The sequence below is a fragment of the Vanessa cardui genome, chromosome 18 (genome assembly GCF_905220365.1).
Source record: "Vanessa cardui chromosome 18, ilVanCard2.1, whole genome shotgun sequence".
In the NCBI taxonomy this organism is placed as follows: Eukaryota; Metazoa; Arthropoda; class Insecta; order Lepidoptera; family Nymphalidae; genus Vanessa; species Vanessa cardui.
Window position 1 is genome coordinate 5,917,174 of NC_061140.1, and position 120,811 is coordinate 6,037,984.

General features: G+C 32.1%; 4 protein-coding genes and 3 non-coding genes across 10 annotated transcripts; 4 read left to right on the forward strand and 3 right to left on the reverse strand.

Moving 5' to 3' along the window:
* Positions 1–517: 517 nt before the first annotated feature.
* LOC124537612 lies at positions 518–18,426 on the forward strand. 2 transcript variants are annotated; one of them, XM_047114491.1, is made up of 9 exons: positions 518–745; positions 1,013–1,159; positions 2,156–2,266; positions 3,883–4,016; positions 13,788–13,932; positions 14,164–14,426; positions 14,879–15,004; positions 15,083–15,367; positions 15,449–18,425. In XM_047114491.1, the coding sequence occupies exons 1-9, from the start codon at positions 631–633 to the stop codon at positions 17,762–17,764; spliced, it is 3,642 nt and encodes a 1,213-aa protein (XP_046970447.1). In that variant the 5' UTR covers positions 518–630; the 3' UTR covers positions 17,765–18,425. The 2 variants fall into 2 exon arrangements, with proteins under 2 accessions (XP_046970447.1, XP_046970446.1); XM_047114490.1 differs by having other exon boundaries at positions 14,879–15,367; positions 15,449–18,426.
* Positions 2,410–2,481, reverse strand: Trnae-cuc. The gene has a single exon. It is a non-coding gene; the product is annotated as a tRNA-Glu (tRNA).
* A 2,597-nt stretch (positions 18,427–21,023) lies between the features above and the next one.
* On the reverse strand, positions 21,024–21,097 carry Trnai-aau. Its single transcript has one exon. It is a non-coding gene; the product is annotated as a tRNA-Ile (tRNA).
* Positions 21,098–25,377: 4,280 nt separating this feature from the next.
* Positions 25,378–25,459, forward strand: Trnal-aag. Its single transcript has one exon. It is a non-coding gene; the product is annotated as a tRNA-Leu (tRNA).
* Positions 25,460–26,491: 1,032 nt separating this feature from the next.
* LOC124537331 lies at positions 26,492–95,025 on the forward strand. Its single transcript, XM_047114147.1, has 10 exons — positions 26,492–26,754; positions 47,555–47,590; positions 84,928–85,073; positions 86,376–86,525; positions 89,347–89,457; positions 90,465–90,598; positions 90,915–91,083; positions 91,695–92,137; positions 92,209–92,433; positions 92,542–95,025. The coding sequence occupies exons 3-10, from the start codon at positions 84,980–84,982 to the stop codon at positions 94,999–95,001; spliced, it is 3,786 nt and encodes a 1,261-aa protein (XP_046970103.1). The 5' UTR covers positions 26,492–26,754; positions 47,555–47,590; positions 84,928–84,979; the 3' UTR covers positions 95,002–95,025.
* Positions 95,026–96,097: 1,072 nt separating this feature from the next.
* On the reverse strand, positions 96,098–100,751 carry LOC124537332. Its single transcript, XM_047114148.1, has 6 exons — positions 100,643–100,751; positions 99,874–100,566; positions 99,420–99,517; positions 98,658–98,980; positions 97,893–98,154; positions 96,098–97,294 (listed from the first exon to the last, which is right to left on the reverse strand). The coding sequence occupies exons 2-6, from the start codon at positions 100,534–100,536 to the stop codon at positions 96,877–96,879; spliced, it is 1,764 nt and encodes a 587-aa protein (XP_046970104.1). The 5' UTR covers positions 100,537–100,566; positions 100,643–100,751; the 3' UTR covers positions 96,098–96,876.
* A 3,815-nt stretch (positions 100,752–104,566) lies between these two features.
* On the forward strand, positions 104,567–111,615 carry LOC124537487. 3 transcript variants are annotated; one of them, XM_047114350.1, is made up of 3 exons: positions 104,567–104,609; positions 110,180–110,503; positions 111,053–111,615. In XM_047114350.1, exons 2-3 carry the CDS (start codon positions 110,293–110,295, stop codon positions 111,475–111,477), a joined length of 636 nt encoding a protein of 211 aa, XP_046970306.1. In that variant the 5' UTR covers positions 104,567–104,609; positions 110,180–110,292; the 3' UTR covers positions 111,478–111,615. The 3 variants fall into 3 exon arrangements, with proteins under 3 accessions (XP_046970306.1, XP_046970305.1, XP_046970304.1); XM_047114349.1 differs by having other exon boundaries at positions 110,180–110,566; positions 111,053–111,614; XM_047114348.1 differs by having other exon boundaries at positions 110,180–110,965; positions 111,053–111,608.
* Positions 111,616–120,811: the final 9,196 nt, after the last annotated feature.

Below are 120,811 nucleotides of genomic sequence, written 5' to 3' on the forward strand. Positions count from 1 at the left end.
AACTATTTAACTTTACAATTTAAACGATTCCATAACTGTTATGACTTTTTAATTAATTAATACAGACGAGGACAAATTAAACCTTTTATACATATTAATGTTTTATTTTTATACAGTAACTAGTTTTAGTTCATATGTGTATCTATATATTTAAGCATTTAATGTTATTAATTCTTATGTTAATAAATTTTGATTTATTTTTTTTATTTTATTATGTAGTATTTTTATTAATTGAAGGTTGTATGACTATTTATTTAATATTAGTTAACTAAAATTTAGTAGTGCGTCTACTGTCCTATATCTACCCTCTTTGTGATAATAAAGTGTAAATTTAAAACAGAGTTCAAATTATATGAGCTAAAATCATTAAGTAGCTAGTTTAACAAAAGCATTTCAATTTGGCAATTTTTTTAAGTTTAATTTCAATTGTTTCAGAATTGATGCAAACGTCAAACCTATTTATGAAGAAAAAGAAAAACATTATAGATCCATCGAAATATGAAATAAATATAATTGGGTACATAAAAAAAGTTATCTGAAACCAACGTAAAAATGGCGACAGCTGGTTAAAAAGAAATCAAAATGACTAGAACAATGAATTTGGCAGAAGATATGTGAGAATAACAAAAGATGGCGCTAGTTATACTTATTGCAGCGCTCGTTGTACAAGTTTCCACCACGGACGGAGAGATGGCGCTAGCGAACGTAACAAGATTTGCTTCCGGGGATATGTTTTCTTTAATCGGTATATAATTATATTTTAGAAACATCTATCATTTTTAATAAACATTTCTTTGTAATAATTAAAAATTAACAACTTTAAAAAAATATCAAATACGCTTCTTTTAAAAGTAGTTTTTGCGTCGTTATTTTTGTACTATAATTTTTTTTTTTTTAATTTCTGTTATACTATAAATTTTGTTTTGGTTTTTTTTTTAATGAATGATATTCATATGTTCGTTCATCGGCGACTTATACATTTGTATTTACTATAATAAATCCTCTTTTGAAGGTACAAATTGTGGACTGACTCGATGTATGGAAATTTCACACGGCACCGCGCTACCCGCTATGGGTGGCAGTGAATGCGTCTGCCAATGCCGTAGAGAAACTCCAGCTTTTAGAGAGGATAAGAAGATTTGTGTCAATCATATTAATGGTGAGCTATTAGATTATTATATAATTAATGTGTTTTTTAAGATTACTATTAATTATTGGTATCGGTAACCGGTTAACTTAGTATGTAATTTTATACTTAGTCTGCAAATGAATACAAAATGTATTAACAGTCAAACCAACAGACTTTTCTTTTTCTTTTAATATATATTCAATAATTTGTATAAGTACAAATACAAAACCGTAAGTATAAGATATTATCAGCCATGCATATATGTATAATTATATATATATATATATAGTAACACCTCCGAAAATCGCTTAGTCTTTGTACCAGAGTACAAGTTTCATGTACATTACAAAAATATCCTTATAGTCAGCCGTAATAACAAGTATATATTATGTAAAATAAAACAATATATTAGGTTGTGTAATTGTCTTTAAATATGCGACAAACGGCTAAAAATCTGATATTATTCCTTAGAGGTCTCCAAACGAAGTTAGACTAAAGGAAAGTTGAAAGCGCTTGTGCAATTGTTATTAATTAAACATGAGATAGTATATGTTACATGTAAGACATAGTTTACATAACAATGTAAGGTCGGGACACGAATTCTGAACTCGAGTTATGTAGTATGAATTAAGTATGTCTCAATGAAGTATAATTATCTTAAAGTACTCATATCATCGACACGTATTTGTAACAAAGTAAATGGTCGTTTGTTATTTTAGCACAGATAACTAATAATTATATAATTAAAGGCTGAATGTGTTAGGTCATTTGTCACAGGACCAAGATTGAAACAATTATGAATGCACATTGTAAAGTTCCGTTCACGTATTAATTAAGCGAAATACTTTTGTTTATATTATCTATAACAGATCGTTTTAGTAATAATCTCGTTTAAAAATGTGTCATAAATAGATAGAGGATTTTGAGTAATAATTTATAAATAAATAATAATCATTATTTATAAATTATAGAATTATGTAACGATATGGATGAGACTTAGCTTCTTAATAAACCTTTTTTTTCCAGATTGTTCGATGGCTAGCTTCGGACGTGGAGCGACTAAGCCTCAGATTCCTTTCGTTTTCCTACCTTTAAAAGGGCAGATTATTTATCCATCAAAAGAAATTATATTCACGGGTATGTATTTCCAAATATAATTGAAAATCACATCAAATAAGGTATTTAATTAAATAAACTAAAGTTTTACATATGATTTTTTTAAATACAATTTATATATGCAAAAAATACGGTATGAAAAATTAAATGAGTACAAAAAGATATTCCGGTACCGGGAATCGAACCCGAGCCTCCTGGGTGAGAGCCAGGTATCCTAGCCACTAGACCATACCGGAGATACGGAGTGCTCTATATTTTAAGAAGAGATGAAAATTAAGTGTATTCACACACAATATCCAGAAATAATACAGATTATAGAAATAACGTCGTATTCGACAATTTCATTCATTACAAAATAGAATATGTGTAGCGGTTACTCACAAAATACTTTGGCTTCTTCTTTCATACGTGCGATTAGCGGGACAGAAAGAGATACACGATAGAATAATATTCATCCTCTATAAAACGTTTATTACTTAAAGTATATAAATAACTCGAGAAAGGACTACGTCACTTTGTTTCGATTTTAACAGTAAAAACCAATGATTAATCGATTTTGCTTATGCTTTATAGATTTAAAATATTTAACCACCATTTATTAACAATATATATGTCTAACTCGAACGTTCTACCGGTGTGTTAAAATCAACATATGTATTTATAATACGACACGGTTGTATAAATCGTCAGTAATGGATTTTATTAAATTTCCCGATGCTACATCTAAGTTGTGTCGCACTATAATCTTTGCAACGGCTGGGTCGATTTTGACGGGATTTTCACTGGCAGATAACTGTTATAATAGGGAGTAACTTAGGCTACAATAATATTTTTCTTTTCAAACGCGAACAGGATCGCGGGCACAGCTAGTTGTACTATATAAAGAAATAATGATTTCAACTATCAACTCTACATTTCGCATTTGACGTTTTAATTGATATTAATTTCGTAAGGAAAATTACATATCTAGATAATTACTTACATAATAACATACATAAATATTACATAAAATTTTCCTTATATACATTGTATGTTTAATAATAGTTTGACTTATGCCGAGCATGAAATAGTTGAGATTGCTGTGTAATTTGATTTTTATTTAATTTTCAGACAAGCTATGACTTTAAACGATAAATATTTTGTTTAATTATTTTACATTTATTAACTAAAGCGTTAATCTTAAATTCTAAAAGTGTTTTTATAGCTTGCTTATGTTATTAAGGATATGTATTTAAGAGTTCTAGGGACTTAAACTTTTTAATATAAAAATTCCACGGGTAATAGATTAAGTTCGGGATTTAGACTCTACCAAGAGGAACCGACAAGGAACTCAGTAGGTACTGTTTTAATCTTCCTCCATAATAATAATAATAATAAATATGAGACAACATCACATACATTACTCTGATCCCAATGTAAGTAGCTGAAGCACTTGTGTTATGGAAATCAGAAGTAACGACGGTACCACAAACACCCAGACCCAAGACAACATAGAAAACTAATGGTAATCTACATCGACTCGGCCGGGAATTGAACCCGGGACCTCAGAGTGGCGTTCCCATGAAAACCGGTGTACACACCACTCGACCATGGTCGTCAATAGTATTCGTTTATAATGTTAGATTTTTGCATTTTAGATATAGAAGACGCGATCTGTGCTGTGACCAGCGCTCAATATCTGTCAGCGTCCGGCTGGGTCACTTTGAGGGATTTGGTTGACAATGACGTACCGTTTGGACTCTACCGCGATGAAGGCAGCACTTATTTACAGGTATGTGCAACTTTTATTTATAATATGACTAGCTAACCGCCCCTGTTTCACACGTGTACGTAAACAGTATATATACAACTTATATTTGGAAAAAGAAACATAAAAAAGGTTTTGTTCTTCCTGACTAGAAAAAACTGAAGACCGCGACTTTTGTCTACTATAATATACATGTGTTATACTTATAATCCACCTTTCGAATCATTCTTTATTAATGAAAACCGAAGTAAAACCGTTGTATAGTTTCTTTCGACTTCAATTTATAGTATGAAAAGAAAACGGATGATAAGTTCTACAGGATATAGCATTTGTACTCATACTATATTCTGATGTATGGAAGTTCGAGAATAACGCCTAACCGGTATAAATAACGATAAACGTAATTTTAAAAGAGAGTAGAGGGTAACAGTAAGAGTGAGGGTTCTTCCTGGGCGAGCCGCGTACGATCTCGACTTTACCCTCCCTATCCGGGCTGTTCCTCCCCAGTAGCCTCATCTAGTTCTGAACCGATTAAAAGAGATTTTTTATACTATTTACGTAGTTGCCACTTCCCGCTAGATGGCGCTGAACCACGTCAAGTTCTCAACAAAGGCGGTAAAAAGTTCGCCGCTTTTTGCCATTACATTATAAAAGCCACCGTTGTGTTTATTCTAAATGTATGTACGCGCTATTCTTCTTTATAAAAAAAATAATGTTTCTATCTTTGTTCTCTTTTGATTTCCAAGACCATTCATACGATTGTGATTTAACTTGTTAAGTTGTTTTGCGTATGGGCAAAAAGTTATGACCCAAAAAAACAAGACTTTTTCATAGTATTATTTCTCCGTCAATATAAATGTAAGTATTATCGATATAAAGGCTCAATAGCCTGCCTATCTTTCCTGTTGTAAAATGCGACGTCCGGCGTGTAACTATTCTTATATAAAAAAATGTAGAGATAACTTTTTCATATTCAATTTTCTACGATAAAACACTTCGACGGTATGTTTTGCATAATACACATACTCCTTGGGGCTACCTGAGATATCCATAGTGCGTTAATGTAGCTAATCCCCAGTTATAGAAACAAATAAAACAATCTACCCACATTATTTACGTTTCATTGGTCGTTTTAAAAATAGAACAGATTTTTTTCAATTTAAATATTGTATTGTACGTAGTATTGATATTATTATTCTTATAATAGTGTCATTTTTTTTTGTAATATCTATCAGAGTGTAATTAAATATATATTACATACATACATTACATTAAAGATATATAATTTAATTTTCTAAATTTGCTACTAAAATATTAAATGATCATAATTGCTAAATATGTATGTAAAGATATTATTATTCTAATAAAATATACTTCGCTTTATATTGAAAATATGTATATTTAAAATACATATAAACTTTTTGATTATGTTTATATCAAGTTACCACCCAGGCCGTTTACCAAAAATTCATTTTCATCGTTTATTATATTATTATTCTCGAAGCTTATCAAAACGCGGTACTTATCTTCACATATTTATTGATCATCTTATCAGGAATAGGTAATTAAGGTGTTCCTCTTATTAAAGCTGATGAAACAAACACGAATGATATGAAAATACCTAACTTTAAAACATAATGTAAGTGATCTGGAGCAAAGTTTGCGTGGATATAAAAAAAACTGGAAATGTCTCAAGAATTTTACAGTAAATATTATATACTAATTAGAGGAATTTTTTTCACTTCTAGGCTGTGACGTGTTTTAGTTTGAAGTGCTTTTGATTCTATTAAGCATGGCCTCTATATACCTCTCAGCGTCTCTACATTTGAAGTATCTTGAACTCTATCAAACTAAAACTTGGACGGCGGGGTTTTGAATACACAATTTATCAAATTCTATAACGTCTTAATTATATTTTACTACCGAGCACGAGCTGAATTATAAATACAATTAAACACATAAAAGCTTAAGAAAGCACGCTTCCATTTAGTCTAGATTTTTTTATCCGTTTTTTCGAGCTTATCTGAGTGCTTTTCTGGTTTAATTCTAATTGGTGTCTAATTAAGCATATATTTAAATTATGTCTGAATTCGAAGCTAGAACAATTTCCTCTATCACGTCGTAAAATAATTAGACTCAGAATTATCATTAGCTTGCGTCGTATAAATCATTAAAACCCATAAAAAAGTAATTGGTGTATTAAATTTTATTTTTACTTATTCATTCAATGTAAACGTTTTTGCGCTACTGGTCATATAATATTAGATACTACTTTAACATTATTCATAATAATAAACGGATTATTGTTAAGATGACATAAATATACAGTAATGATAAATACAGTGTAAACTCTATATAACGACACTGAAGGGACTGTGCATTTTATGGCGTTATAAAGAGTGGTCGTTAAATGAAGAGAAGAAAAATCAGAATTCGAAAAAAAAGTTTATTTTAGTCTATTGTTAGTAGTTATGTACAAAAAATATATATATCTTATTTGAACGCTATCGCGTATACTCTGTTAGTTTTGTCTGACGCCTTTTGCTGCACGACCAATTTTGTTGTATATTTTTAATTTTTTTATTTATATCTTATATAAAGGAAGTAATTTTCCAATAATTTAGCTGCTTTCAGAACATCTTTAACGCTTGGCGGAGGCTCAAGCTCATCCGTCTCATCTTCTTCATCTCTTTATTCTTGAACCTCAGTTTTTTCTCACTTAATCCAAAATTTCTATGTCTGTGAGTGAAGCCGTTGTAAGCAGGCAGTTGTCTACTTCGATGTAGGTTTGAAAATTTACCGTATTTCCTGCCATGTTGACCTGCTGAATCCACTCAGTTAATGGAAGGTCGTCGTCGCTATCAAACTCAAGTTCTGTTTCCACCTCATCAATCGTAGAATACATATGATAACGTTGTAATCCATGACTCATACTTATTAGGCATGGTCACAGTCTACACGTGCAAGCAATCCCAATTTGTAAACAAATTAACAAATTTCTTAGAAAGTTCCTAATGCGTGGTGCCGACATTCGAGTTTATTGAGGGCTAGAATAATAAAGCAACAAAAGAACGTACACAGATGAGCGGTTTTTTTCTAATTTTAGCAACTTAAAAGGAAAAAAAACTTAATTTTTATTTCTCAATTTTTGTCGTTATTGAGAGTGGGTGTGATGTTATGTAGAGTGTATCATTGTATAGAATACAAGCTAAACCAACTAAAACCAATTGATTTCGACGCTTTAGAGAGTTTGCCGTTAAATCGAGTGACGTTACATGGAGTTTACACTGTATAATGAATTGAAAGGCGAAAATGTTACATTTGAAATTAAAACGTATTTCGATTGCATACAAGGTTTAGATTTTCATGTGCGAATGGAGTGAGAGTCAATACAAGGTATAGTGAAAAAAATACTTTTCTAACTGAGAATTAAAATAATTAACAAATTTACGAAATGTTGCCAATATATCTGAGATTACGTACAAACACTAATATTTCTTAAAGCCTTATATCTAAGGATGGTCAAAGGTTTGACTTCATCACACTCACTTTTATCACACGGCTTAAGATGAAATATAGAAAAAAATGTGTACCTCTCAAAACTACATACATTCCAGTAGGATTTTGCACAAGCAAACCTATTTGGTTAGGTTGAAAGCTTATAACATTTATATTCTACCAGCAAACATTAATATTTAGTATTATTGTATCACGATTTGAAGGATGATTGAGTCATTAACTTCAGGCATAAGCTATGTAACATCTAAGTTAGCAAGGTCGATGTCGCATTGACGATGTAATTGATAGTCAATTTTTGAGATACCAATGACTAAGTATACTTAATTAAAAATATGCAAACAATTTTAGTATTCTTTTTTATTCCATTTTTAAACACTAAATTTAAATGTTATCCTTGCCATATCTAGAATCTTAATGGAACATGCTCGTTCAACGTCACCAGTTCCATAAGGCCATCATAATTGTTTTCGGTAAAGTCGTAAAACGTTTATTATCGATCGAACGAATACTGTTTCCTCTCGAGTCTTGACGAACTTCATAATGCGATATAAATGAGCGAGTTGGGAGCTTAAAACATTGAAACTTATAGGTGGTCCGATGATTTTAAACGTTTTAAATATTATGTTGCAGCTTTGCTCTTTATATTTATGTTAAGATAATATAATTATAATACATGCCAATTTATATAATACTTGCGACCTGCTCCGGCTTCGTACGGATACTTATAAGGTTATATTATGAACAAATTGCATAATATCATTATAAATTGTAGCCTATGTTTTATTACAACGTTTAACTTATACTACTGTAAAATTTCGTCCAAATCAATTCAGTAATTTTTTCGTGAAAGAGTAACATAAATTCTTCCAAAAGCACAATCCAAAGAAATAATAATAAAAAATTGAAAATACAAATCGCTACTGTTTTAAAAAACAATGAAAATATTTATTGTTTTATACAATAATATCCATTACTATTGTAACTAGTATATTGACATCCAACAGTTTCAAATCAAAACCATCGACAATAAATTATTATGTACCCAATTGCTCGGCGGTCAAGGAAAACATCGTCAGAAAACCTGCACGTGTGAAATGAAAACCCACAGTAGAGCCGCGTCTACTTTCTCAAAAGAAGAAGACTGCTTGATAATGTGACATAACCGTTAGTATATAAAATTTCAAACCCAGGCAAGCACCGCTGATTCATGTGCTTTTATAATTCATCTCGTGCTCGGCGGTGAAGGAAAACATCATGAGGAAACCTGCATGTGACAAATTTCATAGAAATTCTGCCACATGTGTAATCCACCAACCCGCATTGGAACAGCGTAGTGGAATATGTTCCAAACCTTCTCCTCAAAGGGAGATTAGGCCTTTAGCCAAGCAGTGGGAATTTACAGGCTGTTGTTGTTGTATATAAAATTTAAATTCCAAACGTAGAAAAATAACAGTATGATAAGACTTCGCACTTACACATTGAAACTTAACGCATACGACATAAAACAGTAGCGTTATTTACATTAATAACATTGATCGAATTGACTCGTAAATTAACGAATACATTGAACCAAATAAAGTAATTAAAACGTCACTTAAAACGATCTTAATCAATTAAGATAAGCAACGTAAGATATTATAAAAAAATATATAACACTCGTAATATATGTACGATTTAAGGATTTAAAGTTGCGTAAATATTCTTTTTATAATGATGATTGGGATTTATGTATTCGTTCCTATTGTTGCGATGATTTTTATTCCTGTAGTTCGAAGTTCGATTTTTGAATTTTTTTTTTTTTTAATTTAGTACATAATTACAGAAGCAAAGGGCTTTTCTTGTTAGGTAAACAAAATATGATCTACTAATGCCTTAAAGTAAAGAAAACTTTGAAATATTGATATATCTCTAAGATACTATCAGGTCAAAGTGAGTGCTAGCAATTGATTATGACGCATTGTTTTGAAACATTAAAACAAATATGTCATCTGTTGGTAAGTGATCATCATTGCCTATAGACAAGTGAGTTCGATCACTGCAAGACATATAACCATACATTATATTACCAATACGCAAACAACCTTGGGAGCTTAGCTAACAATATATGTATATTATCCCTTGTACCTGTTACACTGGGTCACTCTCTCTTCAAACCGGAATATGGAGGCAGAATATACGATGAGTAGGTGGTAAGTATCTCATCTCCGATGCAAATGGCCGAAATTGATCAGGAGTCTATTATCAGGGTCAGTAGGAACAGATTAACTTTAAAATTTTAATTTAATCACCGTCCAAAGCAATGTATTATGTTAATTTATCAGAATACCGTGTTATAGCAGCACGTGCTTTAACATTAGAAGTTGAACGATATTAGCATTATTTATTTGAATTACAGAAATATATATAGCAGACTAATAGCAGTCAAATTACGGATTTAATGTTAACGAGATATTAAAACATGAAAACTTGCAGAGGAATTTTCTATATTAAGATTATAAGAAAATTTTAAGTCGATAAATTTAACAAATTTTTGTTCGTAATTTAATTGTAAATGTATAAAATAATCATTTTGCGTAAGTATATTATTTAATTTAACTAATAAATTTTCGACTAACGGATAATCGATTGAGGTACACGCATTATTTAATTAAACTAATGGAGAAAAAAATATTTGTGTATATCATTATATTAACGATTTGTTAAATTCGTTCAAAACAGTGACACTGCTTTTGTTATTTGATTATATTTTCCCTGTTTTATTTTCCTGCTTTTAATGTATTTGTCAGCAAAAATAGGTTATCCTAGCTAAGTCGCTAGTTATAGATAAATATATTACTATTCATTTCAATTTTCATGTGATACATATTAAATAAGATGAACACAGAAAACAATAAGATAAAATTTCATTGCAATTAGCAAATTACCTATCTAATTTGGGTGGGTTACATTTATATAATACGATTTTACAATAAGAGTGCTTAAAATTGATAAAAGCTGTCAAATCATATTGGTTGGTATTAGATAACGTGTAGTATCGAAAGTAGTCGCGTTCATATTTAGTCTTGAAATAAGTACGTAACGAATTTCTTTTATTCAAATTAAACAATTTTAAGACTCCAGTTTGCTAATTAGTGAGTCGAGAATATTGGCGAAACGCCAATAACAAATTAACTTTGTTACTCACGTAACATTTGTGAGGTCTTGTCATGTTCCGTATATGATGTGTTTCATTTACAAATTGAGAGAAATCTATTCGAAATACGACTCACTGCTAGACGTATTTAGTGAGTGTCAGTTTATTTTCAACTAGCGACCCGCCCCGGCTTCGCACGGGTGCAATACTGATACTAAATATACTACAGAATTTGTTTGCTTATGACATCTCATTATAAACTTCTACAATTATACGTTTTGGCATGTGTACCGTATATACATTCATGTCCACGTAGTAGAAAAATTACAAACAGACGACGACGTCCGCGTGGAATGGGAAATTTGCAAAACGCAACGTAACATACACCCGATGAGCACCAGTATAAGCTGACCCCCAATTCATATCGACAACCATATCAGAAAAAGCTCAACTTAAGTTAGGCGCTTATATTTCCAAAACTTTGTATTATTTACGTATAAAAAGTAGCCTAAGTTACGCCTTAGTACATTACCTACCCGCCAATGAAAGTCCTGTTCAAATCGGCCCAACCGTTCCAGAGATTACCCGGAACAAACAGATAGACAGACAGACAGACAGACAGACAGACAGACAAAAATTCTAAAAATGTGTGTTTTGGTATGTGTACCGTATATAAAGACAAATGCATGTAGCAGAAAGCGGTTATTTTAATATTACAAACAGACACTCCGATTTTATTTATTTGTATGGATGTTTATTAACTTCTTCGCATTTAATGAAGTGATGTCTAGAAATGTATGTATAAACGTCCTCTAAAGAGGTAACCCAACTAAACCAAGCAAATTATATCAGATTTGTAAATCGTGAGATTAGCGCATTAAAGGATGGTACTTTTTCATTGATATTATCGATTATTTATTGAATTTACTCAAATCAATAGTATATACCATCTAAGTTCTCAACTTATCATACGAATAATGTTATAAGAATATTACTCTTATTTTATCAATGACGTATGTGTTTTATATATTTGTAGAAAGTATATTTTATAATGTCACTGATTGCACAGAACTATAGTTATCTCTTTCTCTCGCGTAGAATAAAAGAAGACAAAAAGTATTTGACAATTTGACTAAGCATACAGATTTGGTACAATCAATTCATTGCTTGTTTAATTGTGTGCAAATCAATGGAAAATACTAAGATTTACAAATTACTGTAATTTTTATATCTAATATCCAAATCGGATACAACATCTATAGTCATTTGTTTTTAGAACCAACAGTCAGTGTTAACGGATAGTTTCTAATAACATTAAAACTATCATCGCGTTATTCATCATGTCACATAACCATGACGAATGATGGTGGAAACAAAACTTTCCAAATCACGCTAAGGTTTCCACGATATTTGACGTAAATCATACAGAAAAAGTTAAAAATACCAATAAACATATAAATCAAAGAGAAAAATTAAATATTATTCATAAATTCGTAAGCATTAGAGGCGTAACATATGCATATTATTAGTCAGGTTATCTTTAAGGGCCCCGAAATACATTTGCGTTCTTCTAACCTTATAAATTTATTTTAATCGAAAGAAAAAACTTGTACTTAAAGTATTTGATTTTATCGTCCGTGCGGTTTGTGAATTTCAACTCTTCAATCGGAAGTCATGTTTTGGTTAAAAGCGACCCGCAGATCAGAGCAGAGATACTCTCGAGGCGTCAAAGGAGCGATTTGTTCGAAATGTCCAAATATTCAGCGGTTACATTTGTACACGTTGATACTGAGGAATGATACGTCCGTTTGAATAGGGTTCAGTGTTTTATCCATAAAACGTTTCGCAAATTAAAAAAAATAAACTTAAAATTACAGTATTCTAAATTTAAAAATTAAAATTTGGTACTAAATTTAAAGTTATGATCATTTAAATCGCTTTGAAATCATAAATCATAATAATAAATAAAGAAACATTTACAGGAAAAATAAATTATATGCACATTTTACATGCGAAGGTATATTTGTTTATATAATCTATGAAATGTATGTGTTCTTTATTTTACTTTACTTACAATTTCTGACTTCGCGGTGAAAGAAAAGTGCGTGAGGAAACTGCCAAAGCCAGATAAGAATCTGGTACCACCAACTGTATCCACCAAGTTGCATAGACTACTTTTAATATTTAAAAAATATATGAACAAAATATGAGAACGAAAATAACTAATTAATGGTCCGTTGGAACCCTCTTTATTTTTGGATTTATACGTTTGTTTTTACACCGATGTCCCACAGGCATGGTTCAAATTAATCACGTGGCAGTTGATTTAGTACCGTAACATGTTTTAAATATAAATAGTATATTACGACAAAAATTAGATGTAGCATCGGAAAATGCAATGAAATGAAAATAAAACCGATTACTGCCGATTTACACGACCAATAGAAATAGCTCCCTATCGCGCCATTCGACGCTATTCGTCGCTATAGATTCCCGCGTCAGTTCAACCCGAGAAAGCATGTGCATGTAAATCAACGTGTCGAATTGACGAATATATTAGGTCATATGATATTACAAGTTATTACGTTTGTGTAAAGATTATATTCACATGGGAATAAATTTTAATAATTTCGTATAGCGTACTTCGGATGTGATCGGTTTTACGAATTTTGCCGATGCTACATCTAAGTTGTGTCGTACTGTACGTGAATATCTTAAAGCCTTCTTGAATATTTTAAATATATCAAAACTATTCGGTCGTTATTTATTATCATTGCATTTTCTTAGTGCTTAAAATTTTAATACTGTATTTCAAATATGCTTCGTATTACGGTTCAATTTCAGTGTTGCCATAATAATTATTGTATATTCAAATACTTTTATAATTGTTATTAACATAAAATTAAACATTTAATGCTATACATACAAATATGTATTAAAAATAGTTGCTGTATAAATCATGAACGCGTGGAATGGTGGCAAGAATGCTAGCAGCATTTCCCCGTGGAATCATATTTCCGATTAACATAATTCCTCTGGAGAAAAAATACATTTATTCCAAAAATAAATTAATAAAAATGATATTATAGAATATTTGTATAAAATGAATGACTCGTATTTAGAAACAAGTATTGTTTTCGTAGTGGCGAGGATCTTCAACCCTCCACTCTCGCCTCGAAGGTCGTCTGGTAGCAGCACACGTACTATGTTCAGCACAGAAGCCCGCACATTTAGCAGCATCTTGTGCTGCCTTCCGTGTAGCGGGGGTAACGCATAGCACATTATTGGGTGAGAATATTAACAGCATCTATGTGTATTGATAGTTATATATCACCTATAACAAATCTTAATCGTTTAGTGAACATTTTTGTGAAGGGTTAAAATCTAAATTATTACGCCAAAGAATTTTAATGAATCATTAGAAATTATATGACATTTACTATTTTTACTTTAAAATATTCAATTTTTAACATAAAATGAGTGTGTGTAAACTAATATTTACGAAATTGATTATTTTAGATGTTAGGTCAATACCATTTCACGCTGGTGAAACGGTGACAACGGAACCAGCAACTCAAAGCCATGGTCTGAGTGTACTAGAGTCCTTAGCGATTGGAGTGTGCGTGCTCATGTTGGTCTTCGTATACGCAGCGGGAATTATATTCTACATCCACTACAAACAGAAGCAGAGACGAAAGAAAGACCCTGAGATGGATCTCTCCCGCACGAATTCAACTGATAACGCTTCGACTATCGATTCACGACTTGAAATGGGGAGCATGGTACGGTCTTTTTTGTGACGCTATTTTTACAACTAATATCAACTTCGCCAGTTCTATTCGGTCTATTAGTCTATGGTCTATCTTTGTACGCATATGTTAGGTTTGAGTGGTCTGTATTTTAAAATCGCTCTCACCCAAACGATTGATTTGCATTTTTTGCACTTTTAGTGACTGTTATAGTCAATGCATTGAAAACAAATAAAAATATGAATAACAATTCTACATAATGACGCAGCGTTTAATAATAAATGTAATTTTTATTTACATAAATTTTACCGAATGACATTGCAACATTCTATTTGTATTCACATAAATAAAATATTGCATTATATTACTCATCTCACCATATTTAAATATTTGAATTTTGTTTATGAAGTTTGGTGATCTTATAATTTCTTTGTATTTTTTCAAACATTTCATCTAATTAATCTTTATTACGGTTATTGTTGTAGAGAATGAAGTCAAATCCACTGATGAATTTAGATACTATGAGGAGTGATTACACGAACGATGCTGGTTTATCTGATGTTAGTGAACGAACAGAGGATACATTCGATTCAGCAATAAATAAATCAAAGGTGACAATATTGAGAACACTAGAAACATATTTCTTTTCTAGAAACAACAGTTGTAGTTTTAATGTTTCCAATTTTCAGGATCGAAATTCAAACGTTGTATCTGCTATTGTGCACTCCAGGCGAAAAAAACCATCAAGACCTACAATTCGAGCTACATCAACCCCAGAACGTCTCGCAGAAAGACTTCAAAGACGTTCAGCTTCACCGGAAATAGAAAAGGCACCTCACTCCGATTTGTCCATACTCCACTGTAGCATAGATAACAATATCGCTGAGGACATTCCTTCTCCCGAAGAAGGCGAACCAGTTCTGAGAAGAAAATTATATTTTAATCCAGTATTTTTTGAGACAGATCTTTTAAAGGTAAAAACATTTGAAAATTTTGTAATACATTTAAGGATTCTAATCAACATTGTTTCTTAAATTATATTGTTTGTCTTATAGGACCCTCCACCAGCAGCCATTGAATTTTTGATAAAATTAAGAGAAGTTATGTCAGTTGCCAAAGAGAAAATGACATCCAAACGATTTATTCCGATTTTATCAGATATACCAGAAGAGGAATTCTATCATACAATTGATCTTGGATGGGACATTCCATGTGCAAGGCGTGGGCGAAGATACAGTGCTATAAGTCTTAAGCGGGAGAATAGCCGACGAGTATTGCATTGTGGTGGTTGTCCAGGATGTGACAAAGGAGGAAAACAAAAAGTGACTGGTTTGATTCGATCCAACTCTTGTAATACTTGTGTAAGCGATGATTACAAACAAAAAATAGTTCAAAAGTGGCTAGACGAAGTACCCTCACCCCCTTCAACTAATACAAGACCAGTTAAATCGATCGCTAAAGTAAGCGGCACGCCAAGAGTGGTTGAACCAAAAGAAAATGAAATTTTACCCAATCCCGTAGAACCAGTGATTAATCTTGATTCTGAAACAGTCAAAATAACGGAATCAATTGTAAAAGAATACTTGAAAGATAAATATTTAGTTAATCCAAATGAATATAAAGAAATTCATGTAGCAAATAAAAATATTATAGAAAATGACAGTAAACGTAGTTCACAAGCGGTTGTTATTATTACTTCAGAAAAGAAAAGTCCCGCTAATCACGGTACTCGACGTGTTAGAAAGAATTTACCACCTCCGCCTCCGCCTCCAACTCATGTCATAGAATTAGTTGACAGTAAAGATATCGTTCCAGTATCTCCTGAAGTCAAGAGAAAAATGGAAGCTGTTATTCGTGAATTAAACAAATGCCATAGAGTAGAACCCATAGGTAGTCCTGTTAATGATGCTACTAAATTACAAGTGCCAGCTCCAAAATTAGTTATACCTGTGGTTGCTGCTGACTCGCATCGCTATAGAGGTGATAATATTATGTTTGATAACAAAATCATAGAACAAGAAAATGTCGAGTTAGATAGCTTAGAAAGAAAATTACCCAAAAAGAGAAGATTTTCGTTAGATTATGGCCCAGAAATTAATCAGAAAAAATTATCAGGCATACAAAAAACTCAAATATCTCGTGATAGATTAACACGAAGTTGGCGTGACTTTAAAAATACTTCAAATAACACTAATGTTGCTCATCAAACAATAACTTATGAATCGAATAATAAAATATCTTGCAATAATAATGATGTTTTCATCAAATCTATTGAACCCATATATAATAATATCGAAAATCTTGGCCCGTTAACAATTGAGGTAAGGGGTTCTCCGGTAGAAAAAAGAAAGAATGATAACGATGACTTTGATCCTGATACTCTTGACAGGAAACCAAAAAGATCAACAGAAACAAATGAAAATAAAAAGAGTGTTGAAAAAATTTTATTAAAATCCGGAGGAAGTTTCAAGCATAAATTACCACCCCCACAAACCGAAAAAAGTAAAAGTCCACCAGAAGCGGCGTTTACTAGAAAGATAGGCAGTCTAAGACAAATTTACGAAGCTAAGAACAAAAGTAAAATGATTGATCCGTTTTACGAAAGACGAGGAAGCTTACCTTATGGTACTCAAGAGTTAGAGGCTTACATTAGAAATTTAGAACCTAAAAATACAGAAAACCAAATAGAACCGAAGCCACCTATACCACCTAAAAGTAAACGCGGCCCAGAAACACAATCAAAAGTCACTACACCTAGACAAAGCCCACCGAGTGACAGGTATCGATCCTCTGAAGAAAGAGATAGGTTTCCACCATATTCGAGAACTGATAACATAAACTCGAGGCGTTCTGGTCGGAGATCAGCTCGTACGAGACCTAGAAGAGTCGATTTAAAGAAATTAAACCGTACAGAAGATTCTGGATACTTAAGTACAGATTCGAATGAATCAAAACGAAGAGCGAGATATTTAATGCAATTGAAACCAAAATTAATAAATATTGAAACAAAACTAAATAAATCGAATATCTTACACATCGATACAGATACAGACGAATTGGAATCTCTGTGTGACGGTCGAAGCGAATCCGGCGGAGAGAGTGTTGAGACTGATTCTGTATTCTTCGGTAATATCGACGATTCGAAGCAAATACTAAAGGAATTGGGTTTCGAAGATTACGGATCAAGAAATAAGATTAATCAGATTGATTCTGGTTTTGCGGGTGAGACGAATATAATGCTGAGTGGTGATAGTGATTCGGAACATCGAAGTGTTATTTCCATAGTCGCTGGATGTGATGGAAGAGCGTCTTCCGCGTCTGCTACGAACCTGGACGATCCGCAATATGTACAATCTGTGGAGTGTTCGTAATTTTTAACTAGCCAAATAATTTCCAATATTAATATAGTTATATTTTTGTAGTATTGTAATTAGCTTACCTTTTAAGTATTTTTTTTAATGAGATAGATTATTAATATGTTAAAAATAAAGGTATTCTTAGTTAGTGCCACCGAATTTTACCTCATGGTATTGAATTAAGTAGATTTGTTTGATGTAAATATTTTTATAATGATTAAGAGTAAGAATTATAGTAAAGATATGTATAACGCAATTTTCGTTTGATATGATATGTAATCAAAAGAATAAAGTTTTATTCGATTCGTTAAAATATATTTTTTCATTTTTTATTGGTAAATTAGTCAGTGTAAAAGCTATGCCAGTTTTCGCCCGGCTTCTAGAATTAACCATTAATTAATTTGATATGTAAATATTTATATTTTGTGTAGATTTTTTGTGTATAGTTATAGTTTTAATTTTCTATGTAAATATTACTTTTACTGTTAAAAATGCCATTTGAATTGTAAATATGATCGGCCGGTTGTGCAATTAATTAAAAGTTTATATAGAATTTGTTAATAGTGAGTGAGGGAATGATTATTTTTTAGATTTGTTTGGATTTTATGAATTGGAATGGTGAACTGTTGGATTAGTTATAATTAGATATTAAATAGACTTAATGTAAAAATGTATGTATGTATATTGTAACTTGTTAAATATAATATTTTATAAGATGTGTTTTTTTCCCCTTAAATCCTTTTTAAAATATGAGATTTATCAAGAAGTTTTGATAACTTTTAGTAGAGTTTGCTATTTTCATTTATATTGTCTTTAAACTTCAAGCAATTTTAATGTTTTATCTGTTCATTTCGTATATGTGTATTTCATTAGTGAGTACACTATATATTCCTACCAAATATCCTACTGGCTTCTGCTATTGTTTTACAGCAGTAGTAATGTTGCTAAAAATTGTACTTCATTTAGTGTCCTCAACAAACCGCCACTATGTAGTACACTCATGGTATAGACTATAACGTCAGACCTCTCACTCACCCATAATTAATAAATATCAGGTACCATCAGCAACGCACATTTCGCTGTTAAATAAACATCTCCAATAAGAGTGTACGTCTTGACTGTAACAGCTTCTGTATTACATCGAACTATATAAGAATCATAATGTGTAATTCTTAGATAAAATGTAAATACATATCATCGTAATTACCATCAATTACCAAATCAGTAAAAACAACGCTGCTAATAAATTGATCACCCAGTATATATAAAAACCTTCTGATCTAGACTCCGGTTATTCGACCATCAAAACGATCGATTTAGAACATGACAATAAATATATAATAGTTAGGCAACGCAATGTGAGCAAAAAAAATGCTTTTATATATATGTAGCATGTTTTTGATAAAATATCTGACCTAAATTTGACTTTTTCCATTACAAGTTTTCGTAATAGGGATGTGAAATGTTTCGATATTTAACATAAATTAAAAATTTAAATGAAAGACAAACAAAACCTACGTCAGGTGAAATTCATGATCGTTTGCTACCCCAAAAAAAATGGGAGCAATCATTCCCAAGGTCTGCTGTCAATCACGAACTCATTTATTTTAGGTAGAACCTTTTGTCTACAAGCGTTATTTAACTTTTTTTAACTTCGCAACAGAAGCGTTTTGTACGCTTGCTGGGATCCTGTTGTAAAACCGCATACATTGCCCCATAAAAAAGTTACTGACTCCAAGCAGTCAACTAGCTGGAGTAATTATTTACATCAATAATAGTCTAAATTGAATGCTAATGAAAATGCAAAACACACCTAATTACTCAATAAAAATACTATACATTTACTATATGCTTCCGAGGCGAGCTACATCTTCGGATATAAGTTTTATGTAAACACATCGGATTTTTTGTTGTTTCAGCCAACATACGTATCTTTATTAACTGTGATTATATTCTATATTAAAAAAATGGTACTATTATAATATGTCTATAATAGCTGTTATATACATGTATGCCTCAATGCACCAAACAAATATATGAATATTTTGAAACGTCGAGTAGTGAAAAGTCAGCTACATTTATGTGATTAAGAAATATTGATACAGTCCAGTAATTAAATTAATAAATGTAGATATCAAAAGTATCTAAATAATAAAAGCTAACGCTTAATGTATATATTTTAACATATAAACTACCGTAAATTTAATTGAAGATTGAAGATACGCTTTTTATATGTGTTCAGATACAGGCCATTTATAATTTTAAAGAAAATAAAAAATAAATCACTTTTTGCAAGCCCTGTATCACCCACTTGTCATTTCATCGTCATCAGTTTTGTTGCGTTCCGGTTAAAGGGTGAGCTTGTAAACCCAAGGGAGATAACATCTCAGTTCTCAATGTTGGTATGGTATTGGCAATGTAAGGAATGCTTAAAATTATAACTGACTAGCGCCCGGCTTCGCACGGGTACAATACTGACATTAAATATTGTACAAAATTTGTTTATTGACATCCTCACATTAGAAACATCTAAAATTAGCAGTGTTTCTTTACTATATTTTCCATATATTATATACAAAAACCTTTCTCCCGAATCACTCTATCTATTATTAACCGCATCAAAATCCGTTGCGTAATTTCAACGATCTAGGCACATAGAGACGGCAAGCGGTAAGCGACTTTGTTTTATACTATGATACTCAGTTCTTGGTGATAAAGATTAGTGTTGATCTATTTATAGTAAAACAGTCCGTTATAAGATAAAATTGATAAAGTCATTTCAAGGTCTTTTGTTATTAAATCCAAATACATATTAATAAATAATAATCGAAATTACATAAGATTGAGTTATAAAAAACATTGTGCATATGATTGAATTTACGTGTTGAACTGTGAACTTCTATCCGAACCGTATAAACTCAGATTCCTTTATTCAATAAAGAAGCATACGATTATACGTGACGTTCTTGTTTTGCTTTATAATAAAATAAATACATAATAAAAATATTTAAATGAGACAAAATAAACATATTGAACTGTTTTATTTAAGATATATCGAGAAATTATTATAATATTATTAATAAACAGTCACTAAATAGACTGTTTATTACTTCCGGTTTCTTTAACGATTTTCTTGGACTAAATGTTACTTTCAATCATTTGATAATAAAAATAAATTTAAAAAGTTACCTACGTTATAATAAATTATTATTATTAAATGTATTCATGCAATGTTATAAATGACTTGTTAAAAATAAAAAAGCAAAATTAAACGTGGCCCATGAGGGGATCGAACCCGCGACCTTCGCGTTATTAGCACGACGCTCTAACCAACTGAGCTAATGGGCCGATGACTGTTGGCGTGAAATTACAAATCTATTTATACCTAAGCTCTACTATTGTAGAGTCATCTAAAATAAACAAATGACGTCGCTTAATAATCTCTCATATAAAATGATTGATTGAACAGATATAAGATTAGTGGTATATAGCCTTTTCAATTAATAATAGTGAATGTGTATATATGTGTTTAATCTTTATGCGTACCTAAACTGCCCATTTCATTGTAATGAAAATTTGATAAGGATCACTGTATAGCTGACTGAGAACAACTCGAATATATATATTAATACTCGTGAGACGTCGGGATGTGTAGCTAGACACTGCGTAGTATAAAACAAAGTCGCTTTCTCTGTCCCTATATCCATATCATCCCTATGTATGCTTAAATCTTTGAAACTACCTAACGGATTTTTATGATAAATAGAGTGATTCGAGGGGAAGGTTTTTGTATATAAAACATGGACAGTATAGTTTAAAACACTTATAGCTTTAGAAGTTTTAACGTGATGACGTAAATAAACAAATTTTGCAGTATATTTAGTATCAGTATTGCATCCGTGTGATGCCGGGATACATAGCTAGTATGTTATAAAAATATCGCGTGGTCAGCTATTACGATCCCGTTCAATGCATCTCAATAGTTACAATCATCAGCGATTGTAATTCGCTCTTTCACATTCGAAGTTAGTTTTGCAATCGTGTTCTTAGAATTCCTACGACTTTGACCTTTGCCTCTTTATAATTAAAGGTTTTTATAAGTTTGCTCCGTTATGACATTGATATTCGTGTTATGTGTATGATATCTTAGATTTGGATAAGAGTTTGAACCAAGTATTTGTGAATATAATGATATTTAGATTACAATATTTGATATAAAGTACATTTCATTTTGTATTTTATTTTTGAGATTTATATGTAGAGTTGAAAGTTCAACTTCAAAAATTTTATTTTAATAATACATAACCAATACTCAATTTTATTTTATATTCAAATGTTGAAAAAGAGAAACTACTGAGTTTCTTGCCGGTTCTTCTAGGTAGAATCTACTTTCCGAACCGGTGGTAAATTCACTTAATTGTTAAATGACGATTCAAAAATGCTTGTAAAAGGCCACTTGAATTTTTTTTATTTTGATTTCGATTTATTAAATGGGAAATACCTTAAAACATTTTTATAAATCTGTCATGATATATAAGGACGTAAAAATTTCAAATGATAAAACTAATAAATTAAAAAGGTCAAATATTTACATTAATATTAAATAGTTCTGATCCATGAAATGAATACTTTTTGTTTCATTGATTGTTACTATCTATATTGAACGAATAGATCTGTTTTTACGGTCAACTCTACGACCGCGCTCATTGGTTTAAACTTCTTTTTAAATGCTTCCGTCCCTTTTCATCACTATCAAAAATAACAGGAAAGCAAGAGGAGAGATGTTGCTCATAAATAAAACTTGTAAGAACATCTACAAAATACAAAACAAAATATATAACGTTTTCTAAGATTAATTTGTACAACTGTTTTTTCTTAACAATAAATTGTAAATTTATTGTTCTAATCATCGCTTGACGTAAATTTTTGTGTATGTTTTTTTTACACACGAAGTGACTATCACTTTAAGTAAGTACTTTTTCTTACTTAAAATACTGGTTATATAAGAAATTAATATTCTAAGAGGCATAAAAACGAATGAATTGATATGTCTATATACAAAAAATATATATTTACTTAATTATATATATAATATAATTAATTGCTATTATTGCATTTAATCTTCAATCAATATAGTGGAAATGAGTAAGTACTGAATTTCATGCCAGTTCTTCTCGATAGAACTTACTTCATACTACTTTTCGAAACGGTAGTAGTTTTATATTTAAACCAACAGTGTAACATGACTGATGATTTAAAATTTATTTTAAAATCTTACTCGATTACAGGATACCTTGATTTTAATTCATTTACTAATTGTGAACATACACGCCACATAGTTGAAATTCCAATAAATTAGATTAGATCTGGATCTGAATACGAATCTTATGAGAAATTTAAACAAACATAGTTGCTACCAACGTGTCGTAAAACGCAATATAAGTGGCGTCCATCATTGTATGAATATAGGCGTAATTTCCTCAATATACTTCATAAAATTGCGGGAACTAATCACTGATCAGAGTTTTTCAATTACAAAATAAAGGTATGCATACATTAATCTTTAGAACTTTAATATTGTAAGTAAAAATACATACAATTGAAGTGCTTGTAAAAAGTAACATCACAAGGGACATTACATCTTAGTTCATAGTTGGTTGCGCAATTACATGAATTACATTAACAAAAATGTTTAACTTTGCCGTTTCAAAAAAATTCAAACCATTTGAGGCATTGGTAAAGAAGGCATATTATTAATTACAAGATGATACAGATGGTAGAAAAGTGTGGAATTAATACTTGTGTTATTCCAGGCTGGCTACTGTATTTTGAAATGTTGAAAAAGAGTAACTACTAAACTTGCCAGTTTTTCTTGGTAGAATCTATTTTCCGAACCGTTGGTAATTAATAGAGTTGTTAAATAACGATTCAAAAGAGCTCGTAAAAGCCTACTTGAATAAAGTAGGTATACTGTGATTTTGATTCTGAATTAAGGCGATTAAGGAATGGTTTGGTTTAATAATACGGAACCGATGTCAATGGACAATGGTGGTCACCATTATCCATTGACACCGGGTGAGTCATTTGTCCATCCTCCAACCAATATATAAACAAACTGCTTTTAAAAGTTAATAATTCCATATCATTACAAAAATTATGTGGTTAGTCTTTATAAGATTGCAATTGTTTGAACCTATGAATCTTTTTTCGGAATAGTATGACGAGCGTTTTTCTTTTAATATTGTTGGGTTACGTTAGAAGAGTTTTATTAAAGCGAAAAAGGCTGGGCGAGTCGAGATGGCCCAGTGGTTAGAACGCGTGCATCTTAACCGATGATTGCGGGTTCAAACCCAGGCAAGCACCGCTGATTCATGTGCTTAATTTGTCTTTATAATTCATCTTGTGCTCAGCGGTGAAGAAAAACATCGTGAGGAAACCTGCATGTGACAAATTTCATAGAAATTCTGCCACATGTGTATTTCACCAACCTATGAATATGTTCCAAAACTTCTCCTCAAAGGGAGAGGAGGCCTTTAGCCCAGCAGTGGGAATTTACAGGCTGTTGTTTTTGCCTTTTTCAACAACAAACAACATTGTTGTTGAAAAAGGCTGGGAGGAACAGCTACTTAGTTTCATATTGTTTTTTCTCGTTGTCTTATAAATTTAGTTGTACTGTAACTTACAGTTTGCCAGTTTGCCTATGAGTAAACGATATATTATTAATTTAACGTAACACTAACAAAGTGATATAACAATAATAAAGACGCATGAGAATGTAAACTAGACAATAATGTCCTGAAACGAATTATTATTCACAGGAAAATAGAATCTATTTTATAACACATTAAGGACGATATAGTTTAAAATATTTTAATCGTTTGTTATATATGGCACGGTTGTAATACTGTTTTACACTGTTTCGCAAAATTTCTCAGTTAAATATATTATACAAATGTCGGAGTAAGCACGTCGTATCCCCCTTGTCGACTCACAAGTAACACCTAAGTGGCTTTCTATGAAATTGTAAATTCTTGCGTCATTTCGAGGAAATTTGTGAAACTAAGAACGTTCGGACTATTTTTAAGCGAGAATTATATCGTATGGTCTCTGTCGAGGTAGTGTCGGAACTGTATTAACCACGCGAACCATTTGATTATTAATAATGTCTTTAACATCTTATATAGATAGGAAAAAAAACCAAAGTCCCTAGAAATTAGAGTTGCACGCATTATCATGATCTCAAAATTATCATAAAGAATTATGTTTAAAGTATTCATATTTAATTCGTCAATCCTTATCTACGCGTAGATAGCTCTGGTCATTGAAATTCTACCTTTAAATAGTGATACTTTGTATTTTCTAAGAACGAGTGAGCCATTATAATTATAAATAAATGGAAACGTACCATTCCCATAGCCACGATTTGCACCGAATCATGGTGGTGAATTCATAGTGTACCATACTTCGAAGTAGATCGACTGATTAGTTAGTTTCCTAACGCCATTGAAGTGTTTTCCAAATATTATATATATTTACGTATTATATTATCAATACTTTTATTATCCCTGTTATTACTTCTCAATTTAAATTTTTGAAAACATTTGTTAATTTTGTACAACTTTTTCATCGGTAGCGTGGCCGAGCGGTCTAAGGCGCTGGTTTAAGGCACCAGTCTCTTCGGAGGCGTGGGTTCGAATCCCACCGCTGCCAATAATTTTTATTTTTAATAATTCGAAAATGAAAAAACATTCAGATTTACCATTCCTTTCCCTAATAAACCTATAATAATGGAAATCTTTAATAAAATTATTGATAAACTTATCTACCGTAATTTTTAATAACATTGATAAATTTAAAGCTTACCTTAATAATAAACAAAGCGTTGAAGAATACGTCATAACGTATTCTTCAATGTAACATATTACGGTTATAAAATATTATATTTAGGATGTGAAATATAATTACAATAAAATTGTTACTACTATTTTTTCAACAGTTGTTCCCAGTAGAATTCACATTCGAAACCAATGGTATCTTGTCAGCCAATCAACTGAACCATTTAAAATTGCATTAACTATTTTTAAATTAGATTTAAAACTGCCAGTATCGTTCTTATTAAAGTAATTTTTTAAGCAGCTCTTATTAATTTTCATCGTGAAAAATAAATCACTTTGACAGTGAAATCATAAATTAATCAAACTTAACTTTACCGAAATTATTCTATTCGGCCTTTATAAAGAAGCTCGCATAATGCACTAACTACATAATGAATACTGTACCAAATTTAATCCGATTCCGATCCAACGGTCAGTTTAATTGATCTGTTGGGCATCAATCATTATAAAGATGTAGGTAACATTAAGGTTCCTTTAATAGAAACGAATTTATATGAACATAACGCAACGCAAAATTATTAATCTATTTTTTTTTTTAATTATACATATAATTAAGTTGCAACAGACAATATGTAAATTTAGACAACGTGTCATTTGAGAATTGACAGTACGTAACTGTTACTCTATGACAGCACGCTATTTCTATTTTTAAACAACAAAACAAACAGAGCGAAGACGCTCACAGAAAGATTTCAATATTAAAAAAAAAAAAAAATGTACGGAACTCTAGTAGCGCGTGCTGTAAACTTTTTAATTGCAAGTCATTGATATTGAACATCCCCGTGCGATACCATCCGAGGATAGCGGACAGGTGCGGCGGAGTAGAGCCATTTACCCGACACGCGCGGCGCTGACGAGTCTACTCGAACGACACTCGAACAATACACGATAAAGAACCTCGCGTGATTTCGAAACTGAACACGATAAAGAACCTCCAGTAGTAACGCATAGAGCCGAAAATAGTATTCTATTTTTAAACCGCAACAGATGATAAATAAATGTTTGAAAATGTGTTGTGGACTGAACTTTTTGGTGAATAGGTTACAAATATAGACATATTAACATAATGCAGCGTTACAGTATGTAAAGAAGTGTAGCCGTTAATTTCAGGTGAGTTTTATCTTCACAGTGGTTTATAATCTGTTACTTTTTAATTGCAAAAAATATAAAAGATAATTTAGTACTATGATATATTAGGAATTCATTAAAAATAAAAACTTTATAATTTTGATAAGTGAGTTAAACTGCTAATAAAAATGATTAAAATTACATTAATTATCATAAACAACGCTATGAAACATAAAGAGATAAGAGAAAATGTACGACCGACTCATATTTTATTGATATATAATATTCTAGTATACTTTTTACCACTTCATCTTATCTATATGAGCAGCAAATTTACAACTTCATAAATTAAAAAAGAAATGAAAGACTTTCTTAGATCTCGAAGATCTAAAAAGCGGGTGGTGAAACGACAAATACTTTAGAATTTCGTTAAGACATCGTTTTATATTCATTGTTAAACTTAAAACTGATTTATATATCAGACCTACGATATAATACTAATAAAATTTGAATATAACACCATAGAATAATCGGTAGTCATTATTTCTAGCAATATATAATTTATATCTGAATTAATTCGCTATTTAATCTGTGCGACTCATTTCGAATATCGAATTGTAAAAATATTTTCTTTAATCTTTGTAATATTCGCATAAATGGAAATAATTTGTGTATTTTATACATAAGATGTTCCTAGATGTATAATAAAAGTAATACAAAAATATGTATGTTATATAGTTTATCAATGTAAGAAACGAATTAGATTTGTTTGGAAAAAAAAACAGTATCCATTTCTTAGATTTTAATGTCACTGAAAATATCTATAAATTAAGTTCTAATCAAATATTTATTCTATGTATATAAATAATTCATAATATTTCTAATACGTGAAAAGAGTTCGATAAAACATAGAAGCCGTATTATATTATTAATTAGTAACAAAATTGCGAATTTATAATATTAAACAATTATCTTTGGATAACAGTATTGTTAGAATGCTCCAGGAGGTATTACATAAAATTGTTGCTATAATATTATTTTTTATTTACAGTTTTTCTAGAGAGATCTGCGAATCCTTAACTTAATCTTAAATATCCACTTATATACATTGGTAACAGAAAAATAATATATTTGTGTTTGGTAATTTTAAATGCTAGAGAATCTCTATGTTTCAATGCATTAAAAATAGTAGCCCAAATTAAATTAAAAAGTTCGCATTAAATAGTTTGCTTAGCTATATTATAAGGCTGTATAACTTTGCACTGTGACCCTAAAGAGCGTGTCAATAAACATTAACCAATATCGTAAAGTTTATGAAATTTATAATCCAACTTTAAAGTGAGTGAAATCATAGAGCGTTTTGTATAATATTATCATTAAGCGTACAAACATAAAGGTTTACTTACAAATTTCTACTCATCGAAAAATAAATATATAAAACCTCTTTATTTGTAATAAATACATACTTTTTCCTTTACACACACAAAGGCGTTTTGTACACAACACGTGTGATTGCTTCCGAAGACATTGTTCCGGTCGATTCTCACGATGTCGGTAAAAAGAGATCTCGATAATGAGAAGATATAATTGCCGTCTTCAACAATACACATTGTAATCGTGTTATAATACTCACGTGTTGTATTGATTAGATGAGAATATTTTCAGCGATATTTGATTAGATTTATTCAACATCAGTTTTAATAACACATTAATTGACGTATAGTAATTTACTCAGTAAACTTACTGATAGTTATCACTTATCACAAAAACTTCTGCCAAACAGGAACACTTATTATTTTTGCTCCGTTTTGAAAAGTGAGTGAGCCAGTGTAGTTATATGCAAAAGGACATAAAAGCTTATTTTGGTTAAGAAAATTACCGTTGAGCGGTGGTGATCTCTTACCATCACAACCCATAGTCAATGGCGCTGTAAGAAATATTAATAATTAGTTTAGGGGCTTTGATGGTAAGTCCATTGCGCCTGGAGTTACTCTGGCTTACTCATACTTCAAACCAGATCATAACAGAACTGATTACTGTTGTTTGACGGTATGTGGCTGTTGTGCGGTATTAATGAGTGTTTGCTACCTACCCAGACGGGTTTGCACAACCTACCACCAAGTAAACTAATTCAAAAATATATTGTTTTAAGCAGTCTACAGTCTTGTCTTGCTCCTGAACTGTTTCCGATCAGGTCGGACGTTGCCATCCCATTCGCAGGGCCGGATTTAGGGAAGGGCAACCGGGGCAACTGCCCTGGGGCCTCCACATAAGTGGGGGCCACAAAAGTTTTCAGTGAGTTAACAAATACCGAGATATAGTCAAATTATAATAATCTTACTACTTAATTAACTATACTAATCTTACTACTTAATTAACTATTTTAAAAGTTACCGATACCAGTCAAGAAATACTCACTGATTCAAATTAATAAAAGCTTAAGCTAATCCATTAATCCATGATATAATTATTAGGATCTCCACGCTCCTGTTGGTCTAGGGCCTCCACTGCTTGGTGGTCCCAGGGCCTCCAGACCTTTAAATCCCACTGTGCCCATTGGTATGTGGGATACGGAATAGTCAGTCAGTGTTTGCGAACATTCTTGTGCTCTATTATATGTTCTGTGTATTTGGCTCATCTCTCTTGAGATTTGCCGCCGAGTTCGATCGGTAAGGGCGACATCATTGTCATATTATTAGAATATTTTTGATGCATTTTTTACGGCATTCATTATCTCGAAATTATTATAAAAAAAAATCTGATCTGTTGATCACCTGCTATTTGTGTATATGTCAATCATCAATTCAATCATGTATATGTTATACATAATATATAAAGACAAAACACTCAAAAATTAATAAAATATTATTTATTACACTTATAATTGTTCCATGCAGGATTTCATTAAAAAAATAAAACCTATCAGACGATAGATTTAAAATAAGCTAATAACAGTATAAAGTAATTGAATTTGGAATATATTCGGTTATTTTTTTAATCTTTATTATAACTTTTTTTTCTTTAAGTTCAGCCAGGAAGAATCGCTTGTATTATTCAACAGCAAAATTGAATAGAAAATGTCGTAACTATTTATTACGACGTAGAGAATAGCCGATTCTTAGTCTAACTTATTTAGTGTCAACACTTTTCCCTTTGTTTCAATATTTTATTGTCTTGTAATGTCGAATCACGCTACCGAAGGTATTAACAGATCTATATTTAACGTTTAGGATTCAAAGAGGCTAGTATTCTATAGTTCATTAATACGTATGTTTGGTGAGTAATGATGATTAAAACAAAATATTTTTAAATATCAAGAAGAATCAATTAATTCTGATTAGCGTTATTTATATTTCTACGGAACAGCAAAACTCGACATAGAGCTCTATTTTTAACCGACTTTAAAAAGAAGAAGTACACTTGTATTTTTTTCGCTACGTCAGTACTTACTACTTCATTTGTAAATCAATTTTGAAAATTTTGGTCCCATTTTAATATTAGGGAAAGAGAGTGGAGGCGTTTTTTTATTGTTTATATTATGGCACAAAAATAATTTACATTTTTAATATTATTTTATTTTGATGCAATTAATTCAAAAATAATAATTTAAGCTGATTTTAGATAACATTGATTTTTAATTTCAGTCATCAAAACCACAAAGAAACGATCGCGTTTTTGTATAAATTTATTAAACAACTTTAAAACTAATCTTTTATTTATTGTATGATTATTTTTATTTTATTAGACAAGAATTATGTTAATTAATAAAAAAATCTCTAGCTCAAACATCACGTTTGATTTTGTTGTTTAATTATACAAATTACGTGACAAATAAATTTTAGTAACAATATTTTATCATATAACCACACTCCCCTTCAAATTATATTTATATTGTTAGTGTTCAAATCATATATTTTCTTAGATTATATATAAAAGACATATCATGTGATAAATGGCAATCACAAGACGCCCAACGCCGACGGTAGCTGGCAAATATTGGTTCTTTTCGAAAAATAATAATTGCAATAATGCATATTGTTGTGTTATTTATACATATAACATTTACTTAGTTATTTTTTTTATTAAAAATATAAATATTATTAAAATTAACTTTGTTCAAATATATAATATCTTAAATAATATTATTAAGCTAAAAAATATGTTTATATTAAATATGTAACTCGTCTGACTATAGTCTAGTATGAAACTGTATTTGTCTTTTCGTATCTAAAGTCACGTTAATTGCAATGACTATTGTTACCTTGTTTATTTTATTGATAAACATAAATAAATAAATATGCAATTAATTAAACATCAATATCTTCATTAAAATGTTGATTTAGTGTTATTAAAATTATTAATACTAAATTACCTCACAAAGAAAACAAATGAAAACTAAAATATTTTAAGGTTACCCATCTATGACTTATGAGGTGACATTATCACAGCTTAACTAATTAGTGTGGATAGTTATACAGAAGTTAAAAGTGCTTTATTAGGTGTTATAAAAATGTATTTTTAGATTCATGGTTTCAATGCACATGAAGACAATTTTTCGTAGGCTGTTATTTTCTTTTGTTGTTTAGTTTTTTTACCGAATCACGTTCATATTAATACTGATGTCAAATTTCAAGTAGAAAAATAGATTTGTATTTAAAATCAATAAATATTAATCAATAAGCTACGAATGCAATCAGACAAGACTTGTGTTATGATTGGTTTTATGATTAGTAGCTCAACCAACTTCGTATTCAAGTGAGCTACTGAATTAAATACTGACTGACTTTATGTTATTCTAAGTCAAAAATAAAACATACTTCCAATTAGCTTACGGCCGCTCGGAATTTGTTTATTTATTTGACACACCATTGACATAATCACAAAAACAATGCAATTAAACGTACACGGACCAATTTGGTTGGTTATGTATACAATGTTAAATTACAATAAAAAAGTAACACATTCTTAAATTTGTATCTGCTTGCAATATTAAAATCAACACTTCTTACTAAATGCATATGTAGCCGTAAACGGTACATACATCAAAATAAACCTTTCAATTTTTGTATATCGGCTGGACCGATTTTGGCAGGACTATCAGTGGCAGATAGCTGAAGTAATGAGGAGTAACTAAGGTTACAGCAATAAATTCTTTGTTCAATTCAAAGCACTTCGGGTATAGCTAGTTCAATAATATAAACTTAAACTAGCACTAACTTAGACATAAACGTAGAATCTATCGAGAAGACTTATCAATAAATACATGAATTATTGTAATATAAATTGTTTAATTATTTTCGATTTTTAGCTTTTACAAGAATTTTATAAAATATGTTTTTAGTAATATGTAGCGACATAATTAAAAAGGTCATTCACATTTAAATATTATAACTTAAGACGAATTCAAAAAGCTTATTTTATCCGAAATACAACAAGACAAGGAGATAATTTATATGCATTTTAGAATTCCTGATTTTTTGTATTTAACATACATGTTTATTATAATGGCAATAGCAGCTATAAATTATCGAACTTTTTCTGGCACATTTCTTGAAGAAATAATTACTATGCAACACGTATAATAAAATTTATTCAAACATTTATTTTCTGTTGTAAGAATAAGAATTTGTGTGATAATATATGTTAGAAATATATTAAATTATCCTTACAAACAATTTTTAATATAATATTCTACGGAGTAAAATTTAACCGGAAGTTCTTTTTTTAAATAAACCCTTTGATAAATATTTGACTATGGTCCGTGTTGTTTTTAAATTTGAAATTTTGAAACACAAACTTTAAAATATTTTTTAAAATACAAAATTTATACTTATCATTAATAGCAATAACATAGTAGATATTGAATTAGCATGTCAAGACAAATCTTATTTATTCTGAGCAAATAACAATAAGGAGATATAAATGAACAAATGAAATTATATATGCTAAAATTTTAAAGATAATTATATCTAGGTATAGAAAAAATAACATTGCAATACGTTTTTTGACACTTCTATCCCAAAATGGTTTAAACAGACGCTAGTTGTTATGAGGTGTTCTTTCACTGTCAGAACAAGTAAAAACTTACTTATTATTACGGAAATAATTTTAAACAGACAAACGCGCTTGCCTTGATTGAAAATTTGCGACGCAGTCCATGGTACCCACACTAAATCATAATATTAGTCTAAGTATATAAAGATACATAAGACCTTTATTATATATCAATGTTTTTTCGATGACACGATTGCAGTTTGTGAACGTTTTTTAATCATATTCCGAATTTCACGTGGGCGATGCCGCGGGTTTTACTAGTAATAGATTAAGGATAATATCTTAAATTATGCATTCCTTTTCTAATTTACATTTTATATTAAATTTTATATTCCTATATTTTATCTCTTTAATTATGCTAAGATTAAAATATATATTCATAGTACATATCAAGTTGAAAAATTAAAACCATTTTTTTTTGTGTACGGCTAATTGATAAAGCATAAAAAGCCCAATTCATTTGAAAGCATGTGTAGTTTACTAATAACTCTTTAACTGTACTTAAAAAAATATTCATTATCCTTATATTTATGCCACATAGCCTAGTTAGTGAATCTTTAACTCTACGTTAAAAAAATATGCACTAACCTTATGTGTTTATGCCACTGGTTGTTAGGCTATTTAATCTCGATTACGTACAAAAAGAAAAACCTTTTTTTTCCTTAATTATGTCAGATCTTATTCAACACGTTTCATCAATGTGAAATACACGTGTAGCAGAATCTCACCTGAGAGTTACATATATACAAGATTAATTGTTAGAAGTTACGTACATACAAAGTCATTGACTCTACATAAGGTATTAGAAACCACAAAAAAATCTTTAGTTAAGATTCACGTGTAATATTTATATGATTTGAGACCCTAAGTCCGTCAAACCACTACTGTTTATGTGGTTGGATCATATGCTATCAACATAAACCCCTTACGCATTACTAATTTTAATAATAAGAAATTATCCAATAACTTGAGATAAAAAATAATAAAACATTAGTTGATATACAACAACAAAAACAACCTGTAAATTTGCCACAGGTGGACAAAGGCCTGCTCTCCCTTGTAGGAAAAAGCTTCGGAACATATTCCATTACGCTGTTCCAATGCGAGTTGGTGGAAAACACATGTAGCAGAATTTTTATGAAATTAGACACGTGCAGGTTTCCTTATGATGTTTTCGACGAATTATAAACACATAAATATTCTGTGGTGCTTGACTTGAACCCGCAATCATCGGTTAAGATGCATACGTTCTAACCTCTGGTCTATCTCGGCTTTTATGATAGTTTTAAGCTTAATTAAAAATATATAAAAATTTACAGATACTGTTATGAAATAATTTAATTCTTAATAATGTTAAAGCTTGTAAGAAACCATCTGCAAAGTAATGAAGACATTTTTCCAAATCGAAATGACGTATGTGAACACGATTACTGGTAGCGATTTTACTTAATCGTATTATACATTAACTAACCAAGCGTTTTGGCTAATTGACAGTCAACGAAAACACTCATTATTTGATATAATCGGTTCCGCCTTCAAGCAGGCGGTACGAAATCGACCAATGTGGCCAGTTTAACGGTATCGCTGTCACAATCCCCACTATTTCAATTCGCATTACCTACCATTAGCTGTAGGGTAATTTCTATAAGTACACTTTGTTTTTGTAACATTCAATACCGTTGTTTAATTAATCAGACGATACATGTGTTTCGTTCTTACAGAGGAATTTATTTATGTAAAAACTCAAAAGTTATGTAACGTTATCAGTATAAATTGTAACGTTACATAATATTTTATTATAACATTTAAACACTTAAATAGAATATAACGTTTTGTCCTTTAGTAAATATATATAGTTATAAGTATTATTGCAAAATACAATCTTCTAAAAACGTACGTTACGTTATTGACTCAATATAAATAACAGTAAAAAAGTAAATTATAACTAACTAACTAGAATGATCAATTATAAAAACAAAGGAGTCAGTGAATCAAGTAATTAAATACGCTTAAACGACGGCGGAACTATTTAAAATTATCATAAAAATTAAAACGTACGATGCGCACGCGCCGTTATTTTTGGTAAGATCATAGATCCCGTTTACAATAACTTGGTATGAGTCATAATATTAAATAACGTTAAAGCGTGAGTAACGTTACACGTACGATTATTAAATAACGAAATAAATCTTTTGTTTATACGATAACATAACAAATTATTACCTAAATATTGAAAATGAAATGTTACCAATAATATATATGCAAGTATATATATACAGCTCGATAGATTATTATGAAATAGTTTAGTATAGTACGAAAATATAATTTATACTGAACGAAATAAGCAATTATATGTAGTTTACAATGAAATCATCATATGGTTTTCCTTTAAGTGATCGATTTATTTAATTCTATAGCCAATTTTTTTGTATAAAATTTTAAGTTACGTTCGGATATCGTGTGAACGGGACCCTCTGGTCAATTTTATAACGGTAACGGCGTAAAGAATAACGGAGGCAATTCATACAACACGCGACGATGTATGTAGATCATGCGATCGGTCGGATGTCGTATACCGTTTACAATTACTGTTAATCACTTATAGTACAGATAATATAAGTTCATATTCAAATTTTAGTAGATTATTTACGGGTTTGACTATAAACGTTGAGAGAATGATTAGAGAGCTGTGCTTTCTTTTGCCGACTGTCAAATCAAAGACGTAAGAAAGAGATAAATTATTATTTTGTAGGAAGTAACTCGAAATTCACTGCACAACACGAGCGTGAAATTGTACATACATTCTGTATCAAAAACTACTATAATCTACGTCACATAGATACTACTTATATGTGACGTCTGCTAGCTCTAAGAACCCTGAATACACCCGGTAATAAATCAATGGATAATTTGTTACTCAAAATTTCGATAATCATTTCGATAATGATAGTTACGTTAAATTATAAATAAAAATGCATATGCATTTAGTAAAAAACGGTTATTTTAATTTAACAAACAGATACTCCAATTTTATTATATAAATGCAGACGTCATTGTTACAGATTTTTTTGCATGCATATAAATCATTTCTAATGCAATATTAATAAAAAAACATACGAGGCGAATATAAAAAGTCCTTATTTTGACACGTTCGAAAATAAAAGACTCGCCGAACGATGCAATAAGTTGAATCATTTGAAGTCTTCGTCGTGATTTATTGCAATCGCCCCAGTGATAATATGATAAATACATCGCAGAACAAATTATCGACTTATTTCCACTATTAGTGTAATGATTATCTATATTAATGAAATAAATGTGAAAGTTACTCTGTCTTTCTGTCGCTCTTTCACGACCAAACCGCTGAACCGAATTTGATGATATTTGGTATGAAGCAAACTTGAAATCCAGGGTACATGACCTAACACATAACAAACAATACTCTAAAACGCGAGCTACTTATTACTAAAACTAGTTATTAATAAAATACTAATGATTAATTTTCGTCTGATTTTCTTAGTAATAGATTTTCTTGATCTGAACTTAATATTAGTTCAATTTTATGATCATTTACATTTCATATATAAGATTTATGTTGTATTTTGTTTCATGGAAATAACAGTTCTTTGAAATGAGTCTTTTTGTTTCCTTATGCTAGTGTTGTATCTTCGATAACGTTAATAATTATGTTATTGTAGAACTGAGCAATAATTATCGCAACAAGAAGTATACTTAAGATCGTATGTACAGTCGGGGTAAGAAAAGGTTCGTCACCTTAAGATGTATTTTCATGTGCTCACTGCTCAGTATCCGCTGACACTGACAAACATACATTGCAAATTCAGTAGTAGATATCATATCTAATTTAAATTTGTAATGACTAATTACGTCCCAAAAATATTTCATATTGATATTAAGCTAGACGTAGTTATTATACTCTGAGCGTTTAATTTTTATATACAGTTGTCAGTTTAGTGCTTTACTTTCAAAAGGTACTAAGAGTTTAGAATGAATTTGAAAACTGATGAAGGTTTTCTTACTCTGACTGTACATTAACGCATTATTCCATAAAAAGCCTACCTATAACTTTATTAACCTCAATACGAACGCATTAGTATAACAGGACTGCGTAATTTACAACTTTATCCTTTGTTGTGTTGAAAAAGCCGCCAACCTGTTATCTTCCAATATCTAATGTTACAAATTATGGCCATACAATTTTTTACGTATATAAATAGTTGCTTTTGCTTAGTTAATGCAATAATACTCATACGTACATGTTATTTAACAATTTTTTTTATGATAGATAGACATTGGCGCTATTAAAAAAAGACCCTTGCTTACTTCGCCAATACGCCACCAACATTGGGAACCAAGATGTTATGTCTCTTGTGGCTGTATTTACATTGGCTCACTCACCCTTTAAACCGTAACACAACATATTGGTACTTGGCGACTAAATATCTGATGATTGGGTGGTACCTACCCTAACAAGCTTGCACAAAGCCCTACCACCAAAAACGCTACACTATCGATGCAAATAGTTTCGATAAGAAAAAAGACTTAAGAAAAGGATTGTCTAAAACCGCCGTAGTAACTAACATATACAAAGTGCGAAAAGCCTTAAATCGGAAGCGAAAGAAGCATTCCGAAATACATTCTCAAAACTCATTCAACTTGTCTAGACTTGGCCTATGACCTTAAAACACACACGTCCGTTTGTTCTCAGCAGTCATCCAGCACGTTCAAATTACATTTAGTAATACATTGTGCGTATCTGTTAGTACATTAGACCAGTAGCGGTTTGCTTCGGGGCCTCCATTTGAAATATTACAGCCAATAATATTTATAGATTGTTTTAAGTATTGAGAAGAAAAGTCGTTAGTTGGGAAAATGTGTCGTTTTATCAATTATGGTTTTGAACGACATAGAATTGTAACTTGTATTATAAATGTGATTGTTAGTTCGTTGCTTTGTAACCTTTTTATGTCGTACTACGATATGAAATCATTAAATTTGTAAACTCGTACTCAAGAGTACAAAAATAACCTAACCTAAGCCTGTTCCGTGTGGGCGATTCTGTTTTCATAAACTATTACTTTTATATTTATTAATTTGATAAGCTTTTCAATTATTTATTTTTGAAAATTTTGTTTAATAATTTCGAAATATATTTCGATTGACTGATTAACCCCAAAGTCTAAGATCAAAGTCTCAATGAACGCTACCGAACGACCAAACGTATAAAAATATACGTCATACACACACACACACACACACACACACACACACACACACACACACACACACGCAAACACACAAATAGGACGTTAAGTTGTAGTACATAAAACAAAGTGAAAGTTAAAAACATCTTTGTAAGATGTTTTTAACTAAAAATTAAAGTCTGAAATATTTTACAAAGAATTTTTAAATATTGTTATTGAGTCGCTTCTTCTATCACATATTGTTATTTTAATATAATTATTCATAGTTGAAAAGCTTAAGTAAGCACGTAATACATTATTGTTTAAGATAAATATTTTAGTTACAAGACAGTAATGTTTATTGTGTGTGTTTAACTGGCAACACTAATGTGCGATCACGTTCCAAGCTAGCAACACCATGGAAAGTCGTAATATCCCATGAACGCGACTTGCATAATTTTCACGTTATGCAAATATTTACATATTTTTTTAACTTAAAAAAAACATACACATATGTTACAAATTATATTAGAGATATGTAAAATATATATTTTAGTCTACTGAAATAAATTGGCCATGTGATAACTAGTCACCACTCACCACAGCCCAAAGACGTTGGCAATGTAAATCGCCAATGCGCTACCAACCCTACTAACTAAAATTACTAAAACTTTCCCTTGTAACTTTACACTAACTCATTTATCACTCAAACTCGAATACTACCCTAAATATTGCTCGTAAATGGTATCTACTAAAACGGTCTTGCACCAAGCCATACGATCTAGTAGAAAAATGTAAATAATATCTTTTTAATATGTCGACCACAATCCAATGAATAAAACTGTAACTAAAACATTAATCCGCCTGCGACCTCGCTTGCGTTTTCGGGTTTGGTCGACTAGTTTTGTATATGTAAAACTAGTCTGTCTTTCCTCGAAGATAAAGCTTGCTACGTACTAAATTTCATCAAATTCGGTGTAATGGTTTGACTGTTGACAAATGATTGATAGACAGAATTAGTTTCCTATTTATAATATTATTGTAATCATTTAGAATCTATTAATGATGAATGAAGCTATTAATTATCGTGGCTAAACTAATTTAGAGCAAATCAAATTATCAGCCAAATTTGTAATATATGCCTTACCTTTCAAAAATATACCTATATATTTTAAATACTACCAAGATGTAAAATTTGTAAGTGTTTTGTATTCTACTTTTTTTCAATTTTATTTGTTTTCATTTGAAAGAAACATGTACTCAACTATACTGGGTACTGCTTTTTGGCGGCTAAATATCTGGGTGGTACCTAACCAGACTAGCACAATCCCCACCACCAAGTATGTCTAAACATAAAAATAATTAAAACAACATTTAGGAATAATCAAATTGTTATAGCAGTATAAATTTTATCTAAAGTATTATACAATTATATTCATATACATATTCCTTAATATCTTGAAGTAAAAGTCTAAAAGTAAATAGCAAAACAAAATACAGGAAACGTACATGCATGTGTAATTTTAATTGCGAAACATAGTTCCAGAGATAGCATCTGGTGACATTATTTTCTTTGATATATTTACATGTGAAACGCACCCAAGTGCTGCTTGAACATAAATATTATATATTTAAAATGTACTCGCTTAGCTGTTTGACCTTATGTGCTTAAAGAAATTAATACAATTAATTAAATTAAATAAAGGAAGAGAAGTATCTTATTCTTATTTTATTTTACCGTAGGTACCCCAACTCTACATCTCTACTAATATTATAAATATTAAAGTAACTCTGTATGTCTGTTATATTTTAAGACTAAACAAATACAACGATTTTTAAAAAAATAATTAAAATTAAAGGCTTTTTATGCCTAACAAGCTAGTCGAGATGGCCCAGTGGTCAGAACGCGTGCATCTTAACAGATGATTGCGTTTCCAAACCCAGGCAAGCATCGCTGATTCATGTGCTTAATTTGTCTTTATAATTCATCTCGTGCTCAGCGGTGAAGGAAAACATCGTGAGGAAACCTGCATGTGACAAATTTCATAGAAATTCTGCCACACGTGTATTCTATCAACCCGCGTTGTAACAGCGTGGTGGAATATGTTCCAAACCTTCTCCTCAAAAGGAGAGGATTCCTTTAGCCCAGCAGTGCGAATTTACAGGATGTTGTTGTTGTTGTTTTTGTATGCCTAACAGCATGACAAGACGCGGACGACAGCAAGTTTTAGACAAATATTTTAGTTTCAAATAACTTTTGGAGATAAAAATAAATTGCGACAGTAGCGAAACTATTGGCATTTATAGTAACGTTTGTTTTATAAATTATCCAAAGGTATGTCAGTGCTTTGTAAACTATTTTCACATACACAAGTTAGAGCCAAAGCGCTATCAGAATTATTTAAACAAATCGTTCAGAATTTCCGATCGTATTTTAACAGCGGGATTTTACGCGGATTATACAGACGGTTGAATATTTTTTTACAATAATTCAAACCTATTTAGAGTCAGCTCTAAGATTTTATGTAAACGATTCTTACATTCTAATTAATATGACAATATAGATTTCTTGGTGCATCGAACTTGTTATGCATAATTAATATTATCATGATATGCGATTTTGTCATAACATTTGGCCAGTAATAACATAAAAATGTATTAAGAAAAAAAATGAATCAAATCAAATAAAGGAATATAAAAATGATGAATATAAATTGATGTTTAAATTCAGATTATTAGGCTGTACGATGGAATACCTTTGTTTTTCACAAGTAAATCGATTGAAAAAAAAATTGTAGTAACAACTTTCGGATTTTAATAATTGAAATATTGTTAGAATGTTTATTATTATATAAGTTTACGGTTTACGTGTACGATTTTAAATTAATTATTTGTCATCTTAGTTCAAAAGGTTGATGGCGCATTGGTTATTTATATTCTGACACTACCAATATCTATGGGCCTAATGCCCAGTGATTGGTCCAATCGCTAACCCTTCTTATTTACTTTTTTTTTTAATCTGTTCATCCCTGTCGTTAATATTAATAAGAAATCAGTGTTGTTAAAGTAAGATAATACAAAAACGTTGAATAAATACTAGGCTATATACTTCACTTTTAAAATAATAACTATGAATAGATGTCTCATTCGTCTTCAAAATCGCGAAATGTGAAAGCACTTTTATAAAATATGATTTAGTCACGGACGTAGAACGTTTATATAATACTTCGTAATTATATTTAATAAAAAAAAAATGAACGGTAAACGAATTTAACAGTACACCTTTTAGTTTTGAAGTAATAAATTGTGATGACGTCATACGATCGCTATCTTTACACGCAAATAGTTAAAATGGATCCGTATTGGTCATACCATGCATACAAAACCAACGGGAAATACATGTTGCCTAATCGTTTTATTCGTGATTCGAATTGATATCGTCAGATAAATCTGGATTACTTAAGGATTCTTAAATAAATCGTCTAATGTAAACGTACCTATGTACTGGATTTATTGCATTATCTTCGATTATCTATAGTAATATTATAAATGTGAGAGTATCCCAGTCTGTCTGTTACTTTTTAACAGCCTAACTACTGATCCTAATTTGACAAAATTTGGTATGAAGCAAAATAAAAATCCAAGGAAGGACATAGGTAATATGTTTTGCCTAACACTTGACAACGAACCTCTTAAACGCAAGCAAAGCCACGGGCGACAACTAGTACATTGACAAATACATTTCAAACGGAAACAGTCGTTGTAATACATTATTATTTATTCATGAGCAAGCAAAATTTCATTCGGTATATTAATTTGTTATTTCAGATTTTTGAGACATTTAAAATAAATAAAAGCATAATTGAGAGCACAAAAACTGAGATAGTGACGTCTGTTGGGTATTGTTGATCTTAGCCGATCATTGATACGTCAATTAGAAAAAAAATACATTGATCTCAGATGATCGATACGATTGCAATGTCGGAATTGTACTTACCGTTGCTTTTTGCGGAATGGTGTGTACAATTAATTGATTTGTTGGAATTTGATAGTCACTTTCAACGTGTTAAATGTTGGAACGATTGGATCCAACCTTGGAACCAACTATTAGAAGTTGAATCAACACTGAATTTGAAGAACGGTTGGTTCAACAAACTCGTAGTTGCAATCGAGATGTGATATGAGATGGAAAATTACGTTTCATAAATAAGAAATATTTATTTACATTCAAAGTCAAGTAAAATAGAAATCTTCATCCAATGTAGAAGCATCAAGCACTTACGTATTTATTTATTGTCATATATTACTCGTTCGGAAAGAAATATCTTAGATAAACCAGCGAAAAATAAAAGAAGTATGTATTTATTTAATTTCAAGTACACAATACTCAAGATTACCTAGTTGTTCATATTTAAAAAAAAAAAACATGAAAAACCGTAGTAACATTATCTATATATATAATAAAATGGAAATGTCTGTTTGTCCTATTATAATAACCTCTTTGCATATGTATACCAAAGTAATATTTTTTTCGTTTTCTTTCTGTCTGTCTGTATGTTCCGGCTAATACTGGACTGGCAGAAAGCTGATGTAATAAGAAGTGTCTTAGGCTACAACAATAAGCGCACGAAGTCGTTGTTACTGCTAGTTTATTTAATAAATTGAGTGCACAGTTACTGAGTATAAGCGTTATTACTTCAAAGTCATGTGTGATGGTAAAACAGCAAGACGGTAATATAAGATTATGTACTCAAAAGCCGACTTTGCGACAAGCGTCTTATTTACAAGTGAAGTAGTTAGCGGTTTTAGTTTAAATGAAATATTACATTTGTTACCATGTCAAATTTAAGCTTGCGGTAAATACATCTCAGTGCCGTGCGAAAATTTTATTGCGTTAAATGCGACAAAGTCCTTTGTGATTTTTATGTTAACTTTTTCATATTTTGTACGTAAATTAAATGGTATTACGATTTAATATATTATTATGAATTATTCATTAATTGAAGATTGTATTTCAATTAATTAAATTAGTTGAAATAAATACTGAAATTTATAATTTTTAATTAGTGTAATTATATAAAAACAATTTATAATCTGAAATACGTAAAGTTAGAGTGTATTTAAACCGGCTATGTAAATTCGATACAACGTTAACAATTCAGTAAAGTACGCGTCCACGCAGGTGGTACGATTCTGTAGTGATGCAAATTAACCCAAACAAAGCTGTTGTGTGGGCAGTTTATATGTATTTTCTAAGGCAACAATCACTTTTTAACTTAGTACATTAGCACTCATCTATATTAATATTATAAAGGTGAAAGTAACTCTGTCAGTCTGTCGCATTTTCACGACCGAACCGCTGAACCGAATTCGATGAAATTTGATATGAAGCAAAGTTGAACTTCAAGAAAACATATAAGCTACTTTTTTGCCTGACACATGCCAAATAACACTCTATAATGCGAACGAAGCAGCGGGCATCTACTGTATTGAATATATATTCAATATCAGCATATTATTGCTGCACTTAAACTAACCTTAATTTATTTAATCATATAAAAACGAGTAGGAAATCCAATATGTGATTATGAAACCTTTTCATACGAAAGTGTAAATATAGTATCAGTCATACTACCTCATAGACTTAGTAAATACTAAATCATATTCATTTTTAATGTCTTATGTCTAAGTCTGTCTGTCTGTCTATCTTATCTCTAAGTTCCTTGTGATATTTTTCTTTTTGTGTAATATGTCTTTTTTCTCAAGGCTAAGGGCTTTTTAGTTATAGTTTTTTTTTCTTATAATTTCATTTATTTATTTTCGTGTGCGCACATTTGTTTATGTTTGCCCAATAGTCAGGGGCTATCTGAAAATCAGTGCTGTGCATTAGCACAGCTTATACTGCTACCTACACTATATTCTTTAAATTCAATTATTTTCTTCTATATAATCTATGTAATGTATGTGTGCAGCAAAATAAATGGTTTAAATTAGTATTTAAAGATAATATCGCAAAGAACTTATTGCAGATATAACTATGCTCAAGATAATAAATAACTTATCCAACACGGTGCTACAATATCAAATCAAAATAAACTTTATTCAAGTAGGCAAGCCAAGCCAAGTAGGCAAGACAAGCACTTTTGAATCGTCATTTAACAATTCTATTAAGTGAAGCTACAAACGGTTCGAGAAGTGGATTCTACCGAAAAGAACAGGCTAGAAACTCAGTGGTTACTCTTTTTCAACATTTATAAATACAGTCATGTTATTTAAATACGATTATATATGTATGTAATATATGCTGCCTGGAAGTCAAAGGGTAAATACCCATGTATTTTCATATAGCACAGGTTACCTGAGGATAAATTTGAAATATTAATTAAGGATAAGCGTGAAAACTTAATGGTGATTGCCCGGAATTGAACCACCAATCTTCAGAAAAACGACAGGATTTCTAACCACTCCGCCATTTTGTCTCAAATTAAAACTTTGACTATATTATGCGTAGAGAAAAAACGAAATGGTTCTAATTTATTTTCATATTAGTTCTAAACACGACTACTTATGTTAATCAACTGTGGTTATTTTAATTTTTCTAATCTGTGGGAAACAGAGTCCGTGGCAAACGAGTGTCGTGTCAGTAATGTACAGTCAGAGAAAGAAAACCTCCGTCAGTTTTTAAATTAATTCCTTTATCTAGTCTTAAACTCTTAGTACCTTTTGAATCTAAACATGAATCATTGCGACGCACCATGTCATTCTCGATCGGTAAAGCAAATTATCGGTCATAGTGAGCACACGAAAATAGATCTTAAGGTGACAAACCTTTTCTTACCCTGACTGTATATTATATATAATCTAGATACCCGCCTTGATTCGCAAAGATCTAATTTAAGGATTGTATACCAGGAATTGTTTTAATATATAATTTATCTATTTGAATTAATTATCTATTTTTATTAATAAAGTGTATGTATTTACCTAGTACTTTTCAACACATATTACTATACTGCAAAGTATACAACAACAACAACAACAGCTTGTAAATTCCCACTGCTGGGATAAAGGCCTCCTCTTCCTTTGAGGAGAAGGTTTAGAACATATTCCACCACGCTGTTCCAATGCGGGTTGGTGGAATACACATGTGCCAGAATTTCAATGAAATTAGTCACATGCAGGTTTCCTCACGATGTTTTCCTTCACCGCTGAGCAAGAGATGAATTAATAAAGACAAATTAAGCACATGAATCAGCGGTGCTTGCCTATGTTTGAACCTGCAATCATCGGTTAAGATGCACGCGTTCTAACCACTGGGCCATCTCGATTCAAAGTACTGCAAAGTATAAAAAAAGTCGTTTACTGCTGTCTGTCCCTACGTATGCTTAGATCCTTAAAATTATGCAACGGATTTTGATGTGTTTTTTTTTTCTTTTAATAGATAGATTCATTCGTTTCGAAAGGAACATTTTTGTATATGATACGTGGAAAATATAGTAAAGAAACGCTGATAATTAGAAGGTTCTAATGTGATATTGTATGTAAACCAATTCTGTAGTATATTTAGTAATAGAATTGCACCCGTGCGAAGCCGGGACGGGCCACCAGTAGTATATATATTTTAAGCTCAAAACCTTTCTTAAGGGAAAGCCCTAACCCAGTAGTGGCACTAAGAGACTACTTATTTGGTTATTTATTAAGTGCAGTATATGCATAAATTATTTTTATCTAATTTTAATATAAATTTGAAGACTCGTATGTAGATTCCACTAAGAAGAACTGACATGAAACTCATCAGTTACTCTCTTCTGACAATCAAACAACACAGATATGTTAATTACAATTGTTTAAATTATTAAAATACTTTTTGAATATACATCGTTTTCGCCCGAACCGACTTTCTCTGCGAATTTTTTTGCCATTTTGAACTCTAAAATATACTTAGGAATAAACAATCCAAAACACACTTACTTTTAAAAACAAAAATATATTAAATCTGTTTAATATATTTATTTAATACAATTTTATACATTATATTATATGCATTATCATATGTTCGAGTAATACAGTGAGTGCTAAGTGGTTAAGATTTCTATACGGCAATATTAAAAAAAATAATAGTTATACATTTTAAAAAGCTAGAAACAAGTTCCGCATGAAGAAACTGAATAAATTAATAATAATATTAATCAATGTTCGCAACTTTCAACTTAAAAACTCAGGAAGAAGCTTCCAAGTCAGCGTTGTACTTGGGCAGTTAAGCATTACGCTCCAGCGCCGACCATCCTACCATATCGCACTGGCTAATGTATACAACCATACGACATGTCATAATCTACCGTCGAAAATCATCTTTACTCCATTGACATAAGGAATACATAAGCTGACAATCATAAATTCATAATAAAATTCCTCAATGCCCCCACAATAATTGCGCTTTAAGTGAATGAACTTAAGGCAATAAGCATACATTTTGTAGTACCTAAAATGAAATTAAACGGCGCGTCTTAACGGTTATTAGATGAGAAATAATTTTATATTAATAATAAATAAAATATGCTCGTTTGTGCGGTAAAGATATAAAATTTATTTAATACAGAAACAACTAATATTCGCGCTTTCCGAAGCACTGGATCTGTCCCCTATTACCAATTTGTCTCTGGATATAAATTCTTAACGTGTTCTTGTTTTAAATTTTTTACTAGCCGAACCCGGCAATCATTGCTAGAAGGTTGCCACTAGGCTTAACTCGTCTGGTATTCAAATAAATATGTTTATGAGATGGCTCAGTGGTTTGAACACGTGCATCTTAACCGATGATTTCGGGTTCAAACCCAGGCAAGCACCACTATATATATGTGTTTAATTTGTGTTTATAATTCATCTCGTGCTCGGCGGTGAAGGAAAACATCGTGAGGAAACCTGCATGTGATTAATTTCGTTGAAATTCGGCCACATCTGCATTCCAACAACCCTCATTGGAACAGCGTGGTGGAATATGTTCCAAACACTCTCCTTAATGGGAGAGGATGCCTTAGCCCAGCAGTGGGAAATTTACAGGCGGTTACTTATTTACTATATATTGGACCGAATACATTGTTATCAAATATGATTCAAACATTAACTAAAAAAAAATGGTATAACATTATATGTATAGATACGGCCCTGTTACTCAATAAACGTATAGATTACCTAATTTTCGTACACGGTATAGCAATTAGAATGGTTTTACAACGTTTGCTTAGGAGGGAAGTCACAGTGTGTCAACAAATCTGATCGTCGTCTGCGGGACTGACGGCGATTGTTTAACTTAAATCGAAAGACCATCGTGTTTATGTACATTCTTTACATCATACACTGAATAAGAACGCAACTTATTTACACAGCGAGCCTGAGAAAAATTAATCATCGTATCCGTAATTACTTTGATCTTCAACGTAAACACGTCGAATTTAACGATTATTTAAGTTAATCTTGTGAATCTTAAGATAATATTAAATTTACCGTTAAACTTACAAGCTACCATGGAAATTTGGACATGGAAATTATTGCTATGATTTCATTTGTTTTTGTTTGTTTTACAGATGAACACAAAGCAAGAACCGCTATGATTTTATAAGGTTAGTAAAACTATTATATACTGGCATGTTATATCAAGTTTTAGTATTATATGTCTAGTGGTTATCGCGGGTAACTTTGATGAACACTGGACAGATGGCTCAGGTACTCGTAGTTATTTGTTGGGTATTAAGTACACTTGGCACCAGTCAGTCAGTCTTAATTGTGGAGTGTTATTCTAGTGTAAATGCGTAATTCCAACGAAATAAACAAACAATATTTGTAACGTTGTTTTTATTGTATTATATTTTGGGGATGCCCACATTGTATGACGCGCCATAGCCATAGCACAGTGTGAAAATTACAATTTTTTGCATTACCTAGCAGTGGTAACGTAGTGGCCTCTTCTACCTTTGAGAAAATTTGGAGCATATTCCACAATGCTGTTCCAATGCACCAACCTGCATTGCATGATACACATGTAAGTTTCCTCACGATATTTTCCTTCACCACCAAGCATAAGATGAATTGTAAACACAAATTTAGCACATGAATATTCATGAAAAATTTAGCACATTAATAGTGCTAGTCTGGGTTTCAATCCCCAATCATCGGTTAAGATACACATGTTCTAACCACTGATCCATCTCTCTGTGATCATCTCTTGTGCGGAAATTAGTTAACTATTATAATAGTTCTATCTAAAATCTAACTTTACACGACGTGAGTTCGCCCTAATAAGGCGTGAATCGTGGTGTTATAAATTATCTGAAACCTGTTTACTTTGACTGGTTATACATAAAGCCTTAACAGATCGCAAATGACAGACGGTTCTGACACAGAATCGGACCGGTTCCGGTAACGTTTAACGGCTTTGAATAGAACAAATGACGGGTGAAGTTTATCATAAACGTGAAGGATCGACTATTCTAACTGATCATAACACCAAAGAGTTTCTACGATTGGTTAAATGAACATTTAGATCGACTGTAAATGAATATTAGTACATATATAATATGTGTTCATTAAAATTGAGTTAAATAGCAAAGTAGCTAGTAGTCGCCCGCGGCTTCTTTTGCGTTTTATGGTGTTGGTTGTCATGTGTCAGGTAAAAAAGTAGCATAAAGAGTTCAACTTTGCTTCAAACAAAATTTCATCAAATTCGGTTCAGCGGTTTGGTCATGAAAGAACGACAGCCAAACAGACTGAAATAATAATGAATATAGATTTGTAATAAACGAAGATGTTTTATTGAGCTAGCATTGAGTCGTTATTTAAGAATATTAATGAAAAGTAAACACTTTTTTATGCAATACATTAAATACATAACGTAAGAAATATTTACCAACGCAAGAACGGACGCACATATATATAAACACAATTACAAGTATAAAAAAAAAACATTATTCATAGTACCGATTGTGACGAAAACAATACTTTATTATTGTTAAAGTTATGTACATTTCCTTTGTTAATTAAGTACTCGAAAACAAACGAACGAATTTGAATGAAACTCGTTATAATCATTCACTCGGTCAATATCGTCACTCGAATGCCTGCGGTCAATAAAATAGACACACAAAAAAGTTCACGAGTCTGGCTACTGCTTTGTACGAGATAAAAAGCTTCACACAAATTAACGATTGAATCGAATAATCAAAAGATTATATTAATATTTGTGAACAGACTCATGATTACAATCTGACGGAACGAATGAAGGAACAAATACAGTAATTGATACGAGATGGTTAACGAATGACATATTGATGACACAGTTCCGAGATCTTGTTACCGAACGTATAATTTGTATTACAAATAATGATACGTATGCATAGATTCGTCGAGTATTTTACTTATATACTTGTGCCTAGGATATAATTAGAACTTACGGCAAAAAAAATCTTAACAAAAGATCGTCAGATAACTTCATTTAAAATTTTATTGTCGGGCAAAGAATGACTTTGAATAGGATCTAATTTTTTTTTTTTTACAGTATACATTGGCGGACGAGTATATGGGCCACCATAGACAATGATGCTGTAAGAAATATTAACTATTCTCACATCGTCAATGTGCCACCAACCTTGGGAACTAAGATGTTATGTCCCTTGTGCCTGTAGTTACACTGGCTCACTCATAAACTCACAGGGCGTATTTCGCAATTTGCCTCGCTTAAAATTGGTTAGTATTATGCATGTGTCAGAAGCATGTAGACGATGCTACTTCCCTGTATTTTAAACGTACATGACAAACCACTGAACATTGTACCATAAAATCTATCGTATCGTAATTTAGAGAAGGTTCTAACTAAATAATATCATATTATATATTTTAATTTTTAATATCGCAACGCATCGCGTGGCTAGGTCTGCCAGTACTTATACCTAGTATGTACATTTTGCCTAGTAACTTTACGAAAGGTAACTCCATTTCCAGTCTTTCTCTATTGACTTAAAGTCACAACTTCGTTTTCGGTCAATTCAAATAAATATGACGTAGTTATTGTCCTGTTTTTTTTTTCATTTTATATGTTAATGAGTGTATATTTTTCAAAATGATAAGGGTAGGTGATTTCGAACAGATAGGTGGATTGGAAATGGCTATTGGAGGTTGAGTTCAATCCAAGTTTCATCTTAGCCCATCTGCTTTTTAAATTTCTACCTACATAGAATTACTAAACATAGAATATGTTCTATATAATATTTAGTCATCAGCGTTATCCGTGATAGCGTGAACTTTGACGGTGAACGTTCACCTCTGTCATCAGATTAAAAGACAAAGCATTGGAAAGGGCAAAAGTCATTCCATACAATATGCGCGATCTTAATTGACCGGTCAGAAATTAGTTACATGTGGCTTCACAGAAAAAAAAGAACGAATGCAGTTCAGACGCAGGATCAACGACTTTACTTTCTTTCTCAAGCTGGGAAAAAGTAAGCCTAAAAGACTGGTCTAAGACCTCTTCCCTCTGCAGCTTAAATATGGCAAAATTTTATTGAAAATAGGCATATGTAGCCTCACGATGTCCATTCACCGCCAAGTACGAGATAAATCATTAACACAAATTAAGCTAGTAGATATTCAGTGGTGCTTATCTAGATTTGAACCCGCAATCATCGGTTAACACTGGGCTCGGGTACTACTTGGAATGCTACCGATATTGTTCCAATACTTTACAACTTTCCATTAATCTGACGGGACAAGTAATGTTACTACGAGGCAGTAAGAAAATGTCAGTGAAACACACTCCAACACATTACTCATATCAAACATGCTATATGTGTTATTTGATAGATTGTCTATGTTTTTATCCATAATAACCTTAATAACTGTTGACTGGGTAATCCATCATTCAACTGGTCAGCTACCATTCTAGCTACTGGTTACGATAAAAGATCTATTTATAAACCGGTGATCACACGCGGCTCCCTGTTTCTATATTACTTCTATAGACTACTCATTATACAAACTTGCGTGAGGAAGTTTCAATCGGTTTTCAGACAGATGTAATTGTTAGGTGTATAGTATACAGTCATAGTATTTAATATGTGCGTATCTCAGGTTTATTATTTTTTACTTGTATTTTAAACTTTTCTTTTTCATTAATTTAGTTTTTATTTTTTTCCGTCTTCATAAAAAAATTCAATTTGTCAAATAATGTAACAAAATTTACCTTACCTTTTTGCAGGTATATTTTTTGATGTTGATTTTTTGATTGTCATATAAAATGAAATAGCATAACTCCCCTAACTTTAAAATGTTATAAATGTTTGTGTCATGATATAAATAATAATGGGAAAAAAAAACGATGTAATGAGAAACCTGTAATATTATATAGGGTAAGTTGTCCGTGACTAGCCACTGAGCCAACTCAGCTTATATAGCTTATTAGTACACTGTACAAAAACTTAAAATTTCAATAAAATGCATTATAAAAAAATATCCTTGTATATATCCTCTAAAAATGTTTCCACTTATTTGCGCGCTTTAAGCTCTCTGGATTATATTATGTCAAGTTATCTTCAAGCCAATTGACTTATTATTATTATCTCTGGTAAAATTCAATCACAGATTAGTAAAGTTAGTTTGACAATTAAAATAAAATTTGTCAAAGTTAGCCTAAATGAAAACGACGAAGTTGATATATAAAGTCTCAATCTAAAAATAAAAGAATGATTAGTGGTTCTTACATTGTTATTATGATACAGACATAATAGTATAGTGCATCCCTATCAGTAGAAAACATTACGTTACGTTGATATTATCGCGGTGTGTCCAACCGCAAATAGTGAGGCATTAGCCACGCATAATTCTAGGCACGCGATCGATGTCATACGTGGACGCTACAATATAACGAACTAAGCACTAAACGCGATGGCTTTAAAACTATTCACGTTATAAAACAGCGCTGCAGCGTCGCTTGAAATCAAAAGAAAACACTACGTTGGCGCGAGCGATCGCAATCAGAGACGCGTGCGCCGCGCCGAGATGGAGCATGCGGTTTTTTCATATAATCCATCTGTTGGATAGGCAATAATTGACCAGATACAACTACGTCGTCTTAGGAGGAAATGGCTGGGACTATAGTTGAAACGCGGTATCATTACAGACCTCGTTCGTAATAAGATAGATGCCATACAAATATGGTGGAATTTATATCATCAACATTCCTCTACACTTTATCGTTTAATTCTCATACTCGAACATGATTTGCAAATATACACTTGTAAAGATTTCGGTCTTCGAATCGATGTTTAGTCGACACGAAATCTCGAAGAAGGTCACAGGGTCACTTCTTAAGCGCCGAAGTACACGCGTATTGTAACAATTGTTCCACGAATAATGAAACCACGGTAATGGATCTTTGATTATCATTTAATAGACGAGAATGATAAATCAAACTCTGGTTAATCGAGGCGTACACTATTATATTGCTATTTATATACAAAAATCGTTTTTGCCAGCTTTTTGATTAACATTCATATTAGATTCTTGTTCGAGCATGTTCATTGATTAATGACACTTTCTTGTAAGACTGCAAGACCCTTCTAATAAAGCATACGAACGCAGCTTTGATGTGACGCCGACTGACTAAGAGGTAAACAACATTCCACATACATATCATACAGTACATAACATCACATAATTATATAAGTGCATAAGAAAACGATGGAATTATTGACAATTTTTTTTTATAACTGTAGTTCAAGACTAGTAAGCTAAGATTCAATGAAACTTCTATGAAATAGAAATTTAAGAGAACGAATCCCGAGAATTCAGTGAAACTAATGTCAGTTGATTTGATTTGATATGTCGTTTGTATTACAGAGTACCATTACAATTGTCGTCCGAACGCCAGATGACATTACGGACTTGCCACAGATTGCAAATAAAATTACCGTTTGCACGCATGGCATGTGTTACATCTAATGTGGCAATTTAAAACTGTCGCTTTGCTTTCTCTGACAAAACTCGATCGATACGTAAACACGAGGCATGACTACAAAGTTTTTAACTTTTCTAATTGAACGGGTACTTTCTCATCAGATCACTAGAGTTTTATAGTTGAAACTGTTTAACGTTTGCAATTTTATACACAAAATAACTTGCTTTGAGCTTGAAGAAGTCTGTAAATAGAATTTTATAAATACTTAATATATATATTTTAATATTTAAATGTAAGTTGAATTACCCAATACACTATCTTATTATTTATATATAAATACTTCTAAAAATAAATAAATAGTACTTGTATTGACCTGAAATGTTACTAGGACGACACTATGTTTCTGACACCGAAAAAAATCGCAACATCAACAAATAAATGTCGGCTTTTGTTAATTTCTCAAGTTGTCAGAAGATTATTATTGACCATTATTGTTACCAACTTTGGTATGACATTGATGGTCATTGTTAATGACCGTGTTAATATTTTTATCTATATCTATCTGACCTTTCGTTTTAAGTCAATTGGTAATGTTTAAGGTCAATTTGCTTTCTTCAAATAAAAAAAAAAAACATTAATTTATTAAAGTTTTATTCACAAGAGTTAGATGCGCATTTATTATTTGATGTCACTGGTGAAATGTATTTTCCCGTTATGTGTGTATACTATCATTATTATTTTTTAATCTGTGAAAATCAATACTTAGCTTCTCGGAACAATTATATCTATTCAAACTTTATGAAAGCGGTCTGCTCGTATAAACCTTTGGAATCTTTATCGAATTAATGTCTCAGAGCTCATCTCTAAGAGGATTGAGTTTGCTTTTTGAATATCATTAAGCGATGAGTGCAGTCTCATTTCGTTCTCAGTATATTCTGAAGGCTTAGAACGGTATGAGTCGAGATGACCCAGTGGCTAGAACGCGTTCATCTTAACCGATGATTGCGGGTTCAAACCCAAGCAAGCGCCGCTGATTCATGTACTTAATTTGTCTTTATAATTCATCTCGTACTCAGCGGTGAAAGAAAACATCGTGAGGAAACCTGCATGTGACAAATTTCTTAGAAATTCGGCCACATGTGTATTCCACCAACCCGCATTGGAACAGAGTGGTGGAATATGTTCCAAACCTTCTCCTCAAAGGGAGAGGAGGCCTTTAGCCAAGCAGTGGGAATTTACAGGCTGTTGTTGTTGTTTTTTTGTTTAGAACGGCAATAGAGTAAGGTATTTGAGCGTCATCGGTGTGACGTCAATAATTGTCTAGGTCTAGCGATCCACCCCGGCTTCGCACTGCAATATTGATACTTAATATTCTACAGGTTTTTTCCTTATTCTTTACTATATTGTCTATGTATATTATATACAAAACCTTGCTCTCGAATCACTCTAATAAATCTAATAAAAATCATATGCGGTTGTGTAATTTTAAAGATCTCACCATACATAGGGAAAGACAGCGGTAAGCGACTTTGTTTTATACTATGTAATGATGATGGAAAAATTTGTCAAACGGTTCATCTATTAGACATGCACTGTCATCGGTTATTCTATGTTTATGATTCCGTAGACTGACGCTATTTTTTAATATTACAAGTGCCACAGAAGTAACAACTACTTGCTGGGATAACACAATGACTGAATAGTTAGTAATTAAAACAAGTAACGAATAGTATGAGAATTTCTAATAAGAAATATTTCAAAGGCTTGTAAAGCGTCACGCTTCATTAGAGATCGTTAATGACAGTCATAAATATGGTTCCGTATTATACACGAGAAATTCTCTTGGTGTTTTGTTACGTTCGTGTTTGTATTTTTAAATAATTACACATGATTTATAAATGAAGATACGTGATATTAGAGTATTTTTAGTATCAGCTAAAAAACTCTTTTATCAGGACAAAGGTATTCTTTATAAATAAATACTGGTTAATACCAAAAACACCAATTATTTACTTGGTGGTAGGGCTTTGTGCAAGCCCGCCTGGGTAGATACCACCCACTCATCAGATATTCTACCGCTAAACAACAGTACGCAGTATTTTTGTGTTCCGGTTTGAAGGGTAAGTGAGCCAGTGTAACAATAGGCACAAGGGAAATAGTATCTTAGGTCCTAATATTTCTTACAGCGTCATTGTCTATGGGTAATGGTGACCAGTTACCATCAGTTGGCCTATATGCTCGTCCGCTAATCTATTCCATAAAAAAATATAATTGTAAAAAAGAATACAACTTTAATATTTATAGGGATTGTGAAGACGGATACTGTATTGACAGTGACTATTATAAAAGAGTTATTTTTGCCTTTCAGAGATGGTTTTTGAACCAACGCGATCCATTTATATAATATCTGTGTATATTATTTTAGCCAATACGATCATTTTAGGATTTTCTATCTAACAGTAATTATATAATAATATAAAGCCGCTGGTTTTTTACGCTCCAATCTCGCACAATTTTATCCCTCGGGGGTCGAATTAAATTAAATACATTATGCCATTTCCCGATACTCAAACTATCTCCATACCAATTTTCATCTGAAATGGTTCAACGGTTTAAGCATGAAGAAGTAACAGATAATTACTTTCGTATTTATAATATAAGTATAAAGCAAAAATTATCATGCATAGTTGAAATTAAATTCCTGTATATGCATTCTGAAATATTCTCATACCAATATAAAACAAACTTAACAATTACCGACTAGGATAAGCTTCTGCATCTCTAAGATAGTAGTATTGCATATATGGATGGTGGGAACAGATGCAGAGATAATAGAACACATTGATTGGTAAATATTATCGTAGAAACGGAGAGTCAGCGTCAAAAAGAGGAATACACAGACGAACAAACATTTAATATCTACATTGTAGAATACATTCCTGTCGTACGCTTAGATCTTTTAATTTACAAAACGCATTTTATAGCGATTTTCATCAATAACCCGACCGATTCGAGATGTAGGTTTATATGTATATCAAAGTAGAGAAAAGCCGAGCTTTTCAACTTTCATAAGTAACAAGATTTTTCTTTCTTATATTTCAATCTCGTTCTTTATACTAAATTGTATAATGTCCAATGTACCTGTGTGAAGCCAGGACATATACGTAGTATTCGTGTGCACAAATAAGGGAAAACTTGACAGCTACCTTTGTCTCCTCAATTCGTCAACCGACTTCTTTTTTCTTATTTCGTTATTCCATGACGACCTTAGTATTACTAAACATATGCTCGAAACATAGATTTTTGTATATGTATTAATAATTTTCAAACATGAACATAATTATACTAATTAAAAATCAATAGTATATATCAATACGTTTTCACTACTGACTGAATAGATTACACTATTTCTTTAAGCATATATTTTTGTTAAACAATAATATCTATATCATTATTAGACATGCATAGTCATAATCTTGTTTAATTTTAATGCTTCAATCTGTATACAAAGTTTTGCTACACTGTATGAGAACAATTAGTTATTCATATACAACAAAAGGCTTACATCACAATGGGTATTGTGTACATATTTTTGAAGCTGACTGTACTAAATGTCTTGTTAGCTTATAAGAGTGAACTTGCATTAATTTATCAGTCTGCGATAATGGACTAGATACCTTAAAGATCTTGAGTATGTGTGCATTAGCGTACAACATAAAATACGTTTCTTACATACGTAGTAAAAGCTAAGCTCGAAGGAGTGAGCCGGGGGTCTGAGTAAAGCTATAAATAATAATTCAATAGCTAAAACCATTCTGAAAATCTTTTTTTAATTGAATTTTGTATCTATGTTATTGGCTACTATGAATGCAATTATGGGTGGGTATTTTCATCGAAACTAGATTTAAAAATAGGTATATTTGTGCGGAAAATGTGCGATCGTTTGAACGTGAGATGGGTCTTCTGAAGTTGTGGTCGTCACTACGAGATAGAGCACGGATAACCATCTCTCCATCGTCAATCACCACCAAGTTTAGGTGTAAAATCAAAATCTATAGTTTCTGTGAATTCGAAACGCAACACAAAAATACAGACGTCGAAAGCTTACATTAAATGAAATCAAATCAAGACAAGGTCATAGGTTTCTAAATTCCTGAAAATCTGATGATAAAACGCGAAGTTTCCCTGGCAACCCACTAGATTACATTCTATAACGTTCAACCGATCGCTTAAATGAACACAAACAAGAATATAAACAAGCACAGTAGCTTTTTGTTATTAATAAATGTAATTTTATATAATACATACATACAACTAATATCCTTTTGATAAGAATATGAAAAAGTGTGTTTACAAAATATACTAAACCAGTTTTATCCGGTTTAATTTCAAGTCCAAAGCAGTTTATTATTCATTCAAAACGTCTTCAATATATTGTAACAAACTTGTTGCTATTCTTAATACGCATCCACGCGTCGGCGGAATCCCGCAATTAAAACATCTAATGACTCTATCTAAATCTAGCCAATCAACTATGTAGGGTTGCCAGATGTTGGCCAATACTTGGGGGTTCAATGGTTTATATTAAAACTAACCTCGAACATTAGAAATAGACATCTTACGTCTTTATATATATTTGTTTATTTAATCTATAATTAAATTAAAATTAAGTCTCTTTAATTGCAGAACCGATTTTGTTAAAATTTGCAATTGAGATAGATCGCCTTTTATTGAGGAATCACCTTTTATAGGAGTCGAGATGGCTCAGTGGTTAGAACACGTGCATCTTAACCGGTGGTTACGGGTTCAAACCCAGGCAAGCACCGCTGTTTCATGTGCTTAATTTGTCAACACAAACACACATTTCATAGAAATTCTGCCACATGTGCATTCCACCAACCCGCATTGGAACAGCGTGGTGGAATATGTTCCAATCCTTCTCATTAAAGGGAGAGGAGGCCTTTAGCCCAGCAATGGGAATTTACTGGCTGTTGTTGTTATCGGGGGGAAATTGGAGTTAACGGTTTATCTAACATATTAGATACATTTTGACAAACTTCGCGCGAAATTAACCGCAGATTCACCTTGTAATAAACATATACTTTAGTCAAGTGAGCTCTTACGAGTACTCTCTTCGTTTTCAAGTGTAACTGGTTAATTAAATATGAAGCAACATCCGGACAGATTTTATATAGATACAGATTCAAAACCACAAGTAATTCAGTAGCCATTAACACTAATTGAGGTACATGTAAGTAATATTTACAATGAAATCGATATATCTATGTCAATTTATAATTGTAATTACCATTGGTTTTCAATAAATCGAGCCAGCTAATTTTATAGAAAATGATGATTTAACATATCGATATTATGTAATTTTACAGATTAATGTGTGTTGTTTTGATTATTGTGTGTTTATACAAGTTTTTAATTTGATTATCTCAACAGTATTAATAAGAATTTTAACAAAAAGAAAAACCATATAAATATGCACTAAAAAGTAATAAAAATAATTGCGTATTCAACGTATTTTTAGAGTCATATGGATACCATCATCAGAACTGGACTAAATTAAAATGGGACCACACGGGAAGAACTCAACAATCATAAAAAAAATACAGACCTCCTCCTTTTTGAAATCGGTTGAAAACTAGCAAACTCGGCCTCTCTTTGCTGCTACGTTTTAGACTGTGATGTGGGTTATAAATTAATGATATTGTACGATAATCAATCAATCAATATAATCAATAAGTCAAAATATTTAGCGATTTTCGTGTGATGCGTGTTAAAAAAATCTTTTTAGTGCTATTATATTACCTATAGATTATTATTTTGACTTACCGTACATTTATTATCGTTCGAAAATGCTAGAAAGCATCAAAAAGCAAGCTCTTTAGACTCGTTTACATACATATATACCCTGTACGTGAATGGATATCCTTCCCAAGCCATGGTAACTAATAAAATCGGAGCTAACATCTCCATAATGATGTGACATCACTGACACTTTGGTGGATGTGAATACGCACAAATAGAGTGTCCGAATTTTTTTATGGTATAGGTTGGCGGACGAGCATATGGGCCACCTGATGGTAAGAGGTCACCACCACCCATGGACAATGGCGCTGTAAGAAATGTTAACTATTCCTTACATCGTCAATGTGCCACCAACCTTGGGAACTAAAATGTTCCTTGTGCCAGTGGTTACACTGGCTCACTCATCCTTCAAACCGGAACACAACAATACTGAGTACTGTTATTTGGCGGTAGAATAACTGATGAGTGGGTGGTACCTACCCAGACGGGCTCGCACAAAGCCCTACCACCAAGTAAGATATCTTTCTTACTGCTTTGAAAGATATCTATCTCAATTGTCTTCTATTCGATTAAAGTTATTGAATATCTTCACCCTTATATAGCACAGTTATAGAAAGAAAGAAATATTTATAGTTGTATGATATTGGCCTATATTGGATTGTACTATAGTATAGTAAACACAAGTTCACTCTCCTACTAGGTTACTTCTTTCTTCTTATTTTCAAAGCGCTCGTTCATTTGAGCATCGATTATGATACTGAATACTTTAAAATAGGTAATTTCTAATAGCATATAATTAATTTACTTACATGCCGGAAAATGTTCTCAAATGAACCGTTAGGATAAAAGTCCCACGTGATTACATACTTTGAAGTATATTTATGTCACAGGAACGCGTTAACTATGTTGCTGATAAATATCGGTCTATTATGAAACGATTATATCGGATATTGAAAACTATATTAACACTAGCGACCCGCCTCGGCTTCGTGTGCAACGCTTATACTAAATTTACTACAGATTTTTTCTGGTTTCTTTACTATATTGTCCACGTATATAAAACCTTCTTCTCAAATCACTCTATCTTTGAAAAAATCGCATCAAAATTCGTGGCGTAATTTTAAAGATATAAGCATACATAGGGACAGACAGCGGTAAGGTACTTTTGTTTTATACTATAAACAAAGATTTGAATTTATTTTGCGTTGAGTTATATACCCAGGTTTATCGGCTTTTCTGATCAATGCTTTTTTTTAATCGTTAAATCTGTCCCACTACCCAAGAAGGAAATACCCAATAAAGTAATAATAAATAAATAAATATGGGACAACATCACATACATTACTCTGATCCCAATGTAAGTAGCTAAAGCACTTGTGTTATGGAAAATCAGAAGTAACGAAGGTACCAAAAACACCTAGACCCAAGACAACATTGAAAACTAATTAATTTTCTACATCGACAGGGCTGGGAATCGAACCCGGGACCTCGGAATGGCGAACCCATGAAAACCGATGTTAACATTACTCGACCACGGAGGTCGTCAAATTTTCTCTATTGAGAAATGTTTTACCTATTGATATTTTCATAGGAATATTTTATTTTTATTTCATAGAGAAATATTGCTACGAAAAAACGTTTAAATGTAAATGTAAGAACTGCAGCCCTAGGTCATAGATGTATGAGAGAATTTGCATTCATCTGTATGTCCTAAGATCATTAATTACTCTAACAAGACAAGCGACGTCTGCACATCGTCAGGGAATAGTAACAAATAAAACGAATACTATATTTGTGACCCTGTACATGTCACGTTGTTAGGCTAAGGCTTTTTGAGAAGAAGTTTTTCGGAGCATATTCCATTTGGTCCAATGCATGTCGGTGGATACATACGAGTATGTGATATAGTTTCGTCCATAATATGCAGCATCCGTGAGCATAAAAGATACTTGCCCAAGGTGAATCCGCAAAATTCGCTTAAGATGTACGTGTTTTAAATAAATAGCAAAACTATTATTGGGTTTTCTAGTCTTATTAAGATGTCTTCTTGACCGCTTTCGGTTACGGCAGCTCTTTCCAAGGGAAACTGTCTTTGCAGGAGACATCATAGTGTCAGGAGATATTATACTCTCATATAATGGAAAGGCAAATACGGGAAAGAATTCCAGCGGACGACGTCCGATGCGCTGCCGAGAATTTTTAGACAAACAAATCTTTTTGCTGGACGAACCCAACTCCCTCCTCTTATAACCTAACCGAGGCATATTGCGGGTCGGTATCGCGAGCATCTTCGCGTTTGCACTCCCCTTCCACTTACCATAAAGAGTGGAGTCATAAACCTCCCCGGAACGTATAAAAGTTTAATCTTTAATCATTTATGAGATTATCAGCATTCAGGCTAGATATTATACACTAACGAGGCAAAACTTACAAGTAATCCTAATTGTTTATAAAGTTCATTTTAATTTGTACCAAAAATAATCCTACTAAAAGTATTTTTATTACTTCTCGAAATTTCTTTAAGGCTTGTTTTCCCGACTACGTCTATAAAAATATATTGACTACAAATATTATAACTTATGAAGTTATTTATTGTAAATGGTCTATAAACAAAGATTGAGGATTTGTAATACCACGACGCATTGGATAACAATCGACAAACAGTTGCAAAGAAAATAAAATGTAAACTGCTACCGTATGAAAAAACAAAATTGTTCAAAATTTATTTATAGAATAAGCATAATAATGTCTAATAGCTCCTCCAGACTTTATTACTAGTCACGATTCGTTAAATTATTACGAATTGGGGTCAAGAAATTCAAATCGACATCACTCTTAATAATGTTATTTTGATAAAGCTCGTGTGTAAAAACGAACGTTGATTTTAATATGATCCTTATTCACATGGCTATAAGGGCTACAAGTTGTACAAACATGAGGTAGGAAAACAGAATAATCGGCGTGCGCACCTTATTTGAATTGATTGATATTTTATTTAAGTGACGACTCGACATGGTTATTTTTTTTTTTTCAATGTTACCAGGTGTTCGAAAATTATTCCTCCAAAGGCGCTACGATATTATTCTTGAGACGACCTCTTGCGGTTTGTATAATGCCTAAACATATTTGCTTTATATTAACGACGTGTGATTCGTGTCTTTTGAAAGAGATCTTTTATATTTCTTTACACTGGCAACTTTTTTTAACATATATACAAAACTCTTACATCACAAAAAAAGACTTAAAACATTAATGTTCTTCAATAAATATTTGTTTATGTTTGTTGTATGTTTATCAGTAAATCCCTATTTATACAAAATTTATTAATTAATTTTGACCGTCAGGAGGTGATAGGGGTGACTATTTGCAATAATTTTAAACCCCATATATGCAAAAGTGATCCATTTTTGAGTTATCGTGATTTTTATATTTTTTTAAAATAACCCAAAAAGGCAACTTCAAAAATTTATTAAAAAAAAGTATTAATTCAAATCTTTTTTTCTTCTAATTTATAAAAACGGTTAAACTGTGGATATTTTTCAAAATTTAAACAATAATCGTCTGTCCAAATTTAAAAATGCGAAACGAAAAACCAAATTATTTCAATAATTTTTACATGCCTTAAAAACAAAAAAAAAACACTACCAAACTTAGTCTGCAGATGATTTTAAAAACATAATCGTTTTCTTAGCTTTCCGGAAATGTTTAAACTAAGAAATTATATTTCAACGCAACCGAAATAAAATGATCAGAAAGTACGCTGCTGGAAATTCGTATTCGAACATGAACGAATTCGTGTTAAAATAATATCCAATGTAAAAAAACTAACTCATTTACTTAACATACTTACTTAATACACATTTAGAATAAAAATTTAATACATAAACAGTTCAATAGCTAAGTTGAACGATTGACAAAAATCTGACAGAAATTACTTTTTTAATTACCTATATAGAAAATTCCCTAAAGAATATACCTATTAACTAAGTGTATGAATGGCAAAATGGCATCTTTGCAGGCTTAATGTTATAGACGCGAGTAGCAATGAAGAATTGATCGTACATTTCAGAATAACTACTTTATTACTTCGAATAACTTTACATTATGTTCAGTGTATTTAATATCATTGCCATTTCTATTTCTTATGTTTACAGACATACTCTTATCTACATTGATTTTAAGTTTTTTTTCTTTTTGTCATAGGTGGGTAACGGCCACAAACATTATTACATTCTTCTGGATTTATTAATTTCGACCTTCGCCTAGTAAGCTCACACTAACTATTTAAAAAAAAATCATGTACGAGTATACAAATAATTTGGCCGAGGATTTATGAATACTGCCAATAAATATTAAAAATGAAAAGTCACAGGTTCTATATTGGCGCCTCGGGCTATTTTGGAGACGACTCCACACGTGTGGGTTCCGATTTAGAATCCAATCCAAAAGTTAATTGATTTACATTATTCATTATAATAAAAAAAAAATTACAACTTTTAAGGTAGGAGAACTATAGTTGAAAATGTAAATTACGATTTTCAATTCACTTGAATGAAAGCATATGCAATTATTATGCAATCAATGTGTTATAGAATATTGAATAATAAATCTAGATTAATCGTAACATAATTATTTATAACGATGACTCCGCCAATGGCAAGGAGATAGATTCGATAACGGCGGCGATGGCGCAGCCGCAACGGTCGGTGTCACGTCGCATCAGTGCGTGCGCAATCTGCGAGATTACACTACATTCGCGAGGCGATGCAATACGAACTCACGCGCATCCATCCGTTACATGAAAATCACTAATATCGACATGTAACTAAAGTCAAACGCGAGACGAATTTATCATTAAAACGATCGACTCGAGCGTTCGATCCGGTTAGATGATGCTTCTCATCTTCTACACACGTGCTGTAATTGAAACTATTAAATAATACGGTGATGTACTGTACATTGTGATTATTTTGTATTTATCAATCTTGTTTAAAATTTACTTTTTTTGGAATTGTCAAATATCGGTTACATATAGTAAATAATGTTTCATCGTTGGAACTTCGTAATTTTTTTTCTGTAACAGAAGTATCTACCTTTACTTTGGGTAGGTAGTATAAGATTGATTGTTGAAAGTGTCACGAGTGAAGATGACGTCATAAAACAATTGCAATATTTATCTAACATTTACTCTATGACTGATCTGATATTTGGCAAGCATTCTAAATTTAAAGTTGACATCATCGTGTTATTCCTTGCGCTTCCATTTTCTCAAACTATTTGGGGTCGGTGCAGGATGTCTTCTGTGTCCTATATTATTCGTCATCTGATTGTCCACCTTAATTATTCTCGTATGCATCCATCCATATTATTTTTTAGCGTGTAAATTAATTAAACAATAAGAAAAGTTTTGGGTGCATAACAGGAGTTCCTTTTCTTGCTTTTTTTTAATTTTTCTTGTAAAAGTGTTAAGTTCTTAATTCGTAATTCCTTACTGGAATATATAAAAAAATCTATTAAGTAGTATATATAATACCTAATAGATTTTTCATATATTCCAATAAGGAATACTGTAGCTATAAATCAAACTACGTTTATTAGTCGCGATAATCATTAACATTTACTGAGGCATTTATGTTGCCATGATCAAATTAAAGAAGCGCGTTGTTTTTTTTTCATCCAAAAAAGTTTAATAAAATAATGTTGCCACAATCAAAATTCAATTACATCGAAACGTAAATATTTGAATATCGATATAGATTGATTCATTATTTCATCAATTGATCGGACATTCAATGGCCATTACTTATTTTAATGGCTCAGAATTTAAACGCTTTCTACTGTTACCATACGTCATCACTTGACAGAACTTGTCAACTTTATTATCTGTGAGTTCATCATTACTTAAGTGTCTGTCAATAATAAAAATTATTCTTCACAGTTATGTTCATTAATCTAAAAAATTATTGAACTGGAATTTTACCGTTAACAGTTATTTTAAGGGATTTGTAATGTACTAGCTATTAGTCACGTTTTCGCACGGGTAGGGGGATTTTTTTCGATGCTATTATATGTTTATACATCTCATTGATTTGATGAAATAAACATTCACTAACTGTTTTACACGCCAATGCTAATAAATCGTACAATTCGTCATTTGTAATAAATTAATATCTTGTAATATGTCTAAAATTCGTCGGAATTGCAAAATAAACAATTAACTGTTGATGTTAAATCAAGTTTAAAATTAAATGATTTTATACAATTAAATTAAAGTTTAAAGTAATTTACTGTCACATTTAGAATACCAATTAATCTTTGATATAATTTATTTGTTTATCTATTATAGTTTTGATAGCGTTCATTTCGAAAGCTCCTACGAGTTATATCTATAATAGAAAAAATAGAAAATCTAGCTATCTTTATAATATAAAATATATACATATTTCATTAAGACTATTTCTGGAACTTGAGTCATTCCTTAAATTTTTATCAATCATTCATATAGTATAACAATTATATAGTATATATAATTGTTAAACACTCGGCGTCAACAGTATCTTTATGTTATAAAAAAAATACAACCTTTATCTTAATGTTGGTGAGATAACTATCAGTGTTCTAGTAACCAGTAGCTTCACAAGCCTCTATTGTCTGACACATCTTAATAGCGTTATAGATAAGTCTACAAAGGCCGCGTGTGGTCGACAATTTAAGTACATCTATACTTAACTTTCAAGACTTTACTCACTCACAGATATTATATATATTTCTGTTTATTCAATATACTTACATCTATATAAATAATAATAATAATAATAAATATGAGACAACATCACATACATTACTCTGATCCCAATGTAAGTAGCCGAAGCACTTGTGTTATGGAAATCAGAAGCAACGACGGTACCACACCCAGACCCAAGACAACATAGAAAACCAATGGTAAGCCACATTGACTCGGCCGGAAATCGAACCCGGGACCTCAGAGTGGCGTACCCATGAAAACCGGTATTCACACCACTCGACCATGGAGGTCGTCATCTATGTACGTGGAGTCTAGAACTATTGACTGTAATACGTGCATTTAAATCAAATACATATATCAAGTTCAAATTGATTCACGTCATCAAGAATAGGACTGTTTATAAAAGTACTTCAAAACTTTGATTGTCCTTATAATAAGCCACAAAAAATTAATTCAGCAAAATAAATATGTTTTCTTGCAATGAAATTAAATTATTAAACTTTTTTTCCCGTAAAAAACGCTGTCAATCATTTTAATGACGTCAAATTGATAAAAACACTGTTGTGTATGTACGAATGGCACTTGTTCAGCGTTAACAGTTACAAACATTTGGTGTTTTTTTGGAAAAATAATGAATTACATTTACGTAATATTTTGTTGGAAATACCAGAAAAGTTATTGATCAAAATTTATTTTTATCAAAGTTTATTGAAATGAGTCGTCGTGACGTCAAGTGATATACAGACTAAAAACTACAACTTTTAATATAATAATGCACTCATGTTCTACTATATGTTCCAAACCTTCTGCCCAAAGGGGCTTTAGCCCAGCAATGGGAAATTAACAGGCTGTTGTTGTAATGCACTTCTATTACTTAAATTCAAAATATTTAAGTATATTTCAGTTTATATTTTAATTTTTATCAAATTTCATAATGAATTTTTCACTACTGAAAGTACCCTATTGATTCGTTTTACTTACAAATGGTGAGTTTATTTTATATAAAAGGTATCATTATTGCGATCCAAAAAAAAAACCTGCGTTTCGATGTCCAATATTTGTGACATATCGTATCTGTAATGTAGCGGTTGTCATAAGCCAAAACTCGAAAGTGGTCGGCTACTGGTGTAAAATAACGATTATTGTATATTGTATATGTATCGGAACCGAAATCAAATCTTTCATTAAATGGAACATATCTCACTGCTCTGAGATAGCGATATATTATAATTAACATTGGTCAACATCCCATAGATTACTCTGATCCCAATGTAAGTAGCTAAAGCTATATATCCACGAACTATTTTTTTTTTCAGGACAGCTATACTTAGATTTTTTTATTGTACTGTTTTTTTCAACAAAGATAACACTTTCAAGTCATAAAAACAACTCAATTGCAACTATCTCATTTTCCCGCGTCAAAAAATATATTTTTAACATCTCATAGTCAACATTTATCATTTCGTAGTAACACGTTCCATAACAATAACAGTTCTGGGGCGTGTTCCAAAAATCACAGCCGGATTTATAAAGGAATTCTACAAAAACGCAGGTCAACGGGGCAACTATCAAAATTCCTAACGATGATTAGTGTCCAGCGCCGGACAAGCTTGACACTCGGCATACAGCTTTAATGTTGCCAGCGAAAAATACGACCATGACAGACGCATTTGAAAAGTTGAAATAATTGACAAATTACAAACCTATTTACACAAATAACATAAACGATATTGATTACTTTGTATCACAAAAGTATGATTAAATTTTCATTTTTATTCGAATAAACGGGATGAAATAACAATACTTCGGTATTATATCATATTGTTAAGCGAATAATACAAGCAAATTGGAAAATCATTGATTCGCGTTCTAAAAATCAGATATATTGAATTTGAATTAAAGTTATTACTGAATGGATTTAATTGAAATCTGTTCATTTACTTTGAACGATTCACAAATGATTATAATTCTAGACATATCTAGTATAAAGGTACCTGTTTTTTTGATTGTACTATTTTCATAGAATACTAGCTACTCTGACCTAACTTTTGAAGTAATGTTTATGTGAATGTAATGTCTTTAAAACTGCTGTGATATAAAACGAGTTGATGTCTTTAGTTGGAAGTAAATATGTGTGTAAGTAAGTATACATTTTGTATCATGGTGATTGCGTGAATATTCTTAACTAGGTATAGCTTACTATCTAGAAAGTATCTATAGGTATTATTTACTAGTATATGTTTAGTATGAACTATCACTGTCTTAGTCTTATGGGATTTCAAATCGACACGACTTTAAGGTACCAGAGTTATCAGGTGTAGGACTTTATGTGTTTTTCGAAGTGTTGGCATGGCACTTAATGCAAGTGCCATACCAAGACTCTTGCTTTGCTTTGCACCGCATTCTTTTGTATTAATAAGAATGTTGAAAAGAACCGGGATTCAAACCCGGTATCGAATGATCTAAGTGAGCTGACTAGTCACTAGATCAATGAAGCGTTTAATATCCTTTATTTTATATGTATAATGTCTTCTTAAATCCGTCTTTTTAAAATGACTTTTTAAATCTAGAATGAAAAAATGTCTTTTTAAATCTAGAACTGAATATTTTATTTGATACAAGCCAATCAACCAATTGTGATTTTATACATCGTGCAACTCACTAAACGCAAAAAAGAGCAATATTAGAAAAATAAGCTTGAACAATTTAACATACATACACTTTTGAATACATAGCAGTGTTTCGTTTTATTAGTTAATAAATACTGTCTAAATAAAATTGCATTGATACATATACATATATTGTAAAAAGTTTTTATTCTGGTAAAGATTCTTGAACCACATGTAATTAAATGATTGGATTATTTCGCTCGTCTAAGTTTCATGAAAACCCTTCATCTTATTGTGCCGTGAAGCAGGGATAAGAAACTAGTATATTTAGTAATAAAACCTTATATACCTAGACATAGATATGTATATAAGGTTTTATTATATACATAACACATAGATCTCTAATATCAAATATCACTACATAGTAAAAAACAAAGTCGCTTTCTCTATCCCTACATCCCTTTGCATGCTTAAATCTTTAAAACTACGCAACGGATTTTTATGAGGTTTTTTTTAATAGATAGAGTAATTCGACAATATTGTTAAGAAACACGGATAATTTTAGAAGTTTCTAAAGTGATGTCATAAATAAACATTAAAAGCAACTTTGCAACCGAGCGACGCCGGGGCAGGTCACTAGTTAGTCCATAAAAATAGCCGATTGCACAAGAGAATATTCAAATTTATATTTTACTGTTATATTAAACCGAATTTCGCGAGTTGCTTTTGCGTTATTTAAATAAAATTTACATTAATGGGTTTTAGTGAGTCAAAGTGAGTCAAATGAAATGAAATGCAAATAAAATTTGAGCGTTAGACCCATAGCAATAAGGCATTTCCATTCTAATATAATTTACTTTTAAAAGAACAAACTATTTCTTGCTAAACTATTTTTTTGCCACTTTAACTTGCTGTTTCCTTCGTCAACCGGATATTCGTATTTATTTAGATATTTATACAATTCGACAACAAAATTTAACTAAAAAAATACTTTGCATTAAATATATTAATACATTTTTTTTATATTGCATAGACTTCGGCGGTGAGTGACATATTAGTCATTCTTTATATGGCCAATGTGAAGCCAACTTTGGGAACTAAGGTGTTATGCCCCTTGCCTATAGTTACCCTGGCTCTCACGCCCTTCCAACTAAAATATTAACATAATGGGTATTGCTGTTTGCCGTAGAATTTATAAGGAGCTAGGCATTTATGAGGGCGGTCAGGCAGTGGTGTAGGTAGGTTAGGAAGGGCCTCAGTGCAGAGAAAAAGAATCGGACCATCACTCCCTCTTTCCCATCACTCTTTAACTAATAATTACCCTTTAAAATTATAGATACCACACCATGAAGCAGAGCCACCATATATGTATCTAGTAAGAACAGATATATGCATGTATGGTATGTGAAGAAAATTATCACAAAGTCAAAATTATATTAAAACTTTTTGGTGTTATTTGAAATAAACCCATACAACAAACGCTTATGTCAATTTGTTTCATAACATGTAGCTTTGTTAATAAAACAAAAAGTAATGAAATCCATCATTTAATTTATAACATATGTCAGTAAACGATTTCCTCAAGCGTAAAGCCGTTAAACCAGCCCTAAAGGCGCCGGAGATCGTCGTCGGTAACTGGTCGGACCACAGGGTCCACAGAGTATAAATAAATGTAACATGAACACATTCACACTATAGCGTGCGATATTGTTAAACAAAGTAACCAATAATTTCGCTAGATTGAATTTAATTTCAAATTAAGAATATCGAATTACATTTTAAAAAAACAATTGTATGAAATATATTAGCTATTTTACAAAACAATATTTAAAACGTTAAGCGATATTTTATATTGTTTTATTGGTTTTTTGCGATTCCACCTTTACTTCTGATTTTCCATAACACAAATGATTTAGCTACTTACATTGGGATCAGATTAATGTATGTGATGTTATCCAATGTTTTTTATTATTATATTACAGATTTAGTTGGGATAGGTTATTTATAAAAAAAATTCTCCAAACTTAATTTACAAGCCTTTTGACGTCGCTGGCCGTTTTAGATAAAGAAACTATTTTGAAAAACAACTAATATGTTTTTCTAAAATGGCGAAATTGACATTCATCAGTTCATTATGTATATGTACGCATAAAATCATAACTCAAAAAACTAATATTAAAGAAAATGTGAACGACTGTAATGCTTACAAATAATATTCAAATCTAATATCTCTTAAATACTTACTAGTATTCTCACATTTCTTAATAATTGTGTTAGGTAGATTGTTACATAGCTGTGCTTTTACAAACAATACATCATTTTAACCACTGAAGACAGTTCTCGCTGTAGAAGTTCAAATTTATGATTATCTTAAGATGTGTTTGTTTGCTTTGTTTATATATAAATAATGTTGTATGCCAGTACATGCAAAGGTCGAACTTCAGGAAGCCTACATAAAATATTATTTAATTATTTTTTTTTGGATTTACCTTGGAGCCTTATTCAACTAAATCGACGATATATATAATAGTAAAAACCCATTTGAAAAACAAATTGTAATAGTAGGATGCTAAATTCAGTGTCTCTACTTTTCCCCATTGAGGAATATCTTCGACCAAAAACAATATACTAAAAGAAAAACTTCCAACTCTATAGCATATGAAGAAGTGATTCTAATTCAGCTTTCCATAATAATAGTTTTTTTTTAATTAATAAAACCTTATAGAATGTAATCATTTAAATTCATGCATGGGTGTGTAAAAATGCATTCCAACTGATTTACTATAGATAAATTTTAGTATTTGTCAATGACAAAATAGATTCTCAATACGTATTCAGAATATATACGTTTTAGAATTGATTTACTGACTTTTTAATTATTTTTTTAGTGTCGATGTGCTTATATCTATCTGACCTGTTCTGCAAGCAAATGTATAGTATCATACTTCCTAATAAAAAATGTAAAATTTACATAAGAAATAGATAAATAGTAAACACTTATCTAAAATTTTAAGAATTCAGTATTTAAATGTAGTGATTAAAATCAGCCCACGACTTTTGCTATTTTATTTTTTAAAAGCAGTAAAATGTATTTTATGTGCATGCTAATATTTTTTTTGGCACATAACTATGACACGTTTTTAAAATATATTAAATATTTAGCATACGTGGAAAGGAACGTTTATTTCATTTTTTTTTATTTAGCTTTTAGTGGTTCATGTCACACCAAACAACAATTTAATAGTAAGTGGTCACCACTGCCTTAACCAGTGGCGTAAATAGGGCGGTGCCACCGGTGCCCAGGCACAGGGCGTACACTCTCGGGGGCGCAAGAATAGACAGACGGCAAGAATATTGTTTAGATAGACTCTAGATTCCGCTGAGCCCCTAGTACTCGATTCCAATACAAACGTACTTACATGCTAGTATTATTAAAAACATACATCGCGCTAATTTTTTTCGCAGCTTACGAGCGTATTTCTGTTTAGTGTTCATCGTTAATGGGCAACACATTTACAGTAGTGAACCTGCGTTTGAGTTTTAGTGAGTGAGACAGTAAAATAGGCAAAGGATCTGCTTTCACGGTACTGGCCTTAACCATAGCAAATTCTTCTCACTGTCAAAGCGTTGACAATCGTCGACAATCTTAAGATATTGCATTGTCAAACGTTCACGGTAATATGAGTAATTGATGGCGGTAGAATAACAGTCAAAAGATTACCTACACTGACAGCCATGCACAAAACTCGAATAGCCAAACTGTGGATTCCATTAAAATAAAACAGAAATTTGACAAAGTATCGTTTATATTATTTAATTATTGAAAACAATCGTAGTTAGCTATAAAATATTCATATAATATTTAATATTATATATTGTGTCATAATATATTACAAAATTATATTAAATGTTTGTAAAAATTGGGTTCACTTTTTAAAATGATATGTTACCCATTAGAAGTTCTATATATACAATGTTATTTAAAAATATATTGTATGCTATTTGTATTAATTAGGTACATTAATAATAAATATAATTTCTTTTTTACAACTATTTGAACAGTCACAAATGTAAAAAAACTATAATTTAAACTTCTACCAAAATAAACATTTTAAAGCAAGATGAAGTGTGAAGTTGTCTATTTCGACGACTTGTAACCTCATTGGTGGTTTAGGGACCAACTTCATTGTGTAGTTTTCATGTCAACTTGCGCGCGCATTATAAAAAATCTCAGGAATGTTTTTATTACGCGGTAAAAGAAATATAATTTCAAAAAATGTACGGAACATCTAAGTCGTTTCACGTGCGATCGGAATTTTACAATCATTTTATATTTCGATACAGTAAGTGTAAATGAAGACGAGAAGTTTTATGATCGCTCGTGTTATTTTAACGTTACATTTATATCTTCTGAAAATTACTTTTGTCGTCGTCATAAAATATCATTTGTACCGTAAAGTGACCATCTTGTGTAAATAAATTTATCTCCGAGAAAGCTTCAATGTACAGTACGAGGAAGATAAAGTTATTCCGAAAAAATTAATGCCTTCTCACATTCATATAAATATTTTATTTTAGAGTTCATAGTAAAATAAAATGTGATACTTTAACATTTACATTAAATCGTATATTTAACAGGAAATAAAATATTTCTAGTCTAAAATAGACTTGTAATTAATGCATTAGTTATAGGAGAGAATTTCTCTTATTTTATTGAAGGTTAAGGTGTGTCAAGGATCTCATGAACATGCATGTTTTTCAGGATGTTACTGTATTTAATTATGTACATATATGTATAGTAACATTAACAGCCTGTATATTTCCCTCTGTTGGAATAAGGCTTACTCTCCTACTAAGGAGAGGGTTTCGGAACATATTCCACCACGCTGTTCCAATGCGGATTGGTGAAATGCGCATGTGGCAGAATCGAAGAAATTAGACAGATGCAGGTTTTCTCGCGATGTTTTCCTTCACCGCCGAGCATGAGATGAATTAAAAACACAAATTAAGCACTTTATTTATATATAGTGGTGCTTGCCTGGTTTTGAACCCGAAATCGTCGGTTAAGATGCACGCGTTCTAACCACTGGGTCATCTCAGCTCAAATATATATGCATAGATTGACTGACGAAGCCGAAAAAACGTCGAAAGAATTGATCAACAGGTGGCCACTAAGTACATGCGCACTTGAAAAGTAGCATGACGTTTGTCGAACGTTTTGTGTAGCAAACACTCACATCAAATGTTGGTTCGTTTGTTTTAATTCTTTTGTAGAGCATCATTCTATCCAGATAATATAAATAATCACTAAAATAAAAATAATTTAAAATAAACGTGACGTTTTCTTCCTGTTTTGAATTCCGATCCGAAGATTCCGCGCTCAATGCAAAATTTGTGATTCCAAAGCGATCAATTGTTAAATGATAAAGTTGAAATAATTGACGGCAATTTTATTAAGCAAATATACAAAAATTACAAAATGCCTTCAAAGTAAAATGTTTTAATTATTTTCCATTAAACTTTGCAGCAGCATATTAATAAGATTTCAGCTTTTAATTACATTCTCATTTCGTAACGTTTTTCCGAGATTCTTTCATTGTTAATTAAAGTCTTCTGTAACGACTTACTTAAACCAGGACTGTACAATTTATTGCTAATAAAATCATTAATACCGTGTTTATTTCCGTTTTATCAAACGTCTCCGTCGCTGATTTAAATTCTTGACATTTTCCTCAAGTAACATCTAAAAATCCACTATTTTTATTTTATTACGGGTGCACTTTAAACATCGCCAAATTAAGTGTGATTGGAATAAAACTAGTCATCCCGACATTTCGAGCTCTTTACAGCGTTCGTGGTCACGGGTAGACTACCAAAAAAAAAAGAAAAACAATTAATATACGCGATTCAAATCCGTTATAACTAGTTTTATTCCAATGTGTAATAATCGCGAAATTTAAGAGACAACATTAAGTGTGATTATTTTAATAATCGTTATTAATTTGCCTTAAATAATTATTGAGATTACGTTTTAAGAGGATTAACTTACTTGGTAGCTAAATTAAGGTATCGTAAAAATAAGGACATTGATTTGTTATGTCGACGTTTATCGTCTTATAATGTAATTAAAAACGTAACGTATGTAATACTTAAGGCTATAAATGTTTTGAAAACAAACACCACAATCATTTAGCAATCAACAAATAATGATAATACAATGATGGTTAACAAGATAAATCAATTATTAATAATCACAAGCAAATAATAATGAAACATATCATTTATATTCCAATTGTATCAGATTAAATATCTATAAGTTTATAACGACACTGCTATATATATTTGTAAAATAAATCACAATTATATAAACTTATAAACTTTCTAAAAAAATTATAAAAGATATTCTTGTAATTGTAAATAATTTCAAACTAAATGACTTCACTTTTCAAGTGAAAATTAATTTATATTACAGTTTCTTCACTCCATAATCATTAGTGTAGATAAGGTGTTAAATTCATTGGAGTTTCTTAAAGATTCTGAGACATATATGATTTGCTAATAGCCGTATCGGAGCCACTTATATCGAATTGCAACGCTAACTCATAATGAGAGTCGCGGAGTCACGTATATGTGCGAAATCACTATCATGGGAACCTCGTCTGCGGCCTACACTCAACCGATTGACGATTGACATGTCCCCGTTGAATAGAACACCTTTTAAATAATAATAAACTAATATAACCCTTAGATACACAATGATAACGTCTATGGTCCCCTGTATATATAATCCACATGGTGATATGTTGACGCTTGTACATCACGATGAAACATTTCACACGGTGGCTTCTTCGACAATGAATGAGACAATGCCGATATTGTTTTCGGAATAAATTTACAGTTACGGATAAAATGTTTGATTGGCACAAAGACGTGATGAAATAACTTTTAAATTAAACGTACATCATTCATCAAATATCATAACTAAAAGGCTTTAATTCTAATATTAAATACTATTCGGATATGATGTCGTACTATGCAATATAATAATGAATATTGACATGTGTAGTTAAAGAATAAATAAATAAACGTGTAGTCATTAATATGTACTGAAAATGAAAAAAAAAGAATAATTACTTCAAGTAAGTCCCCGCTAAATATCAATCGGTACTAAGGTATATAATGAGATGTACGTCAATGATTAATCGCTTTCTAAATCAATGATACCGGTACTGTACACAAAATCAAATATTAATGATTTATTAATGATTGATGATACAAAATCATTTATTATTGATTTCAATTGAAATCGTTATCTTCGTCACTTTTTCTAATCGCATTAACCTTATCGTTGATAAAATTAAATACAATGATTCAAGATTTTTTCTGTAACATTTAAACAGCTTAGGATTACATTTTTTGTGAGTTTATTGAAATAAATTGATCGTGAATCAAGTCGCAATGAGGAAGGCATGTTGCATAGTAATGGTTGTATATTATGCAAATTAATAATAATACATAGACTTTATTTATCCATGTTATTATATCCGGATGGATTGTTTTTGTAATTCTCCTCCTGAACGGTTTGACTGATTTGAATGAATTACATTTATTTTCTTATGGAAAATCAATTGAGCTAGTTTTAATTAACGGTAGGTGGCGCGTTATTGCTTTTTTATATCCGTCAACCAATTTTACATACATTTTAGGTAATAGGTTTTGATTAAAAATATCTTTGGAAAAATATATCTTGTAATAGGTACACGAAGTTGGGACGAGCGTGTGTATTATATGATAAAGTCAAGTGCATACAGTTGATAAAGTCAGGTGTATGAATAATCTTATATAATATATAATAATAAATTATATAAGATTATTTATATTGTGTTAATCTTTGCACAATACTAAATAAACGAAATCGCTGACAGTTTTGTTGGTAAATATTTATGCAAAGGAACATTATCACGGGCGGTCGATGAGTTCGCCACTTAGTGTAACGGTTTCGGGAAATTTTGACAATTAATAATTATATGATTTTGTATAAGTACCTTCACTTTGGTCGCACGCGAGTGCGAATGTGACACTTAATTTTGTAACGAAACTTTTAAGTATCTCTAAATATTTCGTATCGCGGTGACATTCGGTTTTTTAAACGTCCGATCATCGACCGTTCCCAATTTCACATTACAGCGTCGATAAACTTTATTGGGGTATTTGATTTTATTGATTTTTTTAAGGACTAACATGCCGATATCCTTTACTGAATTAAACTGCAAGTTAACACGTGGCGCATAGAAAAATAAAATAGGATCTTGTATTAAAACAAATTGTTTCATTAATATATATAATAATAATATTATAAATCTCGTCGGTCTTTCACGACCAAACCGCTAAAACGAAATTGATGAAATTTACTATGAAACAAACTTGAACTCCAAGAATACAGACATACAGACAGTAGACATAGGCTACTTTTTTGTCTAACACGTGACAACTAGCACCCGATGCCGAGGGCGACTACTAGTAGGTAATATATAGTTTTAATAAGGTACAAAATATTTTATTTATGTCCGGTCATTTTTGCTTTGCTATTGGTAAAAATTATAATGTATGTAACAATAACAAATTGACTTCATTGAACTGGTGGTAGCTTCACTTAATATAGTTTGTTAAATGACTATTCAAAAGTGCTAGTAAAGTATATTTTGATTTTTTTTACTTACATTCCAAAGTTGGAGACGTTTGACATTAACCTCAAGAAATATCAGATTTAAAAAATCCAACATCATTTGTGAACAAAATACCTAATTGTGAAGGATTAAGATATTAAATATTATTCTATGACCCATGGGATTTGATCGAACCTTTATTGTATTATTTACATTTAACACGAGTAACATGAAAAAAATACTAACTAAAGTAACCTGTACTAAAACAATATGCGATAATAAGTTTAAACACGTAGCAGAATATTAATCAAAACTCAGATACGTTATAGTAATCTATATATATTCGTATATTAAGTTATTTTCATAATCTCCTCCGACGAAATTTAACTTAAAATAGACAGCTATACCCCATCGGTGTGAGTCAAATTGTAATATTGTAGAATTGTTTGACGGCAACCAAAAAATAGCTTTAAACATAAACAGCAAGAAATAGTTCTAAATCTGGTGCTTTGTAATTTTGCCGACAATGATTATATGGCGTTTATTTTCTTATTTCTTAATATTATTTAATCTGTATTTTTGTTTTAGACGCTCATTTATAGACACAAGAGATATTATCAGGGCCGTATTTAGGGGAGGGCAATCGGGGCAACAGCCCTGGGGCCTCCACATTAGTGGGGGCCACAGTTTTCAGCAAGTTAACAAATACCGAGATATAGTCAAATTATAATAATGTTATTATTTAATATTTTAAAAGTTACCGATACAAGTAAATAAATCATAATATAATTATTAGGTTGTTCACGCTTCTGTTTGTCTAGGGCCCCCACTGCTTTGTGGCCCGGGGGCCTCCAGATCTTTAAATCCGACCCTGGATATTATGATATATAAATATAATGAAATTGAAAGATGTACTTGTAGTTAATATTAAACAGTTATAAATCGAAATAAAACTAGCTATAACGGATTGGAATCGCGTATATTAATTATTTTTAACATCCCGACGTTTCGAGCACTTTACAGCGTTCGTGGTCACGGGTAGACTGAAATCCTAAACTGAAACTAAATCCGTTATAGCTAGTTTTATTTCAATGTGTAATCGCGAAAATTTAAGACAACATTATGTGAACCAGTTATAAATCGTTATTTAAGAAATATAATAAGTCATATCCAGATTTATACGAATATTTGACTGTGTTAACTTGTTTTTTTGTTCGTTTTAGAAACTAAAACATAAAAAGAAAAGAAAAAAACTACCTTTTTGCCCATTGTGTTTTTTTTAAATATTATTACAGATTTAAGTATTACTTCATGTCATTAACGATATCAGTTTTTTATTATTTTCCTTATGTTTTTATTTGGTATTTATAAATTAAAGTTTATTTTTTTATACTCGTGCTGGCAACACAGTTTTCATAGTAACATTCCTTTCCTTTTTCTGATAAGCTCTACCCAATTGACAGGAATCATCTAAATATTTAAATTAGATAATTAATCTTATTAATGTTATTTTAATATCCGTTAACATGACCAAAACGAAGTAACGGTATTATCTGATAATAAATCATTCTATCAATACGATATTGATTCATTCGGTAAGCTAATTTGTTTTAACCTTTTTCCTCATTCTAAAATAAATTACAATAAAATATATACTATTTCAAAATTGAAATTTAATCCATAAACAAAATTGCTTTTAAGCTTGTGACTCATTGACACTTAATATTCAATATAAAAATATATTTATCAAACTAATATTTAAGAATATTGCGACCATTATTGCATGAGATTCGTCTTAATAAAAATATCTTCAATAATCAAATTGCGGTAAAGAGAAACACTTGATATTATCCTTTTCACTCACACATGCTTATGTATTTATGAAACAGAGATAGCAATATTTGGAATACGTTACTACTAATCTGTTTGATATCCAGCTGAATATATATCGATACAGATAAAATAAATTTACTCTTCCTTTTAATTATTATTATAGCGATAATACGAGAACCAAAAATCTTGACCCCTGGTAAGCCTAAAGCACTGATCTAAAAATGGGTCAATGAGACAAGTCTGCGGAGTGCCCACAATAGGTTTATATTCAAGCAGTATGGTAACAGGTTTATAAGCCCACTCTCCTTGTTTATATTTACTCGCCTCAATCTCGCCGACATAACGCACGAAATCAAGCGTTGAGCTTTAAAGCGTCATTGGCGATGGATGTTTGTTAAGGCATTACATACAAATAAACTAAAATCAATTCATGATATACATTTATTATATTAATTATATCATAAAATAATATAATTATTTCAATCAGAAGATCCTAAGAATAGTCGTTTCAGAAGTATTATAACATTAGGTACATCTAATCCATCACAATCTAGAAATATTAGAAAATCGATCCGCAGTATGAAATCTTTTCCAATTAGTCTAAAATAATAATGAATTTTACTAGATGGATTCATCAGTTATTTAAATATTACCGATTATAGTATGAAAATAAAGATAAAGATACCCCGTCAGCCTCGTTGCCACCACTGATAACAGAAGGACTGGTTCATTTCGCTCACAAAATTGGTAATGGGCTTAAAGAAGAAATGGTGCTGACTTTAATCAACTGCGATCATGCAGCTATTCTTAATCTTGACTTATGAACTACTTACATATTATTATATTCAGTCAGTATACACGCCCACCGAAAAGACAGACAGGGTACCGCTGGTGTTTTGTGAGGTATTCTAGTGTACTAGGGGTGATAGGCATCATTGTAGATAATTAAAGGACAAGGTTAACATCAATCTACAATTATCATAAGTACAATAACTAACGTCTGAATATCAACTAGACTACGCCGTGTCTATTTTCTTCTATTGTCTTCAAATTGCAATTTCCATTCCATACAGAATGTCACGTAATAATCAGCATGTTATTAGCAGGTCGAAGATCATTAGCAGTGCCTTAATACATAAAATAGAGTTGACGGCGATGCAAATAAACTACAATGTTTTAATGAATTAACGGGAAAACCTTTATAAGTTTAATAGGGACGATTTATCAATTTCTCTGTATCACCATTAATTCAAGTAATTGGTTCATGTTGACATATTTGTAATGGCAATTATTGTATGAGTATCAAAGTTATTAATGATTATATTGGATTCTTATAATACATTGCTTTATAACAATTCCAGATTATACTGGTTCGAACCGGTTATAACTGGTTAACAGGTAATAATTATGGTAACCAACTAACCACATTGCAGATTTTTTACATCGCCGTATATAATAATTGGTCCAATTTTGTCCAAATACATAACACATAAAAAGATATATTAACTTACCTTGTTGAATTATTTTCGTTAAATAGATAAACAGATTTCCGATTTAAGCGTAAATCACTTTGTGGTTGGGTTATGCACAAGCTTTAATGGATTTGTTTAGACACTTTTCACATGTTCTACCGTCAAAAATATTGGCGATTAGTGGATGGTTAATATTTCTTATGATGCCAATGTCAATAGTGGATGGAGTCCACTTACCATCAAGGGGCAACTTTTACCAGTCTGACTACATATAATTTCTAAAAGGTATTTCGGATATGAAGTCGTTTGTATCACATTCTTGTATAATTTAAATGGCTATTATGATTGAACTAAAAATAGCTTTTTATAATACCATTTGCATTTTACTTTAAGAATTAACTAATCCTTAAGTATAGAATTTATATTTGCAAATCATAACCGTATTGCCATAACCATTGATTAATGAAATACATATTTCTCTGAGTTATATATATAGCAGTTTATGTTTTATGTACAAAAATAAGCGTTAATGTTTCGAGGGTGGCAATCCTAGGCCTTAGTCTGTTTTCCTAAACTTTGTTTGGGCTAATAAAAAGTTTGGGGTATAGTGACTTTTCTGCTGTTTGATGAATATACGTCTAGGTTTTTTTGAATTCTACTTTCTAAGATCCAAGTATTTTGTCCATAAGTTACAAGATCTGAAATACTCAACATTATGACCAATAAAACTTTCATAAATATCCTTCTATTATTACATTCGAATTGATTTCTTCGAAATGAATGTCTAGTTACATCAAAATTGTCCTCTAATCGATCAAGAAAGCAGGACTACTTACGTCTACATTTAAATAAAACGGATTAACATAAAACGTTTACAATTAAACAACCCTGTCAATTACAAACGGCGTTACTGCCGCTGGAAAACGTGACGAATACGCGACTATTTCAAAATGACACATTATTATCTATCCCGAGGCGTCCGGAACAGCATCTGTACTAGAAATCCTTAACCTACTAATCATTAATTTTCATAAATACGAAGAAGTCGCATTAGATATGAATAATAGTTAACAATTAACCAGTCTTACCGGCGTCATTCCGTTGCTTGAAGCACGCTGGAACAGCTATTTTAAGTGATTTTCTATGTGTAGGATATACTATATTAGTCTTTAATACCATACAATAGAAGCTATATTTTCATAAACAGGTAAAGATGAAATATGTTAAAAATGCTACAACTAAAATATTTTCAATATATCTAAGATAATATCAATATGAAGATAAATAATAATCAGGAATTGGAGATGCATTGTAATAATCTGAGGAATAAAGTTAACAGTAACAAATTGAAGTCTTTGGCCTGTATTTACAATAACAAATCAAAAAACGTCCAACATACGCATAATCAAAAGAAAATTCAAAACAGACATAGTTTCAGCGCCTTTTAATAGATATGCTCTTTTAGCAGTGCTAAAAATAAATTGGAATTTAAGAAACTAATTCGACATACACATAGCATACGTTTCACAGAATTCCTTGAATTTGTACCTTTGCCTTTCTTACCAAAAAAAAAATGTATAGTGCAATGATAGTGTTCCCTAGTCTAATGACAGGTAAAAAAAAGTAATCTTACTTTATGAATATTTAAAAAAAGAACTTAAAATTCCATTTTCAAAATCACAACGGCTATAGGAGAAAATATACAGCATTTACTTACCGTATGAGTAACTACTCAAACGGTAGCGATACATCAATTATTATCATTGACATCGATGGAGCTGACGAGGTGTTTTCCGGGAGTTTCTGTACTTAATAGTAGACTGAGATCTGGAATTAAGTTTCGCTCCATATCTGTGCTTTCAATAAATGTGTATAATCTGTAAGATACAATGTCTGTAGTCGGGTGTAATTACAAAACAATAATGAAATATAATTTATGAGTCGGTTATGATATTGCATTTTCATCTAATACGAAACATATATTAATATATTAAACTTTTATGTTTATAGAGAACATTTACAAAATCAATTGTATTTACGTTCTGTGTGTGAATGTTATTTTAGGTACTATTAGTTAAATAATGTCATAAAATCAGAGTTTAACTAGCTCGGCTAATGCGCCACCAGCCCGTTGTTAATTAGGAATTATTTCGTTACATTGGCTGACTTAGCCTTCAAACCGGAGTAACAATACGAAGTAGTCTTGGTTAGCGGTATAATAGGTGATGAAGGGGAAATGAATTGATGTGCCTGCCAATACGGCCTATAGCACAAAGCTCTACTCCAAAGTGTAACTAGAAAAAGGTTATTATTAATTTTACAATCTTGTATTTAAAATGAAAACTGACAGACTTTTGTCATTTCAGTTCAGCTTCGGTTTAATTTATAGTTTTGCAAATGAAACTAGATACATTAACAAGTTTCATACATTAAATCATAACTGATATAGTATTTGCAATGGCAACGCAAAAGGCTTGAATGGCCCTTCAACTGATGAATGGCTCCGTAAAATCCAGTTCTTCATTACAATTGACAGAACCTCTCATATATAAATCAAAGACACAATGCTTTTCTATTTCCATAACATCTTCCTATTAATCCTTAGGTTCAGTTGAGTTTATTGTAGGTTCACACCGACTCAACGTTTGCCCTCTAACTGCGTATTTTACGCCACAAACCACCTCTGCCTCGCTGAAAATTCAATACGAAAAGTCGAGACAAACAGTAAAACTTAAACGAAGCTGTGTGGTCTTTTGCTACACTAAAATATCACTTCAAAACAATGGATCATTTCTTCAAAATGCGGTACAAGCTTAGCTGGGGGTGACCTAAGATATTTTTGAGTTGAGAGTTCTGTAACGCAAAACGTAAACGCTCAGCACATCACAATATATCAAAGCACGTTGCGTTTATTTCAAGGTTGATGAGGTAGGTAGATATTGATAAATGATGGACAGACGTGAATCGTTAGTAAGAGCTGGGGGGTCCGGCCACCGCTGAGTGAGTTTGTTAGTGTCATTACACCGTGAAACATTGTCACTTCAATAATATTTTAAACCCCGTTCTCGATTTTAGTGCGCGATGTTTGTTCGTTCGAGTAAACACTACCAAAAGCTTGTCGTACATGGAAACAGATTTACGTTGAGTAAACAAGTTTACGGAACGCACGCGTGCCGGACTTGCGGACCTGGTACCTCACGTACTCATCGCTCTCCGAACACACGTATGTGACTAGCTAGGACAATATTTGATGCACGTGCAATTAGCAATATTATTTCGAGTACATTTAGGAAATGTAATCGTCTAGAACTGATCAGCGAAATATATACTATACGTAATGTTACAAGAATATTGTGACTGTGAATTGTGAAGTATGTTATCTCATATTGGTAATTGGGATTTCCGAATGCTTATTTTATTTGATGGACTTTGTTCAAAACTCGAACCATGTGAAATACTGTGTTGAGTACAAGAACAGTAAATATATATTAAAAAAAAACAATAGTATACATACATACGTACCTATTTAAATATAAATATGACAGTAACTATATATATATCTTATATTTAAAACTAAAATCACTAATCCGATAAATACAAATAAGATTTAACTGTTAACATATAGTGATAATTCTATAATAATATATCGGCATCATTATGTCATTTAAGAATTAAGGGCAAAAACCAATGATATTCTAATAAACAGATATGTTATACCCATACTAAACAACAGAAAAAAGTGTGCCGCGCCGGGGACCGTTTATTTTAGTTTATTTTTACATTTCGTTAAAAGTAAAAAGGATAGCTTGATAAAAACAATAATTAAAAGGGATAACTAGATTTTTTTTATTTTTATTATTTTTTATAACTAGATGTTTTAATTACGCAAAACGTATTACTACGTAATTATGATGTATTATAACGTATTACTACGTAAAACAACTAAAGGCAAACGTCCCAATTAGGACGTTTTCTAGTCTTCACTTTTTGCGCGTTAATAACATATCTGTTTACTACAACATCATTGGCAAAAACACAATGTTTTTATTTGCGTGATTGATATTTTATTAAAAAAGTGCAATTTTATTTATATCATTTTAAGATTTTCAAATGGTGTTATTGCATTTTTATTTTGTTCCTGGAATTAATAAATAAATATAACGAGAACCCGATGTAAATATTAAAGTATTAATAGGAGAAAAACGTCGAGCTACGGCTGCATTTCCCATCAATTTTCTAAGGTTATCTCTTAGTAATAATGTGAACAAAGTGAAATCGAACAGAGACAATGAATTTTTGTATCATCGTGCGAGCTTTCACTGCGCTATAATAGTTTTATCGAAGTCGTCTGAAGTTATGTTCGCTTGTTTCTTGCATTCAGATGTCAAAGTAGAGCAATTTTATCATTTTCTATGCAGTCTTGACTTATAATTTCTTATCGTTTCATATACAGCGTGTTTGAGAAAAAAATTGTAACGAGAAATTTAAAGCTAAATGACAATCATTATTATATTTATGAGTTATTACTTTTTAAGAGTAGAAAAAGGTTGGAGGAGGCCTATGCCGACTGGCAAACAGATCTACAAATAATAATCAAGCAACAGATATTAGTTTAAATACTTTACTTAGTTAAGAGTTAGTATTCGTTTTTTAAGTTCAAATTTACCGTAGTATATTAAGAGATCTAATTAGAAAGGCTATTGTTATTACTATTTCAATGTGACTCAGTGGAATATACATACTTATGTTGTAAATTTACACTCTTACTTATAAATCATAGTTAATTATGGATGTTTAGCAATAAATAATAATGCATTGAACCTTTTTAGTGATTTCAAAGATGTGTGTAACGCCTTTTATTTTTTTAGTAGGTGGTGAGAATGCGGCGCTGGAGCGGATACGACTGCGGCGGTGGCTAGCATGGCGGCTCTGTTGCTGTTGGTGACGACCACTGCCGCCGCCAGCCTCGGCGATCTAGCGAGACGGGACACCGGCGACGTTTTCACACTAATCGGTATACAAACTTCACTTATTACAAATTATTAAATTGTACACCTATGCCGTTAATAGACCATTTCCTCTGCCCCAAGGTTGCCTGGAAGAGATCGCTCTTCAGCGATAAGGCCGCCTTTTGTGCCATGCTTTATTTTGTTATATTTATTTCCTGTGTGTTATACTTATCTTACTATTTCTCGAACTATCACCAAACTTTTTTTGTGACTTTTATTTGTGCAAAAAGGCACAGATTATTTCACCAATGTTACGTGCTATTACCAAACTTTGACTTTAATCAAGTGGATAGCTTAATGTCAAAACCCACTAAAAATAGTGCACCCCTCTCCTCTAGGATTGCATTTTTTATTACAATATCTCCATCATCAAACAATAGAATAACATTATACTAACTTATATGGCTGCAGAAATACAGATTAAAGGCCCATTTCAATTTGAAAAAAAAAAAACATTTTCAGTCAAAAACTTCTCAAGAATTTCTGTACCAATTTAACCATCATTTTATAAAACATAAAACCACTCGTTCGAAATGTCTCAGTAATTACTTTTAATTTTTTTTTACAATTAAAATTATGTTTCCTGTAATTTTTAGTACAGAATCGAATACCTGGAACACCATAGAGGGAATTAATAGTTGCATTTGTATGATTTATTGTCTATGTTTATTTCTTACGCGACTGTTCGAATCAACAAGCATTTGAAATCGTCATTTTACAACTTCAATTAAGCGTAATGCAACCACCGATTGGAATGTAGATTCTAACGATAATTAACGGTAGGATCAGTATTAAAGATAAAAAATATTTATAAATGGCCAACAATTAAATACAATCGATATTTTTTTTTCTTTTATAAAATGTATGCTTTGTGGTATAATACGTATTTTGTATGGCTGTAAGTTAGTTGTGTTTAGATATCCTCTTACTTAATTTTAGACCACGCTACTCCAATAGGGAGTACTTCATATTATGTATATGTATATGTAATGTGATAATTTTGTGAATATGCTGCATATAAGATAACATATGCCGTCATACTCTATTTTTTGGTTGATAGATTATGTAAACCGCACAAATTCAACAACTAAAATAACTTTGATTTACTGTTTCGTAAATTCCAACTTGTTATCTCCATCAATAAATCAGTTCTAACCATAAACTAATAATACACTTTTTGTGCTTATAAAATTGCATGAATATTACGTAATTTATTGTTTTATTCAAAGAATTAAAATTATTCCTGACTTTACTATGAATTCTTTAATTATACATTCAAATATTATAATTATACCTAACGTTTTAAGGTAGTGAGTGTGGAGCGGCGCAGTGCGCGGAACATGGCGCGGGCGCAGCGGTTGTACGCGATGCGAGTGCCGTCGGCTGCGCGTGCGCATGTCCCCAGCGTGCGCCGCTCTTTCGAGAAGATCGAGAGCTATGCGTCGATGATTTACCAGGTAAATATAAAATAAAACGAGTAATATACTAATGGTTTTTTTTTCATATTACGTCTATATAACTTTGACTGCATAGATAATTTGTATGTTATACTGTCAAATTGTATGTGCTCTTAGCTACATAGTACACGCCTACTAGTAAAATAAAATGAAATTTCAAGTGTGTCACGCGTAGCTTTCTGACAAAGTTGATCCGTTTGTTTAATTTATTTTGTAGCTTGTGTCCCTAGGAAAGACTAAGCCACATATTACATCTAACACAAGTAGTATCAATTTTCTAAATAGCAGCCAACATAGAGTCATAGAAAATACAGATAAATGTTCTTTTCAACACACCCTACAGAATAATAATTCGACAAGTCATACGTCATTTATATGTATGTAGGTTTAGTATATTTGAAATCATCGTAACGTGTTTACATGTATAACATGTTATAGTTAGTTTTAGTTCAGTATAAGAGTTGTTTTCTTTGCTAAGTCACCACGCTTTCATTACTGAGTATGAATAAGATCAGGGCCGGATTAACTATGTTGGAACCGCTTAGCAATGCTCAGAGCCCCTTTACACCTGTATAATTTCCTAAGATGTAGTTTACAAATGTATATTTGAAGATATGTTGGTATTTTTTCTACATTATAAGGGACAAACGAGCAGGAGGCTCACGTGATGGAAAGTGATCATCACCGCCCATGGACATCTGCAACACCGAGGGGCTTGCTGATATGTTCTTGCAATATTCAGATAGATATTTGATTTCAACTATTTTACAATTTTTGGAAAATCTTGGGGACTAGTCCGTTAAGCAGTTGCCTACACTGTTAATAGAAATCCAGCTCTGAATAAGATCATTAGAATGATAAGTGGAAAGTTTATTAGTAATATGTCGAGATGATGGTAGGTACATACAATATCATGATGACCAGCTAGAGCTATGATAAGTTGTTGATATTTACTATTGCTTTGCTTTACTTTTATTATAATGTACCTTCTACACCATTTATTTCTATACTCCACTAATTATATCGCTCTGTTTTTAGAATATGCCCAAGAAGGATACAAAAGTCAAAATTGTCTATGGGAATATCTTATTGTTAATGATATTAAAGTATCCATAAATTGGACAGTACGTCAAACGTATTACTATATAAATTATGTACGTGAATATTCTCTAGATACAAAATACAAAGTTCAAAACTTCGAAGATGAGAATTATTATCGTTCTAATAATGCACAAAGAAACCGCAACTTGACGATAACTCTATCTAATGTAAAGTGGTTGATAAACAAGCGTTATATAAAATATTTACAGCGTGATTTAAATTAGCTATACACGTTCCGCTTTAAAAATCAAGCTGTAGAATATGTTAATACTATTTTCACTGATTTATTCCTTGGATATTCAACCTGTCATCGCAGAGTTCTGTCGATATTTTTTCCGAATTTATCGATATACTCGTAAATGTTGTTAGCACTTTTTTTTGAGACATCGATTGTATAGATATTATTATACAATATAGATTATATTCATAAATAGATTAAATTAAAACGATCAATGACAATAAGAATAAGATACAATTTTAAGAAACTAATAAACGATTTAGTACTTCCCTAAAATAATGATCATGTCTTACTCAAACAGCTTATTCCTTGAGATCTAAACGTAAATCTAAATTATATAGAATAGTATTAAGAAGAGTTGTTTTTATTTTAATTTATTTTTAAAGATTGTATTCCATATTCACCCAATTCTAACTAGAAAAAAAAAATAATCCATTTTCAAAAGAAATAAAGATCTCTGCTGAACATTAAAATAATATATATTGTGACTGTAGAGAAAATATCATAAGGATTTGAAACGCATTAAAATAATATTATCGAAATAAATATATTTCAGAACTTGATAGCTAAAATGCTACTGCTCCTAAGATAATCCGATAGACAATTACTATTTTTATTAATCAATTACACATATCACTGACAAAACTTTGTGGGTTACTCGTATCATAAAATCGAAACTGTTACTTGAATACTGTTATTGAACTATGTTATTTTAAGTATATACTCTTAATCGGCTTTGCTTTTCATTTAATGCTTTTGGCTGACAATATTTTAAGATCTAGGGTATTAGGTACACAGGATTAAATCTCTGTGGCAGTATTGCGATTAAAATATTTCTTTAATATACCGCAATAAATTTACGAAAATATTCGTTTAGAGCGAATCAATAATCTCTTACAGCGGATACGGCACGATTTATTGACGTAACTTTTAGGGATCCGTAGCTATTGAAAACAAAATGCTAATGATATGACATCGGGGTTACATCGCCTGCCTTTTTCGTTATTGTCGATTCAATTCAATTCTTTTAAATGTCTCCAAATTGCATCTTTGTTATGGGACAATATGTTATAAATAATTATACAGTGAATACTAATCGTCGTATTCATAGTAGTATATTTTAGTGAAGGATATACTTATATAAAGTCCATGCGAAGCCTATTCACACAGCCTTTTAAACCTTTTAATTGTTTTATAGTTAAGTTATAAAGTTTGTCTTATTATTTAAGTATTTCTTACAAAATCAATGATGAGACCTTAGTTTATCCATTGATAAATGCTTATTTCAAGAAACATCTACAATGTTGCGCACGAAATCTTGAGAAGAGATCATGTTCTAATTTTTATGTAGCATTATATTATACTTAAAATAAAATAAGCAATAACTTAAAGTCTTTTTCAGACATCTGGGAAACATATCGTATTGGTTTATCTTAAAGATTAAGAAAACAAGATGTTCAAGCAAATGTTTTTTTTTTTCAGAATGCTCTTTGGCGACCTTTGGAACTGGAAGCGGCAAGCAGAGAATTCCATTCGTCTATTTACCGCTTAAGGGACAAATCATTCATCCATCACGAGAAATAACTTTTCACAGTGAGTTTTTTTATTCTTTAATTACTTGGTTCCCCATGATTATTTTTGGTAGAAAATACTTAACTATTTTATTTATTTATTTATTTATTTTTTTATTTTATTTTATGGCATTGGTTGGCAGACGAGCATATGAGCCACTAATGGTAAGTGGTCACCATCACCCATAGATAATGACGGTGTAAGAAATTTTAACAATTCCTTACATCGTTAATGTGCCACCATTATAATGTGGGACATTACATCTTAGTTCCCAACTAAGATGTAATGTCCCTTATGCCTGTAGTTTCACTAGCTTACTCACCCTTCAAACCGGAACACAACAATACTGAGTACTGTTATTTGGCGGTAGAATAACTGATGAGTGAGTGGTACCTAACCAGACGGGGTTGCACAAAGCCCTACCACCAAGTAAGTGAGCCGAGATGGCCCAGTGGTTAGAACGCGTGCATCTTAACCGATGATTGCGGGTTCAAACCCAGGCAAGCACCGCTGATTCATGTGCTTAATTTGTCTTTATAATTCATCTCGTGCTCAGCGGTAAAGGAAAACATCGTGAGGAAACCTGCATGTGAAAAATTTCATAGAAATTCTGCCACATGTGTATTCCGCCAACCCGCACTGGAACAGCGTGGTGGAATATGTTCCAAACCTTCTCCTCAAAGGGAGAGGAGGCCTTTAGCCCAGCAGTGGGAATTTACAGGCTGTTGTTGCGTTGTTGCTACCACCAAGTAAAACTAACTTTGAAAATCAAACATTAATTTTGTACGAATTAAAAAAAAAAACTTGAATGAACTAAACCAAAATAAACGTTTATTTTTTCTACTGTCAGTCTGCGTTCCAATGCCAAATAATTAAAAAAATATATATAAACAATAAATCGACTATCGAACGACGATTGTTCCTAAAACATTTATCCAAAATCATTGATACTAATTATCAATAATTTTGGATTGAATTAGCGCATTCAACCAAAACAAATTAACTCTTCATTTTTATAATATTTATAGATGTCAAGACACCAGTATGTGCGGTTTCCGGAGCTCAATTTTTAACTCGTAAAGGCTTTTTGGACCTACGTAATACACTCGACGCTGATGTGCCATTTAGTTTATTCCGAGATGAAGGACGAACTTTCCTACAGGTACTTAAAGAATGATATATATAAGCCTAAATGTAAATGAACATTTAAAATTTAAATAACTCCTACAATTGCTATATAAACTGTATGTGTGTAACTTGTGTAAATTTCAATTTTAATTTTGTATAAGAGTTTTGACTATATGCACAACACGCACTATTACAAATTTACAATTAAAGTGACAAGTTATTTTTATAATTATACGCAGTTTCCGTATAATATCTTCTAATATTATATTTTATTGATAAGCAATCAATCTCAAGTCAACGTGCTTTTTTTCATAGAGCTCGTGGTTACTAATTTATCTATTTTATTCTAGTGGAGCGGTGAAGATGAAATGCGAACACGAATGTCTGGACGAGTTATGGTGGTCCGTTTGTTATGTCGAGATATATCTGCCACGCCAATATCACCTTTGGACTTAAGGGGTGTGTTTACTCCATGTGTCGCTTTTCGCGTACAAGGGACACCACCAAGACATAGCAGCAGTAAGTTTACTTATATTATTATCTATATGCATTTAAATCAAATCATGAACCGTTCAATAAAATACCGACAAAAGTCTTGGATTACGAATGTTATTAAATTCTAACACATTTAGTCGTCTATGGGATTATCTTAATAATGATATTATATATCTCTCCATAGTATACAAAAAATAACCCAGTTGTGTCCTATCTGTTTGCCTGAATGGAATAAACTCAAAAAGTAACATGGATTTTCAAATGGGTTTCTCAAACCGTTATACGCGAAGACTTAGATGTATTATTCAAAAAGGTTTTGTTATAAACTGCCTGAAATAAGTCGATGGTTGTCGAATTTATCGAAAAAAGACATGCCGACTAAGATCCAGGTGTGCGACACAGCAACCTATATACATAGCCATATATATTACGACATAAACGTTTTACGTAGACCCTTAACACTCGTACGACGGTGGAACCGGTACCTAGTACATACATTTGACGGCGGATCAGTACGTAGGATCTGCCGGGATGCCCTTATAATGTTAAATACAATTATACAGAGTAACTGATGCTTTATAGAGATAAGGGGTTTAGTTTGATAATAATAACACATTTCTATGTATTATTTTCAGATGTAACCGAAGTACAGTTCGCTCCAAACGCACAGACATCAGACGGATCTGGTTCATCAGGTTTATCAGTTACAGAGTATATCGTAATTGGTATTAGTTCCTTACTCCTCGGTCTTATATATGTCGCCTCTGTTTTTCTTTACTTGCACATAAAAAAACGACGAAAAGCATCCGCTGAAGAGGGCAATCTAAAGAAGCTCAAAGGATTAAAGAAAGATGTTTTAGCTATAACAGAACATGATATAATACGAATAAGTAATGAACGCGGACAAACATTACCAAATTCTATGGGCCAAGATGAAGGTATCGTTAAAAAAAATCCATTGCTTACTGCAGGACTTGGCAGTAGACAGTTTCATGATAATAAAGGCTTTTCTAGTGACCTGTCTGATTCCGAAGATTTTGCCGATAGTAGTTTACACAGCGAAGAAAATTCATTTAACGTAAGTGTTTTAATTACATTTGATATTGTTGACATGTCTAGAATTTAGATTAAGTGACAGTGTAATTTCAGAATCAAACAATATCTGCGGTAATACACAGACATGCGAAGGAAACACGACAGCAAGGCGATGGTTACGAAATAAGTCATAGAGATGAATCAAGCATCGAACGTCTACCAGATGAGCACGTTTCTATAGTAGAGACAATAGAGGATCGTGAGATCGCTAGACCAGTGGGAACAACACGACGAAAACTTTATTTCAATCCGGCATACTTTGAACCACATTTAATGCAAGTGAGTTTTAAACAAAACTGAATATATATCAGTAGCTTAAGATTTAAATTTGTGTTAAAAAAATGTATTGAATAAAGTAAATAAAATCTTTTTCTTTAATGATTTCAGGACCCGCCAGCTGCTGCGATTGAATTTCTTTCAAAAATTAGAGAAGTTATTGCAATAGCGAAACAAAAAATGGCAGCTAAGCGCTTCAATCCAGTGTTAAACGAAATACCTGAGGAAGAAACGTATCCGTCAAATGGCAATAGTATCAATTTCTACAATGGCTTAGACAGTCAGCGAAGCGGTAGCATAGTTAGTCTGAACAGAGGCAACAGCAGAAAAAAATCTTCAAACTGCTTAGGCTGTCCTGGGTGTAAGTCAAATAATCGTAACAGCGACATAAAAAATGTTATTAAATACAATTCGACCAATTGTTCAAACTGTCTCGGTGATAAGGGTGACAAACAGCATAGCATTCAAAAATGGTTGGAAAATATCCCCAATGTAAAGCAAGATTTGTTTTACAATGATCATTCTGAACCAAATCATCAAAATTTTGCTAATTCTCATTTCTCGCAAACAAGCAATGAGAGCACATGTAAGCTACACAAACACAACAGTTTTTGCGCATCTTTCAGTACGAACTTAACAGACGACGTATTGCCGCAAAGGAGAACGTCCAGATCAGTATGCTCAGAACCTTCTTTAAGAAATTACAACATTCCTTTACCAAATTTTAGTGGTCTTGACTCCAGTGCCAATTCTTGTGAAATAGGGTCGCAGAAATCCGAAAGACGAAACAGAAACACATTGAAAAACAAAAATGCATTACCCGATATGGTCAATGAAGCTATAGCCCTCGATAATTTTTCACGGTCGCCGTATAATTTAAGTAGTTCAGATGATGAAAAATTAACACAAAAAATAGAGGAAAAAGTAGAAGACGCTTATTCTAGAAATATTTCTGATAGTCCTTCAGGTAACGAGTATGAAACAGATAGTCTTGAAAGAAATTCAAGCCAAAAACGTAAGACAACGCCAATCGAGTATCCTGATCTGCCATCATCTCAAGCAAGTCCGAGCTTGAGCAATGCTTTACCTTTAGAAGAAGAACTTACCATGAGAAACGCCATTTATAAAACCAACTCAAGTGGTAATAGCCTCACTCCATCTCCCGAAGGCGATATATGTATAGACGATGATCATTATGAAACTATAGGTATAAATAAAACAAATTTACAAAATGTTTCTACTACTGATTTAACTCAAAAGCCAAATAATAGTTATAGTTTAGTAACTGAAGTATATGTAAACAATAACTATAATTTCGATAGTACACCTACATCACCAAGTGGCTCTGAATGTTCTATGGGAAGTAGAAAATTGATGGCATTAGATAACATAGAGGAGAAACCAGGATGCTTAACTATAGAAGTAAAAGATCCTCCAGAAAACTATATAAGAATCCACGAATCTGACGGATTCGAGCCAGATACGTTAGATCGTAAACATCCTAAGCACAAAGAAATAATAGAAAATATACAATTTAGTCGAAGGGAACTATTGCAAAACATTGTTAATACTGAACACAAAAGTCAAAGAATACAACTTAGAAGTAGCGGTACTTTTACCAAAAGCAACAGCAAAATTGAATCGATAAATAAGTTCAACAGCTTAAGGAATGACAACGAGTTTCAAAGACAGATATTTAATCGCACCAAACTATCTTCCGAAATCTATAGCGGATCAAAATCTCTAGAAGAATCAACAGATGACAATTGGGATAATATGTCCGAAGAAGGTCGACTGTTAACTTTAGAACTGAGACATTCAAAGAGACAACGTCAGTCCACCCCACCAACTATTAAACAACTTAAAAGTTTAGCTCGACCAGATATATTGCCACCATTACCACCAACTGAGGACAATCCTATTTACGAAAAACCAATATTACCACCACGACGCGTTCAATGTGAGAATACAGGCGTAGAACTTAATAGTACACATTGTAGAAGTCTCAGTCCACGAAGATGTATTACAAGTACAGCAGAGACTGATGTTTGTGGGACTTTTTCCCATGGTAGTTTAGCTTCTGTGCCTTCTTGCAGTCCAATAAGAGGACCAGACCATGCACAGTATGCGGAATATGAAGATGTTAACCTTATAAGAAAAACACAAAACGAGACTAAAGTAGATAAGGAAAGGAATTCTTTAAGAACTTCAAGTTGCCGTAACGTTGGAATTAATACGAACACTTTTATAAGAGGACAAAAAAGTGAACACAGAACAAAATTTCGTCGCAAAAAGGGTTCCAACATCGACGATTCAGGCTACCTCAGTAGTGATTCGACAAGTTCAAAGCAAGTACCCAGAAAACTTGTGATTGCGAAAATAGCCAGTTGTAGTGAAAGTGACGGTACCGAGGACGAGGCTAGAAGTGAGTCTGGTGCTGAGAGTATAGAAACTCACTCAGTATATTTCGGTGACTGTCAAAAGCAGCAAAATGATGAAAAGAACTCTATTAAAATGTTGAGTGACAGTAAAAAAAAAGTTAAAGTGAGAAGTGAAAGCAATAGCCAGTAATGTTGTGCAATAAAACTATCGGTGTGCAATTTATTAAATAATTATATAATAGATACATATATTATAAATATAACCCTTATATTATTAAGATTATAAATTAGTTTTAATAAAACGAATGGCCGGAAGTGCAATGCAATAATAGATTTAATACGATAATATACTTCAATAATCGAATTATTGAAGAAATGTAAAAAATTAGATAGAATATGTAAATAAATATTATTATTAAGGTAAACTAAATTTAGGTAAACTTTGCTATGATTATTCTGTAAATATGCATTTGTAGAGTCAGGCGGCACTGATTAGCTTCCTAGTACCTGACAAGAGATAAGCTTGCTCCGGAGAGGCGCGCTCAAAGCAATATATTATTTCCTCTCCGTTATGTAATAGAGCAAATTATTTGGTTGCAGCGTGTTGGGAATAAGTGATTAAGGATGAAATAGATTGTAATATAATAAAACATCGTTTAGTTGTAGAGCTATTCTCTAAGAACTGTCGACATTTATTGCTGTAAAAGATCTTGAAGTTATGGAAAATTATATGAAATATTCATTATAATAAATAGACTATTTAAAGGATCTATTCAAAGTGTATAAGTCATATGTCGTTCGTCAATATATTATGAGTGAAGTACGAGGCGAGTTCTTGTGAATGCTTATGAATATACCCAAAATTAATAAATACTTGAAAAAGTCAGTAAACCCTTTTTGGCTTAATTAAGTAGCCTAGTGTTGTACACAAAGTTTTACCTTATCTGTGGCTGATTTATTGTTAGGAATTAATATCACAAGAACATGATATTTATTCCATTGATACAGATTTAGTCATAGTTACGATGTGTATTCGAAAATTTAAATATTTTTCATCCTAATTGGTTGTTCCCAACGTTAAGCTCTTTGGTTGTGGGTTTTTAGTATTTAGCAATTCTTATTATTTACTGATAACAGCTGATAAATGGTGCTAATGACAGGAGTAAACCGGGTAAACTGTTGAATATTAAGTTTATAATATATAATTTAAATAATTTATTGTTCGTTCTAATATAATTATTGTAAAATGCTCAATATAATTTTTAGTTTATAAGTAAAATTAAGAATTAAGATTTATATATTATATTTCTGTAAATGCTCTCTTTACAAACAGTATTTATTTAAAAATTATTTACAACTTTAGTAAGTAAATTTGTACTTTTATTTTCTCTGTAAATTGATAAATGTATACAAGTCTGAATTTGACACTTTTTTTAATTAAATTATATTAAATACTAATGTTCTTTATTATTTATAGCAGGTAAATCCTATCTGTATTCTTATACCAATTATCATGGCCACTATGTGGACGGCAGTTGTAGATGTGCTACAATGCCATCTATCGGCAATTTCAAACAAACTGCATAAATTCAAAACGACTATTACTTGATCTAAACAGCCATAACAGATTCTTATAGATCAGAATCAATGTCCTATGAGCCGAACCAAGTAATAACCGGGGTAGGAAAATCCAAAGCCAGTCTCCAAAATGGCTGCGATCCACCAGGATAGATCATTATAGAAGTTTACTTCAAACATATATTTCAACAAGAGTCGAGATGGCCCAGTGGTTAGAACGCGTGCATCTTAACCGATGATTGCGGGTTCAAACCCAGGCAGGCACCGCTGATTCATGTGCTTAATTTATCTTTATAATTCATCTCGTGCTCAGTGGTGAAGGAAAACTTCATAGAAATTCTGCCACATGTGTATTCCACTAACCCGCATTGGAACAGCGTGGTGGAATATGTTCCAAACCTTCTCCTCAAACGGAGAGGAGGCCTTTAGCCCAGCAGTGGGAATTTACAGGCTGTTGTTGTTGTTGTTTTATATTTTATACATGATCCTAATCTGTACTGTTAGAATCAATAATTATAGGTTCACATGTCTGTTCGATATTTAAACTTTCAATACCATTAACAGATTCCTCTAATAGTTGGTTTCTGAATTCTAGATAATTTTGAAAGCCATTCGCCATTATGTCAACTTCTATGCCAACCTTGTTTACAATATCCGAATTTTTACTCTCACTCATCTTTATCATACAGTTATCAAAGTAATCTTTTAACATATCCGATTGTTTTAGTAGAGATCTTGCGCACTCTGCTGTATTTAAATTTGATTCCATTTTCTCATCTATTTCATTGTAAATGGATAGATCTTCAGTAATGGCTGTCAATTTGAAGTCTGGTGTAGTCGCTATAATAGTGTAGGGAACTGTGTCATACATATAATGAATTAATGCCAACACCTGCGAGTATGACCTGAAAGAAAATTGAATATATCATAGACAAGTAATTGAAACAGACTTCAATTTTACGACTAGCCCTTGTATTGAACATCATTCAGCCATACCATAGTTTTGTTGAATCATTATGGCGTGAGGAAAGTTCAACATCAATGTCTTCTTAATAACTGTGGTAAAATTTCACTTGTATAATTCAATTATATTGGTTAGGTAATGAGGATAAGTGTTACAAAAGTCTGCCTGTATACCTAAGTACCATCGATTTATTATACTGTTCTTGTTTGAAAGGCGAATGAGCCAATTCAAAACAGACCTAAGTGACAACTTAGGTCCCAAGGTTAGTGCCATTATAACATTGAAGGGATGTTAATACATATTACTTACAATGGCAATATCTCAGAGCAAAAGTGACCACTAACAGATGAGTCTATTTTCCAATGCGCCTGACAAAACAAGGCATTTCAATTGCATAATATGTATATTGCAACACTAACATGAAAGTACAAAGATAAATAATTAACTGGGCTAAAATATAATAAAAAAGAAAAATATAATATAGAATAGTATTTAGATACACATTGGTCTATTTGTATATGTGTGTGTAAATAACTTACCTAGAATATACTTGAATGTTCATTATATGATCAGGTTCACTAATATTGTCCTGAAAAATGATCATCACGCCATATAATATGTGATGGGGTGATGTTTTATATATGGCAACATTATCCAAGCCCAGTGAATCCATATTTAAATATGTGCAAAATATTTCCGATGGTGTTACCACATCATCATTATCTGGGTTTCTTATATGTCTAAGACATAATTTTACTCTCACCGAGGTAGCAATTATAGCCAGCATTAAAATATCATGTTCTGAAAATAAAGACACATTTATTATTATACAAATATATTATTGTAAACAAAATACAATAGACACATATTTTTATTGGGAACAAATATTTATTAGAAAATTTATTGAAATAATAATAAAGACCAGTTTTTTTGCAAATTTTTATCTCCTAATTTTGAAGAGATTTGGTACTTCACACTTCAGTATTGAAATTCAGATTGTTAAGCTTGTTACCAGTTATTTTTGTTTTCTCTTACAAGGGGCTAATTTCACTAACATTTAACTGTTATGACCGTTAGCAAATCTATTCTGAAATTCAACTATTCACAAAAACAAACAGGTCAACAAAATTTTATCAAAACCAAAGAACAAGTTGTTAGTAAAAAGTTACCTCTTATTATGTGCATATGAAAATTCAGTTTTGCTTGCCTGAATTTAAACCCACAATATTTGTTAAGATTCACATGTTCTTATCATTGGGTCATTTCAGCTATATATAATTTAGTAAAAATATTAACTGACAAACCTTCTTCTCCAACCGACAATACATCAAAACTTGGTCCCATCGTGTCTAGAGCAGAAATCCCAACACTTTCAAGTGGTAATAGAAAGCTTTTATCCTCTTGTGTAAAAGAGACAACAATATCAAAATCTATTCGACTCATTACATTGTATTTTAATTCTTTTATGTCAATAACAGCAACTACTGTAGATTCATTGAAGCTATCAATCTGTGATTTAATCTCCTTCCAATATGGTGGTCTAGGTATTTGGTTGAATATCTTTGTTGTATAATCCAATGAATGTTTCGATGTACCATGAAGAAGCACACTGATGTCAGTAATTGGCCTGCAATAAAAATTTAAGTTGAATGTGTTAATATAATACAAGTGATATCTATTATTTTATTTATGTACTAATTTTGCTCTTATAAACACTAAATACTAATAGTTATGTACTTAAAAAGGGGGAAGGCACAATTAAAAAATAATAATAGCATATAATCAAATATGGATGGTTCTGCCTTAATTATTCATAACTTCATACTGATACATTCAGTTGTATTTGTTAATTGATGTAAAATGAAAATACTAATAATAATGCATATATAGGTAAAAGATTGATACTCAAAAATTATTTTACAAAAAACTGATCACTAACATAAAATGAGTGCATTTGCAACCACCACTACCAAAAGTAAAGCTGTTATGAGCCTTTCCGACATCTAAAAGCCAGCGTAGTCACATTTTATTCCCATATAATGACTATTTTACTTGCTCATACTTACACTGTATTCTTATTCATTATACTGGTTATTATAATTACTTTTTTGTTGCAAAGTTTGACAATTGGAGTCTTTGCTTTAATTTGCAAAGCATGAGATATCTGAAAGGTATTTTAAAAATAAATTGATTGACTGAATGTTAATTTGTAACATCCCATTGATTCTCTAAAGTCTTCTGTCTATGTGATGAGAATGTTTTAGAAATAATTTCACTACACTTATCCAATGTGGGTTGCTACTAAGCAGTACTGGAGAAGCACATGTACCAAATTTCATCAACTCATTCGTATGAATTGAGAGAGAGGAAACTCGTGTTTCCTCACAATGTTTTCCTTAACCAAAAATGAGATGAACTTTTAATAAATAAATAACCACATGAAATTTCAATTGTACCCTCCTGTATTTAACAAAATGTACAAATATCTAGTTTATTTTATTGCTTTTATTATCATTTTACCTCATTCAGTCCAATTTTAAAGAGAGAGTGCTCTAAATTAGTTTGTCTCCTTTGAAAAATTGAATATGTAGCCATTTGACGTAACTTTAAATAATCTTTCAATATAGTTTCATTGCATTTTGTAGTATAATTTGCTTCATTTAACTTTCTCAATAGCTGGTTCTCAATCGGGAGAGATCCCTGAGATTTAACTCTGTCCATGGTTAATGATCTTTCTCTTGGGTTACTAAAGTTATCATCAAAAACCAATGGAAATGCGTCATCATTTCGAATAACTTGAAGGGAAGCCTGTCCTCTACCTTCGAAATCGTCTAATTTATAAGTATGTACATCTTTTATTCTTTGGTGTATCTGAAGGTTTTCTTTTTTCGAAATAATTATAATTTCATTTGTAGCAGCTACTAGATAAAAGAGGTCGCATTTAATATTTCTCAAAATCATAATTTCTGTCACTTTGCTCACATTTTCTATGAGTATTGAATCAATCAGTTCCCTTTGATAAAATTCTTGTACAACACCTCTTTTAGAACAAACAGTGAGATCTAATGATCTATTATCTTTCGGATGCTCGTCGTAAAACACAAAACAAGCTACTTCATTGCAAATAGATGAGGGAAGTAATGCCTCAAGCAGCTTCGATACATTATCAGATGTTTGATTCATATTTTAAATATTATGTTTATGAATTTAATCCTGTTATATATGAAATTATAAACAAATTAAATTATCTGCTTAATTTAAATTAAATTTCTAGTTTAATGGAATGTACCTAATAATTACAGAATCTAAATGCCGATTGCGGACCGACGCATATAACATATTCTGAATTTAAGTTCATTTTGTAAACACTTCAAAGTTCGATTCCATTGTCAAATGACAACGGTTGCAAGTGACAGTGACGGACTACGGTTATTTTTTTTTTTTTTTTTTTAATTTAAAAGATAAAATTATTACACCCTACAACCATATTAACAAATCATTGAACATGAACATGCTTACTGTCGATATATATATTGTATTAATATAAATTATCGTAAACTGGTCAATATTTTATACAAATAATTTTATAACCATGCGAATATTACAATGCAATTATACATAAAAAAATATTAAAATATTCTATTTTATGATTACAATTCCTGTACGCACTCTCGCAGATCTGTTCAAGGAAGTGTTCCTTTATAAAGAATCGAAAAAAATCTCGTAGCTATTCAATATTTATTAGAATCCTATGTTAAAGTTAAATCATTATGTTTGATCGTTTTACATAAAAGACAACTATATACGAAGATATCAAAACAAAAGTATACTGTATATCAATACGAACTATGTGTATCGGAAAAGTATAAAACTGACATAATAATTCGATACCGTTTATTTCGCGTTCATAGGTTATAAATTTATACATTTTCTCGAAAATTTTACACAAATCAATTCTCATGCTGAGAACGGTATTCTTGTGATCAGTGATCTAATTTCTACTAAATACACTAAATAATTCTGTTACCGAATTCTAAAGCCAACCCTAAATTAGTTCCATTGATTACAACAATAACAATCATTGCTGTTTTTTTAGAATATTGAGAATATTGAGATTATTGAGAAATCTTGTGTTTGTAGTAAATTAACAAAAATATTTTGAATTAATATTATATAATCTATTATATAACTAGCTGACCCGGCAAACTTCGTACTGCTACAATCGAAATACTTAAATAGTCCAAATGTGATGAGCATAGAAACCATTGCACGCAGCGACACTGATGATCTAACAGTAACAATAAATAACTGATACTTACATTAAAAGCGACACTATCTATATTTTTTTCTATATTTTCAATGACACAGGAATCATGAGGTTGTGTGATAAATTACCATGTCGCTATAATTAAGTCCTTACATAAAGTTTGCAAAACCATTGATTGTAAACTGGCCATACCATAAGTTTTAATTTGAAACTCATTTGCAATACAAATCAATATAATTTCACTAAATACAACACAGATAAATAATATAGGTGGTTAAGTTTTATTATGGTGATGTTGCTTATAATATTTTAAAAATATTGTCTGATTTATATTGCTCATAAATAGTCACATTACAACGATTAGATACTTACATAAATTAAAATTTTAACAAAAAGAAAAACCGACTTCAAACAAAACAATATTTTAAAACAAACTAATATGCACAAAAAAGTAATAAAAATAATTGCGTATTCAAAATATTTATCAGAGTCCTCCTAAGTAAAATAAAATGAAAAGCATTAGAGTACTCAAAAGTCGATTTACGATTATATTAAGTTACAATTATTGTTATTATTGTTGTTGTTATCGAGTCAGTATATTATCGTATAAAACCAAGCCAGCCAAGAGCTGACACCGACTCCAAGTATGACGACCTCCGTGGTCGGGTGCTGTCTACACCGGTTTTCATGGGTACGCCATTCCGCTTTCCCGGGTTCGATTCCCGGCCGAGTCGATGTAGATTATCATTCGTTTTCTACGTTGTCTTGGATCTGGGTGTTTGTGGTACCGTATTTACTTCTGACTTTCCATAACACAGTGCTTTAGCTACTTACGTTGGGATCAGAGTAATGCATGTGATGTTGTCTCATATTTATTTATTTAATTTACCTTAGTAAAAAAACTTTGCAAAAGAGCTAATGTATGTCGTATATCATAAGGTCACAAATCATGTTGAAATTCAGCAACGAACGTAAGCACATTAAAATTTTACTAAGGACAATAACCCACCTACCGCACCCTCGCTGTAAGGTGTTTAGGAGTTGCATTGATTATCACATTCAACAATGACTTGTTGTTGACTTGTATTACTTGAACACGTTACGAAAGGTAACTCAAATGACCAAGTAACCCATATAAGATTCTGCCGAGTATCGCTAACGTGTTCCTCAGAATTGAAGAGTTTCGTTACTTTGGATCCCATGCTCAGAATCTAACCAAACTTTCACCCCTTAACAGATAACAGTACCCTTGAAGCATATCTTTTCTAATAAAAAAAGAATCATCAAAATTGCTTGCGTGATTTTGAGTTATTTACCTATTTATCGCGCACATGCATAATGCAAATTTAAGACTTATGTGGTTTTCATATGGTATCCATATTCATTCATCATCAGAATTGGATAAAATTAAAATGGGACCACATGGGACCACAGTTTCACTGCGTGTAATGGTTTAACATCTGCGTTTTTTTTGCCACTGGAAGAAATTAGTAAATTCGAGAAATAGATGTAACGAACTCATATGTAGCTCACCGCATGAACCATGTTTCATATTTTTAACGACAACGTGAAATAACTCTGGATCAAGAGTTTGATCTGGAGTTTCAGCTGAAATAACGTTATCAATTTGATCCGAAGTTATTTTAAGGAACTGGCAAATTAATACATTTGCATTAGGGAATCCCCTCTTCTTCTATTCAGTGGAGTATATGGCACTTTTCCAAATATACATAATTTTACAATTAAATCTATAAGTGCTTTCAATTTTTGCCGAAAAACACGTTCTGTTATTTCATGACGATCAGTTGTCGATTGTTCTTCAAATAAATTGTTTTTAATATCATCCCACTGCGGATTACATGTAAATGTAATGAACAGATCCGATGACCATTATACGACTATGTCGACCACAGAATAATTGCGTCTTGTGCATATTCGTTCATATGCCGTGGGCAACTAATGAACGAATATGGCAATATAGTCAGTCGCCCGATGTCATTTACATTAGCATCATTCGCTATCGCATCTTGCAAGTTAATATATTCTTCGGATCTTAATTTTGCTTTGTTAACGATTAAAATTAAGACGGTCAGTTTCTATTTTGGCATGCATGTCAACGATGTACTGAATATATAGTTTACCATATCTCGAGATATAATTTTGTGCTAGTGGACGAACCATCAATCGATACGAATAAAAATTCATGGCACTAACCTTTTTCTGCATATTTAGACATAGAAAATAAATGCACACACTGTACGTTTAAATGCATTTTTTTTTTCATAATAATAAATTGAAATTATTCGTATTACTTATTGAAACTGGTGGATCAGTGTACTCATTTTTAATTAATACTTATTTTTATTTTGACAGTACAATTCCCCGTCTAAAAAATCTCCATTAACAAAATGACCCGCCATTTATTGAATTCATTTGTTACAAAAAATGTGATAAATGGAGAACTACTCGACCGATTTTGTGCAAACTTCACATAAACCATCTACTAAATAGTCCGAACAACCCCTGAAAATTTGGTTTGGATAGGTGAGTCCGTTCTTGAGTTATAAAGTGACATCGAAAATTGATGTAACGATGATGTAAATAATGCAAAATAAATTTTAAAACATCAATGTTTTATTGTCTAACATCGATAATCATAGAAAATCAATGATAATCCTCTAATAAATCTATTTCTAAGGAAAAACAATGTTGTTGTTTTTTTTTATATTCTTAGCATTTTTATCATACTTACTCACATTCTAAACCTTCCCTGGACTTCCACAAATAATTCAAGACCAAAATTAGCCAAATCGGTTCAGCCGTTCTCGAGTTTTAGCGAGACTAACGCACAGCAATTCATTTTTATATATATAGATAGAATAAATTGAACCTTAAAATCACATCACACAGAATTGAGGATGCGAATTACTTAATGTCAATGTCATACTGACAGTTACTATTTAAGTTACGCCAGAAAACATAACTTTAGGTTCTCAAACACAGTTTTTTCGCTTGCGTTAGCGTTGGTTAACACACGTGTTTAGAGATTATCAGTGTTTACGTTTAGTTTTGTAGTATATTTTATTGTTAATAGTGTTTTAGTTGGTAGTTGGGTTAAGTGGTGTTACTAATATATTTAAATTTCGTGAGTATTTATCTTATATCAATATTTTTTAGTTTGTAAGTTTTATAATGGAGGTGGATACTCCGCCTGAACCCCCTGATCCAGGTGGCTCAGTACAAACCGATACCGATACTCTTTCTCCTCCCTCTATTCCGGTTTCTCGAAAACGCCAAGTTAATGAATCGATTAATTCCGATTCGAATGCTAAAAAAACTATAATCCATCCAAATTCTGCAAATCCTTCGATACAGACCATCTACACTCACCCATCCTTCTCTGAAGGCCCAAAAATTTATTCTGACGATGACAAGGGTCCTTTCATCGTACAAGTGTCCCGGGAAGTCTCTGACCCAGCCTCAGGAACTACTATCCGAGCAATTAAATTTGGACAATTTCTGCACACTCATAAAATTAAAGGGATTATTAATGATGGTGTTAAAAACATAGGTCGTAATAAAATTTCTGTTGAATTTTCAACAGCCCAAGCGGCAAACTCATTCCTGGCAAATCCTATTGTTGAAATGTGCAAGTACAAAGCTACTGTACCGACTTTTAATGTAACCAGAATGGGTTTGATTAAGGGTATCCCCGTGGACTGGACGATGGAAGAACTTGCTATGTCACTTGAACTTCCCACTGGATGTGGTGAAGTAATGAAAATAAGAAGGCTAAACAGAAAAACAATTAATGACAGTGTAACAACATGGGTTCCTACCCAATCTGTCGTTATTACTTTTAGAGGGCAAATACTTCCTTCAAAAGTTTTTTCCTACCATACATCCCTTCCAGTAGAGACTTACAAACTTCCGACCATCCAATGTCTTAATTGCTGTCGTTATGGTCATATTAAAACACAGTGCAGATCTCAACCTAGGTGTTATAGGTGTGCCAAATCCCACACAGGTGAGTCTTGTAGTGTAAGTAAGGATAACGCCACTTGCTTACACTGCTCTGGTAACCACTATACAACAGACAAGGACTGTCCTGAGTTTTCCCGTCAACAGTCAATTAAAATAGTTATGTCTCAGGATAACATATCTTATATTGAAGCATCCTCTCGGTTCCCTCCTGTTCGTAGATCCTATGCAGAGATTGCAAAGGAGATGTTTACCCCTCCCTCATATTCTCCAAATATCCAAAATCAACCTATCCCTTTAACTAATAGGTCCTATCGGAAGACTGTTATCAGTACTCCTCGCCCAAGATCACCTCTTGGTAAGGGGTATGATAAGCAGGCCCACCAGTCGATCATTAGTAATTGTCCCTCTTCTGCTCCTAACGGTTGTGCTCTCAACCAAAACACTCCTAATCCTCTTAATAGCAATCCTAACTTCTTAGAAATGCTAACAAAAATACTTCTTAGTATTATTTCAACATGTAACGACATCCCCTTACCGTCCAACGTTGCTCAAGACTTATGTCAATTATTCTCAATCCTTCACAATGGCCCTAATCAGCTTCCTTCAATGGAACTGCAAGAGCGTCCGTCCTAAAAAACATGAACTCCTCTCACTGATTAACCTCCATAAACCTATCGTTATTGCCGTCTCTGAAACATGGTTGATCCCTGGATCCCGATTCCGGGTCCCAGGCTTCTCCTGTTTGAGGGATGACAGAAATGATGGTTATGCAGGGAGTGCCATTTTTATACGGCACTCCCTCCCCTTTTCCCAAATTCCCTTATCCCTTCCCAGCCAGCATATTAATGCTGTTGCTGTCAGAGCCCTTAACATCTCTTTTCTTTCCCTGTACATTCCTCATCCTAATCCAGCTTTAATTCCTGATATTTCTGCCATCATTTCCTGTCTTCCTAGTCCTATCCTTGTAATGGGTGATTTCAACGCCCATCACACCTCCTGGGGTTCACATTTCTGTGACCCATTTGCTCTCTTGTTGATGGACATATTTGATGATGCAAACCTCTGCATCCTCAATGATGGCTCACCGACTCGTAGAGTATACCCTAACCAAAACCCAAAATCCGCTGTAGACTTATCCTTATCCTCTCCAGTCCTTGCCTCACAAATATCCTGGAACATCCTCTCCTCCACTTTTGGTAGTGACCACTTTCCTATTCTCCTTTCTTTAAATCACCGATCCATTCCCCATATCAATCCAAATCCCTTATTAAAATATAAGCTAAAGAATGTTAACTGGTCTGCATATGCTGAGTCTGTTGATTCCATGATCGACAACCTCTTTGTTTCACAAGACTATGGAGATGTAATTCTTTGCTACGATCTTTTCCTTAATGGCATTTTTTCTGCAGCGGATCTTCATTTTCCCAAAAAAAACATCTCAAAAACTCATTTGCTTTCCACCCCTTGGTGGGATGAGGAATGCAAGCGATTATCTGAACAGAGACTAGAGGCTGAAGTATCATACACATTGTGTATGTCTATGGATAATTTTTGTAGGTACCAGAGAATCGACGCAAAATTCAAACAGCTCATTTCTAAAAAGAAAAAAGTCAGTTGGATTCATTTTTGTGAATCCCTGAGTCCTCGTTCCCCTTCCTCTGTAGTCTGGTCCCAACTTAAAAAATTCCGCCGTTGCCTTAATTCTGTCAATCTTTCTTCAAATACTCCTTCTGAGTGGCTTAACAATTTCGCTGACAAGCTTGCCCCCCCATTTGTCCCTTATGAGGACAGTTTTCTAAATTCTACGCCAGCATCTACTTTGGATGAAATGGATGCCCCCTTTTCTTTTTCTGAACTTGATTGTGCTTTAAATGGTTTATCTGACTCTACTCCTGGGGAAGATGGCGTTCCTTACTCTTTTATCTCTAAATTGAACGATAAAGCGAAAAATTGTTTTTTAAATATAATTAACTCGGTTTTTATCAAAGGAATCATCCCGCAATCTTGGAAGTCGCAAATTGTTGTCCCTATTCTTAAACCGGGTAAGAACCCTTCAGATTGCAATTCATATAGACCCATAGCTTTATCGTCAACTTTGGCAAAGATCACTGAACATCTTTTGAAGAACCGCCTGGAATGGTTAATGGAAAGCAGAAATATACTTGCTCCCTCTCAATTTGGCTTTCGGAAGGGGTTGAGCACCATTGATAGTCTAAGCATTCTTACAACAGACATTCGAATTGCCTTCGCTAAAGGAGAGTACCTTGTGGGAATCTTTCTTGATATATCTTCTGCATATGATAATGTCCTTCTTCCGTTACTCAGGCAGAAAATGCAACAGCTGAGTATTCCATCGAGGATTGTACATCTCATATGTAATCTGTTAACTTGCAGATCAATAACGGTTAGACACCAACATCTCTCTCTTCCCCCCAGACTTGTCTGGAAAGGTCTTCCTCAAGGCTCAGTACTCAGTCCTCTGCTTTATAGCATATACACTCATGACCTCGATTTGTCTGTTAACAATTTTTGCAACATACTCCAGTATGCTGATGACACTGTTTTGTACTTTAGATCTAGCTCCATTGAAAATTTAACGTTCCGATTAAACACTGCTTTGCATTACCTATCCCAATGGCTCTCTGACCATGGCTTATCGCTGTCGACAGCCAAAAGTCAAGCAGTGATATTTACTAAAAAGAGATATATACCTTCCTTCAATTTATCTTATGAGGGTCAACGCATCAATTTTGTAGACAAAACAAAATTTCTTGGTATTATTCTCGATCAACGACTGAACGGAATTTCACACTCTGATTATTTAGCCAAGAAATGTGAAAAATCTATTAATGCCCTTAGAGCCGTGTCTGGAGTTTGGTGGGGAGCTCACCCTTATACATTGAAGCTGATCTATAACGCAATAGTTCGTAGTCATTTGGACTATGGACTGTTTGTTCTAGATCCCTTCAATAAATCTGCTTCAGAAAAATTAAACAAAATTCAATATAAATGTTTGCGCATAATCTTGGGTGCGATGAAATCCACCCCTACTAATGCTCTACAGGTTGAGTGTGTTGACCCTCCTCTACATATAAGGAGACAATATTTATGTGACCGCTTTGTCATCAAATTGTTACAGCTATCTTCCCATCCTCTTTTGACCAGGTTAAACAAATTATCCCACCTTTGCAACCCGGACAGTCCGAAATCCTCATTCCTATTAAACAGTTTCCTTAAGTATACCAACCTGCCTCATCCTATTAACACGTTTCCTTCTAATCCTCTTTTTTCCACCTCCTTTAAGGCTCTTTTATTTAATCCTCTTGTAATTACAAACCTCGGTCTTATAAAAGGTTCTTCTGATACTGCTATCCAATTTCAAAGAATCTTTCATCAAAATTGGCCAAATCACCTCCCTATATACACTGATGCCTCTAAACTCTCTCCAATCGGATGCGTTGGTGCATCGTGTTGGATTCCCAAATATAAAATAGCACTACTTTTTAAATGTCCCCCTGAAACTTCGGTATTTTCCGGTGAGGCTATTGCTTTACTGGAAGCTATTAAGTACGCCCAGTCACATAATATTCAACAGTCAATTATTTTATGTGACTCGTTAAGTTGCCTGTTAGCCATTAAGGAAAATCCTTTTCGTAGCAAATTAAGACTTTCCATCGTTTTCAAGATCAGAGAGGCCCTGTTATCCTGTCATCATCAGGGTCTACAAGTTTTGCTCGTCTGGATTCCAAGTCATTCAGGTATTATTGGAAACGAGATGGCTGACTCTTATGCAAAGACTGCTACACAATTTGGTTCATCGGAGCATTTTGTCAATTCTGCTAGAGATTTACTCACTCTTGCGAAAGCTGAAATGGATAAATCCTGGAACTCTTTTTGGATTTCATCAAAATCGGTTAAGGGTAAGTATTATTCGGCGTTACAACCAAAAATTCCGAGGCGTCCATGGTTTTCATTTCACAGGCACGCTGATCGTTGGATCATTTCCACTATCTGTCGTTTACGCCTCGGCCATTCCTGCACACCTGTCCACCTAGCAAAGATAAGAGTTCGTGATCACTCGCTGTGTGAATGTGGCCTAGACGAAGGTTCCGCAACCCACGTCCTGTTCCTTTGTCCTAAACTTATTCATCCCCTTTACGACGTTCTCCCTCCTAAAGTCCCCCGCCCTATAAATGTTGAATGTTTGTTGACGTTTGTGTTTAGTCCATTTTGTTCTTTTCTATGTAAATATATTAAATGTAATAAAATTAAGTTGTGAATAGTCCCATTGAGTGTTATATTTTAGTATATATAGTTTAGAGTACTAACAATTATTTTTATTGTAACATATTATTAACCCTTAATGTTTGTGTTGTTCTAGGTTGAGGATTAACAAGGAAATTACTACTACTATGCTAGTCTTCAAAATTTAATTGAGTTTGTTTCCTCAACTGTTCCGATCAATCTCTTTCGTGTCTTCTCCATCCTACGTGACATTGGCGAAATAATCTGTGCCCTGTCGGCACAACTAAAAGCCATTAAACCAAGAATTGAATTGAATTGAATTAACTTTAGGTTCACCCTTTACTTTCATAATCTTTGGACTTTTCGACAATTTGACGTTATACTTTCCGATATCATACTTTATATCTGCTTATATTTACCAGAACGAGTACTGAATACTGTACATGGTACTAAGGGATTCGACCAGTATTTTCTATTATTTTATTAGTATGTTGGACTCTCCCGAAGAATCACAACAGTCGACGAGCTGTTCCGAGGACGAGAACTCGCAATCTCAGCCAACCATGAGTCCCAAGTTCGAATTTGTCGAAACTCCCAAGTGGTGTTATGATGCAAAGAAATGGTGGAATCTTGCCAAAGTGATCCACATGCTCGGTACGCGACAGCAAGCTATTGCTTTCGCTGAGGAAAACTGTATGGTCCCAAAATCAAAAATGTGTAATTATCACAAAAAACCTATGTCAATTGTATATACAAATAATAAAACAGTGGGTTCTTTTACTTGCCATAAATGCGCACATGCATGCAAAGGTAGAGCTAAAGTCAGCCGAGCTAATGGAACTTGGTTTGAAAATGTAAAAATGTCCATGCCACAAATATTCTATTTAATGTATGCATTTGCAAATAAATGGAGCTATAGTATGACTATAAAAGAGAACTTCGCAGATGACAAACAGTGCCTATCAAAGGCTACCGTCTGTGACTGGTTCAAATATTGTAGGGAAACTGTTATTCTATACCAACTCGAGAAACAGACTTTTCTTGGAAAGATAGGAGGGCCTGGAAAGGTGGTTCAAATTGATGAGACCAAGTTTTCAAAGAGAAAATATAATAAAGGCTGGTGTTATTAAATAAAATAAAAAAAAATTATTGAACCTTTTTTATAACAAATTTTAAGTAATTACCAACTTGCATTTGTTTTAGGTCAGCACATTGAGGGTCAGTGGGTGCTGGGTATGATAGAAGATGGGAGTGAGGATCTGCGATTAGAAGTTTGTCCAAATAATATTAAGACTGCAGAAGTTCTGGTTCCCTTAATACAGAAACATGTGGCTGAGGGTACCACCATTTATATTAATGTTGGGGAAGCATATGATAGCTTAAAAGATCATAATTATGTTCTTAAAAAATTGACTGATTATTTTCCTGCAAATCCCTTATGCATGCACACACAGAAAATAGAATCACAATGGAATGTGGTTAAGCAATTCTTTTCAAAAGATCTTTACAATAGAGAGTATTTAGCTGATTTCATTATTGAGTATTTGTGGAGACGGCATATTAAAATAAATAAATGTGATCCCTTTGAGGAGTTAATTAAAGCTGTAAAACATGTCTACAAACATTAAATAAAAATAATATACATATGTAATTAAAATTTAATTTTGTAACTTATGAGTATGCATATATATTTAATAATTTGTTAAAAAAATAACTAATTCAGAATATGTCTATTACCTTTAATAAAACCCTACAAAATAATGAAGGAAAATATATACATTTTTCGATATATTGACTGTTGTGAGCTTGCTCAATATTAAAAAAAAAAACAATTACAGACTTCTGATAGTGGCTAGCAATATGGTCGCAGATCCCGAGGCTTTTTGGGTTCAAACCCCAAGTCATTTTTCCAGGCGTATTGAATTTGCGGTCCCTAAGAATGAGAGGAATTGAATGTAACTAGGTTTTGGCCATGGTGACTTTGTTTGGTCAGGAGGACATCGTCGTTACGTTAATGAGCACTTTTTCATTTAGTTCTGATTGAACTTTACTTCCGTAAAGTTGAATCTATGTCTCGATTCAAAAGGCCGGCGCGCGGTCTGCTTTAACTTGACAAATATTCGCGGATCGATTGATTCCTTTAAATAAGTGATGAGACCAAAAATTCAGTAGCATTGAAAGTATGAGATGTTACGATGTAGAGGAAATAATAATCCAATACCGCTGTGGTATATCTTTAATGCCGCTGTCTACCTAAACATAATTATGAGCAAAAAACGCGGTAAAAATGTATGAAACTTATCGATAATAGGACCATAAATGTATTTAGTTAGTAAAACTAATCAAGATATCAAAAAAAGCCCAAATATATGGACGATCTATCGTTTTTTTTTCTTATAAATATGCGATCAAAATTTGGAAATCTATTAAATGTCAGTTAACGGCATTTTCAACCGACTTCAAAAAGGGGGAGGTTATCAATTCGTCTGTATTTTTTTTTTATTTTTATCTTCTTCCAAATCGGTACCTACCTGTAATCATGTCACCGTACACGTCTTCTTGAATTGCTCTATCTCTAAACATGGCAGATTTTCCATCGCACTTGAAAGGATTATTCTTTTTTTTATGATAGTCATTAGGTCCCCAAGATCAACCAGCGCGTCGTCGCATTAATAATTTTATCTCTTATTTTATGGTAGGCGTTTTGAAGATCTTGTGTATGGTATGATAATAATTGTTAACTTGATTATAAATATCTAAATTATGTATATGGTGTTCATTATTGCAAATATGCATTTTTACAATAATTTAATGTGGTTATTACTGTCAAATGTTCAGACGTTTCATTTTCATGTTATATCTTATTAAGTACATAGTATCTCTCATATAAGGTACATGGCATCTATGACTCATATTTATTGTTTTAAAGTCGTGTCTGCTTTACGGACAGGGAAGTTGTTATACCGTCTCTGACTGGCGGTGACGGAATGTGCTGCGACGGTAAATGACATAATTTTGCAATATTAATTTTTATAAGATTGAATCCGACATATGAACGCGACTGTCGCGTGGCATGCCTTGACTTGTTTTTATGCGTAGCGGCACTACACTAGTTCTGCCACATCATACAACTGAGATGGCCCATAGGTTAGAACAGGTACATCTTAACCGATGATTTCGGGTTCAAACCCAGGCAAGCACAACTATATATATGTGCTTAATTTGTATTTATAATTCATCTCGTGTTCGGCGGTGAAGGAAAACATCGTGAGGAAACCTGCATGTGTCTAATTTCATTGAAATACTGCCACATTTGCATTCCACTAACCCGCATTGGAACAGCGTGGTGGAATATATTCCAAACCCTCTCCTTAATGGGAGAGGAGGCCATTAGCCCAGCAGTGGGAAATTTACAGGCTGTAACTAAAAAAAAATCTCATTTATAACTCGAGTTACTTTTAACTACGAGTTCTAAAACCAAAAGGCATACGTAATGTTACGCTATATTGTACTAGCTTTGCTCGCGTTTTAGAGTGTTGGTTGTCATCTGTTAGGCAGAAAAGTAGCCTGTGTCCTTTCTTGGATTTCAAGTTTGCTTCATACGAAATTTCATCAAATTCGGTTCAGCGGTTTGGTCGTGAAAGAGCGATAGACAGACAGACAGAGTTACTTTCACATTTATAATACATATTAATATAGATTCTTAAATAAATCGAAGTTATAAAAAAGGTCGCCTGTAAATTTACAGCTACACTACTCCTGATTCTGAGTAATTTCAATGACCCAGGCCATGACTATTTTCATATAATTACAATCTGCTAAAATACATTAGGCAATTGGTCATTACAGTCTATGACTTTCTGATTATTATATACTCATTTTAATGTAAAAAAATAAACTTCGACTTACATACATGTTAACTAAAAAAAAAACGCATATTTTCTTTATTTTGTGTTTCAAAATCCAAGTTTATTTGATACTTCCGTTTTATCAAACTCAAAATTTGTTGGCACAATTTTGATGAATCTTTTTTTATTATGGTTATACTTTAAGGGTAGTTTGGTGAAAGTTTGGTAAGGTTCTGAGCATAGAATCCATGACAAATTAAGGGAACGGGAGGGAACGGAACAATTCTGAGGAGCACGTTAGCAATACTCGGTCGAATCTTTTATTTATGGGTTACTTGGATATTTGAATCACCTTCCGGAACGTGGTTATGTTCATGTAATTGTCATAATCGAATATTATAAACAACTAGCGACCCGCCCCGACTTCTCACGGGTGCAATACTGATACTAAATATACTAAAGAATTTGTTTATTTACGACATCACATTGCAAACTTCTAAAATTGTCAGTGTTTCTTTCCTATATTGTTCATTTATTATATACACAAACCTTCCCCTTGAATTAGACTATCTATTAAAAAAAAACGCATCAAAATCCGTTACGTAGTTTTAAAGATATAGGGACACAGAAAGCGACTTTGTTTTATACTATGTATTGACGGAACTCCTAAACGGCTTACAGTTCGGGTGCGATTTGGGGCAGAATTTCTTACTGTCTTTAATCAAATTTTGTGTATATGATGTGATAGGTTGGCTGACACCGGCTCCAAATATAACAATAACTATAACTACGTTATACAATCGTAAATCGACTTTTAAGTAGTCTAATATTTTTCATTTCATTTTACCTAGAAGGACTCTCAAAAATATGTTAAATATGCAATTATTTTTATTACTTTTTAGTGCATTTTTATTTGTTTTAAAATAGTGTTTTGTTTGAAGTCGGTTTTTCTTTTTGTTAAAATTTTATTTATTTTATGTCTAAGAGCAGTATTTGTTTGTTTGTTTTTTTTTTATGATATAGGTTGGCGGACGAGCATATGGGCCACCTGATGGTAAGTGGTCACCATCACCCATAGACAATGACGCTGTAAGAAATATTAACTATTCCTTACATCGTCAATGTGCTACCAACCTTGGGAACTAAGATGTTTTGTCCCTTGTGCCTGTAGTTACGCTGGCTCACTCACCCTTCAAACCGGAACACAACAATACTGAGTACTGTAATTTGGCGGTAGGCTGTAACTGATGAGTGGGTGGTACCTACCCAGGCGGGCGTGCACAAAGCCCTACCACCAAGTAAGTTTTCTGCTTAAGTAAAATCTTTATCTACAATTAATCCAAAACAAAGCCACATATCATATTATCTATCTTAAACTATACTAAATGCAAACTAAATTATTACATGTAATACAAAAACGTTCGCTCCTAAACGGCCGATCAAAAACTAGGCCCCAATGCCACTAACAAATTGACAGTATATCGCAATAGATTGGCTCCTGGCTATAACAATAAAATTCTGACGTTCGTTATTAAAATTACGCAATTTTGTGTCCATTATACATGTTTGACCAATGTTTCACAATAAAATTATGACTATCGAAGCACGACGAATTATTATTCATTATAGAGCTAAACTTGAATAGTCTTGAAATAAATATACCTACCTACGTATTTAATATTTTCTTGCTAAACGCATTTTTCATTCAATTATTAATAAATTGAATCCGTGCGTAGCTGGTGCGGCTCGCTTGTACAATAATAAATAATCGTTATCATGTTGTAGTATCTATTTGATTGTTTAAATTTGTAGATCGAACACACAACCGCATTTTAGTAATGCCGACGTACCATCAGTAATTATTGTTGGTTTCGGAATCTATAGGGCGGCAATTGAACCTCTTCAGAAAATGCAGGTGGCTGTTTTTCGTTGCCTGTTGCCAGGATCATATCTATAATGGCTTGGACAATTTTAATTTGGTAGCAGATACGCACGCAAACGTATGAAGCTTGAGGGAAATTTTAGTTTTGCTCATATAAGCTATATCCACAGTTCATAAGATCAAAAACATAATTGTATAATAATAGTCAGCTGTCCCGGGGTTTTGGCCTTATGTCCCGGACCGGGCCCACAAAAGGTTTTTGATTTTTCTATCGAAAAATATCAGTAGCAGCCTGGAAACTGGAAGTTGAAAGTATGTGCCTCCAAAAGGTCATAAAGCCGTAGATCCTGCACCTGAACGCTTTCCGGACATGTCGGGGTGCATTCCCCTAAAATTATGAAAGCGTACGGAGACTACACCTGTGTCACACACTTGTCCGCTGTAATATGTGTAGGGTAGTGTGCGTGTGTGTGTTTGTACCAGTTGGCTGGTCACCCTTGATATTGGCCGCCATGGTCGACTATCGTAAACGGTCGACGGTCGTAATTTTATATATTATTTATATTTTACACGCCTATGATTTAATAACTTTTAATGTGCATCTTAGTTGGCAAAAATTGGGTCAATGTTTTATGTAATTTCCTTTATTCCATTAAATTATTTAAATAAAACATTCCATACAAATAGTTCAATGCTCAGGGACTCTATGAACCATTACATTTTCGAATTAACTGTTGACAATCGCTTTAGGGCGCGCCATTATATCGCGCCCATCATCGTGTCATCGATCTTCAATAAATAATCAATTCAATTGGGGAAAGGTTCCTAATAATATTAATCAAGTTTGAATAATTATTAGTATGCGAAAGTCTAGAAGCAAGGCTCTTAGCAGAAATTTAAAAACATTAATGCTTTAAATATAAATATTTTGCAGTACATATTTATTTGTTCATGCGATTAGTCAGAAATGACCCAGTTACAACACATAAACCTTAACCGAAGTAGTTGAATATGTTCCTTAACCTTCTCAAAGTTTGTAATTTTGTATATGTTTTGTAATTTTCAAAGTATTTATATTGCATACATACATATATACATACACAGGTAATCAGTAAAAACGCACCGCAATAGTGCTATTCTTAAATTTATGTATTCATTATACTACGAATGACTTAAAAGTCAGCATACAATGTCCCGACTTAATTTCAGAAAGAGAAAATTTACACAAGAATTAGTAGTGAGTGATTAGAGAAAATGTGAGAGGAATCACACTTCTTTTTTTACATCAATGGACAAAAGATTTAAACTCAACACCAGATAAGCTATCCACATGATCAACGGAATAATTGAAAATAATATTATTGTATTAAATATTTTGTCTGTTTATTTGAATATATATTTGACGGCGCATCGCTAGCGCCATCTTTTAAATTACGAGAGAACAAGATTTGACAGTTAGTCGGTGAAGCCTGGTGAAGTCTGGTGAAGCGTCAAGTCGTATAAGTGGTTGGCGGGAATGTTGAACGCCGCCATTGTTGTGAGGTAGTCAACGGCAAGCACTACCACGTCTCTCAGTTCGATTGTTTGTATGTATGTATGTTTGTCCGCGATTATCTCGCGTTTGGCTAAAGCTATTTGGATGCGGTTTTCAGAAAAGTATTTGTTACATCCAGGAGAAGGTTTTAGTGCTTTATCCGACTCGAAATAAAGGAGGTTCTTAGTTTAACCCATAATTGTGAACTTGTAAACTCACCTGAGTAAGTAGTTTCAATATGTATGATTTGGTGATTCATTTATGTAAATTAGAACCTAGGACTAATTTTGAGTTGTTAATTGTTTTAAGTATTTTAAAACTTGTTTTTTATATGGTGTTATAGTTATTTCTTAAAAATAAAAATAAAGAAATGGCTTATCCTGATAGAGGTCCACCTCTATCAGGATAAGCCTAAAGAATATAAGCTTAAAGAATATAAAGGCAGATCTGCCTTTATATTCTTTAAGTATTTTTTTTTATGAAATTGCTTGGTGGACGAGTGACCGCTTACCATCACCCATAGACAATGACGCTGTAAGAAATATTAACTATTCCTTACATCGTTAATGTGCCACCGACCTTGGGAACTAAGATGTTATGTCCCTTGTGCCTGTGGTTACACTGGCTCACTCACCCTTCAGACCGGAACACAACAATACTGCGTAATGTTGTTTAGCGGTAGAATATCTGATGAGTGGGTGGTACCTACCCAGGCTTGCACAAAGCCCTACCACCAAGTAAAATAGTAATATCAGTTGTTTTTACGTGTGAGTTTATCAATTATTTCTTTTTATCATTCATTAGTCAGCACTTACCAAAATAACATAATATTCGTAATAAGGATGTAGGTCGTTAGTTTCATCATATGACCCATTGCTCATAATGCTCGTTTACATTTGAAATCGTAGACTTGTGCCAAGGTTAGGCCAATATAAACAGAATAATTGGTAATAGAACTAAATGTATTCGGATAACGTTTGATATCCTTAAGAATTTATAATGTAAACTAATGTATACATATATACAATTACTTTTCAATTTGAAGGGCACACGTTTAATTATTTCTTTTATATATTACTTTTTTCATCTTAAGCAACACAGTGGTCGAGTAGTGTGTCCACCGGTTTGCATGGGTACGCCACTCCGAGGGTTCGATTCCCGGCCGAGACGATGTAGATTATCATTAGTTTTCTATGTTTTCTTGGGTCTGGGTGTTTGTGGTACCGTCGTTCTTCTGATTTTCGATAAAACAATTGCTTTCACTACTTACATTGGGCTCAGACTCAGAGTAATGTATGTGATGTTTATTTTTAAATTAAAAAAAAAGTTACCAATGCCGAAATTCACTCCAAATCATATTAGCTGTAATGTGTATGACAGTCCATTAATGTTCCAGTGTTAACCCTAATTTAAGCAGGTTTTCACCATCTTAATCCGAGTTGATAAATGACACAGAATATCGATTTAAATTTCAAACAATTTAAGCTCAATGATCTCCAACTCATAATCTTCAGTTCATTACCAATGTATCACCTAAAATATGTAGCTCATACTTATAATTAATTCTAAAACATACATTTGAATATTAATGTTGTCTTAAATTTTTGCGATTATTACACATTTAAATAAATCTAGTTATTACGGATTTTAATGGCATACATTAATTATTTTGGACATCCCGACGTTTGGAGCACTTTACAGCGTTCGTCACTCTACCCGTGACCACGAACGGTGTAAAGTGCTCGAAACGTCGGGATGTCCAAAATAATTAATCTACGCGATTAAAATCCGTAATAACTAGTTTTATTTAAACATTTGAATATTTCTAAAACATACGTGGTGTCAATAGGCAAATTGTTTCTAGAGTTAATACGAAGACCTCCGCGAGTTCCTACGCATTCGTCCGTGGGTAGCACGTCTTAAAATAGTTACTTTAAACGGCGTACTTCCTTTGAATGGTCGTCGATTGTCACCGAAATGGTTATGCATGAGTCTTGTCATTGCTTTATGTCGCCCTATTACGTGTCCGTACAGAAATAGATGCAATTACTTATAACGGTAACTTACAATGATTTGTGTCGATTTTGTCTTTCGTTAAAGTACATACATGAACAAAAAATAAGAAATTATAAATAGGAGTTCAAAAGCCATATTGTAAATTTATATAAGGAAGGTTTTGCTAGTAGCAGTACTGCAGCGACAACTTCATTCTTCTAAAAACTTTTGCGACTTTTACACTGTTATGGGTATTTAATTTCAGATTAGGTACTTGTTTTTTTCGGATAGTTTCAGTTACGAATATATACTCATTTTGAAATAGTTAAAGACTTATTAGTCTTTAACTATTTCTAAACAGAAAAAAATCAAGAAGGTTTTATGAAACAATTACAACGAAGCAATAATAATAATAAAACTATTTTTACCAACAAGTCAAACTTAGTCAAAGACCCAAAAACCCCTGAGGTTTATTTCCTTCTCGAATTTCCATTAATTAGAAATTGATTAACATAATATTGAATATCGTTGTAATATAAATACTCTTTTTATGTACCTAAAATATGTAGGCGGACAGGTGAAATGGACAATCTGATGTTATCTGACTGATTTACGTCAGTTATGTTTGCCCCATTGATGTATGAAACATTCTTTACAAAATAGCTCCACCAAAATTTTGAACTAAGAGGTTACGACTCAGGTGGCTGTACTTACACTGACCACTAACCATTCAAAGCAGAAATACAAAAAAACTGAGCATTGCTGTTTGGTGTTGCACGAAGCCCTACAAATCAGCCAAAATGTAAATCTAAACTATCACACACATACTACTTGCTATGTTTTGTACAACTTTAGACACGTATACCTCGTCTTTTAAGTCAAAGATAACATAACCTCATTTGAATGCAAAATTTCAACCCAACTTATATAATAAACAAACAAACAACTACAACATAAACCAATTTTAGTTATCAGTTCCTTCGTTCCTAAACATACACGGGGAATGCAAGATAATAAATGTTATTTTTAGCTGTAATAGAGTATACTTAAAAAAAATCATTACTTTATTCATATTGTACTCTTGTACACCACAACAATTTTGTAAGCACAACTAGGTGTATTATTCCATATAAGATTACCTATGTAGATGATAATAAAAATTTTAACAAAAAGAAAAACCGACTTCAAACAAAACACTATTTTAAAACAAATTAATATGCACTAAAAAGTAAGAAATATAATTGCGTGTTCAATATATTTTTTTAGAGTCCTCTTAAGAAAAATGAAATGAAAAATATTAGACTACTTAAAAGGCAGTGAAAAGTTATGAGGTAACAAACATAAAAAAAACAGACGAATTGATAACCTCCTTTTTGAAGTCGGTTGAAAAGCACCGAACTCATTTCTCATTGGTTATCCTCTTTAAAATCTACACTACGAATCAACGGCGACATTTAAAATAATCCTGTAAAATGACTACCCAAAAGTGCTTTTAGCAGACTTCTTGCCTAAAATATATATTATGTCCATCATATATTTCAACGATGTCTGTAAAAAATGTTACTGTTTGTCAAACAAATAATTAATCATATCATAAAACAGGACATATGTATACTTTTGATCATTTAGCTTTCCAACAGGATACAATTTTGTTTAAAAGATAGGTAGGTACTCCGTGTATCATTTTTTATCGTGCCGATAAA

Coding starts and splice junctions, on each gene's coding strand:
- LOC124537612 (XM_047114490.1), top strand. CDS start 631: ATGGCGCTAGTTATACTTATTGCAGCGCTCGTTGTACAAGTTTCCACC. Junction 2,267..3,882: donor AAAAGAAATTATATTCACGG/GTATGTATTTCC, acceptor TTTGCATTTTAG/ATATAGAAGACGCGATCTGT. Junction 4,017..13,787: donor AAGGCAGCACTTATTTACAG/GTATGTGCAACT, acceptor TTGTTTTCGTAG/TGGCGAGGATCTTCAACCCT.
- LOC124537331 (XM_047114147.1), top strand. CDS start 84,980: ATGGCGGCTCTGTTGCTGTTGGTGACGACCACTGCCGCCGCCAGCCTC. Junction 86,526..89,346: donor ATGCGTCGATGATTTACCAG/GTAAATATAAAA, acceptor TTTTTTTTTCAG/AATGCTCTTTGGCGACCTTT. Junction 90,599..90,914: donor AAGGACGAACTTTCCTACAG/GTACTTAAAGAA, acceptor ATTTTATTCTAG/TGGAGCGGTGAAGATGAAAT.
- LOC124537332 (XM_047114148.1), bottom strand. CDS start 100,536: ATGAATCAAACATCTGATAATGTATCGAAGCTGCTTGAGGCATTACTT. Junction 99,518..99,873: donor TTAAAATTGGACTGAATGAG/GTAAAATGATAA, acceptor AATACCTTTCAG/ATATCTCATGCTTTGCAAAT. Junction 97,295..97,892: donor AACATTCAAGTATATTCTAG/GTAAGTTATTTA, acceptor ATTTTCTTTCAG/GTCATACTCGCAGGTGTTGG.
- LOC124537487 (XM_047114348.1), top strand. CDS start 110,293: ATGGTACTAAGGGATTCGACCAGTATTTTCTATTATTTTATTAGTATG. Junction 110,966..111,052: donor AAAGAGAAAATATAATAAAG/GCTGGTGTTATT, acceptor CATTTGTTTTAG/GTCAGCACATTGAGGGTCAG.